The sequence below is a fragment of the Mytilus edulis genome, chromosome 8 (assembly GCF_963676685.1).
Source record: "Mytilus edulis chromosome 8, xbMytEdul2.2, whole genome shotgun sequence".
Lineage (NCBI taxonomy): Eukaryota > Metazoa > Mollusca > Bivalvia > Mytilida > Mytilidae > Mytilus > Mytilus edulis.
In genome coordinates this window covers 60,713,693-60,857,871 of record NC_092351.1, presented here as the reverse complement: position 1 = coordinate 60,857,871, position 144,179 = coordinate 60,713,693, and the positions used below count along the sequence as shown (strand labels likewise).

The 144,179-nt window shown below is 31.2% G+C and overlaps 5 protein-coding genes and 2 long non-coding RNA genes across 13 annotated transcripts in view; 5 read left to right on the top strand and 2 right to left on the bottom strand.

Annotated features, from left to right (window-relative positions):
• Positions 1–1,305, top strand: part of LOC139485973 (uncharacterized) — a 2,651-nt gene extending 1,346 nt beyond the window's left edge. Inside the window, exon 2 of the mRNA XM_071270655.1 lies at positions 1–1,305. This exon is cut by the window's left edge and continues 585 nt beyond it. Within this exon, the coding sequence (XP_071126756.1) occupies positions 1–1,133 (1,133 nt within the window). The 3' untranslated portion in view covers positions 1,134–1,305.
• A 23,535-nt stretch (positions 1,306–24,840) lies between these two features.
• LOC139485972 (tripartite motif-containing protein 2-like) lies at positions 24,841–29,564 on the top strand. The gene is made up of 2 exons (XM_071270654.1): positions 24,841–24,925; positions 27,156–29,564. The coding sequence occupies exon 2, from the start codon at positions 27,936–27,938 to the stop codon at positions 28,875–28,877; it is 942 nt and encodes a 313-aa protein (XP_071126755.1). The 5' UTR covers positions 24,841–24,925; positions 27,156–27,935; the 3' UTR covers positions 28,878–29,564.
• A 7,791-nt stretch (positions 29,565–37,355) lies between these two features.
• LOC139485970 (uncharacterized) lies at positions 37,356–45,990 on the top strand. Its single transcript, XR_011655438.1, has 4 exons — positions 37,356–37,589; positions 42,743–42,825; positions 45,146–45,289; positions 45,800–45,990. It is a non-coding gene; the product is annotated as an uncharacterized lncRNA (long non-coding RNA).
• Positions 45,991–48,094: 2,104 nt separating this feature from the next.
• On the top strand, positions 48,095–130,739 carry LOC139485969 (protocadherin-9-like). 7 transcript variants are annotated; one of them, XM_071270650.1, is made up of 12 exons: positions 48,095–48,182; positions 48,987–49,055; positions 53,249–53,375; positions 63,305–63,353; positions 66,334–66,440; positions 79,754–79,987; positions 97,201–97,335; positions 102,177–102,388; positions 118,974–121,719; positions 125,973–126,086; positions 127,018–127,132; positions 128,594–130,739. In XM_071270650.1, the coding sequence occupies exons 9-12, from the start codon at positions 119,047–119,049 to the stop codon at positions 129,025–129,027; spliced, it is 3,336 nt and encodes a 1,111-aa protein (XP_071126751.1). In that variant the 5' UTR covers positions 48,095–48,182; positions 48,987–49,055; positions 53,249–53,375; positions 63,305–63,353; positions 66,334–66,440; positions 79,754–79,987; positions 97,201–97,335; positions 102,177–102,388; positions 118,974–119,046; the 3' UTR covers positions 129,028–130,739. The 7 variants fall into 7 exon arrangements, with proteins under 7 accessions (XP_071126751.1, XP_071126749.1, XP_071126748.1 ...); XM_071270648.1 differs by lacking the exons at positions 48,095–48,182; positions 48,987–49,055; positions 53,249–53,375; positions 63,305–63,353; positions 66,334–66,440 and having other exon boundaries at positions 79,753–79,987; XM_071270647.1 differs by lacking the exons at positions 48,095–48,182; positions 48,987–49,055; positions 53,249–53,375; ... (1 more) ...; positions 66,334–66,440; positions 97,201–97,335 and having other exon boundaries at positions 79,753–79,987.
• Positions 130,740–134,023: 3,284 nt separating this feature from the next.
• Positions 134,024–135,852, top strand: LOC139485968 (alpha-crystallin A chain-like). The gene is made up of 3 exons (XM_071270646.1): positions 134,024–134,424; positions 134,952–135,128; positions 135,495–135,852. The coding sequence occupies exons 1-3, from the start codon at positions 134,152–134,154 to the stop codon at positions 135,666–135,668; spliced, it is 624 nt and encodes a 207-aa protein (XP_071126747.1). The 5' UTR covers positions 134,024–134,151; the 3' UTR covers positions 135,669–135,852.
• A 2,379-nt stretch (positions 135,853–138,231) lies between these two features.
• On the bottom strand, positions 138,232–139,297 carry LOC139487063 (uncharacterized). Its single transcript, XR_011655733.1, has 2 exons — positions 139,144–139,297; positions 138,232–138,743 (listed from the first exon to the last, which is right to left on the bottom strand). It is a non-coding gene; the product is annotated as an uncharacterized lncRNA (long non-coding RNA).
• A 4,683-nt stretch (positions 139,298–143,980) lies between these two features.
• Positions 143,981–144,179, bottom strand: part of LOC139484256 (complement C1q subcomponent subunit B-like) — a 1,970-nt gene continuing 1,771 nt past the window's right edge. Inside the window, exon 3 of the mRNA XM_071267992.1 lies at positions 143,981–144,179. This exon is cut by the window's right edge and continues 208 nt beyond it. Within this exon, the coding sequence (XP_071124093.1) occupies positions 143,981–144,179 (199 nt within the window).

The window sequence follows — 144,179 nt, the reverse complement described above, 5'->3', positions numbered from 1 at the left end:
AAGTGGTAGCAGATCTTTCCGAGAAAACAAAACATGCAGATGTCTTGCAACAAAACATAGCATCTGTTAAGGAACACGGGTCAGATCTTCAGGCATATATAGGCAGTAAAATGATCGAAGCTGCTGTGGAAATCGAAGAGAAATATATCCAGTCTTTAATAAAGGATGGAAGCCTTCAACAAAATCTCTTGAAATGCAAAATTGATGATAAAATAGTAAGGTTAACATCAATTAAATCATTTGGAAACATATCTATAGAATCAGGATGCTTATCAGTCACATTAAAAACAGAAAAGGAAAAGCAGACCCAGATTTTAACAAGCATTCCACTACCTATCGAAAGAACTGTTGACAATATTAAACTATCTATTGCATCCAAAATTGATATGACTGGAGATTTGTTTAAAAAATCTGATATCCGGGGGGCCGTCATATTATCTAACGGACAAATTTTATTTGCAGATAGTAGTCAACGGAAGCTTATCTTGATAAATAATGACGGTACGCTCGCAAAAACCGTATTAGTGACCAGTGGGCCATATGACGTTTCAATCATTGGCGATAGAAAAGTAGCAATGTCAGCATTTCGTGCCGTACACATTATTGACATCGATTCAGAGGAAATCAAAGACAATATCAATACACATGGAGAGTGTCAGGGCATAGATTACCATAGCGCAAGAGGCATGTTAATTTGTTATGTAAAATCAAAAGGAATTCAATCGATTCAATTATTCGACAAGACAATTTCAACTATTGTACAAGTAAGAGGTGATTCGAAGACGGGTTTGTTTTACATTGCTGTTCATGGCGATAATATTTACGAATCCAGAGCAGAACAACATACTATAACATGCTATTCCTTAGTTGGAGAAAAAAAGTGGGTTTTCAACAACATTAACCTATTGGCCTCTCCTATGGCGATTTCCGTTGATGACAACTCAAACTTGTTTGTTTCCTCTAACTTTACAAACAGTATAGTTGCATTGTCGCCTGATGGAACAATATGCAAGCAGCTTCTCAGTGTCCAAGACGGGATCATGCGTCCGTTAGCCTTATATTTTGATGTTAAGAAGAATATCCTGCTTTATGCAGAGAAAAGTGGACCAGCCTTTATATATAATGTATCGTAAAAAAATGTATTACACAGTAACTTTATTACATTTAACCACCAAAGAACGACTGGACGAAGATCATTTCAATTATCTTGACTATTATCTCAATGAACTTTTAGATAATACTTAAATTATTTGTAAATTCTTGTTGTTATTTCGTTTGTCTTTATTTAAATTAGATTCTTAAATTTATGCTTCAATCAATATTACACAATCATCCCCGAAATGTTGTTAATACACAATGAAATTCAACGAGAACAAAAAATGTAAACAAGAACAAGAATCAATCAGACTGAAAGACTTTACAAACAGGTATCATGTAATGTTGACATTTTAATGTTGTATTTAACATTGCCATAAAGGCGGGAGGTTTGGCATCCCACAAAACCAGATTTACCCCACTGCTTTTTTTTATTAAAATGTCCTGTACGAAGTACAAAAAATGGTCAATGTTATGTTATAGTTCGTTTCTGTGTGTGTTACATTTTGATGTTGTGTTTCTGTCGTGTCGTAGTTCTCCTATTATATTTGATGTGTTTCCCTCAGTTTTAGTTTGTAACCCGGATTTGGTTTTTTTTTCAATCGATTTACGATTTATGAATTTCGAACAGCAGTAGACCACTGTTGCCTTTATATACATGATATAGATATACTGCACTATGAACAAACTTCAATTAGTTAAGAAGTGTTTACTTCTGACTAAATCAAAATTTAAAACGAAATATGAAGTTAAACATTTGGCAAAATCAAGGGTTCTGTATTCAAATGATTTGTACCACGTTACTTTGGCCCTTTTGATTAAATTAATTCCCTTAGTAAGTGGACAATGTTCTTTTGTATACAAACAGAACGATAAAACATGTACAATTGACCTATATGCGGACAAATTAGTGATAAAGCATAGGAAAAGGCATATTGGCTTTTTTATTTAAGGGGCATACATAATCCTATTGCAATGGCTGTCATGATAATGCAAAATGGCCGCTATGCAAATTAGCAAAGTATCCCAAATTTTGCCATATGTTTACAAATGACATACTTTTACAGATGCATGTTGTAAGGAATTAACAAAATACAAAGGCTTACTAAACAAAATGCAAGAAGTCTAAAACATCGCTTGGGAAACACCATCAGTACAAATGAGAAGACCCTTGGCACCAAAACAAACAATCTTTAAGTTATAACAATAGAAGACAAAGTAAACTAAACATAAAGAAATCTGAGCTGCTCATTAATAGAATAAGTCAGAATAGTTATTCAAAGAAATTCAAACCAACTATTCTGAACCGTAACTACACAAATAACGTACACGTCTTTCCATAAGAGAGAGGTAAACACTATCAGACGACAAATAATACACTTATTTGGATGATAATCTTTGGGTCTATCAAATTAAAAGTTTAGAACCAATTGTCATGTCTTGTCTAGATCTTATTAATTTAGTTTCCATAGTAAATAGTCATTACAGGTACCAGGATTATAATTCAGAACGCCAGACGCGCGTTTCGTCTACATAAGACTCATCAGTGACGCTTATATCAAAGTATTTATAAAGCCAAAAAAAAGTATAAAGTTGAAGAGCATTGAGGATCTACAATTCCAAAAAGTTGTGCCAAATACGGCTAAGGTAATCTATGCCCGGGATAAGAAAATCCTTAGTTTTACGAAAAATTCAAAATTTTGTAAATAGGAAATTTATAAAAATTACCACATTATTGATATTCATGTCAACATCTAAGTGTTAACTACTGAGCTGGTGATACCCTCGAGGACGAAACGTCCACCAGCAGTGGCATCGACCTAGTGGTGTAAGTAGTTATCAAAGGTACCAGGATTATAATTTAGTACGCCAGACGCGCGTTTCGTCTACACAAAACTCATCAGTGACGCTCATATCAAAGTATGTATAAAGCCAAAAAAGTATAAAGTTGAAGAGCATTGAGGATCCAAAATTCCAAAAAGTTGTGCCAAATACGGCTAAGGTAATCTATGTCTGGGATAAAACAAATAGTAAATTAGGAAGTTGTTGAAGGTTGCCAACTATCCACTAAAGTTCAAATGAAGTGGGTGGAAGTAATTATAGGCATCCGTCGGCCGTTAACAATGAGAAACAAATGACATTTCACGTTTTTATTTTTTATCAAAACAAAATAACCAATAAGGTTCTTAGTCAGATGCTAGAAAGATAGATTTAAGCATTATAAACAAATACACGTATATAGGTTGACAGAAAATCGATGTATACTAATATAGGAGGGATGGTGGGTTCACAATAACTATGCATACAAATATTTTAACAATCTAACCTTATATAACCTTGTGAAGAGATAAAAATAAAGGTCAGATAGAAAATAAAATGAATTGCATAACCAAAAGAAGAAGAAATTATTACAATACATATGGTTTTATTTTCTGTGCTAACGTCAACCAATACTATAATTAATACCAGAATTTCCTTGAAATGAGCATATTAATATTATTATTTTTGAATCCGGATTTCCTTGAAATTAGCATGATTATAACTTTTTTTTTACCTCATTTTGTTTTTGTAACGTAATTTTTGCAACTTGAACAAGAGGTGACCATTTTTTATTTAAGGGAGTTAGTTAGTATCATATTATTTCAAAATGGAACCAAAAGAACAAACTTCTAGAGCTATAACTTCGTTGCTATCAATCAGAATCAAGATTAAAAAAAAACTGAATTGGTCTATGAAATCAATGCTACATCAGTTTTTTAAGACCTAAAGGCGCAAATCACTTGTCCTATCTCCATGACGTATATGCCAATGTCCCTACAAATAAAGCTCCAAACAATATCAAAATATACCCCCAATGACACTAAACGAAGAGAAAATTCTTGATAAGAATAGGCAGGTTCTATGATCCTTTGTAATTTCACTATGAATAACTGGATATACCATTACTGTATAGGATATCTAACCTTTATAAATTTCCTTACAAACAACAGTAAATTGCTTAGTCTTCCTAGTGCTTTATCAAACCTATTTTTAAATAATTAACATCAATTGTAGCACACATCAAAGCAGAAAATCATAGTTATTGTGAACTACCTTTTCTCGAGATGGCATGAATCAGATATGGATACTGCAAAACTCTAATAATATGTTAGAGTACAAACAATTGAAGACTCGCTCATCTTGCAACAATATCAAAACGTTTGACTTTTGTTAACTTTACAAAGATATATCTCATCCCAAACTAAGACAAATTGAAAGAGTTGGTCCTATTTTGTTTGATAACAAAAATGTTAAATCATGTTTAGCGATTCGACTCAAATTTTCATATTCCATTATAATATACTTAAATGTGTATCTTAATTTCAAAAACAGTGCATGAACCCGATAATATATATCAATATTTCGTTTGTATTTTAGTCTCTAGACGCCTTCTAAATATCATCGAGATAGCCTTCGAAAACTGCCGATGGTCAAACATCCCTATATCTGTTTGATTTAATGTTTTAGGTCACAAAAAAGTGAATCGTCGTGTTTATAAGAATAATTGTTTATGGATCGAAAAAGTCAAAGAAATGGTACAACTGTTTTGACGCATAACTTTGTCATTCGTTTCCTTTTGATGGATGAACACAACTTATACATACGTTACATTTTTCTAGATAATAGATTTATTTGAAGATCACGTGAATATGGACTTAATATTGTCGAAATATTCACTTGCAAGTGATTATTCATTTGCAATGTATCTGAACTTATTTTGACAAAAGTGAACTGAACTGGCTGCGAATATTATTATTTCACACTTTCACTTTCATTAATGATTGAACAAAACAAAATCATATTCAACTTTTCATATCTTTTAACTAAGGACTCTTTACAAAAATATAACAAAAATAGAACCTAAAGAAATCACATGAACTCATGGAGCCAAAATAGATGATGCAGTTCGTTTAAGGGTCTAACAAAGAGACGTATGATGTTAAAAGTTTACACTTGCCTTAAAGCCATGTCAATTTAATCGCAGGAACTTATAATGAAACGAAAATGGTTGATACATTTTGTTTAAGTTTAAGAATTCACAAGAGAACGTCTGGTGTTAAAAGTTTACACTTGCCTCAAGGCCATGTCAATTTAATCTCAATTAATTCCATGAGGCAATTTATTTACGATAACATTTTATCCCTGGGGCAATCTTCTGTACAGCTGAAACAACAAATAAACTGTTTGGCGAACTGTTTTAAAATGAAAGCAGATGGTGTCGTTAACAAATCCCCATATATTGTCAAGTACTAAAATGATATACAAGACATATCGTATTCGTTACTCCTTCTTCCTTTACTCCTATTTATATAATCATATGACAAGTACGCCTTCGTATTAATAGCAATTTTATCAAATTAATTCCAATCAAATCTGAATTTCAATCTATTCATATATTCATTTTTAATTACGATACGGTATATTGCATATATTGCTTTTAAAGAATAAAGATCTATATGATTATATATGATTATATATTGTCAAGTGAAAAAAAGACTTCATCAGCGATTATTGTTAAGTATATTAAAATGGAAACACGTGTGGCACTGATGAGTCTTTTCAAGGCGAAACATGCGTCTGGCGCAAATACAAAATTTCAATACTGGTATCTATGATGAATTCATTTCTTATTTGTTCATTTTACAAGCTCAGACCAAAATTAGACTAAAAAGTGAAAAAAAAGAATTATTGTCATGATAGCCGAAAATAGTTGATTCCGGACATTATCATATTAAACTTTGAGCTTGCTCTAACCTTGGAGAGACTTCTTGTCAACGTGTGTGTTTTATGTGTATTCACTCGGAAGGAAAATCGTTCTCCTGTAAATGTCGTATTGTCATGTTTGGCTGTTACCGACAGCTTAACTGCAATTTCTACAACAATTATTGATTTATGTGGATATTATGTATTCCATGACGATATAAACCTAGTTTTAAAGTCGAAAAACTTGCGTGACACTGTTTTGATATGGAATAGGAAATATCCAGCTTGCTTGGTATTTCATGTACTTGACGACTTGGCATATATTTGTCATATTTCATCTGTATTAATAACAACTCTGCTATGTATTCAGAAGGCGTTAGCTATGCTGTTCCCAATGTGGGCCAAAACATACTTGACCGCAACAACTTCTCTCATTGCCAGTATTGTAGCATTACTGTGTTCTCTGTCTCTGTTTTTGTCGACTACTATAACATCATCACTGGGAATGTTCAATGGATCTAATGGCACGTGCTGTTATTCTGATAAAGTCAGTTCACTAGTTTTAAAGGTGTTCCGAAATGAAAGTTGCAATAGCTGGTTAAATGAATCAAGTATCAGCTCTCCGACTAGATTTGTTCGGAGTCCTCATTTAATTGGCTGAAAATGAAACCAAAAGAACAATTGTGACTACCAGATACATGTTTATGGTTACAAGAGCGCAATTATTTGTTTACATTTTACCGGCAAGTTTTTTACCCCAAGATGGTACTCAGAATAGAATCCTATACGGCTTCTGATTGGTTGATACAGGATTGGAATTATATTTAATCGAAAGCTTATCCAATTAGGTTCCAAAATTGCCCAAAATCATATTCACATTTTACGAAGTATAGAAAATGTCTTCCATTTCTGTACTTCGGACCCATTAAAAATATGCCTTTTTCATTAAGCGAAAAAAGTAGGCGATCTTTTTCGACTGCATTTTATGTCAATTTGAGCCGCATGACCCTATATATTTTTTTAGTTGTAATGCAACACTGGCATTTCTAGTAACAGGAACTGCTACCCGTTTTTCCCTAGTTGGGGTAGTCTTCGAGAAAAAAAAATACGGAACACTAGTGGTACCCTATGGAAAATGCATTACGAATAATTGCGCTCTTGTAACCTATAGAGAAATGACACTTTTTTTTAATAAGGCTTTGAAAAATATCAAAAATTGTCATTGTGCTCGGAAAAAATGTGAAACAGTGAGAAATGGGGTCAAATGGACTTTTCATCAACGTGAATTCATGCTATAGTCTGTTTCCTATTTGTATTGATTTCTGTATCTAAATCTAGGGTGGGCTCGAATGTCGACAAAGTATGAAGAGAATAAAACGTTTTTGTGATTTTTACTGTTTTTATCGGAAAAAGCATGTGTTTAACTTGAATTTGTAGGTAAATTTTGGCTTTTAACCATAATGACCATGTCTCAGTTGCTGTTCTAGCAAAAAGCTAATTTCGTGAAAATTGGCCAAAAGGGTCCCTAAGCAAATACCAACGATTTGGTTACATTGCAAAGTAGAAAAAATAATCTTGGCATTGAATATTGCAGTCCAAGAATAGTTTCTCTTGCCAAAGTAGTAATATTATCATATTTTCAAAATTTGGAAAAACTATAGTCTGTTTCAAAAACGTGTTTTTTCAAGAAATGGTTTCATATAAAGCCATTCTTCAAAATTCGATGTAGCTTTTCCATATCAGAACGGTTTTGTCGACAATATGATCAGTGCTGGATGACCTTCGAAAAATTAGGCCAGTAAATTAACATTATCTTCATATCTCTTTGAACAGTACCGTATTTGGTGAAAAAATCAGTTCCAATTTTTGGCCTGATCGGCTTGCAAAAACTAGTTCTCCAAAATCAGAGAGTGATCAGATAATGTTTTGAAGATGTGATATTATCTAGATAGACACTAGCGCGACTTTTGACCCGGGCGCTTAATTTTCGGAAATTTTTTTCACTACCGTATAGGTTACAAGAGCGCAATTATTTGTTTACATTTTACCGGCAAGTTTTTTACCCCAAGATGGTACTCAGAATAGAATCCTATACGGCTTCTGATTGGTTGATACAGGATTGGAATTATATTTAATCGAAAGCTTATCCAATTAGGTTTCAAAATTGCCCAAAATCATATTCACATTTTACGAAGTATAGAAAATATCTTCCATTTCTGTACGTCGGACCCATTAAAAATATGCCTTTTTCATTAAGCGAAAAAAGTAGGCGATCTTTTTCGACTGCATTTTATGTCAATTTGAGCCGCATGACCCTATATATTTTTTTAGTTGTAATGCAACACTGGCATTTCTAGTAACAGGAACTGCTACCCGTTTTTCCCTAGTTGGGGTAGTCTTCGAGAAAAAAAATACGGAACACTAGTGGTACCCTATGGAAAATGCATTACGAATAATTGCGCTCTTGTAACCTTATAAAGGAACTATTATATTAAAAACCTCCGATATCGAAACTAATGTATTAATGGTCTACCCTAGGATGAACATATATTTTATGCTATACTCATGATACTTGAAAGTAAATTATTATTTTAAAATTATTAATTTCTACAGTTCCATTGATTTTTAGATAATATATTTTAAACTTCATTTTTTACTTCCGTTTGTGCACAATCTATAAGGAGACACCGACTAAACAAGTAAACGTGTATGTAAGGTTAGATGTCTGTTTATGAGACACATACGGAGTTTAAAAAGAGCAGTTCAATGAAAAAACATAATTTTCTTATCTCTTTTCCCCATGTAAATCATGTCTGATATATATTTTAAAATGCATTACTTAGAAAGGCAGTTGTGTACCTTCAGCGTTTATCATTGAAATTGTCATTTTCAAAATAAGTGCATAGTTACGTAATATATACAGGGCATAAAGTAGTTATACAATTGCCACAATTTGTTCAAGGTCTTCATTTTCGTTGCCTTTCAAATCCAATTATACACATTTTCGTTTACTCTGAATGTTGATATAAAAATAAAGAGATGAAGTATGATTTGCAATAAGACGATTGGCTACCATAGTTCACATCATTGTAATATTAGCCGTTGTAAATTATATGCATAAAATTGACCCCTTATACAGTACTTGTTCCTTTTTTTCATTATAGGTCAAATACGTATACACATCTTGCGTAACAGTTACTGATAGAGGGTTATTTTCGCGGGGTGTAAATTTTCGCTTATTTTCGCGGATATAACAAAATCGCCAAAATAAATTCCTCCAATTCAAAGGTGTACATGCAAAGGTATTGATGAAAGTTTTAAATCCGCCAAAATAATAACCGTCAAAATATGGTATACCTTATTCAAGGTAAATCGCGAAATTTTATACCCGCGATGATAACCCGCTATATGGTATATCTCACACATCGGATTTACCGTTTAAAACCAGAATTAAGTGTGAAGCAGGGCAACAATCTAATTCATAATGTATTTATCAGTTTAAAAAGATAAGTTCTCAGATATTAATGACACAGAAGGAATAAAACAATGAAAACAACACATTATAGATTCAATGTGTGGGAGGCACTTTTCTGAAGCAGGGCAACAATCTAATTCATAATGTATTTATCAGTTTAAAAAGATAAGTTCTCAGATATTAATGACACAGAAGGAATAAAACAATGAAAACAACACATTATAGATTCAATGTGTGGGAGGCACTTTTCTGAAGCAGGGCAACAATCTAATTCATAATGTATTTATCAGTTTAAAAAGATAAGTTCTCAGATATTAATGACACAGAAGGAATAAAACAATGAAAACAACACATTATAGATTCAATGTGTGGGAGGCACTTTTCTAAATTTATCTTAAACAGGAACGACAAAGACTCCCCAATTCGTTGGGACGAAGAGCAGCTATTAGAGCGCTATTCGTTTGCTTTTTGTGTATTTTGCTCTGTATATTCTGATTGTGTTTCATGTATGAAAACCCATTATATTTTCTTTTCTATCATCTGCTACCATAAATTTTGATTTTGAAGTGGATAATTAACATAGTATCTTGATATCTATATCACTAACGGAAAGCTGAATACTAAAATTTATGATAAAAGAGATGATTTTTCATTTCCTATCGTTAATTATCCATTTTTAGATGGTGACGTTCCCTTGTCACCATCTTACGGTGTTTTTATATCTCAACTTGTACGATTCGCTCGTGTATGTAACAATGTTTTAGATTTTAACGAGAGAAATTTATGTATTACTGAAAAATTATTACACCAGGGTTTTTGATATCACAAACTAGTCAAAACATTTACTAAATTTTATCATCGGTATAAGGACATCATTCGTAAATATAGCTCAACATGCTGACTTCTTATACGTTCAGGTATTTCACATCCAATTTTTTATGGAAATATTCTTTATAAAGCACAAAGGTGTCAGTATTCACCTCAAAAACTAACAAAACCTTTGAATAGACTTATTAAGAAGGGATATAGTTACGATACTGTTGTCAGGTCATTAAAGATTGCATATTTTGGCGTTAATATTGATTCACTTATAGGGTCTTTGCATCGGAACTAAACACATTTATTCAAAAACCAGTTGTTGGCATGACACGGGTTATGTTCTTCTCATATATGTTATGATGGTATGATACTAAACCCCTAACGGAAGGATTGTGCCTGATGTTCATATGATGAAATCATAATCTTTCAGTAAGTTTAATTGAAGTCTGGAGCTGGCATGTCAGTTAACTGCTAGTAGTCTGTTGTTATTTATGTATTATTGTCATTTTGTTTATTTTCTTTGGTTACATCTTCTGACATCAGACTCGGACTTCTCTTTAACTGAATTTTAATGTGCGTATTAATATGCGTTTACTTTTCTACATTGGCTAGAGGTATAGGGGGAGGGTTGAAATCTCACAAACATGTTTAACCCCGCCGCATTTTTGCGCCTGTCCCAAGTCAGGAGCCTCTGGCCTTTGTTAGTCTTGTATTATTTTAATTTTAGTTTCTTGTGTACAATTTGAAAATAAGTATGGCGTTCATTATCACTGAACTAGTATATATTTGTTTAGGGGCCAGTTGAAGGACGCCTCCGGGGTGCGGGAATTTCTCGCTACATTGAAAACCTGTTGGTGACCTTCTGCTGTTGTTTTTTTCTATGGTCGGGTTGTTGTCTCTTTGGCACATTCGACATTTCCATTCTCAATTTTATTGGTAAGGTGTCTACATACAATGTCTAGGAAAAAGTGTTATTAAAGTTTTAAAATTTAATTTTCGTTCCAGATAGTTATTGTTGTAAATGCTGACCTGGACGTTGCGTTCCGTTTTCCATTATCCGAGGTCAAAAACAAATACTGAACTACGAGGAAATTCCAAAAAGGAATTAAATAGCAAAATCAGGTGTTCAAACACATCAAACGAATGGACAACTGTCATATATTTTTTTTATCAAGATACTCAGTTGTTATCTTATATGAGTTTTTCTGTTCCTCTGGTATCTTTCGTCCCTCCTTTAAAGTTTCTGTGTGTGCTGCGTTGTCAGGTTTTTTTTCTGTGGCACTTTAGTGTTGTTTCATTGTTTTCCTCTTATAGTTGATGTATTTCCCTCGGTTTTAGTTTGTAACCCGGATTTGTTATTTACTCGTCGATTTATGACTTTCGAAAAGCGGTATTCCACAGTTGCTTTTATTCAGTTCAATTTTATAACTATAAAAAAAGTTAAAATAACAAAATTAAAGAACTCCGAGAATAATTCAAATCGTAATCGAATGGGATATACCATTTTGCACCACTTCTATGATTATTTAACTCTATCCATATTCATTAGACTTTCAGATTGTTGAAGATTTTTAAACTATACATTTTATAGCAATAATGCTTAAAAAAGTATTTGATATAAGTTAAAATTGTTGGAAAAAAATTTTTCACTTAGCCGTGGTATCTTGAACCTCCTATCAAAGGTCCCGTATAGGCTATTGTAAAATATTGAATTCATGTATGGAGAAAAATCCCCAAGGGTTACTTGCTATATTTTTAATGGTATGAGGGTGTATCAAACCAGGGTCACTCTTTAATGTCCTCCTGGTTAGAACAGGATCCCTTTTCATGTCCTGCTGGTTAGAACAGGGTCGCTTTTTCGGGGCCTGCTGGTGAGAACAAGGTCTTTCTCATTTCCTTTCTCAATTCTATCTTTTTTAAAACAAAATGTTTGTCTAGAACGGGATCGCTTATTTAAATGTTTAAGATACAGTCTAGAACCCGGGTCTAGAACAGCATCTATTTTATATGGTTTACAACAGGGTTTACCTTTTAAGAGTGTGTCTAGAACAGGGTATGTTTTTCAATATTTCTGTTTAGAGCAGGGTACGATTTTGCAAATGATGTTGGCCTGTTTATACCCAAAATGAAAGTCAGTAACCTACCCCCCACCCTTTCCCTCGGGAAAAAATTGCCTTGTTAAGCATTATGGTCGGAATAAAACATGTTTTTTATGAAAATTGCTTTTACTTTTTAGTCATCACCTACTCCCTATATGTCAACCCGTGGCCGATAAGCCAATTTGTGATAACAATGTTGCGCCATCTATCGATTGATTAAAGTTGCGAATACATTTATCTTGACCAATGGAAGCACTTGAACTCTCTTCCGTTTGGAGTGAAAACATGGTAATGTCTAAGGTTTACAAACTTGGTGAAGGAGGAAACGAAAATATGCGTTGACATTCTAACATGTGTGCAAGAAACATACAAGTATATTAAGAACATGTAAATTTTCACTTAATATCGTAGTACGTTTTGGTATAAATCACAGACATACAACATAATAGACTAAAAAATTTAAACACGCATCCAAACAAATCTAACAAAGACGCCATACACTATTCCCAATTACTCTATACAATTTGTTTTGAAAGTTTACATAATTTAATATGTTGGTGTGAATGAATCATTTAGAATATATATTTTATAGAATAAGTATCAACTAAATTATTAAAATCGTGGTTATTTTGGGTTTTTGATTTTGCAGTATGAAAATTTCTTTATTTCCATTAGTTGCTTGTTACATTGTTTTCATGTCCAAGCGCTTTGTGAAGAATTAGCATAACTTTCAGCTATAATCTGTAGAATATTTTTTGAACTTGTGATCATGTGATTCCCTTGATACATATGTTTACAACTCTTGACCAACGACAATTGACATAGAAATCTACATAATTATATAAGTCACCATACTGTGCCTTGATTAATATTAGGTCCAAATACACAATTATTTCGAAGTGCATTTACTTTAAGACAATAAATGAAAATTAAATAAAATCCCAACAGCGCTTTCGCCACAATATTTTACGGTGTGTTGTACTACTTTTGGGGAAAATTATACCAAAATTATAGAAAACAGCATCGACTTTAAGGCAAACTTGTTTGCTTCCTCTAACTTTACGAACAGTATAGTCGCATTGTCGCCTAATGGAACAATATGCAAGAGATTTTAGTTTCGAAGACGGGATCATGCGTCCGTTAGCCTTATATTTTGATGTTAAGAAAAATATCCAGATTTATCCAATGAAAAGTGGACCAGCCTTTATATATAATGTATCGTAAAAAAACGTATGACGCAGTAACTTTATTACATTTAATCACCAAAGCACGGCTGGACAAAGATCATTTCAGTTAAATTATTTGTAATCTCTTGTTGTAATTTCGTGTCTTTATTTACATTAGATTATTAAATTCATGCTTCAATCCATATTACACAATCATCCCCGAAATGTTGTTAACACACAAAAATGAAATTCAACGAAGACAAAAAAATGTAAACAAATACAAGAATCAATCAGACTGAAAGACTTTTTAAACAGGTATCATGTTATGTTGTCATTTTAATGTTGTATTTAACATTGCCATAAAAGTGGGAGGTTTGGCATCCCACAAAACCAGATTCAACCCACTGTTTGTTTTATTATTAAAATGTCCTGTACGAAAAATGGTCAATGTTATATTATAGTTCGTTTCTGTGTGTGTTACATTTTAAAATATTGTGTTTTTGTCGTGTCGTAGTTCTCTTCTTATATTTGACTTGTTTCCCTCAGTTTAAGTTTGTAACCAAGATTTGTTTTTTTCTTAATCGATTTACGATTTATGTATTTCGAACAGCAGTATACCACTGTTGCCTTTATATATACTGCACTATGAACAAACTTCAATAAGTTAAGAAATGGTTTCTTCTGACTAAATCAACATTTAAAACGAAATATGAAGTTGAAGATATTGCAAAATCAAGGGTTCTTTATTTAAATGATTTGTACCACGTGACTTTTGATTAAATTACTTCCCTTAGTAAGTGGACAATGTTCTTTTGTATACAAACAGAACCATAAAACATGTACAATTGACCTATATGCTGACAAATTAATGATATAGCATAGTAAAAGGCATATTGGCTTTTTTATTTAAGGGGCATATATAATCCTATTGTAATGGCTGTCGTCATGATAATGCAAAATGGCCGCTATGCAAGTTAGCAAAGTATCCTAAATTTTGCCATATGTTTACAAATGACATACCTATACAGATGCATGTTGTAAGAAATTAACAAAATAAAAAGACTTAATAAACAAAATTCATGAAGTCTAAAACATCGCTTGGGAAACACTATCAGTACAAATAAGAAGACTCTTGGCACCAAAACAACCAATCTTTTAGAAATAACAATAGAAGACAAAGTAAACTAAACATAAAGAAAACTGAGCTGCTCATTAATAGAAAAAGTCAGAATCGTTATTCAAAGAAATTCAGACCAACTATTCTGAACCGTAACTACACAAATAACGTACACGTCTTTCCATAAGAGAGATGTAAACACGATCGGACGACAAATAATTCACTTATTTTGATGATAATCTTTGGGTCTATCAAATTAAAAGCTTAGAACCAATTGTCATGTATTGTCCATATCTTATTAATTTAGATTCCATAGTAAATTAGGAAGTTGTTAAAGGTTGCCAGATATCCACTAGAGATCAAATGAAGTGGGTGGAAGTAATTATTGGCATCCGTACGGCCGTTAACAATGAGAAACAAATGACATTTCTCGTTTTTATTTTTTATCAAAACATCAAAACAAAATAACCAATAAGGTTAACCTTATATAACCTTGTGAAGAGATAAAAATAAATGTCAGATAGAAATATAAAATGAATTGCATAACCAAAAGAAGAATAAATTATAACAATACATATGGTTTTATTTTCTGTGCTAACGTCAACCAATACTATAATTAATACCAGAATTTCCTTGAAATGAGCATATTAATATTATTATTTTTGAATCCGGATTTCCTTGAAATTAGCATGATTATAACTTTTTTTTACCTCATTTTGTTTTTGTAATGTAATTTTTATTAAAACTTGCAAGTTGAACAAGAGGTGACCGTACTTTATTTAAGGGAGTAATTAGTTTGTATCATATTATTTCAAAATGGAACCAAAAGAACAAACTTCTAGAACTGTTACGGCGTTGATATCAATCAGAATCAAGAATCAAGAATCAAAAAACTGAATGGGTCTATGAAATCAATGCTACATCAGTTTTTAAAGACCTAAAGGCGCAAAGCACTTGTCCTATCTCCATGACGTATATGCCAATGTCTCTAAAAATAAAGCTACAAACAATATCAAAATATACCCCCAATGACACTAAACGAAGAGAAAATTCTTAGTAAGAATAGGCAGTTTCTATGATCCTTTGGAATTTCACTATGAATAACTGGATATACCATTACTGTATAGGATATCTAACCTTTATAAATTTACTTTCAAACAACAGTAAATTGCTTAGTCTTCCTAGTGCTTCATCAAACCTATTTTTAAATAATTAACATCAATTTTAGCACACATCAAAGCAAAACATCAAAGTTATTGTGAACTACCTTTTCTCGAGATGGCATGAATCAGATATGGATACTGCAAAACTCTAATAATATGTTAGAGTACAAACAATTGAAGACTCGCTCATCTTGCAACAATATTAAAATGTTTGACTTTTGTTAACTTTACAAAGATATATCTCATTCCAAAGTAAGACAAATTGAAAGAGTTGGACCTATTTTGTTTCATAACAAAAATGTTAATTCATGTTAACCGATTCGACTCAAATTTTCATATTCCATTATAATATACTTGAATGTATATCTGAATTACAAAAATAGTGCATGAACCCGATAATATATATCAATATTTCGTTTGTATATTAGTCTAGACGCCTTCTAAATATCATCGAGATAGCCTTCGAAAACTGCCAATGGTCAAACATCCCTATATCTGTTTGATTTAATGTTTTAGGTCACAAAAAAGTGAATCGTCGTGTTTATAAGAATAATTGTTTATGGATTGAAAAAGTCAAAGAAATGGTACAACTGTTTTGACGCATAACTTTGTCATTCTTTTCCTTTTGATGGCTGAACACAACTAATACATACGTTACATTTTTCAAGATAATAGATTTATTTGAAGATCACGAGAATATGGACTTAATATTGTCGAAATATTCACTTGCAAGTGATTATTCATTTGCAATGTATCTGAACTTATTTTGACAAAATTGAACTGAACTGGCTGCGAATATTATTATTTCACACTTTTACTTTCATTAATGATTGAACAAAACAAAATCATATTCAACTTTTCATATCTTGTAACTAAGGACTCTTCACAAAAATATAACAAAAATATCACCTACAGAAATCATATGAACTCATGGAGCCAAAATAGATGATGCAGTTCGTTTAAGGGTCTAACAAACAGACGTATGATGTTAAAAGTTAACACTTGCCTTAAAGCCATGTCAATTTAATCGCAGGAACTTATAATGAAACGAAAATGTTCAATACATTTTGTTTAAGTTTAAGAATTCACAAGAGAGACGTCTGAAGTTAAAAGATTACTCTTGCCTCAAGGCCATGTCAATTTAATCTCAATTTATTCCATGAGGCAATTTGATTTCGATAACATGTTTATCTCTGGGGCAATCTTCTGTAAAGCTGAAACAACAACTAAACTGTTTGGCGAACTGTTTTAAAATGAAAGCATATGGTGTCGTTAACAAATCCCCATATATTGTCAAGTGCTAAAATGATATACAAGACATATCGTATTCGTTACTCCTTCTTCATTTACTCCTATTTATATAATCATATGACAAGTACGCCTTCGTATTAATAGCAATTTTATCAAATTAATTCCGATTTAATCTGAATTTCAATCTATTCATCTATTCATATTTAATGACGATACGGTATATTTCATATATTGCTTTTAAAGAATAAGGATTTATATGATTATACATTGACAAGTGAAAAAAAAAGACTGTTGTTTAGAATATTTAAATGAAAATGCATGCGTCACTGATGAATCTTTTGTAGACGAAACGCGTGTCTGGCGCAAATACAAAATTTCAATCCTGGTATCTGTTATGACTTTATTTGTGATTTGTTCTTTTGTACAAGTTCAGACCCAAATAAGACTAGAGTGGCAAAATTAGAATTGATTATCATTATGGCGACAAGGAGTTGCAATCAAATCTCATACTTAATTCCGGACATTATTATATTAAACATTGAGCTTGCTCTAACCTTGGAGATACTGCTTGTCAACGTTTGTATTTTATGTGTATTCACTCGGGAGAAAAATCGTTCTCCTGTAACTGTCTTATTGTCAGTTTTTGGCTGTTACAGATAGCTTAACTGCATTTTCTACAACAATTATTGATTTATGTGGATATTATGTATTCCATGACGATATAAACCTAGTTTTAAAGTCGACTAACTTGCGTGACACTGTTTTGATATGGAATAGGAAATATCCAGCTTGCTTGGTATTTCATGTACTTGACGACTTGGCATATATTTGTCATATTTCATCTGTATTAATAACAACTCTACTATGTATTCAGAAGGCGTTAGCTATGCTGTTCCCAATGTGGGCTAAAACATATTTGACCACAACAACTTCTCTCATTGCCAGTATTGTAGCATTACTGTGTTCTCTGTCTCTGTTTTTGCCGACTACTATAAATTCATCACTGGGAATGTTCAATGGATCAAATGGCACGTGCTGTTATTCTGATAAAGTCAGTTCACTAGTTTTAAAGGTGTTCCGAAATGAAAGTTGCAATAGCTGGTTAAATGAATCAAGTATCAGCTCTCCGACTAGATTTGTTCGGGGTCCTCATTTAATTGGCTGAAAATCAAACCAAAAGAACAATTGTGACTACCAGATACATGTTTATAAAGGAACTATTATATTAAAAACCTCCGATATCGAAACTAATGTATTAATGGTCTACCCTAGGATGAAAATATATTTTATACTATACTCATGATACTTGAAAGTAAATTATTATTTAAAAATTATTAATTTCTACAGTTCCATTGATTTTTAGATAATATATTTTAAACTTCAGTTTTTACTTCCGTTTGTGCACAATCTATAAGGAGACACCGACTAAACAAGTAAACGTGTATATAAGGTTAGATGTCTGTTTATGAGATACATACGGAGTTTAAAAAGAGCAGTTCAATGAAAAAACACAATTTTCTTATCTCTTTTCCTATGTAAATCATGTCTGATATATATTTTAAAATGCATTACTTAGAAAGGCAGTTGTGTACCTTCAGCGTTTATCATTGAAATTGCCATTTTCAAAATAAGTGCATAAGTAATATATACAGGGCAAAAAGTAGTTATACAATTGCCACGATTTGTTTAGGGTCTTCATTTTCGTTGCCTTTCAAATCCAATTATACACATTTTCGTTTACTCTGAATGTTGATATAAAAATAAGGAGATGAAGTATGATTTCCAATAAGACGATTGGCTACAATAGTTCACATCATTGTAATATTAGCCGTTGTAAATTATCTTTTAAAAGTACTTTTCATTTTTATATGCATAAAATTGACCCCTTATACATTACTTGTTCCTTTTTTTCATTATAGATCAAATACGTATACACATCTTGCGTAACAGTTACCGTATAGAGGGTTATTTTCGCGGGGTGTAAATTTTCGCTTATTTTCGCGGATATAACAAAATCGCCAAAATAAATTCCTCCAGTTCAAAAGTGTACATGCAAAGGTATTGATGAAAGTTTTAAATCCGCCAAAATAATAACCGTCAAAATATGATAAACCTTATTCAAGGTAAATCGCGAAATTTTATACCAGCGAAAATAACCCGCTATATGGTATATCTCACACATCGGATTTACCGTTTAAAACCAGAATTAAGTGTGAAACAGGGCAACAATCTAATTCATAATGTATTTATCAGTTTAAAAAGATATATTCTCAGATATTAATGACACAGAAGGAATAAAACAATGAAAACAACACATTATAGATTCAATGTGTGGGAGGCACTTTTCTGAAGCAGGGCAACAATCTAATTCATAATGTATTCATCAGTTTAAAAAGATAAGTTCTCAGATATTAATGACACAGAAGGAATAAAACAATGAAAACAACACATTATAGATTCAATGTGTGGGAGGCACTTTTCTGAAGCAGGGCAACAATCTAATTCATAATGTATTTATCAGTTTCAAAAGATAAGTTCTCAGATATTAATGACACAGAAGGAATAAAACAATGAAAACAACACATTATAGATTCAATGTGTGGGAGGCACTTTTCTGAAGCAGGGCAACAATCTAATTCATAATGTATTTATCAGTTTAAAAAGATAAGTTCTCAGATATTAATGACACAGAAGGAATAAAACAATGAAAACAACACATTATAGATTCAATGTGTGGGAGGCACTTTTCTGAAGCAGGGCAACAATCTAATTCATAATGTATTTAGCAGTTTAAGGTGGTACCTAACACTACAGGGAGATAACTCTGTAATATCAGCTAAACGTTTTAATTACATTGCGTTGTGATGGCAATATAAAGCTTCTCAATGATCAAAATTAGTGTTTGTCAAACTGCTATATAACCAGTGTTATTTTTCTGCTAAAACGCTTGGTTCAAAGTTTTTAAATTTTTTATATTTTTGTTAAAGGGTAAAAGTATATACTTTGTCAAAATTTTATGAAAATTAAACGAGCCAAATTAATTTTAGTGAAAGTGTTGGGTACCACCTTAAAAACATAAGTTCTCATATATTTTAAAATGACACAGAAGGAATACAACAATGAAAACAACACATTATAGATTCAATGTGTGGGAGGCACTTTTCTTAATTTATCTTAAACAGGAACGTCAAAGTAGAATATTTCAAATCACTGATAGGTGGCGTCTTTAAAAACTTGTAGTGAAAAAATAACTTGTTGTTGAATGACTCCCCAATTCGTTGGGACGAAGAGCAGCTATAACAGCGCTAATCGTTTGCTTTTTGTGTATTTTGCTCTGTATATTTTGATGGTGTTTCATGAATGAAAACTCATTTTATTTTATTTTCTATCACCTGCTATCATAAATTTAGATTTTGAAGTGGATAATTAACATAGTTGGTAAGGGGTCTACATACAATGTCTAGGAAAAAGTGTTATTAAAGTTTTAAAACTTAATTTTTGTTCCAGATAGTTATTGGTGTAAATGCTGACCTGGACGTGGTGTTCCGTTTTCCATTATCCGAGGTCAAAACAAAAACTGTGAAAAAGAATACTGAACTACGAGGACAATCCAAAAAGGAATTAAATAGCAAAATCAGGAGTTCAAACACATCAAACGAATGGACAACTGTCATATATGTTTTTATCAAGATACTCAGTTGTTATCTTATATGAGTTTTACTGTTCCTCTTGTATCTTTCGTCCCTCCTTTAAAGTTTCTGTGTGTGCTGCGTTGTCAGGTTTTTTTTCTATGGCACTTTAGTGTTGTTTCATTGTTTTCCTCTTATAGTTGATGTATTTCCCTCGGTTTTAGTTTGTAAACCGGATTTGTTATTTACTCATCAATTTATGACTTTCGAAAAGCGGTATTCCACAGTTGCCTTTATTCAGTTTAATTTTATAACTATAAAAAAAGTTAAAATAACAAAATTAAAGAACTCCGAGGATAATTCAAATCGTAATCGAATGGGATATACCATTTTGCACCACTTCTATGATTATTTAACTATATCCATATTCCTTAAACTTTCAGATTGTTGAAGATTTTTAAACTACATTTTATAGCAATAATGCTTAAAAAAGTATTTGATATAAGTTAAAATTGTTGGAAAAAAATTTATGATTATTCTCACTTAGCCGTGGTATCTTGAACCTCCTATCAAATAAAATTGACAAGCCCCGTATAGGCTATTGTAAAATATTGAATTCATGTATGGAGAAAAATCCCCAAGGGTTACTTGCTATATTTTTAATGGTATGATGGTACATCAAAACAGGGTCACTCTTTAATGCCCTCCTGGTTAGAACAGGATCCCTTTTCATGTCCTGCTGGTTAGAACAGGGTCGCTTTTTCGGGGCCTGCTGGTGAGAACAAGGTCTTTCTCATTTCCTTTCTCAATTCTATCTTTTTTAAAACAAAATGTTTGTCTAGAATGGGATCGCTTATTTGAATGTTTAAGATACAGTCTAGGCCTCACGGTCATAAAACTTTCGAGCATGATTTTTGTACTCAGACTCGAAAATCAACCAATCAAATTGCTGGATTTCATGTTTCGAGCACGTTTTTTGTGCTCCGAGCACTGAGCAAAGTTTTATGCCTTCAAGGCCAGAACCCGGGTCTAGAACAGCATCTATTTTATATGGTCTACAACAGGGTTTACCTTTGAAGGGCGTGTCTAGAACAGGGTATGTTTTTCAATATTTCTGTTTAGAGCAGGGTACGATTTTGCAAATAATGTCGGCCTGTTTATACCCAAAATGAAAGTCCCCCCCCCCCCCTTTCCCTCGGGAGAAAATTGCCTTGTTAAGCATTATGGTCGGAATAAAACATGTTTTTTTATGAAAATTGCTTTTACTTTTTAGTCATCACCTACTCCCTATATGTCCACCCGTGGCCGATAAGCCAATTTGTGATAACAATGTTGTGCCATCTATCGATTGATTAAAGTTGCGAATACATTTATCTTGACAAATGGAAGCACTTGAACTCTCTTCCGTGTGGAGTGAAAACATAGTAATGTCTAAGGTTTACAAACTTGGTGAAGGAGGAAACGAAAATATGCGTTGACATTCTAATATGTGTGCAAGAAACCTAAAGTATATTAAGAACATGTAAATTTTCACTTAATATCGTAGTACGTTTTGGTATAAATCACAGACATACAACATAATAGACTAAAAAATTTAAACACGCATCCAAACAAATCTAACAAAGACGCCATACACTATTCCCAATTACTCTATACAATTTGTTTTGAAAGTTTACATAATTTAATATGTTGGTGTGAATGAATCATTTAGAATATATATTTTATAGAATAAGTATCAACTAAATTATTACAATCGTGGTTATTTTGGGTTTTTGATTTTGCAGTATGAAAGCTTTTATGAAGAACAGTCGCTGGTATTAGATATTATAAGCCCGTTTAGCTCGTTGATTTTAAGATAAGTAGTACATATTGTTATACATTGTTTTTCTTACTGTAATGGGTTTGTTATATCATATTTTTTAATCAGGTTTAAGTGAATAGCCATATGATACAAAATGGACAATAACAAAAATAAGTTGAAGAAAAATTGACATAATAGCAAATAACATATGCTACAAAAAGACAAGCATCTATCTACAAATCACTACATAGAAAGCTAAAAATGAGTAACATGAGACCAGCAATAATTATAACCGATAAGCAGACCTGTCTGGGGTACGTCAGTTATCGATCTCCCGGATGTCTTTAAAACACTGTATTGCATGCAACTAGAACATCATAACTTTACATTAAAGACGTTCAACTGTTTATGTTAATATTATGAATTTGACAATATATGTTTGGAATTACATTCTTCTACAATAAGTTTGAGTTTTACGATGTTAATGCTTTTAGTACTCAAATAGTACATGTATCTAATATATAAAAAGAGATAGTTTAAAATGGTTCTGTCTATGTTCTATAACGGTACAAAAAATAATGGGTTTTAAATAGTGAAAGATTAAATGAATGAAAATACAGAATAAATTACAGCTAAGTTTTATTTGAAAATTTGGGATTCTATTGGTATGCAAGTAAATGCTCTTTGTCACTATTTATTTTACCACCAGGACCTTTTTGACCGTTATATAACAGCTTAGTTATATCGTTTTTGATTCTGTACATAATTTTAGTGATACACTGTTATCACTTGGTAAGAATCGTAGGGCTCCTCTTTAAAGATTTTAACCGAATGTATTTTTGTACTGATATATAAGGATTGTATTTAAAGCCTTTTATATCTATTTTGTATCTTCTCTTTTTCTAGTTTTGAAAAACAATTGATACACATACAATCTAAATATGGACAAACATCAGACATGATTAATTGTAACCATCATCATGATCATACGTCATCATGTACAGGGTTGTTTTTCTATAAAAGGACTTACAATATTTCAACTGGCATTCAGCATGTTCAGAAAACTACTTGCATTGATCTGATTATAATATATATATGCAATTAACACACTTAAATGTGACAATCACCATAAGCAACAACATACGAGGTTTGAGCGACGTTGCCATGACTCAGCATTGACACTTTGAATTTCTTATAGAACATAAAGGGACGATCATTTGATATTCAGGGAGAAAAAAGAGTTTCGGTCAAACCATTTATTTTTCATCTATTGCTATGAATGCTTTTACGTTTAATTTTGTTGCCAACATTTATTTACACTTTTGTACATATTTGTTTTCTGCCATTTGTGTTGCAAAAAGTAAAATAGAGAAGAAAACAACGCCGAGAAAATTTCAAATCGGAAAATCCCTAATCAAACGGCCTAATTAAAAGCTCAAACACATCAAACGAATGGATAACAACTGTCATATTCTTGACTTGGTGCAGACATTTTTTTATGTAGAAAATGGTTTCACGCTAGCTAAACTTTTAAACTATAAAACAGTCTCATAAAATTCCATTATACTGACAACGATGTCTGAACAAAAAAAACAGGCATATGCATAATAGGAAAATGTAAAAAAATTAGGTACAGCAGTCAACACTGCGTAACATTCCTAACCACTGTGAAACAAATAAATATGTAACGAGGCACACAAGGCTGAATTCACCATGTAGTTTGGAATTTATGCTATTCCTTTTTTAATGTTAAATGTAGTATGTTTAAGTTAATACCGAGGGTGATGATTATACGAATAATTTGCCGTCAGATAAAAACCATTAACAGGCGATAGAAAGCCATGTACGACATTTATACCTTTGTTGTAAATTTTTAGAAATACTGAAATTAGTAATTGGAAGCGTTTGGGTTAAGGTTGTGGGTATTTAGAGTGTTATACTATCATTTAATGATTCAATGGGGAATGAAAATGGTGTTTGCTGTATGTTGTTATGATAAACGATGTTATGTTATACGATGAAATGATATATTTGGGCTATTGTATTTGGTGTTACTGGTGTATCTAAAAAACAAAACGGTAAGAATAAAATTGATCAACTTGCATATATAGCCAATTAAATGACTAAACAATAATTTCGACGCGCGTATAGTTTTTTATAAATACAAGAATACAAAAATAGAAGTCAAGTACAATTTTCAAAAAGCGTGATTCTGTGGTGTGAAAGAGAATTGGGCTTTACAAAAATTAAAAGCAATGAAAGATTATTTACAATCAAAGCCCATCTCGTAGTACCTTAATATATAGCATTCAACTTTCTGATTTTGCGAAATCAAAGAAATGTTTTAATTATAATTAAATTATGGTTTTAAGGTCTAACGGGTTTTGTATATTTTCACTGCTCAGTTTAAAAGTCGCTTTATTGAATGTAGTCGTGTCAGTTGATTTGTAAACTTAAACTGTTTGTGTTCTATATAAAGATTTTTAACCTTGACCTTACTACTTCCTGATTGTATGATTTCATATTTATACGACGAGATACAAATTGAACATGACTGGATTCATCAGGTAAATAATGATTATATCTAAACGAATGTTTACACTTGCATTTTGTATATATTTCTAAATCAAGCAATGGCTAAACTATTGTTACTGTCATTGTATTGCTATCATCATTTCAAACAAGTCTAAACTCGATATTTAAGATATTAAATATATAAATAAACAGTTGTTTTTTCGAAAAATTGCTATATGTAAAAATGTTGGACAGAGGTGCACTCTCATTTGAATTCAGAAAATAGTAATCTAAATAACACGTTTTTAGATGTAAATATAACATATGACTTGTGCAAAATAAAAATAGACTATGATATGTATCAAATTTGGCCGTTAGTTTTTTCGTGTCAATTGTTTCACAACTATTATTTTGGATCCTTTGATAGCCGACTATTTGGTATCGGATTTGCTCTTACGGTGACCCATAGTTTTCAACTTCTGTGTCGTTTTATCTCTTGTGGGGAGATGTCATGGATGTCTCTTGGCAAACATATCACATCATCTTTTGTGTACATAATATTTTTAATGTCACGAAAACAACAGTTATAGTAAAAACAAGAATGATATCCATGCAATTTGCACGGTATGATATATTCTAGGTTATAGGAGATGAACAAAATTGTTATCAATTACCATACTTTCGGTCATGATAGCAGAGGATTCTACATATTTCTCTTAATTATTAGGATTACTATAAGCTTAACATTGTTTAATTATATTAAAAAGATGCCACATCATAGGTGACTTAATTCACATTACTTTACTTGTTTTTGCTAATTGTTTTCTGTAAATCTCTACATTAAGAAATGATAACGAGTAAATCTCGTTATATATACGAGGACAGCACATGTGGAACAGGATCTTCCTCCCTTCCGGAGCACCTGAGAAACCCCCAGTTTTTGGAGGGGTTTAATTTTGTTTTGCTAAGTCTTTTATTTTCTATGTTGTGTCTTGTGTACTTTTATTTGAGTTTTTGTCTTTTTCATTTTTAGCCATGGCGTTATGTAAGTTTTTTTTTCGATTTATGAGTTTGAATGTTCCTCTGGTATATTTTGCCCCTCTTTTGTAAATTATCAACCACATTTCCAATTTGATTTCAATATACTTGTAGCAATTATTAAAAAAAATATCAACGCACGGTACAGATAATACGACATATAAAATGATATGTGTCCAGTCAGCTTTTGGTGTCAACAATGATTTGTAACCTAAAAGTACTTATGTTGGAATTTAATTTAATGTTGATATATTAAACACCCTCTATGAAAACCTTCTTAAATCTAAACTTTAAACTATACTTGAATATTAAAAATTCCATCCATGCGACCAGCTCCTCTTTATTTAGTTCATTTTTCTCAAATCATTTTCAATAAGCTTGACACTATAAACTTGAAATAATTTTTTTTCGTAAAAAGTACATTTTGGTCACATTGGCGATCATACCACATCATCATTTGTATACATAATATTCATTATGTCACGAAAACAACAGTAATAGTAAAAACAAGAATGATATCCGTGCAATGTTCACGGTATAATATATCCTAGGTTATAGGAGATAAACAAAATGGTCATCAATTACCATACGTCCGGTCATGATAGCAGAGAATTCTACATATTTATCTTAATTATTAGGATTCCTATAAGCTTAACATTGTTTGATTATATTAAAAAGACGCCGAAGTGCTGACTACTGGGCTTGTGATACTCTCGGGGACGAAACGTCCAGTGGTTTAAATAGTTATCAGAGGTACCAGGATTAATCAAATACGCGTTTCGTCTACAAAGACTCATCCGTGACGCTCAGATCAAAATAGTTATAAAGCCAAACAAGTACAAAATTGAAGAACAAACCAACAACTTGTAGATTAAAACTAATAAAACAAATCCATAACGATAATTTAATGTAAGTTTATATGTGTATTATATAATTAAACTAACATCAAAGGCTTCCTTTTAACCATAATAAAATTTTGTATACTAAATGAGAAAGGTTTTTGTCCAATTAGATGCAGTTAAAATGTTAGGACACATGCTATTTAAATGCCATTAAATTAGATGTTTTTTTGTTGTTGGGATCAAGACCAAACAGTTTGTACATATTCGTGTGGTTAAAGAACACTATCGAAAACGTTTGTCCAGTTGCCATCATCAGTCTCATGTCTTAAAACGTTTTGATCAGTACCGAAATCAAGATTAATTTCAATATAGCTCCATTATCTTTTGCCTTCTTCTTTTCAAGGTAATATGGCCACTACAAGTAATGTATTTTGTGGAATTTGTGAAGCCCGTCATATGTCAAAGGCAGCCAACTTCTGGTGTTCTGAATGTGATGAAGGATTATGCATGGAATGCCATGAGCATCATTGTATCTCAAAATCATCGAAACATCATAATGCCATTCCAATTGAAAGTTACAATAAGCTACCACTAACTATAACAAAAATCGTCACCTATTGTAACGAACATGACATGAAATATACAAATTATTGCCAACATCATGAAAAGCTTTGCTGCCCTGCTTGTATTCATGTTGGCCATAAAAGCTGCACTGATATTCAGCTTCTTCAACACATACTTAAAACTGCTAAAACTTCGGCTTTGTTAGACTCCATCGAACTGAGTATTGAAGATATCAAACGCAATATTAAAGATATAATAGAAGACCGCCAAAGAAATATTACCACAATCCATGACCAACGACAGATATATCAGCACGAAATAAATCAAATACGAAATAAAGTAAACTTTTACATAGACACACTGGAACAAAATATGCTAAAAGATATAGATGATGCAGAAAACGAAGCAAATGCAGAGATGGAGAAGTTGATAGCAAAATTAACAGAAAAAAAAACAGGTGACAGACATATTTGTACAAAACATTTCAGCAATAAAAAAGTATGCATCAGATCTTCAGGCATTCATTGGAAGTAAATCGATTGAAGCCGAAGTAGAAGCAGAGGAAAAGTATCTGCATTCGTTAATCAAGGATGGAAGTTTAGATCAAATTGTGTTAAGAATGAAAATTGATACCAAATTAACAAATATAGAATCCATAATAGAATCATTTGGAACAGTGACTTCAGAAACAGAACCAACGTTAGTCGTTCTGAAAAGTGGAAAAGACAAACAAGCTCAGATTATGTCAGTTGTTCCTCGTGTTGATCTAATATCTGTTGATGAAATTAAACTCTCCCAAATATCGCATTTCACAGTGAAAGAAAAAAAACGACGACAGCCGTATGAAATTAGAGGAATAACTGTTTTACCTGACGGAAGAATAATCTTGGCAGACAGTGGCAGATCGAGACTGTTCATAGTAAATGACAATGGAAGGCTAGACAATTACATATCTTGTCAATCAGCTGGTATCGGACCTTTTGACGTCACCTGCATTAAAGACAATGAAGTGGCGATATCAACCTCTCGTGGCATTCATATAATCCACATTGACTCACGGACCATCTTAAAAGGTATACAAACGTCTGGAGGGTGTAGAGGAATAACACACAACAACGGCACATTAATATGCTGTGTTCAATCAAAGGGAATTCAATGCATTCAGATTGCAAACCAGACGATCACAACATTGGTGGAAGTTCACGAAAGTATTGACCAACTTGGTATATGTGTTCAACGAACCAAAATATACGTTACAAACTTCAGTTATGGTTTTGTTGATTGTTATACGTTAGAAGGCAAGCACTTGTGGCAGTTCCACAATAGATCTGTTTTGATGAACCCAACCGGCATAGCGGTAGATAACAACTCTAACATATACGTTGCATGCTACTGTACCAATTCCGTACTTGTTTTGTCCTCAGATAGAAAGAAGTTTAAGAAAGTTCTTTCAAGTAGAAATGGGTTGTATCAGCCAAGGGCATTACATTTTGATGAAAAAAATAGCACCTTGCTCGTTGCTAACATAGCACAGCCAACATATATGTATCATGTTTCATAACACATGCATCAGTAGGAAGTAAGTATTTGTTTAAAAGTGTTGCAATTTGTTACTTTTCAAGATTCAGAAGTCTTATAAAACTCATTCTCAATGTGTTCATTCCATTTTATTGAAAGTAATCTAATGATGTGGTTAGCTACAAATGTTAATAATTTTTCAGTTTTTTACTGAGGTGTTCTCTATTTACATTCTTTACACTACGGAATGTTTAATTTTTTTTTGTGCCTTTTTTGTTTTATGTTGTTTACATGGGTTAGGTGTTGTGTTAATCACGTATATCCTATATTTTCTTGAAAGCATAATTGAGACGTGTATGCATTATTTGTGTATCTAGAAATTAACAGAGGAGGGGAAATGACACAAAGAACCGTACATGGAATATTTGATTTAGATAGTAAGCCTTTTTACTTTGTGTAAAATTGATTTAAAATTTTACTATGGGAATACAATCCACGCGAACCAATCTCAATTGGTTTTGTCATGAACCTCACTGAAGCAATATAAGTTTCCGTATATATACAAGTTAACAACTATTGACAAATAGTCAGGGGAAAGACAGGATAAAACGAATAGTTTGCAACACAAAATGCAGGAATCAAATATGTACAAAAGCGTAAATATTTTTGCCAAAAAAATTTTAATTATGCATACATGTAGCAAAAGCTGAAATAAAACAATAAAATTTTTGACAGTATTTGTTTTCTATTGTTGAGTAATTTTTATGTCACCAATACATGTTTTGGATTTTATTGTGCTGATTACTTTATGTGTGTTAATTGCAAGCTTTATTATTAGATTAATGGAAGTAGTATACTGAATATTAGTCCAAAGTCCAAACATATAGAGAAACAAAAGTGATCTTGATGATTGTATGTTGGTCATTAACACGTCCAATTCAAGTGTCTGTGAATCAATTGTCTATCACAATCAGAAACTAAAGACAAAAAAAAAGGATTTCAATACAAACATCAGTCTGTTGGTATTAGTACAGAAATTCATTCAGTTAAAAAATCTATCTATACTGAGAACTTGCATAAGTCGGTTAAGAATTCAATTCACTCGATCTTTTGCCGAATATTAGTCCTTTTGGTTGATAAGCTCTTCGATGTTTGTATAAAGTTTTGGATCTTTAAAAAGTAAAGGTAACGGAAAGACAACAGCCGTATGACATTAGAAGAATCACTGTTTTACCTGACGGAAAAACCATTTTGGCAGATTTTAGGCTCAAGGAAACTTATATTTTTTTATAACAATGGTATGCTGGACAAATCAATATCTTGTCAAACAAGACCAGCTAGCCAAACCTCTCACGTGTATGACAATTGCATTAAATTCCATTATATTGACAACGATGCGTGAACAAAACAAATTGACATAATAGGTACAAATGTCAAAAATACAGACTACGTAGTACTAATAGCGTTTAATATCGTATGGCGCACGACAAATAATCATTAATACGCTCGATAGTTGAGAATTGAGAATCAAGTATAAAATAATTGGTAGCCTATCCAAGTGCCAAAACACGTCATCTACTTTATCCATAAAACGTGTTACCTAAATCATCCACGAACAATTACACAACATAAAAAAGAGAGGCGAATGATAAAAAAAAAAGGTGTATTCAAACTCATAAGTCAAATACAAACTGAAAATTAATAACATGACACAAAATTGAAACAACAAAAAGAAAAAAAAAACACAACATAGAAAACGTAAGACTGAGAAACTCCACAAAAAACCACATAAACATTCTATGTAAAATTAAATGTTTAATAATCCACTTTTGAAGACGTAGTTAAGATTTAAACAGTGCCCTCGGAAATTTCAGGTGAAACTATCTGCATGTACTTCGTATCCCGATTACGCACATATACTTGTATGGTATACTTCTATTATCAGTTGAACATTCGAAACAGTCACCAACGAAACCAGAACTTTTTTACCCTTAGTAAAGAAATTACTGATATTTCGAGTAAAGAAATTTGTTTTATAACATTCAGTTGGTCTTGAAAAGAACGATGGTTCAAATTAGTCCATATGAAAAGCATGTATTTTATTTTATTGTGATGTATCAAACTTTCGATGCCTCTGTACCTAGAGGACAGAATATGTACAAAACGGAAAAGAATGGAAATGGAGCGTCAATTCAGAACATAAAATCCTTGCACGCCGTTATGATGTTCTTCAAAAAGTAGTGTTTTAATATTCAGCCCCACTCATCTATTTAGTCAGACGTCAGTCGCTACCTTGATATACCCTATCTTTGGTTAAATTTGTCGGGTAATTTATGACAACAATCGTCTGACGTCTTTAGCCGAACAGTTTTCTCATTTTCGCCTTATTCAATTTACTGTGTGCTGGTTCAATTCTGGACGCCAGTCTTTGCTCCTTTCTAATAAAATCCACATATCAAAAAACAAATATGAAGCTTAGACATAGAAAAATATTAAACAACGTATAAGATTTTAGCGAGAGAAATTTATGTATTACTGAAAAATTATTACACCAGGGTTTTCGAGATCACAAACTAGTCAAAACATTTACTAAATTTTTTATCATCGATATAAGGAAATAATTCATAAATATAACTCAACATGCAGACATCTTATACGTACAGGTATTTCACATCCAATATTTTATGGTAATATTCTTTACAAAGCACAAAAATGTCAGTATTCACCTCAAAAGCTTACAAAACTTTTAAACAGACTTATTAAGAAGGGATATAGTTACGATATTGTTGTCAGGTCATTAAGGATTGCATGTTTTGGCTTTAATATTTATTCACTGATAGGGTCTTTGTATCGGAACTAAACACATTTATTAAAAAAAAACAGTTGTTGGCATGACACGGGTTATGTTCTTCTCATATATTTTATGATAGTATCAGGGATGGGGTCGATTACTTTAAAATGTAATCGATTACATTACAATTACTTTGCTAATAAAATGTAATCGATTACATTACAATTACACCCTTTTTCATATGTACATTACATTAGATTACTTTTCTTTAAAGTAATCATGATTACTTTAGATTACTTATGATTACATTGTATATTGCAATATCAAAGTTTTTTTTATAATTTTTTATCCTCACAAAAAAGCTAATTTTGGTGATTTTTTTAAAAGCATTAAATTATTCATCTTAATTAAAAGAATTTATAGACAAGTACAGTGTAACATGTGTAATTTGATAAAATAGCTATTGTAGACAAGTGCATGTCCTTTCTTTATGTAAAAGATATAACTTTAACTTTTTTTTTTACAAATTTTAACCAACTGCCTAATTAACAATAAAACCTGAACAAATAAGGAAAAATTAATTAAATATAGTTTGATTGTCTGATGGGACATAATTGACACATCCATTAATGTTTTTACAGGTGTTAATCACCACTTCCATTTTTTTTAACAAACAATAGGCGAGCTTGGGTATTAAAATTTTATTGTCTTAATAACAATATCAATAAAGTTAAAAGTGGTTGATTGTCATTATTTTGTTTGAAATATTTTTTAATACTTGATCTAATTAATAATTATTGTCAGGTGAAAACACAAAACAGCTTTGTAATTTGGGAAAGTATATACATTTCTCTTTAGATTAAGAAACAGTTTATTTTAATAAAATATATTTTGTACTAATGAAACTTCTGACGTCACCTGTTGTTTACTATGCATATTGATTGTAATATCATGTCATATGTATACACTGTACATGTACTTGTTTGTACTGATGAGCCGTAAGGCTCAAAGTTAATAAAGAATAAAAATTAGAAAGCACATTTTATACACGCATTTATGGAAAACAAAATTTATTCAATTTGTCAAAAAATGAAATCTGGTTTTAACTTCCATTTTGAATTAAGTGAGCTCATATATTCATGTCGATCATCAAAGTAAAATTGGAACTAAATTTTTTCTGTATTTGAATTTCAATGTAGTTAAGTAAAAATATTGGTTAAACTTATATGAAATTGGAGTTAATATCAGAAGTTTTCAATCAAGGAAAAAATGCTTTCAAGGCATATTCTCGTATCATAAGAGCTCAATCTCACAACAAAATATTGGAGAGGCAATTTCCTTAAGTAAACTGCAGTTAACAAAATAAAACACTTGGTTATACAAATTTGTATATATGATACAATTTATCACATTAAACAAGGTCCCATCATTGTGAATACCAGTTTGGTGATTTTTCATTCAAGCTTTACATTTTCTTATTTTCATATTGTCTATCAAAAACTATTTTCATATATATACAAGATTTGTAATCAGCAAGTAATCATATAAATGTAATCTTAAAGTAATCTAAAAGTAATCATGATTACACCTGTTTTTTGCAATGTTATCGATTACATTATGATTACTTGTAATCAGAAATGGCATGATTACTGATTACATAGGCTTACACTGCAAAATGTAATCGATTACAGCTGATTACGATTACTGATTACGATTACCCCATGCCTGGATAGTATGATACTAAACCACTAACTTGGAGGGATTGTGCCTTATATTCATATGACGAAAACATAATCTTTCAATCAGTTTAATTGAGGTCTGGAGCTGACATGTCTGTTAACTGCTGTTGTTATTTATGTATTATTGTCATTTCGTTTATTTTCTTTTGTTACATCTTCTGACATCAGACTCGGACTTCTCTTGAACTGAATTTTAATGTGCGTATTGTTATGCGTTTACTTTTCTACATTGGCTAGAGGTATAGGGGGTGGTTGAGATGTCATTTACATGTTTAACCCCGCCGCAATTTTAGTTTCTTGTGTATAATTCGGAGTTTAGTATGACGTCCATTATCACTGAACTAGTATACATATTTTCTAAGGGGCCAGCTGAAGGACGCCTCTGGGTGCGGGAGTTTCTCGCTACATTGAAGACCCATTGTTGGCCTTCGACTGTTGTCTGCTCTATGGTCAGGTTGTTGACTTGAGTTATCATTGATATGTTCATAATAAAAATTAACTGTTAACAAAACTTTGAATTTTTTAAATACTAAGGCTTTTCTACCTCAGGAATAGATTGCCTTAGCTGTATTTGGCAAAACTTTTAGGAATTTTTGGTCTTCAATGCTCTTCAACTTCGTACTTTATTTGACCTTTTAAACAATTTTTGATTCGAGCGTCACTGATTAGTCTTTTCTAGACGAAACGCGCGACTGGCATTAGTGTAAAAATTTAGTCCTGGTATCCATGATGAGTTTATTATTTATCCTGCCCCATTCTACAGTATGGTGTGTCATTTTGTCTCTAACGGAGAGTTATCTTATTATCAATCATACCACATCTTCTTTTTTATATTATATGTTCTACTTCGAATATTAGTTCATTTTGATTGGGTAACTTTTTATCTATTTTATTTTATATGTACCTTACTTTGATTATTGGTACGAGTATTCCATCATGGAAATGTTGTTTTCATATGGGACATATTCAAAGATGAAGAATTGAAGTAATTAGTACATATGAACCAGGTACGAATAAGGTACATATAAAATAAAATAGATAAAAATTTACCCATTGGCAATCAAAATGAAATCCACCATGGACAGGCTTTGACTGTTTACACGGATATATGAAATAATGAAATAGAATATATACACTAGAAAATGTCAGTAATTATTTAACAACATTTTACAAGGTTCCAGCTTTAGTAGGCAACCAGTGAAATTTAAATCTCCGAGTTAACTGTTTAACATATTTAACTAATATTCGAAGTACAACATATAATATAAAAAAGAAGATGTGGTATGATTGATAATGAGATAACTCTTCGTAAGAGACAAAAATGACACACCATACTGTAGAAGGGGGCAGGATAAACAAATAAACTCATCATGGATACAAGGACTAAATTTTTACACTAATGCCAGACGCGCGTTTCGTCTTGAAAAGACTCATCAGTGACGCTCGAATCAAAAAATGTTTTAAAGGCCAAATAAAGTTGTAGAGCATTGAGGACCAAAAATTCCTAAAAGTTTTGCCAAATACAGCTAAGGTGATCTATTCCTGAGATAGAAAAGCCTTAGTATTTCAAAAATTCAAAGTTTTGCTAAAAGTTAATTAATTATTATTATGAACATATCAATGATAACTCAAGTCATCACAGAAGTGCTGACTACTGGACTGGTGATTCCCTCGGGGAAATAAATCTCCTTCAGCAGTGGCATCGACCCAGTAGTTGTAAATAAACTCATCATGGAAAATACAGTAAAGAAATAGAACATTAAGATAATAAAGTAGACAGCTCTCTCACAAGCAAAAATAAACCTAATTGTAAAAATATAAGGGAATACACTACAGACACGGGGACATGATATATTGTTCACGATATACAAAGAACATGCGCATAGTATCATCAAAAATTCCCAGTTGCCACGGGCACTGCTTACATTTTTACTAGTTATGTGTTAATTTTATTTTGTAGATGTTTCATTCTTCGCTATATAATTCTACCAATTTAATTTTGAATCTAGACTGAATCATAAAACTAGAGGTTCTAAAGAGCCTGTGTCGCTCACCTTGGTCTATGTGAATATTAAACAAAGGACACAGATGGATTCAAGACAAAATTGTGGTTTGGTGATGGTGATGTGTTTATAGATCTTACTTTACTGAACATTCTTGCTGCTTACAATTATCTCTATCTATAATGAACTTGTCCAGTAGTTACAGTGGAAAATGTTCGTAAAATTTTACAAATTTTGTGAAAATTGTTAAAAAATGACTATATAAAGGGCAATAACTCCTTAGGGGGTCAATAAAACATTTTGGTCGTGGGGGGACTTCTTTTTAGGTCTTACTTTGCTGTACATTATTGCTGTTTACAGTTTATCTCTATCTATAATAATATTCAAGATAATAACCAAAAACAACAAAATGGCCTTAAAATTACCAATTCAGGGGCAGCAACCCAACAAAGGGTTGTCCGATTGGTCTGTAAATTTCAGGGCAGATAGATCTTGACAAGATTAACAATTTTACACCATGTCAGATTTGCTCTAAATGCTTTGGTTTTTTAGTTATAACCCAAGAACTGCATTTTACCCCTATGTTCTATTTTTAGCCGTAGTGGCCATCTTGATTGGTAGGCCGAGTCACCGGACACATTTTATAAACTAGATACCCCAAAGATTATTGTGGCCAAGTTTGGATTAATTTGGTCCAGTAGTTTCAGAGAAGAAGATTTTTGTAAAAGATTACTAAGATTTACGAAACATGTTTAAAAATTGACTATAAAGGGCAATAACTCCTAAAGGGGTCAACTGACCATTTCGGTCATTTTGACTTATTTGTAAATCTTACTTTGCTGAACATTATTGCTGTTTACAGTTTATCTCTATCTATAATAATGTTCAAGATAATAACCAAAAACAGCAAAATTTCCTTAAAATTACCAATTCAGGGGCAGCAACCCAACAACAGGTTGTCCGATTCATCTGAAAATTTCAGGACAGATAGATCTTGACCTGATAAACAATTTTACCCCCATGTTAGATTTGCTCTAAATGCTTTGGTTTTTGAGTCATAAGCCAAAGACTTCATTTTACCCCTATGTTCTATTTTTAGACGTGGCGGCCATCTTGGTTAGTTGGTCGGGTCACCGGACACATTTTTTAAACTAGATACCCCAAGGATGATTGTGGCCAAGTTTGGTTTAATTTGGCCCAGTAGTTTCAGAGGAGAAGATTTTTGTAAAAGTTAACGACGCAGGACGACGACGGGCGCAGGACGCCGGACGCCGGACGCCGGACGCCGGACGCAAAGTGATCGGAAAAGCTCACTTGGCCCTTTGGGCCAGGTGAGCTAAAAAGGGTTTAAATAGACCTCCAAAGGACTCCAAACGGTCCAGGATTCTGGTTAGTATTTGAATGTTTTTCTTTGAATATTAATTATTGATATAATGGAATATACGATATGTCTTTTAATACATGATCATTTCAAACAAGTACAAGTGACCTTTTATAGTGATTTTTAATAATATAGATATCATAAGATATAGAAATGTCTGAAGTTTTATTGTTTATTTGGTCATAGCGTTTGTGAGGGATGTTTTCATTATCTGATAGATTAAACACAAATGTAAATTTTTACGATTTTAATTTGGTTAGAATACATAGCAAACTTTTCCAGAAATATTGTTCTCTGTGTTCACATCGTCAGAGAGCCTGAATAATATCAAGGCCGAATGAGAAATTAAACTTTAAACATTTCTACATCTTATGTCTTATGGTATCTATATTATAAAAATCAGTCGTGTAGTTATTTGGAAATATTTTTTTGATAATTATTGATTTTAGTTGAAATGATAGGACATTTTATTTGTACACTACTCGCTATAGTTCTAGATTTTCTGATATTTGGTGAGATTATTGTTTTTGACATTTCCACATCATAGATACTTCCAGATACTATTTTAACACATGCATGAGTCGACTGTGTTGAATTAATATAGTAGTCTTTGATACTTCTTACATTTTGAAGGGATCTTTGAAGCGATTATCAAATTGTAAAAGGGAAATAACTCATGAGACCTTGGGATGAAAAAAATCTTGAGTGATTTCCCTTGCATCCGCTTCCCGCCATATTTTTTGTAGCACTGCTTTCTTCGTTCGAGCCACATGTGTCAGACGAAAAGTGACCCTAACATAATGCATACAGAGGCAGATAACACAAATACATCTATATACCTGTAAAGATTTCTAGATTAGACATTTTTTATTCAATATCCTTCTGTCATTTGGGAACAGATCATATTCCCCTCCCCCTTTTTAAATGTTTTTGCCCATTTTTCCAAATCCACTATTTCAAAATTATTCATGTTTATCTGTGTTGGACTTGTAAATCCTGGTAGACCAGAAACAACAAATGTAAATTATTTACTATCAATTGTAAAATGGTAAAAATAAAGTCACTTGTATAAAATATTTTTTTTACTACCCCCCCACAATAAAGTCTAATGTCTAAATTAACGTGAAAACAATGAAGGGGGTCTGATCCTGGATCCCCTCTTTGTTGTCAGCATTCCTTATTCTGCTCATCTTTGCCATTCTTAGTGTTCCACGTTTTCATGTAAAATATTTTTACTTTCTTAAATCACCCTTTGAAAAAATCATCAAAGTCAGTCTTGTGCTTATGAGTGTCACTGATGAGTCTTATGTGGACGAAACGCGCATCTGGCGTACTAGATTATAATCCTGGTACCTATGATAACTATTACAGACTCAAATGAGACACGTTAAAACATTTTAACAAACAGCAACCTATAATTTTTGGCTCCTGAATTAGAGACATTGGTACATACCTATATACAATGATATGTGTTAAAACATGTTTGTGAGAGCTCAAAATTCTGCTTGACCTGTGACAAATGTGTAACTAGACAGAATAAGGACAAACTGAAAATCAGTAGTTCATGGATCAAACCAATGTATCGGTATAAAGCACAAAAAATACTACATTGTAACTGCATAATATGAGACATTGTGCAGGCCATTCATTAGGAGGCGGTACCAGGTACTTTTACCCTCCTATGCTATATTGTCAAGTACAACCTAAATGTAGAAATTTTTATATATGACATGTAAGATATTCATACAATAAATTGAAAAGTACCACCTAGAAACGTGGAAAGTACCAGTCAACATGAAAGATAATGAAACCCCTGCTTGTGTATATGTAACACCACAACATGAAAACACTGCCCAAAGCAATCGCTTAGAAAAATGTAAAATCACAAAAATACTGCACTCCAGGAAAATTCAAAATGGAAAATCAAATGGCAAAATTAATCAAAGGATAAAACACATCAATTGAATGGACAACAACTGTCATATTCCTGACCTGGCACAGGCATTTTCAAATGTAGAAATCGGTGGACTGAACCTGGTTTTATTAGTGCTAAACCTCTCACTTTTTTATAAGATAGTCGCATCAAATTCTGTTATTTTTACAAAGATGCGTGCACAAAACAGACATAATCGGTAAAACTCAAAAATATGGTTACAGCAGTCTTCACTGTTTTATAAATTAAGACAAACAAACATATTAGATATACTAGACCATTGGTTTTCCCATTTGAATGGTTTAAATTAATTTTGCACTTAAAATATTGGGCCCTTTATAGCTGGTTGTTCGGTGTGAGCCAAGGCTCTATGTTAATTGAAGGCCGTACATTGACCTATAATGGTTTACTTTTATAAATTGTTATTTGGATGGAGAGTTGTCTCATTGGCACTCACACCACATCTTCCTATATCATGTATATATATCTACATACAAAAGACACAAAAAGCATCTATCAAATTAAAAAAACACATTCCTTATTTCGCATGTTGGGCGTCAGAAAATGCAAACGTCTCAAAAAAGAAATTTTGTCATTCAATGTCTTTTCAAAACAATTATAATTTCACATGGAGAATGGTGGTATGCAGGGTTATAAAACTTCCAGATATCAGCAAACAATCCAGCGAATTTATTTGAAATGTTGTTTCTCATTGTGACATTTTGTATGTGCCTATCCCAAGTCAGGAACTTGTAATCGAGTGGTTGTTGTTTGTTGTGTTACATTTTTGTTTTTCATTCATTATTATCATGAATTAGGCTGTTAGCTCTTTTATATAGCTGAATGTGGGATGGGCTGTGAACATTGTTGAAGGTCTTACAGTGACCTATCATAGTTCTTAATTTCTACAGGTGTCATTTGGTGTCTTATGGAGAGTTGTCTCAGCAAATCTCATTCAGTCATTGGCAATCATACCTCATCTACTTATTTATATATGCACATTATTATTCTGCTACTGTAATTTGGAGTAATGGATAATGACATGCAATTCCTACAATACTAACACATTTTTATGTCAGCTAAAATCATCTACCGGTAATGGATTCAACAGATATGTAGAAATATGCCTATCAAAAAAACCGTCAGTTTTGTTGTCGCAAGATCAAAGGATTCATTAAACAGGAATTTACAATGTACATTGAATTAAGAATTCAGATTTTATATGCACCAATTGAGTAATATACTTGCATAAAATTGATCATAAGTATAAAAATCAATTATTGATAGAAAATATATTCAAATTCAGTCCCTCCTCTATCTCATCACATCTCATCACATCTAATAAAATTACAAATTTGTGTATCAGAATTTTTCAGTTCGGTAATTTTGATGATGTTATTAAACATATTCAGTTCTTTCATCTTTCGACCCTTTTTGTAAAGAAACCTTTAATCTTGTTAAGCTAAATTTTAGTATTGACATGATTGAAGTTAATAATTTATTTAATATCTTGTTATAACTTAATATGATTGTTCAATTTATAATTCCACCAGAATGAGTTTTATTTGCTCAAAAGACAGTCGTCAAAAATATATTAGTCTTAGTCTAGACCTTTTTTCCACCTTTTTTTCATTGATGATTTTATATCACATTGAGGGGCAGTAAATGATGAGCGATATTAAAAATCATATTACTTTCTGATGGTTTATTAGGATTTAGCTAGAAAATTAGGGCAAGCATTCTTTTGAAAATCTTTGAAAAAATTCAGATCTGCAAGATGTAAATTTGATTTGTAATAATCAGTGAATAATATTTACAATTCATCGTTCTCTTATTTAGCTTTCTCCACCTGTCCCGAGTTTGGAAAAGAAAGGTGAAAGATAACATGTATACCGAAGGGATATTCACACTCTTAAATCAAAAACAAGCTGACAATGCCATGTCAGACAGAAAAAAAAATGACAAAAAGATAAAACAACAGTATATTAAAACACAACATAGAGAACTAAAGATTAAGAAAACAAACCACTAAAAACTGGTGGTAATCTCAGGTGCTCTGGAAGGGTTAGGCCATCCTGCTCAGCTGCATTGCATGTATATTTGTCCATTCACTGCAGGTTTTATTATACCCCACGCAACGAAGTTGCGGAGGGTATAATGTTTTTGACCCGTCCGTCTGTCCGTCAGTCCTGTTTCTTGTCATCGCAACTCCTCTAAAACCACACAACAGAATTTCACGAAACCGTTTCAGATAATAAGGACATACTATGTAGTTGTGCATATCGACGGGAAATTGCGATTCAATTTTTTTTCTAGGAGTTACGCCCCTTTGAACTTATTTGCTTCAATGTACTACTGCAACAGTTTGTCATTGCAACTCCTCTCAAACCACACAACAGAATTTCATGCAACCTTTTCAGATAATAAGGACATACTATGTAGATGTGCATATCGACAGGAAATTACGATTCAATTTTTTTTTCTAGGAGTTACGCCCCTTTGAACTTATTTACTTTAATGTACTACTGGAACAGTTTGTCATCGCAACTCCTCTCAAACCACACAACAGAATTTCAGGAAATCTTTTTATATGAAAAGGACATATTATGTAGTTGTGCATATCCACAGGAAATTACGATTCAATTTTATTTCTAGGAGTTACGCCCCTTTGAACTTATTTGCTTCAATGTACTACTGCAACAGTTTGTCATCGCAACTCCTCTGAAACTACATAACAGAATTTCATGAAACCTTTTCAGATAATAAGGACATACTATGTAGATGTGCATATCGACAGGAAATCACGATTCAATTTTTTTCTAGGAGTTATGCCTCTTTGAACTTATTTGCTTTAAGGTACTACTTCAACAGTTTGTCATCTCAACTCTTCTGAAACCACAGAACAGAATTTCCTGAAACTTTGTAGATAATAAGGACATACTAGGTAGATGTGCATATCAACAGGAAATTACGATTCAATTTTTATACCCCCACTTTAAAAAAGGGGGGGTATACTGTTTTACCTCTGTCTGTCAGTCCGTCAGTCCGTCCATCAGTCCGTCCGTCAGTCAGTCCGTCCCATGAAACTTTCGTCACATTTTTCTCAGGAACTACACATCCACCCTTTCTGTAATTTGGTATCAACATTTATATATGTTAGCCATACCGTGTGATACGTTTTCAGATTCATCACTTGACAACTGCCTGTTAACCGAACACTTGTATGATTTTACACATGATAGCCAAGTTGAAAATTTTCGTCACATTTTTCTCAGGAACTACACATCCACCCTTTCTGTAATTTGGTATCAACATTTATATATGTTAGCCATACCGTGTGATGCGTTTTCATATTCATCACTTGACAACTTCCTGTTTACCGAACACTTGTATGATTTTACACATGATAGCCAAGTTGAAAATTTTCGTCACATTTTTCTCAGGAACTACAATACAAGGATTTCTGAAATTTGGTTTCAGGATTTATATAAGTCAGCTATACCGTGTGATGCGTTTTCAGATTCATCACTTGACAACTTCCTGTTTACCGAACACTTGCATATTTTTACACTATTAATATTATCCACTTGCGGCGGGGGTATCATCAGTGAGCAGTAGCTCGCAGTTTCACTTGTTTTTCTGGGAGTTATGCCCCTTTGAACTTATTTGCTTCAATGTACTTCTGCAACAGTTTGTCATCTCAACTCCTCTGAAAACACACAACAGAATTTCATGAAATTTTGTAGATAATAAGGACATACTATGTAGATGTGTATATTGACAGGATATTATTATTCAGTATTTTTTCTTATACAATTTTTTTTTCTTATACTTATTTAATTTCTCCAATGACAATGTGGGGACGTGGGGTATGTGAGCGTGCTCACTAAGGTTCTTTAATTTCATTTTAAAAACATTTTCAGTATCTGGTTTTCACCATTGATAGCACTTCAAAGCCTTATGATAAGAGCAAGATTCTGTGCCACACTCGCACTATACTGAAATTTCCATTGTCAGTGAACCATAAAATCTGAGAATTTTATGATTTATTTATTTTTTAGTCACTGACACCAGTATCAGGCAAAGATAAAAAATGATTGAAAGTCAAGGAGAGATACATAAACTGAATACAAAAAGGATAATGGTGATGTATTTTACTGTAAACAAACTAAGGCCAATTAAAATTAATTGCTAGATTTTCATCCCCGCCCGCCCCTCTGAAATCGTCCCGCCCCGATTTTTTTTATTATCAAAAATATGATTTCCGTATTTTGTTCATGTCTGTTATCGGGAACCATCGATAACTTCTTTTCATTCAAAACTTCCTGTTTCAAATTTCGTTTTTGTATTTCTTCGAGTAATCTAACGAAAATGATTAAGTCGACATATTCTGCTGCTCTATGATGACAACATCATCTACCGAGAATAGAGATTGATAACGAGAAGGGCATGAAATATTCGAGTTACGAGTAAAACGCCTTGTCCTAGAACGCAAATTGCGGTAGTCACAAGTGAATCGAAAACCGTGTTTCTTCTTTATTTATACAATGACTTTGTGTCAGGAAATTTGGACTGTGAATGATATCCAAAGCGCAAGAATCGTAGAACAAATTGGTACAAAAAACATGACTGGATTAAAGAAATTGACACAAGCACGAACTTGTTTGATTTATGACCGTATCTTGAGAAAACAAAGTCGACAAACACGCATTTTAATTATAATATCCATGGCTGTTTTTTTTGTTGACAAACAGCAAACACCCTCTGTAACTGTCCCAATACCCTCAATTTAGTCATTAAACAACAACTACTTTTTGGTTAAGTTCATGTTTTACAACACTGAGTTTACATTTTATTCTGTACTCATAATACTTGTGTTGCATACAATTGTACCAATACATTTTATTGATTTTATGGGGACTACAAACCATTGCTTAGAAAGCAAAATAAATTTGGTGTAGGTATAGTCCAACTTAAGAGAGAATTTCTCTTCTTTTTGATGTATACTATAAATAGGTTTCTAAAGCGGCAATTACATGTATAACAATGGTTGCCAATCAGGGATTTTTATTTAAGAGTTTAAAAAATAGTGTAGGATTCCTTATACAGCATGTATATACATTATACAAGCTTCTTTTCCACTAGTTTATACCCCGCGGTATGAAGAACTTGTGACGAGGGTTTCATATGAAATAAAATTTAAAAAATAAAATCCTCCCACCTGCCCCATTTTTTTCAAAAATTTGGATGAAAATCTACTAATTAATTTTAGTTGGCCTAATTTTCTTTTTTGTTTCCATTTGTGTCTTTGCACCCAAATTTGGAGTGTTTCATTTTCAATATGTTCCAAACCCACATTTTATTGAGGTGTATTACCACCATTGATTTATCCCTATTAGTCTTTGTTAAATTTGCCCTTTTCAAAAAAATGTGTAGAATTTATCTTTGTTTCAAATAAAGAAATACTTGGCATGAGTAAAGTTTTATCCTGTCCAGTACTATAGAAAAAAAAATCACATAACATTTCATTGCAAAAAGGAAAATAAGCATCACTGGAAGTTAACCAATCAAATTTCTCTCCTTATTTTATCTGTGTACAAGGTTTAGTCACAATGTAACCTCAAGATTACATAATATTCTATAGAAATCCCAAATAAAAAAATAAGGGTGCTTTGAAATACTCAAGACATATGTTTATGACACAGAAATCTTTTAGCTAGCTATAAAACCAGGTTCAATCCACCATTTTCTACATTTGAAAATGCCTGTACCAAGTCAGGAATATGACAGTTCTTGTCCATTCGTTTTTGTTGCGTTTTGTTATTTGATTTTGCCATGTGATTATGGACTTTCTGAATTGATTTTCCTCTGAGTTCAGTATTTTTGTGATTTTACTTTTTACTGCAATAAAATGTAGGATTAATTACCTACAACTGTCAAATTCAAGGGAATATTTTTTTTCAACCTATTTTCGTATACAACCGGATGTGACGTACCATGATTTGGTGGTATTACACCTTGAGGTAAAATAGCCTTAAACCACACATAATTTCTATCGATATGAAAGTTAAGTACAGTTTGTTTATACCATTCAGAAAATTTAAATTTTGAACAATAATACAATAATAGCACAATATAGCTTAGGTTCAGTGCATCTCTGCCCAGTTTTCAATATAAAAAGATCTAATTAGCACTCTCATTTGACAATAAGTCTGGTCATAATCCTTAAATTCATTTAATGTCCATTATGAAGTGACCACCTCTTCACTGAAAAAATTCCATATTTAATTGAATGTTGAAGTGGTTATTTGCAATTTAATTTCTTTATTACACCAATGTCCTTTCAGGTAAGACTACAATATCATCTGCAAATAATTGTATAATTAACTCATGAAAGATATCGACACAATGCCGAAATTAATAATAATTGTATTAGATTAACTCTTAAACTCAATATTCTTCAGGTCAAGTACTGTCTAACAAGGATGAGATGGACAAATAAAGAAATGGAAATATGTTGGAAAAAATGGATGTCCATGCCTGGTCGCTTGGTCAAGAGATCTGCATGCCACTTCAAAGGTTTCCAGATGGATAAAATGAACAATAAGGTATTCTTCAGAAATAGGATATTAAAAATGTTGACAATGTAAAATTTGACAAGATTCACCTATTTTAACCTTGTAAAACATTTATTACTGATGTGAATTTGATGCACATTTGAAAAAAATATGCAGGTTTATTAATGAAATTAAATTAAGCATTGACCAGTTAACATGGTTAATCTGGTTATTTGATGTTTTTCAACAGGTTATTTTCAATAGACCTTAGTCTAACATGTAGGCTTGCTAGTTCAAGAATAGACATAGTGGCTCTCATTGGTTAATTTGCATAATCATAATTTTACAATCAATTTATGATCAGATACAAAGATTTATAATAAAAATAACATACAAAACATAAAAATGGTCATTGGTGCTTTGAATATACTTTGTGTTATTTATACTCAGAAAATCTTAAGGATATTATGTAAAGCTTATTTTCGAATGTATTTTAAATGATCGGCCACAGTATTCAATACATTATTATTTCCCTCAATCTTTCACTATACTCTTCAACAGTTCACAGGTCATCAGTGCCCAAGTGGTCAAGTAATTCATCCACCACATCCAAGCTCCTCAACACTAAAGTTGAGTGTTTTAAGGCAGTGTCTTGAAACTCATCATAATGGACTTCGATTGCCAGTTTGCTGAAGGTTGGTGGTTCCCTCCAAACTTTCTGGCTTCCTCTGCCAATAAAAACAATTGTTCTCTAATGGTACTATATATCCAAGAGTGCTTACTGTGTCTTCAAACCAAAACAATAAATCAATGTATCAAAATTTCATTTTTTTTTTTTTTGGAAAGCATTGCGTATACTTCCATTGATAAGGGCAAAATAACAGTTCATTAAATGACAAATCTTGTAAAATGATCACAAGTGCATTGCAGTAGATATTTACCAAATGCATATATATATTTATCAGTAATTAACTCATTGAAAGAAAATTTATCACAGATTAAAACTTAAAAGTGTATTGACTTCTTGATCATTATTCTTTAAATTTACTTACAACTTATCTCCCTTTGAAGATTAGACTATTGATCCAATTTATTACAGTGAATTACCTCCCTTTATGTAATTCTCTAATCCAATTATCAGGATTAATTTTTAAGTCAGATAGCTAATATTTATATTTTGATTTTACTTTGATTAGTCTCTATCATGCAATGAAGTGTAATAAATCTAAATATATTGTCCCTTTTAATTAAATTTTAATTTGAAATTTTCTTAAAGAATTAAAAGATTTGTCTGGCTAGAAATAAACATACATTTTGATTTCATGATATTGTTGTCTGTATTATTTTATACCAAGTTAGATTTTTAAAGATAATTTAAAAAAATTGAATTTTCTCAATTCTCAGGATATTTGATCAGTTTTGTGGATCTATGGGGATGATATGAATCAGAGTTTACAGAGTTGGAATAGAAAAGGTTTGTGCTTATAATTGGTAAAAGAAAAAAATGTTACACTTTGAGGTTGTCTTGTATGTTTTCTGGATTTAACTTTATCAGGAATGCTTTCAAACCCAAAAGATGTAGGAGAGCTGAAAACTGGTTGAGCTATACATTATGTGAAAGGTTATTTAAGCATATGTCATTTCTAACCAAACTTTAATATTTTATAACTGGTACGAAAATTATAGTTATATTTTGTTGTATGTCTTGCTATTTAGAGTTGTCATATAATGAACATATCTTTAAGATCATACTTGAAACTGTACATGTGTGTAATCCTGCTTGATTGGTTTCTGTCTTTATGTCAAAAATAAACAAATTACAAAAAAAAATTACTGAAAAAAATAGAGGGCTACTCTTCAATTATAGCATTCTAGTATAATCTTATTCATAGTTTATAAATAATACAAGGAATCTCTTTTAATATTTGTTAAAACCATTTTCAATTTATTCAAATAAAACTTACCATCTTCTAAAACTAATTATGCATATTCAGTAATATTATTGTAACTAAAAAGTAGAATGAAGATGCAATTTACATGTTATGAAACATGAATTTGAATTGATCTTATTTTTTGGATCTCCCAAAAATATTGGAGTTATTTCCCTTGACACAATTTTTGACTTTTTTTTTTTTTAGTGATTTAATGATTCAGAATCAATCTTTGTCCCAGAAACAAAAACCCATATACAAACCATCACATGCTAAACTCACTTAAATTAATTACCAACAAGTGTGTACCTTTTGATGAGTAATACGACCAAAAATCTACACCCAAAGTTTACCGTTATCTTTCTTGAAGATCTTTTATATAAAAATAGATGTCCTTGTTTTTAAAAGGGAACACCTAAGATGAATGAAATGTGATGCTGCTGTCAATCTACCTGTCAGGTGACCTGTCAGGTGAGATCAACAATACACAGTGATAAATTGTGCATGATGCAGGTGTTAAAATAGTCCTAAATTGTAAAATAAGATTCTTTATAAATACATTGTAGTGACACTTGCATAATGTGTGGTTTATGGGTATCTGAAGTGAATTCATGATTAATTTCAAATAGATTTTTTTTTATTCACACTTTGTAGTAATTGGATAGAATAAAATGCTGTTCTTATAGTATAGTTGTTAGGTGTATAGAACTAGCATAGACAAATGGATATTTTTTTATTGTCAACTGCGTAAAGCGTTGTGGGGGACATGGAAATACCTAGTGTCCGTTTTTTTTCTGGTCTTGTTAGTGCACTCGCAGGTACAATTCTTGCCAGATATTTTGTAATAAAACTTATACTATTTAGATTCAGTGTTTGAAATGAACATTTTGAAATTAAGTAATGATTCTCTATTGGTGCTTTTCAGTTATATGAGCTCTAGGAAATATGTGGATTTTAAAGATTTTTTGTTGGTCCTGATTGTCACAGAAGAGACATTTGGTGCAGTAAATTTGGTACTTTTGTAATCATATCTTTGTAATGTATTAAATTTAAATTCAAGATAATGAATGTTTACTTTTTAAAAGTAGTATTTTTGAGAGAAAATAGTTGCTGGTTTGTGGATGAGTTGGTGATTTGGAGGAGATTTTTTACTTTGATAGTGATTTTGAAACACTTTTCAAAAAAACAATATTTGGCTTGAATGTCAAATGGGTAAATATGCCTTCCAAAGATAATCCTCCTGATGTGCATATGTGTATAGCCCAAACATTTTAAATATAGATAATGATAAAACCTATGATATATGCCAAACATTTTAGATATAGATAATGATAAAACCTATGGTATACGCCAAACATTTTAAATATAGATAATGTTAAAACCTATGATATACATGTCGATATATACTCTGAATTCATTATTATTTGCTGGATACCAATAGTTCTTGATTATTTTGTGGTTATACATGTAGGTGAACCACAAATTTAAATGTTCAAAGAAGTATCAATTTCTGTAGGCATGTATGCTGACTTTGTCAAATTCTTAAAATTAAATATCCACAAATAAATAAGTTATCCTCAATCCACAAAAGTTGTTGGCTTACTGTTTTATTGGATAATAAACTGATTAACTGAAAAAGAGTCACAGATTTGGTAGGGAAAAAGTCACAAGATATTCTAGTTTTCCTTTAATTCTAAGCTGACAGTAATTGTTCAATCAAAATTTTAATTGGCTACTTCATAATAAAATTGATAAAAATTATTGGGAACTTTTTTTCTAAACATTCTCAACAGTTAACATATAACCTCTACTTTCAGTTCAAGAGGACTTAAAAGTACATAAGTTATTGAAAGAATATAGATGAATTGATTGACATCTACCTAAAGGTAACTAATATTACATACAATTGACTAAAATACGATACAAATTGGGTCAACCTGCACTCATTAAATCATCAACCTGTCCGCTCAGGTGTAATAAATACATCAAAGCCTTGTTGATGATGAATGATTTCTCACCTTTTCCAAGGGGAATGGGTGAACGGTGTCCGTGGACAGCCTTTGAACTTCAATATATTAATCATATTTATGTCCAGTTTTGAAAAATGAATATTAATTAAGCCTTGTAAATAGGAATTATATTCAAATTTAGATCTTTTATTTGAGTTTTATGGTATAGTATTTCTCATTATGCAGATGGTCAGATGAGATGAGGGGTATGATTGGAGAAATATGTTTTGAATAAGGGCCATTTTTTAAAGTGTGTCTTTTTGCGGTTGACATTGGAAGAAAGAGATATAATTCAGTATGAAACATTTAAAATAAAAGATTATGATTGTATAGAAAGTTAAAAGAAAGATAAAGATTGTAACAGAATTCTGAAAATTCGACAAACAAGAATGTGTCCACAGTACACGGATGCCCCACTCGCACTATCATTTTCTATGTTTAGTGGACCTTGAAATTGGAATAAATTCTCTAATTTGGCATTAAAATTAGAATGATCTTATCAAAGGGAACATGTATACTAAGTTTCAAGTTGATTGGACTTCTACTTTATCAAAAACTACCTTGACCAAAAACTTTAACCTGAAATTTGCACTATCATTTTCTATGTTCAGTGAACCGTAAAATTGGGGTCAAAACTCTAATTTGGCATTTAAATTAGAAAGATCATATCATAGGGCACATGTATACTAAGTTTCAAGTTGATTGGACTTCAACTTCATCAAAAACTACCTTGACCAAAAACTTTAACCTGAAGCGGGACAGACGGACGAACGAACGGACGCACGGACGGACACACGGACGAACAGACGCACAGACCAGAAAACATAATGCCCCTCTACTATCGTAGGTGGGGCATAAAAATTGAAATGATGAAGAAATTGAAACATCAATCTTAAAATATAAATTTTGTTTTTATGCCCCACCTACGATAGTAGAGGGGCATTATGTTTTCTGGTCTGTGCCTCCGTTCGTCCGTCTGCTTCAGGTTAAAGTTTTTGGTCAAGGTAGTTTTTGAAGAAGTTAAAGTCCAATCAACTTGAAACTTAGTACACTTGTTCCCCATGATATGATCTTTCTAATTTTAATGCTAATTATAGTTTTGACCCCAATTTCATGGTCCACTGAACATAGAAAATGATAGTGCGAAGTTCAGGTTAAAGTTTTTGGTCAAGGTAGTTTTTGATGAAGTTAAAGTTACATCAACTTGAAACTTAGTACACATGTTCACTATGATATGATCTTTCTAATTTTAATTCCAAATTAAAGGTTTGACCCCAATTTCACGGTCCACTGAACATAGAAAATGATGGTGCGAGTGGGGCATTCGTGTACTATGGACACATTCTTGTTGAGTTCTGTGTTGTGGAAAATATTATTCTGCTTTGAAAAATATAAAATGGGGAAAAACATATACCTTTTCAATAGAAATGTATAAGGTTATTTTTCTTTTTGGTTTAGTTTCTTTATTTCTGTTTTTAATGCCTCACCTAGGAGCATTATGTTTTTTGGTCTGTACATCCCTTGTTTGTCTGTACATCTGTCTGTTCATCTGTCTGTCTCTCTTTAGGTTAAAATTTTTGGTCAAGGTAGTTTTTGATAAAGTTGAAGTCCAATCAAGTTGAAACTTAGTATACATATTCCCTATGATATGATATTTCTTATTTCAATGCCAAATTAGAGTTTTGACCCCAATTTCAAGATCCACTGAACATAGAAAATGATAGTGCAGGTGGGACATCCGTGTAGTATGGACACAAATTACTTGTTTTTCTCAAAATGACACAACTGATTACCCCATTGAGGAGAAAAATTGAGCACAGCAATAAAATTTTGCCATTGGAGTAAAAAAAAAGTTTACAGCAGTGAAAAAAAAATATAGAAGAAGAAGAAGAAGAATTGTTTATTATAGTGCAACCTGAATATAAAGTATATCGTTACATTAAATACATAATATAGAACTTCAGCCAGCCAAATAGGCTTATGATGCACTGTTTGAATCGTTATTTAACATACATAAAATTAAGAGACTTTATCATTGTTCATAAAATTTAGTGTCATGTTATATATATATAAGCGAATTGCAAAAAAAGATAAGATAAATAATTCCAATCAAATGATCATAGTGTTATAGTTCTGATATGATAACAGTCTGCTATAAAATTTGCCACGAGTTTGCTAAGTTTGTGGTTAGAAAGAACCTCATATATCTGGAAATGGATCATTTCCAGTACACTTATAAAACTTACCTTCATAGTTTTGTTTGTGATCTTTTTTTTTTATGAATTGTCCGAACATTTATCATAATATGTATTGTGTTAGGTGCTTAATGTCAACTTCAAAAAATCATGTCGACTACTTAACTTCATCTAGATGATATATATATTCTTTTATTTCCAGAAAAAATACATGGCTAAGGGGAAAATAAAAAAATGTATAAATAAGGTTTCCACTATTTTTGTATTATTAATTGCAGTTGTTACCTGTTTTGGGTTACTATTAACTGTCGTAACACTTGGATAGTTGCCATTATGATGACAAAAAGTTTGTTATTGGTTAAAATAAGTTTAAGAAATCTATTTACAAAAGACTACGATGGGCTAGTTGCAACATTTTTCCTTTATTTTTTTTTTTGTTATTTTTTTCTAAAACAAAACTAATTAAGAATATGTTGTACATGTAGATTATTCACATCAACGTTTTTTGAAGTAAATATTATAGCGGTTCATCTGTTATTAAAGGAATAGGCTATAATTTTCTGTCGCTGTGAATAACTGCAGTATGAGACTGAAACTAATGAAATCTTCTGTTATCCTGTAGGGATAATCTGAAGGGATTTGACAGGTTTACATCATTTTGAATATTGGTGCAAGCATTTTTTGCTCACAATTTATAATTCATATATTTAGGCTGTCAATTCTGGTTGTTAAGTTCAATTTTACCCTCACCCACAAACTTTATTGTCATATTAAAAGACATGTTGTCATGGTGATTATCACTTAGTGACCAAGTGAACTTTTATTAAGTTAATATATCACTCAATATAAGAAGATGTGGTTTGACTGCCAATGAGACAACTCTCAATCCAAGTCGAAGTTTGTAAAAGTAAACCATTAATGGTCAACGTACGGCCTTCAACACAGAGAAGTGGCTCACACATAAAAACAACTCGCATGTTTACTCTGAGGTTGTGAGTTCTAACCTTGCATGTTGTGATTGTGTTTGACCTTAATTGACACACATTGGTAGTTTTCCAGGGCTGCATTCAATATCGTAGCGACTACATAGTGCTACATAGATTTTGACTATTGAATGTTTAGCTATATACTAGTTGTTACATAGATATAGATAGTCGCTACATAGCTGCTACGATATTGAAATCAGCCCTGCTGAAGGTCATAGTTTTTTCTGAGCATTCTAGCTTCCTCCACCATTAAGAGATGACTGCCACTATGTACCCAATAGTGCTTAAAGTGGTGTTAAACAGCAAGAATTATTCAATCTGTGCAAAGCAGATATAAGGTATATTACCTTCAATGAGACAACAACCCCATAACAATATCAATTTAAAGACATTTTGACTACATGTTACAACACAATACAGGGCAGATCCAGCCATTTTAAAAAAGGGGGTTCCCAACCCAGAGTAAAGGGGGGTTCCAACTATATGCTCCCATTCAAATGCATTTATCGTCCAAAAAAAAAGGGGGGTTCCAACCCCTGGAACCCCACTGGATCCGCCTATGCAATATGAAAAAAAATTGTGATTGAACAGAATCGGTAGTTAATCTATTAAACTTTTCTCATCAATGCAGGGACAAACATTGATTTAATATTCTGTATATAATTGGTGTTAACAGTTATAATAATATTTGTGATATTGACTTTGAAGTTTGATTCTCATAAAAGGAAATTACAAAGTAATTAAATAAATTAAACAAAATATTTTTCTTCCTTTCACAAGTCTAAATAATAATAAATTCTTTTTGATGATCATTTTATCTTAATTTCCAGGTTTTCTAACTTGTCAGAAAATTTACTGTTAATAATTAGAATCATCTTGTTTTTTGCAGCAGCCACCTGACAGCTACAGTGACGAGATAATTTACCTGTCTGTCGATGTGATCTATTGATCGTCACACTTCAAAGGGTACATCCTACCTTTAATTAGAACCTGTCAATCAACCAGTTAATCGGCAGGTAACATTCACATGTTAGAGGTGATTATCCCATTAACTGACCACCAAAGTCAATAATTGACCATGGCAGTGGTCACTCTGCTTGTAAGAAGTCAGAATTGTTTAGTGATTTTGTCTAGGTGGACAGATGGCATGGGGATTTTCATTTTTATGAAGCATTTTTAGGTGTGACATTCTTGGTAGCTTTCACAGTTAAGAATTTACAAACGATTGACATTTCACAGTTAGTAAAGAAAGAGGCTTTACAAAATTAAGAAAACTGGAAAAATAGTACTGTGGATGCATTATTATTTTTCTATGAGTACCAATTTTTATGGATCTTGTTTGGAAAGGTTAACCTTGCTTTAAGGTATTCTCCATGTATGAATTTTTCTTTAGGCTTGTATGAAAATTTTAACATTAGCACAAAATCAAGTATCCATTATAGAAACTTATCTATACAGTTACCTTTCCTTCTCGTCCTTCGTGAAGTTGAACTGTCTATGTTCAGTTATCTTTTAACGTTTAAAGGTGATATGGGCATGATGGATATAAGTCTATGCAACATTAACCAACCACACAAATACCAAAAAGATATCTAAACCATTGCCTGGTGGAACTGAAATTACTGAATCATCGATGCATGTAATAAATCTATGCTATATTGTCTTGGTATACACTTTGAAGGCTGTATGGTTACCTAAAGTGTTTAAATTCTGTGTCATTTTGTCTCTTGTGGATAGTTCTCTCATTGGCAATCTAATAAAGTGTGATTTATCTTATCTTTTTTGTCAAGCCTTCAACTTAAGTTGAAAAAGCGAGACTGATAGCGATCCTACATTCTATTGTTGGTGGCGGCGTCCACAAATATTCACTCTGTGGTTAAAGTTTTTGAAATTTTAGTAACTTTCTTAAACTATTCTGGATTTGTACCAAAATTGGACAGAACCTTTTTTATGATTAGGGCTGTTCCAGAAAATACTATGTCCCCCCCAGGGACGGCACTTTTTTTTAACCCCCACCACCCACAGAAATAAAATTTAATTAGAACAGCACTCCCTTTGCATTTTGGTATTTCAAATACAACCACCCACATAATATTTAAAAAAATTGCCTTCCCTGGGGGGGACATAGTATTTTCTGGAACAGCCCTTATAGAATAGTAACCAGCAGTAAATTTTGTAAAAAAAAATCTATTTTTTCCGTTTCTTACTTATAAATAGACTTTGTTTTTCTGCCAGTTAACAATACATTCACTCTGAGGTTAATGTTTTTAAAATTTTAATACCTTTCTTATACTATCCTGGATTTGTATAAAACTTGGATATAAGCTTGTTTATGAGCAAAAGCTAGTATCAAGGAAATTTTGTTAAAATTATGTACCTGTTTATCTGTATTTCACTTATATATGGTCTTAGTTTTTCTTCCAGTTATAAACATTACAACAGTTTGTTGTTAAAAGTTTTTTAAAAACATTTATTAGAATCTTAAAATATCCTGGATTTTTACCAAACACGGACAGAAGCTTCTTTCAATCAAAAGATAGTATTAAGAGGAATATATTTATTGATTTTTTTCCCTCATTTTGGTTGAGTCTGCAGTTAGCAGCAGAAGTAGGCAAGACACTGGGTTTATGGAACCCTTACATATTTAAAAAACATATTTTCATTATATTCACAGATATATCAGAAAGAAGTGTTTAAAATATACTTTATCCAGATAGTTTATATAGGGAAAACAAAAATAGAAATAATATTTAAATATTAAATATTCATTTTTTTTAGTCAGAACATGTCATAAGTATTTGCACATCACACATTTCAGTCTAAAAAATCTTTTGCCTTTTTCATCACTTTTCCAAATGTGTCAGGTTTTTTTTCTTCATCATCACTTGAGATAAACTCTTCTTCATTATCTTTTTTTCCATAGTTCTTCCGCAGCTGCTTCATTTCATTCTCTGTCTTCTTTTCCTGTTGCCATTTCAGGCTGCTGTAGTTATTGTCGATTTCTGCCATTTCTGATGCATGTTTATCTTGAAGGCCTTTCTTCTCTTGTTTAAAATTTTCATGATTTTTTTTCCATTCTTTGCATTCCTGTTCATAATCTTTGTTCCCACTGATCCAAGGTTTTTTTCTCTTGTTACATTCCAAAATTTCCAGGTTTCGTGTGATTATAATGCCTTTATCTTTTCTGCACTGATGTGTTTTATGTTCAAACGGTTTAGGCTTTTTAAGGAATATAATTTTTACAGTTGAAGTTTCATCTACTGTGTATTTAAAATAATCTAAAGGTGAAATTCTTTGTTTTATCTTCTCTATGATCTCTACGGTTTCTTCTTCAGGTCTTATTTTAATTTTCCCAAATGAAAACCATGAGCGTTTTGTCTTTTTTTTCTTAATTCTTTGTATTTCAACTTTAACATCAATAGTTGCTGCGTTGCAAATAGGATAACTGAAATCACTTCCCATTTGCTATTCTATAGCCCTGAAAAAAAGGGAAATTATGTTATACAAGTAGTGCTAAGATAAGAGCCAAAATTGGACTCCCAAAATTATAAATAGGAAAATTATTCTTTTACCATTGTAAAGTTAGTTCCTCTAGTTAAGAAATTTTCATGTGATATGATCTGTAAATTTGGATTCAGAATTGTCAATTATGTCAGAAGCATGCCGAGATTGAAGCTTTTTTTCCCTGAAAAGGCAATTTTAATCAATTTAAAAAAAAAAACGGTTATCAGTCAAATCAATTACATTGCTAGAAATATATATACGCTGATTTCTAACATAATTAAAAAGTTTTGTGGGCTCACTGAATCCCTGCATCTTTGAACCGATAAAGTAATGGTGACTAATTGCACATTCTTTAATTGACTTTCAATTAATTAGCAATTTCAATGTGATGTTTTCTGCTCAAGTTAGGTTGATTAGAACTCCTTACAAAAGACAACAACATTTTCTATAAAGTTACATTATTGCATGTCTGTACATTTCAGTTTGTTGACCATTTTCAGCACTAGACCTTGAAGTCATAAAACCTTCGAGTCAGTTTTTTGTACTCATACTCGAAAATCAACCAATCAAAATGTTGCATTTCATGTTTTGAGCATGATTTTTGTGCTTCAAGCACTGATCAAAGTTTTATGACTTCAACCCCTGCTGTCCATCAGGTTTCCTTAGTTATGATATGATCTTTCTAATTTTTATGTCAAATTAGAGTTTTGACCCCAATTTCAATTTCCACTGAACATACAAAATGATAGTGCAAGTAGGGCATCTGTGTACTTATGTGGACAGTGGCTTTTTTGTTTAATTTGACTGATTGTGTGTACTGTGAAATGACAAGTGTCCAGTTCAGCTTCTTAAATATTTCGTTTTCAATTAAAAAAAAATTAAAACCAATAAATTAAATCAATAAATGAATACTCAATGAAAATGCAAGAAGAAAACAGTATGAAATTCAAATTAAGCCCTAGAAATTAGCAATTATTTGGATGAATCAAGTTTATTTTTGGCAAATATGAACCATTACACACTTTTTCATGCTTTAATTTTTGCAACCTCATTTTGTTTTTAATATATGAATCTCATAGGTAATAATTATTTTATTTACCTTAATCATAAATGTCAGTTGTTTTCTTTGGAAAAAAAAAGGTTGAAAATTAATAAGTATAAACAAAAAAATAAGATAAAAAACTGAGATAAGCGAATATTCAAAGGAACAAAAAAATATCAACACCAGTATTAGTAGAAAATATGAAATATATTTGAGTGCAATTCAGATAGCTTTGATTTTTTAAAATTATTTTACTTGGATAGAAAAATACAGAAAGCACTTACTGCTCATTTATGTAAGAAAGTCCAATTAATAATTGTTTTTTATGAAATAGGATCAAAACTTTATATCCAACAAAGATTTTATTTATCTAGTTGTCATGGAATTCAAGGACATTGCACTGAAAACATTTTCAAAAATAAAGGTTGAAAGAGCATTTATTCTACAAACTACCGGTATATTCTAGTTCAATTTAGGTTAGGCCTGATAATTTTATTCTTAGTTTGTCAGACCTTTTTAAAGAGAAATTTTAATTTGCTCTGATGTATATCCTTCTTCATGACTCAAAGTGTTTTCATGTTTAACAGAATTTAGTATGATGCCATTGTCACTGAACTAGTACACATTTTTGTTTAGAAGCCAGCTGAAGCATGCCTATGGGTGCAGGATTTTCTCGCTGTATTGAAGTCCAACTGGTGGCCTCTGCTCTGGATGTTTTCTGATATTTTATCGGATTGTTGTCTCCTTGATAAATTCCCCATTTCAATTCTCAATTTTCTTCATCTTAGAAATAGTTCAATATTAAACCTGCAAATTTTTAGTTTTTCCCTCAACAGGTTCAAAGCCCTGTTTCTTTGGCATCATTGAAACACTTTTGACTGCGTCTAGCATGAAATGACATGATTATAATGTAGAATAAGTTTAAGGCTTTACTTGTTTATTGGTTCATGGTGTGCTTGAGATTAAAAAAAATGTTTCAAAAGATGAAGTTGCTGTAGTTTTGTTAAGCTTTTGATGTTGCCGTGTTTTTGTTGAAGCTAACCATTGTATTCATTATACCCCCGCTTTAAAAAAAGGGGGGGTATACTGTTTTACCTCTGTCTGTCCTTCCGTCAGTCCGTCCTTCCGTCAGTCCGTCAGTCAGTTCATCCATCCCATGAATATTTTTCGTCGCATTTTTCTCAGGAGCTACAATACAAGGATTTCTGGAATTTGGTTTCAGGGTTTATATAAGTCAGCTATACAGTGTGATGCGTTTTCAGATTGATCACTCGACAACTTCCTGTTTACCGAATACTTGTATGATTTTACACATGATAGCCAAGTTGAAAATTTTCGTCACATTTTTCTCAGGAACTACAATACAAGGATTTCTTAAATTTGGTTTCAGGATTTATATAAGTCAGCTATACTGTGTGATGCGTTTTCAGATTCATCACTCTACAACTTCCTGTTTACCGAACACTTGCATATTTTTACACTATTAATATTATCCACTTGCGGCAGGAGTATCATCAGTGCATGAGCAGTAGCTCGCAGTTTCACTTGTTTTTTTCATGATTCACGGCAGTTTAAAGGTATATTGAAATTTTATTACTGGTATCACAATTATGTTTCAATCATCTTATTAGTGATGTTTTTTATTCTTTGGTAACTCGAATAATTCAAGCCCTTTACGTGTCCGATTTTCTCCCACACGAGGGCTTGAACTCCTTATGATCATTGGCCGCGTGGCCAATCGGCGGCGATCAGGATGAGTCTGCGCAACTGTCATGTTTTTGTCTTACCAAACACATGTGTTCAATTAACACAAATCCGATAATAATTAATTAACATCAATTAACATCAGTTTACATCATTTAACATCAATTAACATCCGGAACTCCTCCTTCTTAAGCTGCCAACTTAAATCAAAATTCCCATATTGCATAGCGGTGTGAATTTTCCGGTTGACAGTCTTTATCGAGGAAGACGTTCAGGCGTTAATGTAGCTTTCGTAGATCAGCGGAATATAACGACTGAATTATTCGGGTTATATTCTTTGGCTGATCCAGTGAATAATCCATATGAGGATCTTCATAAGCTTTTAGTGAAGCAAAATGTACAAGAAGATACTGTGTATCAATCCTGTACCATTGTCAGTTACTAGTGACTGTAGGTTAGCTTTTACTGGATTTATCATTACATGTGGATGAACCTCAAATTCCATACATTTATCAAGTCCTATAAACTACATTCTATTACAGTACTGGAATTAAAATTGCCGATGCAGTTGCAATCGTTTTCTGGTTTAGAAAAGAAACTTATTTATTATAACTAAGATTTAAGTATCTAAGATTATTATTGACAAAATAGACATAACAATCAAAAAGTCTTTTATATTGTATTATCTGTGCCATAATTTGGAATTCACTTAATTGTTCGTTTCTCTACATTTACTTAATAAAATTGTATTGACCAATCCAGCAAGCAAGACCATGCATTATTAGCATCTGGCGTTTTTTTTAATCTAGATATTTTCAGTCTCTTAAAAAAATGTTAAAGAAAATAAAACATGATTAAAAGCCACTAGCTAGCTTCACTGTAAAAACGAAAATGCACATATTGGGCCTTAATGTTATTTAAAATTTTTTTCTTAAAAGTAAATCAACATTTTCTAAAAATCGAAATGATACTTGAATAATAAGTGCATTGACATGCAACAGACCATTGAATTTGTACACTTTTCAGAAGAATAATAATTTTATAATTTAGTAAACAAAATGTTCTCACACTCGTACCCGTAATTTAAGACCATTTTTAACCGGATTTTTGTGACAAAAATGTCGGTTATTGATTTGGGGATGTACAGCGGGCGGGCGGCAATCAAATGTTGTCCGTGCATTAACTCATGAATCGTTCAACCAAAGCTTTTTAAATTTTAATATGTTGTTACTGACAACTAAATGAAGGTCAAGTTCAATAATGGCGATTTTGACTTTTACTGTTCAGGAGTTATGGTTCTTGAAAGATTGAAAAATGGAGTTTCCAGTCGTGTCCGTGCATTTACGCATGAACTGTTCTACCAAAGCTTCCCAAATTTTAATATATTGTTACTGATGACAAAATGGAGGTCAAGTTCAATAATGACGATTTTGACTTTTACCGTTCAGGAGTTATGGTTCTTGAAAGATTGAAAAATGGTGTTTCCAGTTGTGTCCGTGCATTTTCTCATAAACCATACAACCAAAGCTTTTGAAATTTTTATATGTTGTTACTGATGACAAAATAGAGGTCAAGTTAAATAATGACGATTTTGACTTTTACCGTTCAGGAGTTATGGTTCTTGAAAGATCGTAAAATGGCGTTTCCATTCACGTTGTTGCATTTACTAATGAACCATTCAATCTAAGCTTTTCAAATTTTAATATGTTGATACTGACTACAAAGTGGAGGTCAAATTTGATATTGACGATTTTCACTTTCAGCATTCATCAGTTATGGTTCTTGTGATATTGCCAGGACACAAATAAATGTTAATAAATCCGGTTTGGTGTCGTTGTGACAGCCTCTTGTTGAATTATACCACTACTCTAAGAGCGAGGACTATATTGTAAATTAACTTGTTTGTCCCCTTGTCCAACACATGTTTTTTCTCAGAAACTAATAACCAGAACAACTTCATAATTTTGAAAGTGATGAATTATAAAGTTTGAGCTCTAATTAGATTAGTCAAATACCTACAGACTTCCTATTTTTAACCGGATTTTTGTGACAAAAATGTCGGTTATTGATTTGGGGATGTACGGCGGGCGGGCGGGTGGGCGTCAATCAAATGTTGTCTGTGTATTAACTCATGAACCGTTCAACCAAAGCTTTTAAAATTTTAATATGTTGTTACTGACAACTAAATGAAGGTCAAGTTCAATAATGGCAATTTTGACTTTTACCATTCAGGAGTTATGGTTCTTGAAAGATTGATAAATGGAGTTTCCAGTTGTGTCCGTGCATTTACGCATGAACTGTTCTACCTAAGCTTCCCAAATTTTAATATGTTACTGATGACAAAATGGAGGTCAAGTTCAATAATGGCAATTTTGACTTTTACCGTTCAGGAGTTATGGTTCTTGAAAGATTGTGAAATGGCGTTTCCATTCACGTTGTTGCATTTACTCATGAACCATTCAATCTAAGCTTTTCAAATTTTAAGATGTTGATACTGATGACAAAATGGAGGTCAAATTTGATATTGACGATTTTCACTTTCACCATTCATCAGTAATAGTTCTTGTGATATTGCCAGGACACAAATAAATATTAATAAATCCGGTTTGGTGTCGTTGTGACAGCCTCTTGTTGAATTTTGAATTTTTATGCCCCATTTATGGGCTTTATGTTTTCTGGTCTGCGTCAGTTTGTCTGTCCGTCTGTCCTGCTTCAGGTTAAAGTTTTTGGTCAAGGTAGTTTTTGATGGAAGTTGAAGTCCAATCAACTTGAAACTTATTATACATGTTCCCTATGATATGATCTTTCTTATTTTAATGCCAAATAAGAGATTTTTTCCCATTTTCACAGTCCATTGAATATAGAAAATGATAGTGCGGATACTATTGACACATTCTTGTTCAATATAAATTGTTCATATAATAGTTCAGCAGCTTAAATTGGCAGTAATGATTTGTACATTAGTTGCATTTTTCGGATCTATCAGATACCTTATTTGTACTTGCAAAAACTTCTAATTTTTATTCCCCATTTTTATTCTCCGTTTATTATGCCCAATTTAGGGGCATTATGTTTACAGGTCTGTGCGTCCATCCGTTTGTTTGTTAGTTCTTCTGTTCGTCTGTTTGTTCATCCGTCAGTTTGTCCGTCTGTCCCACTTCAGGTTAAAGTTTTTGGTCATGGTAGTTTTTGATGAAGATGAAGTACAATCCACTTGAAATTTAAAACACATGTTGCCTATGATATGATCTTTCTAATTTAAATGCCAAATTAGAGATTTTCCCCTACTTTCATGGTCCACTGAACATAGAAAATGATAGTGCAGATGGGGAATCCATGTACTGGGGACATATTCTTGTAAGTCTGTTTACGGGATGCATTATGGTATACGGTTGTCCGTCTGTCCGCCTTCAACATGTTGGACATTAACTAAAAAACACTAACCAACTTGCATGAAACTTTGGTGAATTGTTTATATCAATTGACATGAGCTCCCTATCAATTTTTTATAAATGTTTTATTATACAACATAATGTTTCTGAGTAATTGGGGTTTATTCATTAAAAAAGGGGGAGGGGTATCAGTTTTCAGTACTAATGAGCAGTTTTCATGTTTTTACTTTAATTTGTGACTGGTTTATATTCATTAAAACAAATCTCCATTTAGTTTTTTTTAGAAATTTCTGATATGACATTGAACTTTATTCTTCCAAAAGCGACAGGCTTATCATGCATGCTGTTAATTTCAAAATTTTGAATGAAATTCACAAATTTTCGTCTCAAATTTCTGAAACACTGATGAACAGAATTACCCCTTATTTAATAAAAGGCATCGATAACAGTGATGAGATGTAATGCTTGTGAGCTTTTCAGTTTTATCAAATATCTGCTTCATGTCAAAAACGTTGAATTACCAGTGGTATTATTAATACTAGCCACGACAACACATGCATTTTGTTATTTTAACAACTAACCAAAAAATGAATACAAGCAAATTGTGTGAAAAATAACACAATATTCAAATGAATCAATATATAAAAATTTTGATTTAGAATCAAATACACATACAAGTATTCTTGTTAACTACAACTTCATTTAAAGAAAAAATATTGAATCACTTAATTGACTTCTGGCCTCAGAGTGCAGATCTTGCAACATCAATACTCTCTATAAAGAAGGGGACAAAAGGTAGCACAGATAAAGGAACAGCCACAATAACAGAGACAATTACCTATTGTCCCCAGTTTGTGTTATCTGTCGAAAACCCACTTTATTTTATCCAGATATTAAACATAGCCAAAAGAAATCGATAGAAATTTGTATTTTTGCAATTGATCTTCATTGTAAGTTGATTGATAGAGCATGTATTATATCATAGTGTTGACAATTGTATTATGTTAACATTGCGCTGAAAATAATAGAAACTGAAGAGCTACACCTTTATATTGTATGAAATAATGAGGTTTTACACTTGGTTAAGATGGTCTTTGCAATCCAGAATGAATTCTTACATTGCACCCCAGTCAATAGAAAATGAAGTTTATACATTAATCTGGTGATGAATAACTAAAAGATTTTACACTCAATTTAGATTTTTTCTCTAGCCAAAATATATGCTTATATTGCATTCAATTTTCCAGAAGCTTATGTTTATAAGAATAACTTTGAGGTTTAACACTAGTTTCAATCTTTGTAGACTATTTTATCATTATAACCATTGAACATCAGTAGAATTAGTACTACAGGCAAGTTTTCTTTGAGAGTGATTATTAAGGTGGTACCTAACACTTTCATTAAAATTATTTTGGCTTGTTTAATTTTTTTTAAATTTTGACAAAGTATTTACTTTGACCTTTTGACAAAAATATAAAAATTTCAAAAACTTTGAACCAACCAATTTATCAGAAAAATTACACTGGTTATATAGCAGAACTTTTGACATACCCTTATTTATACCATTGAGAAGCTTAATATTCCCTTAACAACACAATGTAATAAAAACTTTTAGCTGATTTTACAGAGTTATCTCCCTGTAGTGTTAGGTACCCCCTTAAATGAGGGATATTCAAACATTCTTTGAATCAAATTTAGGATATTTTCTGTATCATGATTACTCCTTGAAAGTCTTTTGAGGAACATGTACATATAATAAAAGCAAACGTGTTACAGGAACAATAAATATAAAAAGGAAGATGTGATATGATTTCCAATGAGTCAACTCTTCATAAGAGATCAAATGACACAGAAATTAACAACAATTGGACTGATCATCGTACAGCATTCAACAATGAGCAAAGCCAATACTCCATAATAAGCTATGAAAAGGTAAAACAATTTAAGGATGTTCGCTTGTCATGTTTTGGATTTTTTGTCAGATTTTCGAAATCATCTGGTTTTATCCGTTTGAATGCTTTAAAAAAAAATTGCCCATTGACCCCTATTTTTCTTTTTATAAATCTTTTACATGTATAATTATAAGCCATTTGTAAAACTCTTATAAAATCTTATTTATTTTTGATAGTTTTTGAGAACTTTAACTTGTCAATGATAAAGCTATGAAAAATCAAGAGAGAACATTTTCCTGCCAAAATTTCAATGGCTAATATCTTGAAAACAAGCACTTTGACCTCTATATTATTTTTTCCTTTTTTGATTCCTTAATTAATCCCCTATCAATATATACTAGTCTTATGGTAATCTATTTATTTTGAAATTGAGTAGCAAACTTCCTTAAAAGAGCAAACTAAAGGTCTAAACCATGTAAAAAATAATGAACAAAAACAAATATGATTTTCTACAACAAAAGACAACCACTGAATGAAAGGCTCCTGACTTGCAGGCCATTGTTTAGGAGGCGGTACCCGGTACTTTTACCCTCCTATGCTATTGACAAGTACCGCCTAAATGTAGGAATTTTTTATATAAGATATTCTTGGAATAAATTGAAAAGTACCACCTAGAAACATGGAAAGTACCAGTCAACATGAAAGATAATGAAACCCCTGGTCACTTGGGACAGGTGCTTATAGAAAGTGGTTGGATTAAACATATTTTTGAGTGCCTTATTCTCTCCTCTGACCTAGGATTATATGTGGTGTGCATAGTTATTCTATATAATTCTTATTATTTTTTCTGCACAAAATACATCTTTTGATAAGTAATGTATCTTTGTTATACCTGAAACCAAGATGTGTAAAAAATATTACTATCACAATAACTCATAAATCTGATTTATAAGTATTATTAATAGAGATGCATGTGCTAATATGACATAATGGAAAATGTCATTTAGTATTTATGATTGTAGTGTCATATGTATAAAAAGGGGGTCTCATTGGGGTCTAAGCGTGACGTGGGATTGCCGATTTTTTGTAAGCGTGAAACGTGAAATTCAAATTATTGTGTCGTGAAAACGGGAAATGAGGTCTAGCGGGATCCGGGAAATGACAAAAAAATGAGAATTGCTTACGTACATAGTGTAAGCGGGAAACGGGAATGTGACAAAACAGTAAGCGGGATCCGGGATCGGCACCCCCCAATGAGACCCCCTAAAAATGATATATTCTATGCTTAATACAAATTTACTATGTGTAATATTTTACACATGTATGAGAATTGCTTAGCTTAGGGTAGTTCAGTGCCATAATTTAAATTTGTGCACTACGTAGCCACATTCAAAGTTTCTGTTTATCAGAACATTACAATGTGAGATATACTTTGCAAGGTTATTATATTTAGCTTGTGCCTTAAATCATAATATATAAAAAAGAAGATGTGGTATGATTGCCAAATGAGAACTATCCACAAAAGACCAAATTGACACAGACGTTAACAACTATAGGTCACCGTACGGCCTTCAACAATGAGCAAAGCCCATACCGCATATTCAGCTATAAAAGGCCCCGATAAGACAATGTAAAACAATTCAAACGAGAAAACTAACGGCCTTATTTATGTAAAAAAAAATGAACGAAAAACAAATATGTAACACATAAACAAACGACAATTACTGAATTACAGGCTCCTGATGAGTTTACCTAGATGTCATTTTGATGGTGTGTTCTTTGATTGTTGTCTAATTTGTGTATTCCTCATATTTCATTTTATGCAGAAAATTATTTAGTATTTTTTATATAGACCAATAGAAATATTTCTAAAGATTTATGTATCAAGTTGATCTTTTAAAGTGCATCATAAAAATGTGATTTTGCAAAATCATTTAGATCTTACGTATACTTCAAACAAATAAACAATTAATTAGATACTAATATTTGCATATGATATAAACATCAGTAAACAAATTGTACTATCTATTGTTCATTAGTATACATGTAAATACCTAAATTATGACAGGGCAACTTTACTAATATCAGTTACTGTAAAAGATCTACTAAGTTCACATTTGAGCGTACTCTACTTATACATTTTAACTTCCGAACAATTGACATCACGAAAGAACGAAAATTGACCCACCTATTTCATGCCAAAGAACCTTAAAATCGTACGGCTTAATCATTTTTATATAAAATACTGAAACTGTATACTTCTATAAAAGGAGTAGTTCAATACATAGAGTTTTAACGTCGACTAACGATAGTTGATTCATTGACCTGTATAATAGAAGGAAATTGAACCACTAAATAATTCTTTTGACCACAAACGGTTTTATTTGTCAGTTAAATCTAATGGGATTTTAATTTTTACTTGACTTTTTTCTCATTAAAGGTATTAATTTCTTTTGAATAAGAATCAAAGTTGTGTGTGGTGCTTGTGTTGTGGTTTTGCACGTACAGGGAAATTTCACTTGAGAAGAGTTTGAGGTGCGTTTGATGGTAAGTTTTGTTACAAATGTGTCTGTTTCCATTTAAGATGCAGAAATTAATCAATTAATAAGAAAAGTAAAAGTATATATGAGTAATTTTGAAAGTAAGTATTGAAGAGAAATCCGTATCCACATGTTCTTCTTAGATTCATAAACTGTAAATTGGATAAATTTGGCAATGATTTTTTTTTTTTTTATGGTAATATGGCAATGAGGAGGAGGAAATGACCAAGAGAATCATATTATGAGGATAATGTAATTTGATCTTTTAAAATTGCCAAAATAAGGGAGCATTAAAATAGGAAATCTGTAATAACGGTGTTGCCTTATAAATATGAGGGTCTGATTATGGAGGTCATTCTGCTCTGTATTTTAGGGCACTTTTCTCTATTGTTAATATTATTTGATGGTTTTTCTCCTAATTATTTTGTATTTAACACGCTATTATTCTCTTTTCTTAATGGACTATTTTTATTTCAATTTTCAATTTTTCTGCAGCATTGGCCTCTTATTTATTCTGATAACATCATCCATATCATGGTTTAGTAGCTTTAAGATTTATATCCAGAAACACTTTGACTACCTGTAATTTGATAGTGAAATTCAGTTTTTGAATGCTAAAAAAACAGTATCATATAACTTCATTTAAAAGGTACATATAAGAAAGTATATAACTTCCTATTATAAGTAGGTTGCTATGACTTACTTGACTTTAAGATTTAGATTTGCCGAAATCTTAACAAATCAGAAGGCTTATTCTGTTTTTTCTTGCAAAATAGCGTAGATTAATCTATAGTCAAATTGTTGAATTAAACGAGGTGTGGGATATACATGCTTAAATATCATATAGATATCAACTCAGTAACACAAACAAAAAAGAAAACTATCAGCAGCTCCAACTAGCTGTTTGAGAAAATCTGTTGGGTAAATAAAAGGTCAAATTCCAACATACATAGGAAAATATAAGGGATATACGGCAAATAGCTATGATAAAAATTAGTACATGCATGTAGCAAAGAACCCAAGAAACAACAGTACTGTCTGTATAAGCTTTATTTCCAGCTTTCTAATATTGAAGTTAAATGATTGTTTTCATGAAAGTTTTGATGACTATATTCTATAAAATGTTAGGGGATTTTTTTAAATGGAAATTCCTGCAAGTGATTTATCCCTTAAAATGTGCAGCCAATGATGAAGTACATTTTGAATATAAAAAGTTCAATAGTTGATAATTGAATGGTTAACCTGTAAGAGTTTTGTCCCTTGAGTTGGATACAACTTGCTTGAAGAAAATTAGAACATTTAGAAAAAGATAATTTTCACTGACAAGCTTGTCTTGCGGCTGACGTATTGTTTTACATATAGGGGTCTTTTAATGTAAATATAAGGTAATGTTTTAGATTTATTAACAGACCAAAAACCACATAGGTTGACCAACTGTGCATAAATGTTTATATTGTAATAATTACATTAGATGTATGTTTCATTATAATATTTTATTCTGATTGGCTAACTGCACATCACATGTTATTCCGTAAGCAGTTGCATTGCTCAATACAACTTTTCATTCATGATAACACGTGCTCCAACAATAAAGTGCACAGGTGAATTAAATAATAAAATATATAAAATTCGTGTTTTCATAATCATAGCTAAAAAATGTAATTATAAGTATTGAATGCTTCTTTTTGTAACTTTATAGGGTTTTATAGATGTACTTCGGTCAACGCTTTTACACCCCAATAAATTTACAAAAAGAAGCATTCAATTCTTAAATAAAAAATGATGAAAATGCAGTGCAACCTTTTGAAGTTCTACAAGTGAAAAGAAATTTTGCCACTCATAGGGGAAAGGGGGGGCATTGTCTTTATAAAATGGGGAAGGGATACATCAACTGAATATTATGATTAGACGAAGCATTGTTTCAAAAATTGGGGGGGGGGGGGATATCAACTGAATATTATGATTAGACGGAACATTCATTATGTATCAAAATTAAATGGGCCGTAGTTTGTAAAATTTCATCAGTCAATTTAAAGAAAATCAAATATTGGTAACCATTGAATCAAGAATGCCTTAAATAAAAGAAAATAAAAACATGTTACCCCATTAAATCAAGCATTTGTTTAAAATAAATAGTTGAAATTATTTAGTGAATGAAATTGAAATACATTGTAAGATATAACCGTCAAGAATTTTTTAAAACAAAAACTGTTTGACTTTACATTGCACATTGCACCTGACATTGATGCAGTTACGAGATAACATTTACAATTGACCTTTTTTTTAACTCCGTGGCAGGGACTTAATCAATTAGCAATTACAATGAACATTATCGCGTGCTATTTCAATATAAAATACTTGTTCCATTTCGTTGCTTTTTATCTGCTTAATCAAAGGACAAATGATTTCATTCTTTAATCATTTGTGCCTAAGAAAATCTCTGCCTGATATTTGGACGTTATTCGATCATCAACGAGTCATGTTTTCCTGATTAGATAAAGAACCAGAATGCACTTTGGATTGTTTGATAAACACCCTCGAAGATATTCATCAAATTTTTTTGTGGTCCATTACTTTTGAGATTTTTCTATTTTCCCTAAAATGCCAAGAGTGGAGTTGATTTTGGTAATTAAATCTCTTGAATAATGTTTCGAGAGATTTTCTTTTATGGTCCATTTGATTTTCATTTTTATCCTAATTCCTAAATAATCAGAAAGTAAAGTTGATTTTGGTAATTAAATCTCTAGAATACTGATTCGAGAGGTTTTCACTTTTGGTCCATTTCACTTTATCTGATTTTATTCCCTTTGAGGCATGTTTACGAACTTCAGCGGCCTTGCAACGTGATCATGGCATAAGAGCATTCATTAGAAGCAATCCCTATCAGTGTTAAGTCATGCATGTTATAGAACACATGTTTGATAACACCTGGGTACCATCATGATATTTTTAATTATCTACCCTGATATTATCCAATCGTAGTTTCCATTTTAGGGTCTGTCATTGTATTGATAAAATGATGTAACAAGATTTTGGGTCAAATTCTCAATTACACATAGTGCTCTCCAACATCAAATATAAAATGAAACACTATCAAATGTTAGATTTTGATTTTTATGCCCCACCTACGATAGTAGAGGGGCATTATGTTTTCTGGTCTGTGCGTCCGTTCGTCCGTCCCTTCGTTCGTCCGTCTGTCCCGCTTCAGGTTAAAGTTTTTGGTCGAGGTAGTTTTTGATGAAGTTGAAGTCCAATCGACTTCAAACTTGGTACACATGTTCCCTATGATATGATCTTTCTAATTTTAATGCCAAATTAGAGATTTTACCCCAATTTCACGGTCCACTGAACATAGAAAATGATAGTGCGAGTGGGGCATTCGTGTACTGAGGACACATTCTTGTTGAAATTAAATTTAAGAAGGCATCCTTGATAATTCAAATTCTGAGTCCGGGTTTTCCTGAATATTATGTTTTGTCAGCAATTACAACAAAAATGTGTTTTAATCTTTAAAAACAAACACTTACAAGACCAAAGCAGTTGATGGTTAGTAGAGCCAGACTAAATTTATTTTTATTTTAATTCAGGGCTCTTGAAACTTTTTCTTGTCTTGTCTTCTCGATACTTTTTGAATTATCTGTGTTAATAGGTTGCTGTTTCCTTTTACATGTACCTCAGTGTCTCCTTTCATTTAGACTTCTTATTATGCATATATTATAAGTGCAAAGTCTCTCATGATCATTACAAAGATTTAGCTCCAGTTTCATATCTATTAATACATTTAATCTGAACCGCATCTTCTTTTGCCCTCATCTACTTGACTCCATTGCCCGTCAGATATGATACAAATTTGACTTCAATTAGGATATTCTGTGTGATTTATGTAGAAATATACACTGAGTGTAAACATATATATCATCCTTTATTACCTTATACCTATATGATGGATATGGTTACAAGAGTAGTTTTGAAAGAATACTCATTTTTTGTAAAAAAAATAAGTTATCTTGAATCAGATTTAATATGTCACTGTATCCATTTACTGGAAAGACCGAGTGACCAAATTGTCTACTGAGTTCAGTGACCTGAAGTTGTTACCAGTAGTTTTTTTTTTTAACTTTTCAGGCCAAAATAAGTTGTACTTGTGCTCTGCCAACTGGCTTAAAAGATTGAATACATGTAGTTGGGTAGAAAGTTAAAATAATTCTAAATGTGATTATTCAAAAATATCAATTTTTATTTGATTAGGGTATACACAAAAATTTACTGTAAATATAGGTAGGGAGGCAGAATTTCGGATTTGTTTTCCCCCGCCGCATTGGAATCAGAAAGGATACAAATTGGGGGATTGAATATTTGGGCAAGAGAAATTTACTTGTCCCGAACTAACTATAATGACATAATATTTGACCAGAAGTTGATAATTTTGAAACAAACGTCACAATTTAATCTACATTATAAGTAAACTTGTACTAGGGTAAAAAAAAAAAATCATTTCATCTAATGAATAATAAAAACACATCTGATAAGCTTTTAGATTTTCATTGTAAAGATGAAAAAATTACATTAGCTGGTTTACGCAATATAAAAGCTTTCTGAATAACTGCACTCACTCACAGATTCATACAAAAAGAATCATTAAGCAACAAGCAGCTGATACACATTCGCACAATTCAGAAAATTTACGTATTTTTATTGTCTATCACATTTAAAATGCACAATATAGAATATACACATAGAAAATTTCTCCTTTTATTTTTAGAAATGTGGGTTAATGAGGTGACCTTGTAAAGTAATCATCCAAATTTATATGAAAAAGGAAACAAAATTTTAATTACCAGGAAGAGAAAAAAACAATGAACATTGGTACAATTGCACTGCAACATGTTTTTATTGGTCAGCTTGTTTCAAAAGTTGGCAATGTTAATTTTTATTTTCAAAATTTCATCATGTATAAACAAAATGAAGAATGAGACAACAGACATGTCCGGGATGAAATATAATGAGGAAATTTCAAAACAATTATAACTATTATTAAATTATAACAATTATGTTTAATAATTATATCTCCTTGTTTGTAATATAGATTTTCCTATTTAAACAAATTAAAAAGACAAAAGAAATTTAGACAATTAACAGATAAAATTAGGGATATCTTCCCCTGAGATTCTGTAAGTCTTATGTAAATAATGTCCGTAATTTATAAAAGATACGGAATAATTTATGTATTTATTGAGAATTCCCACACATCTTTTTTTCCCGTCAAACAAAAAGATGATGATTTCTATAGATCTGTACTGGAGCCTCATTATTGAAATGCTTTGATTTAGTCATAAAAGTGATTTCTAATGTTACGGCGAGGTTGAATCAACGATCTGTTCGTTGAAATCCATCCTGTTTATTGTTGACCTGCATGTATCCAAGTTCGGTTCTCTTTTCTTTATAATTGACCGTGTAGTTTATTTCAGTTAATAGTTTTATGAAAAGACGATAGATTTCTAAAGGAAAAAAATGACAACTTTATATGAAACAATTCATGTCATTTAAGGATATTAATTCCGTGTTTATTTTTCCATCTCACGATTCTAGATAATACCCATCGCATGACCACGAGAATATGGGTTTGACCTATCACGGTATAGTTTTAAATGGGAAGCATTGACTCTTTGTACTAAGTAAAGGTTCAACTTTCTGTGGTTTGTCATGCTTTGCTGAACTTCCTCTGATTATCTCTTTAATTGCGTTTCAGACGAAGAATGAATAATTTAATCCGAGTGGCTGTATAATTTTTATTCGAAAACACTTGTTAATTTGCCAGGTGGTGAGAAAACATTGACGAAAATTTTTTAAAATTCAACGATTTTTAATAAAAGGGGGAGTATAATTATGAATTTATTGGTAAATTTTTATTTGCATCCATAATTTTCATAATTTATACACTCCACATCCGTATTCAGTTTTTGTTTGTCCTGTATCTTTGTTTCATGCTGGGTATCATATTAACTGTTTACATGCTGTTTAATGGTTGAAAGTTTCAATTCAGGTTGATTATGTAAAAACATGTTTGTCGGAAAATGGCTCAGCATGTTTTGTTTTCCTTTTAAAATTGGAGGAGGTTGGATTATAAGTTCTATTGTTATTTTGTAAGGCTCGCGCTGCTTATAATAAATTGTTCTTTCTTGATAATGAAAATCTCTCCATATGACCAATTATTTCTGTACTGTATCCTGACAAATGTATTGTTAGTTTCATGATTTTATCATAAAGATAGAGAGTTGACAGAATTTAAAGAATATTTAAAAAATATCTTTTGGTTGTTTAATATTGTTAGAATACTTTTTCAATTGGTTATATATACCTCTGGCATATATCTCTTATTTAAAAAAATATGTTTTAATATGCATATAGTTATAAGAAAAGATTGAATAAATAGTAACTTTCATATTAAAGAAGTTATGATGTAAAAGATGCCATGATTTTTTATGCCCCTGTCATATACAAGATAGGGCATTAAGGTTTACTCTTGTACGTTTGTACATACCAAATTGGTTTCCATTCTCTAATTTAAGTTTGCCCCACCAAAAATATGAAATTTGTGCTACACAAATGTTCATATCACTAAACTGAGATCAAGGTAGAATTTGGGTGCTGTCACTTTCACAGTTCTGGAGTTATGCCCCTTTACAACTTTATATGCAAGCATTCATTATCTGTATCCCATGGACCACATTCTCCATTTATTCAATAAGAAAAAAGATAGGGATAGCTAGCTCTTAGATATGTAAGGTTTAATTTTCAGAATTTAATGAAGTTCTCGGAATTTGTCCAGCAAGTAGATTGATTATTACTATTTCCAGAATTTTAACCTTTGAAAAATTAGAATGACTGACAGTGGTTTGTGGTTTGGTTTAATTGCAGCCATAATTAATGATATTTGTCGACAGTTCTGCATGACCATTTGCAAAATGAAATCAGTAAATTATTCTTGCTGAAGGTGGTAATTGTTTGTCTAATTGTTTGAGTGCGAAAGGGTAGATTTTATCTTGGAACCTAATCATGGTGTCACAGTATTGTGTGCATGCTACACCTGTCATGCTCTCACTTTGTATTTTGGAGAAATTAACCTTTCCTTTAACCACTAAAAAGGATAATGACGACTTTTAATGATTTCATGTTGAAAACCTATAATTTCGAGTTCATCACATTTGATTTAAACCATAAATTATCATGTCTTTAACAGAATTTATGTCTTAATTTGGTGTTTTTAAACTTTTCTTCTTGTATTTAAGGTTAAGAAAAATGTCTGGTTCATGTTTAATTCACAATTTTTTTTACGCTTCTGGAAATTTTTGACGAAAGACGGTAATGTCATAACTGTGAGGTTAAATTGCCTATTCAAATAGTATAGGATAATAATCAAGACAGATTTTACAAAAAACTACCAAGGTGTTGAATAAGAATTTTTTCATTCAGGGTGGTTTGGTGTAGATTTGCAGATAATCGATAAATTAAAGTTTTCTCTGTATACAAGGGAAAGTAAATGGACAGAACTAGCATTAAAGAAATAAGGTGTGTTCTTCAAAGAGGAGTTTACAAGCAGTTGTTTTTAGATTAAGATGCAAGATATTCTTTATTTTTAGATATCTGGTTGATTGATCAATAAGGTTTTTGGTTTAATATAATGGATTAATGATTTCATTTGCAGATTTGAAAAATTTATGGAAAATCTGCATTTAAAGATAAAAGTGTTATATGCAGCTAAAGCCAGGTGTTTAAGGTATTGAATTAAGAATCTATACATAGTCCACTTCTAGTTGCTTCTAGTTAGGCAGCACTGTTTTCATTTGGGTTCATCCTGGGACAAATAGTTAGTTTCATTATTTTGAGGATGAGAACAAATAACACACATTTGTATCATTAGAGATGGTTTCTGCAATGTAGTTCACCTATGATGAAGTGCAGGATATTTGGACTGAAACTAAAAATTTCCATGAGAACAGTCCCCCAGGGCTGCCAAGTGTCACTTGGCATGAGACTCTCGTATGTTCATGCTTTTTTGGCGGCATTTTCCTTTGATCTATTGTTTTTTCTCTTTGATCTTTTCAATTTTGGCCATATCTCACGCATTTGATTCATGAAAAGTTGGCAGAACTGGTCCCCCTTCAGGCTCTTTGCAAGTAAGAAGAGAAATCTGATTTTAAAGAAAACATCTTTACTGTCAGGAGGACATTTAAATGACACAGACTTAATCTTAACACATGGAATTAAGGCAAAAGTTTTAATTATTTCTTTAGGAAACAAATTGGAAATAATGAAGCCTTGCATGATGGGTGTTTTTACTATTTTGTAATGAATCCGCAGAAATATAAATGCAATAACTTAGCATTATAGAAGATGATGATTTTACAAGTATCTCAGTCTAATCAAACAAGAAAGGCTTCTTATTAGATTAAACCCAAATAAAGATTTGTTAAGATTAGACATTTTTGTTAAGCCCCCCCTTTAATAATGAATTTGGTATGATTAGTCTTTTTATAAACCACTATCAGTGAATTCTGTCCATGAAATGTCTGTCTGCATACTTCTCCATTTGTTAATAAATCAGTGCATTCATCTGTCTGCACTTGCTAAGTTATGCATCTTCCATTAATCCATTGAAATCATTTCAAGAAAACTTCCTTGCAGAACATCTTCAAGTACCAAATGATCAGCATAGTCATAGCACCTCTTTTTTTTTTTTTTTTTCATTTGAATTTTGGGTTTGCTTATATAAAAAAAATGGGACATTGATCAGCATCTTGTATCTGTAGCCCACCAGTACCAATAACTGGATTTGTTTTTCTTACTCCTAATCCACATGCTTAGTAAACAGACCCTTCATTATTGCCCTCAAGTCAAAACTATATTGCTTAGTAGTACTTATTTTAAGATTATTTTTCAGTCACAGGTAGCGTAAGAACTGAACTTTTCATACTCTTTAAGGGGGTAGATGCTATCTGTCGAATTTTCATTTTCTGCCAGATTTTATCCAAATAATCAAAATAAAAGGTGCTTTCAACAATGAAACATAATTAAGATGATATAGCAAATATTTTTAGATAGAATATTAGAAAAAGATTTCACGCTTTTAATATGTTTTTTTTTTTACGAAGTGACAGATAAGATAAATCATAAATAATTCCGTTAAGATCAGATAACTTTCAAACTTTGTCACTATTTTCAAAAGCTGAATTTTAATAGGGCACTTGTTTGTCGTATATTCGCGAGATAAATTAAAAATAGCCGGGATCATCAAGTTGTTATCTTTTCACAGTTAATAGATTGATCAAGCCAGTCTATAGATGAAATTATAGATTTTCATTTGCTGAACTAAATCTTTATTAAATGTCTTAGGTGCATTGAGTTTCATGATTTAGTTTCGGCGGAACCTATTGTCCATGTGACAAGCGAGGGTTTTCTAGTATTATCATGATAACCTTCAGTTATTAAATTATACCCTTTTACATAAATCTCGACTTTATACCACACGTCGAAACAAAAAGTGCCGCATCTTAAATCTTAATCTGAAAATCTTTGTCAAATTTTCATTGGTTTTTGACTATGTGATTTATACAAAAGAAAAATTTTGAATTTTGATTAACAATAAAATTTATCATTGAAATCATCTGTAATATTTATTTTACACTTTTAATAAGGCTTTGTGGTTTGTGATTTATTTATTCTGTCGTATTATGAATATTTGAATAATTGGCTTAGAAATTTCACTATTGATGTATTTTCCTGTTGACATTTTCAATAAATTTTCATCTACGCTGGCAAAATTTATTATTGCAATTTTGCTGGGAAAGGTAAAATTTTGTTTTTTTAGAAAACAGAGGGAACTTGTATCTTTATTTTTCATTAATTCAGCTTTTACCTTCTTAGGTTTTGGTACTTTTGTCACTCCAAGAAACATGACTTGTAATACTCAAAGGCCACTTTTCACAAAAAAATTGCAAATCTGACTACATTTATATTAGCCTGGAACTTGAGTAGGGCTTGTGGTTGAAATGAAGTTTTCATTTGCTTTTTAATTAGATGTCTAAATTAAATGTCTCTTTTAGCTTTAAAAATTTACTTTTCTGTTATCTGTGAACAAAGTGGAATTAAAGAACTTTTTGTATTAGGAATATGTTAGAAACTTAAGTTTAAAAATGTCATATATTTGAAAGCCAGAGAAGGAACTGATGTTTTTGAATTGATAAATTATCCCCTGAAATATTTTGCAAGAATACAATTAATCTGTCAGCAATACACAGATTTTGATAAATTGTGAATTATTTATAAAATCAACTTTTTTTTAAATTTTATTATTTATCATTTTCAGACAATCTGTCAAGAGCTTTACTACCTGTTGTGGAGACAGGTGAATAAAAACACACTAGGGATTGAGATTCTCTGAGCAGACGTTTAGTAATGTAATGGAAGTAAATTCTTCACCTAACTCTCCCAGTCTCCTAGTCCATACAAAATAACCATTTATGATGTTGTCTTTTGTACGTTTAATTGGCAGATTAACGATTTTATATTCAATTTATCAATAGCATTTCATGCTACACATATAGTACCCTGGATTTAAATCACAACTTGTGAAATTTATTTCCCTTTCGTGCATTCAGAACGAAATGGGAGAAAATATATTTGTTTTTGACAGTAAATATTTTACTAACTCTTTAGATTCTAATGAAGTTAATAAAATGAAGTACCAGGGTATTTTTGAATGAATGATTTTGAAACCTTATTAGAAATAAAGACTGGTTTATTGATTTGTTTTTATTATAATCGGAAATATAATATTTAAAATTTTATTTGACTTCCATGTCGTAAAACAGGTTGGCGAGATTAACCGTTTTGCACATTTCAGAACTTTATTTGCATTTCATGTTTTTTTGGATGCCCTCGCCCATAGATATTAGCCGAATTATTCTCATTGTAGGAATGACGAGCAATACTAGAATTAAATTATAGAAATATAAAAGTTGAAATACACTCTAGCTAGAAAAGAAGAATTGTAAGACAATAAAAACGACAGTTTGTACTTCAAAGGGGACAGAAAATTGACTAATGGACATAAAAAGTTTGATTATTCCTTTTTCATTGCACTAAATACTTCTAAGATTTGTGAAGCAGCTTGGGTTACAGATTTATAAATATATTAACTCTCATTCTATTTGGACTATGAGGTTTAGGTCATTTCTTTGAAGTGTGAACAACCGATCGGTCTTATAGAACGATCAAACTCATAGTGTAGGTGGCGTTATTAAAAAGTTATGAATCAAACAATTCTAAATTTAAAGCAAATATGTTTCATTCTTTCTTTAATTTCATCCAATTAAATTTCAGATATTCATTCGATATACCTGCTGAAAAAGAGATGGAATATTATCATGACAGATAATCATGTCTTTTGTCTGAATGTTCTTCTGAAAGGGGGGGGTTATAGTGTCCACAGCTTTTAATATTCATATGTCTGAAGCTAATATCTAAAACTTGTCCTGTACAATTTGCTTGATTTCAATGAAACCCTCATACATTGTAATATCTTAAGCATATAGACACATTTTACAACTTTCATGGTTGAATTTGAAGTAACGGCTATTCCAGAAAAAAATGTATGGGGGGGTTGGAAGGCAGTTTTTGTCAGCACCCGCTAACCAGACAATTGTAATTGAGAATTATAGTGCATTATAGTGTGAAAAGTTGCTCTGATACCCATTACCCAAAAAGGCATGTATTATTAATATAATGTGCCTTCCAACCCCCCCATACATTTTTTTCTGGAATAGCCCTTAGACAGTTTGAAGAAATTTTATGATTCCCTGTAGCACTTACAGCATTGGACTTTGTCATATCCATACAAACATGGAATTTTGTAGTTGAGGTCTTATAAATGTATATTGTTGCATGTTGTTCTAAGAATAGCACACAAAACATAATATATAACTAATTGTCTTTCAAAAAGACTTGAAATATACTTTTACTTTTGTTCCTTGTGGAGATGAATTGGGTCCATGATTGATGTCGGACTTTAAAAAGATTTAAAAAGGAACATATAGATTTTATGGTTTGACTCGTAATTAACCTTTCATAATAAATCATATCAAATGACTTTGATCCTCATTTATTTTGTAGTGACTAGGTACTAGATAGCATCAAATTATCACAAGATTTAAAATTGCATGTTAATATAGCTTGCGCCAATGGCTATTTCTTTTACTTCCAGTCACTCCGAGTAAATTCAGAAATTATTGCATGCATTTATTATTGCAATTTTGCCATTGTAGACTAAAATGTGATTTAAATTTTTGTGATATTGAGACAAGTTCTGTTTGATTCATATTAAAAATTTCAAAATGCAAGTTCAAATTACTGTGATTATAATCTAGCTGTCACATTTTTCACAATAATAAAACCACTGCAATAGTTTCTGAATATACAGTTGTTCAATTTGCAAGTGTGCTCTTTTATTTTGACCCAAATGGATACCACTGGTACACTGATATACTTCAACCGGAAGCCTAATAATGAGTCCATGAAATATTGACTTGTAAAATCTTTAGCTTGTAGCTGGTTCAATGACCGTTTTATATGATATAGATTGCAGCTACTATAACTGCCAACTCCACAAATTACATACTTGTTTAATTAAACTTGCATAATTCGGTTTTTTGTGGATATGCCATTTTGAGATTCTCTTCTATCATTTTTTATGTAAAGAATTCATTTCAATTGCATGATGGCAAAGGAAAATTTCCTGTTATTGCAGAACAAATATTTGGGGGGGGGGGGGGGGGGGAATATGTTTCTTGAAAAATTGGAAATTTTTGAAATTTATGTTAATTGTATTTTTGAAATAAGAATTTTGTTGCTATAAAAGATATTTTGTCATTATTTGCCTAAAATGTCCAGGTTTAGCAACTGTGCTTTTTCTAACTTTAATACAGTTTTTTTAGTTTTTTTAAATTCCATATAAAATCTTAATTACGTGAAAAATGTCTTACTTTTTTCATTATATAAATAAAAAGTACAGTAGATCTGGTATGATTGCCAATGAGGCAACTCTTTACAAGACAACAAATCACACAGGCAGAAATTAACAACTATAGGTCACTGTAAGGATTTCAACAATGAGCAAAGCCCATACCTCATAGTCAGTATCAATTTTTTTTTTTATTAGATTCTTATGACACTGAATTGCATAATTTTCATAATTTTGAATGCAATGTAATATTATCTTTTATATAATATAATATTTTATATAATATTTTTGTTTACATGTAGGAAAACCCAAAGCTACTTCTACCCGCTATAAGAAACGACAAGTCACATGATTATTAAGTCGGCAGATAGACAGTAAACAGTATATCGTTAAAGGACAAATCAAACTGATTTCGACAACTTAGGTGCTATTTCGACACATAACATCCACTTCACTGGAGTGTTTTACCTTACCTGTAATTTGAATGAAAGTGTTCATCTAAGGTGTTATTATAGCGATAACGATATCTTCAAACGGTAGGTACATTTACGATAGTTAGGTAGAATTAATATATAAATTGCTATCAGATCAAATCTTGTTGGTATCCTAACCACAAGAATTTTTTTTTAAATGATATGTTATTTCGAGTGACATTGGCCCAGGGTGGGAGAAGATGTTTATGTAATACTATTATCATCAACTGAATAGTATATATAGCTTTTCTTGTGTAAATGGCGTTTAAGGATAGCTTTTGGATCTGATCTGTATGAATACTCTTTTTGGTGATTGTTTTGCAAATAAATAAATGTTTATTGCTGTATTTTCAATTATTATTACGAGTCAAATAAGACTTTTTATCAAGCAAACTTCTTACATAAAAAAAAAGTTGGGTAGATGAATATTTCTGATATTTCATTTTTTGGATAAATTTACAATTAATATCCAATACTTAGAAGAACGTATAACATGTATAATATGTAATCAAAAAATTTAAGAAACCTCAATTGAAAAATATTTTTACCTTATACCAAATTGGAATAAGCATTATTTATTGCTTTGAATTATATTTTAATTTCATTTTGATTAACAGAAGTCAGGTTCATTTTTTTTTTATCCGATTTAATAAATAAGTGATGAAGAAATAAATACATTTTCAATCTCTCCATTTCTAACTGATGCATGTCTAATTTGGATACTGTTTATCACGCTCAGTGGTGCAATAGTAAGATTACAACAACAACACAGTTCACTAGCCACATTCTTGATTTTATTTGGTGTGACTCACTTTGTCTTCGGACAAAATCGTCAGAAATATTACAAGTTTCACAGTTAATCTTGTGTAAATTATAACCACACGCCAACAAAGCTTATTTGGCGGCAGCACATTTTAACCCCTTTATCACCAGGGTTTTGGTATTCACGTGTAAAATTTATGATCCTTTGTACTATAATACAAAATTTATTTACTCATAAGGTTTAGTTTGAAGTGTTGTTTCTTTTATTTGAATTTTAAGTTGAAAAAACATAATAAGTCTTTTTTTTAATTTCCGTGAAAGATCTTGACCTTCATTTATATAAAATGTTTGAATTGTTTATCTATGTAAGAATCATATTAGTTTCACTAAATGTTTAGCGATTTAATGTTGTGCATGTCGTCAAAAGTTTGTACAGTGACTTGCATTAGAAATTTTTAGTATTTAAAGCTTTTGTAATCATTTTGATAAAAGAATTGTCAAAAGAATTAATGCGTGTTGCTGACATTTTTTTATTAATCCCAGAATTCATTACTGAAACTCATTTGTAGCACTGATGAGATAAGAGATTAAAATATAAAAGGAAGCATAGCTGATACAATTTCAGTTTTTTCATTAAATCTTATTTTGAACTTGACAAAACGCAACAGAAATGAGGATGAGATTGTATGATATATATTTTTGAAAATAATCAGGGACCCAATTTGCATAATTGGGATTTTATGTTCCTGCACCATGACTTGCATTTTTTGCATCAGTGATTTGAATAAAATTAGTAAATCGTGTCAGACAGTTATTGAACAACAGAAGATTAATAAATGGACATCTTGAGGTTAAAAGGGCTAATGAGATTTTGGTTCCCTGGCCGACCCTTAATGGGATCTCCTACAGGCTTGACATTTTATGAAAATTATTTTGCCAACAGCTAGCTTACTTATTCTACCAAAGGAAACTACTGTCAAATATTGGTGTCATCAAGTTTTGATATGATATAAGATATGGTGCCATAATAAAAAAGGTCAATTTCATGAATTTAAAAAAAAAAAATGTTTGACTTTCAAAGCAACTAGATATTTGACCACTGTGATTTTTGTATGGACAAATACTTTCTTTTTAGATATTACTGTTGCATGCATTTCATATTTTCCTGTCAAAATATTTTGTTTAGTAATAAACCATAATTATAACTACAATTATGTAATATATGTTCCCTATTGTAATTTTTGAAACAAACAAAAAACATTTATTTTAAAACTATTTTTGTTCTGTTTTTAGGATTATAAGCTACATGACCTATTAAATGCTTTAATATGCAATTCAATGCAAATTTAATTCATTACATTTTGTAATACTTACAAATGACTTATTTTTTATGCCTAAACAAGTCCCTGAACCCCATCTTCTTCCTTTAAAAAATATTGATGATAATTGACTCTATGGGGCCAACATTTTTTTTTAATTGTTATCCCCATTTAGTATTTTTCTTCCCTTTTGTCTTTAAAATTTGCCCCACAGCAATGAGCTTTAAATGCTAATATCAATATTGGTCTTTTGTCTCAGTTTATTGAACAGATAAATATTAGTAATAACTTGCTTCGACCATTTTAATTACGGTATTTAATGTACTAGTTCATCGTGAAACTGTCAGATTAGGAAACTGCATTATTAAGGCTTGACTGGCTAAGTCCAGTGTTATTTATAGCTATTGTCTGCAAATGGCTAACTATGATCTGTTTATACACATCAGGGTACTTTTGAGAGTTGTAAATCAGGGCCAGGAAATTGTCAGGCCATTTTCCGTCTTTCTAAAAGTGCTTATAGCGCCATTAAACGACTGAAACATGAAATAGTTCTGACCTCAGGAAATTGATTGGAGATCTTTGCATATGTCAGATGGATAGAGTTTCAGTCTAAATATCTTTGAATTGAAAACATTTATGGTCGTTGTTTGTTTTTTATTGCCGGGGTGAAAGGCAGGGCACGTTCAGAGGAAGCTAATTTGGTTTATTCTTCCATATGGAACTGTTTAATGGTTCCTGCATCTTAAGTGACACACAGATCAAATTCTATATGATGATTGAATGGCATATAGTTTCTATCTATCATGCTTAGGTTTCTATTCAATAAGTATAGTTCACCTTAAGCTAGATGAAGTCATTTGAAATTTTGAAATATTGATTGAACTTGAGTTTTATTATGCAGTTTTTCCATTTTATTAAGGCTTATTTATCCCTCAATGACATTCTTAGACAGAAGGGAGATAGGAAGGAAGGAATTTTTTAGTCTGAATATTTCAAGGTTAGCAATTTTTTTTGCAGTGTCATTATTGCACGATTGGCAATCATGCCGTTGCTCTAAAACAGACATACAATTTTCTTGCTGTTTTATGCAAGTAAATGTATTTAAAATACATATAAAGCCTCTATAAATGTTTTATGAAATTGTTCTATTGCTTGGCATTAAGCTTAGAGGTACAATTGAAGGATCTCATTACGTTCCAAAATCAATTAAAAAAAAGCCAATAGGCTGCATTATTCATTGTCACATGCACAAAGCATGTCCTAACAAGCTGAAAATTTCCATTTACTAAAACTTGTAATAAATTATAAAGACTTGTCAGCAATGATTTGGATTTGTAAAAACACAGAAAATTTTATATTTAGTTTTATTGTCATGACTTCTATTTGTTTTGTTTTAAAAATCCTAGAATCCTTATCAGTTTTTTGTCTCTGTTAAACATCCCCTAAACAAATATAGATTTTTCTATGATCGTTTAGTCGCTTCACCTGAATTGGTCCACTTCAATAATTCAGTAATCTGAACATAAAACATTATTTACTATCGTAGATTAATTATGGCGTTCGTTCACGTGTATCACATCAGAACCTAATCCGTCTCTGTCTTCAGTCACATCAAAAGGCTGCCGTTTTGAATCTCGATAAAAAAAAAATTATGACCTGCCATTTCCGTTTGTTAATGATAAAGATGTGTTAATTCCAGTGTGACTTTTTTACATTGTTTGATTAATTAAATAGATACAGCTCGATAAAAAAAGAACTTGAAACATTCGCATTTAAAAATTATGCAAACTATTGATTTTTTTAATTGTCTGGTAGTTGGCACTAGCTGCTAAAAGTCGACCAAGGTCATAATATATTATTTTATAAGCAAAACAACTAAAATGAATTATTTCTTTATTTTGAATAAATCATTATATAAGCATAGTTAATTCCACAGAGATGAGAAATGTATGGTTTCGTCAACTCTGACTCATTGAATTATATAATATAATGTGGTATTTTATTGTGGGAATTATTTTAATTCTTACCCTTTGACAAAAATCTGAAATGACAATTGTGATAAATGGTTTCTCTTAAAATTGCTGTTTGTATACTAGTAATTGCTTGTTGTAAAGTTGGGTAAGAGAATCTGAATATATTACCAGCAAAAGATGGTCCGAGACCACAATTATTTCGTAGTGCATTTCTTTTAGAAGATAAATAAAAATTTAAAAAATCCCACCTGCGCTTTCTCAATGAAATTTTTACAGTGTGTTGTACTACTTTTGGGACAACTTATATCAAAATTATAGAAAACTTCATCGGCTCTAACTCAAAATATGGACAATTTTATGTTTAGGGCGTCTTGAAATCTTTTGACAGCTTCCGAAGTGCTAATTTTCAACCTTTTTCAGCTGGACCAAATCACTACTTTCCTTTAAAATTTAAAAAAAAATTTACAGTGTAATTTCACCCCTCTTCTTGCAATTTGAGGCATTAAACATGGAGAAATAAATTTGGAAGGGGTATGAAAATTAATGGCAAGTAACCCACTGTCAACACTAGGGACTATATTTGTGAACAACGAAAATCAAGGGACGACAATTGTGTTCTCGGACCAGATGAGATGTTGAGTTTGAATAGGTTTATGAAAGGTTTAAGGACTATATATGCAGCCATTTAATTTTCTCGAAGTCTAACATATCAGTTAAACATTCTTCAATTAGGATGATGAACTTGGATACTTTTAAAAACAAAAGCAAATACACAAAGATTATATGTTATAGATATTTGTAGGATTGTCAGTTTCCCTGCTAAAGGTTATGGTTTTCTCTGGGCACTCAGCTTCCTCCACCATTTAAAAATTTACCACAAGGAAATAACCAACAGTGCTGGTAGTGGCATTCAACACCCAATCAGTAAATCATCATAAATATTTCTTGTTTTTCTGTGCCTAAAAGGGTTGTTTCCATTGGCGGATCCAAGGGGGTGTTCCGGGGGTTGGAACCCCACTTTTTTTTTTGGCAGATCAATGCATTTGAATGGGAGCATATAGCTGGAACCCCCCTTTACTTTGGATTGGGAACCCCCCTTTTTAAAATGGCTAGATCCGCTCCTGGTCTCTCTCTTGGCATTACAGCATTCCTCTGCCAATTAAAAGAGGGACAAAAGATACCAAAGGGACAGTCAAACTCATAAATCTAAAACAAACTGACAATGCCATAGCTAAAACTGAAAAAAAAAACAAACAAACAACAGCACACATGACACAACATAGAAAACTAAAGAATAAACAACAATTAAACTGTCTCCAATGATAAAGCTTACATTGCTGTTAGTGGCATTAAACACATTGAAAAATCTGTAAATTTAGAATTATTTAGGTCTTTCTATTATTGCAAGAGTTGTGACAGGATAGGGTCTCGCAAAATTAAAACTGACATTCAAATGAGAGCCTTATTTGTTATTAGCATTTCTGGAAATTGCTTTAACTTATAGATTTAGTCTATTGCTAAAAATCACAAAAATAAGTGCATGAAAAAATTTCTGCTGAGTTTACTGAAATAAACTTTTAATGAGGGACAATTATAAACCTTTTTTTTTTAAATGTAAAAAATAGACTACAAAGTTCTTCATTTTAAAAGTTGACATAACATGAAATAGATAGTTAATTGATATACAGTGTTCAGTTAATCCACGTGGAAGATGCAGGGAAAAACTTGACAGTGATAGCCAGACTCGCTGCATCATAAACAATCTATTCAAAAATGTTTTTGTTAGCTTGTGTAGACAAAGGAATGTTTCTTAAATTGACGATGAAAAATAATTAATTATTTGACATGCACTATCTGACATTGTTATTAACTTGATTTGACATACTCATCTTGTCGGCTTTCATAGTTTTTATGGCGATTGAAAAAGCGTGACTTTAGGTTGCCATCTTGTCAAACTGTTGTATGTTTCATGTTGGTAACAAGACGTTGTACTTTTCAAGGGAAACATGTCAGGTGACAGCCAAAATGTCAATCTTGTTTGAGGAAGGTTGTCAATAAATTGTAAATTGAAAATGTTTATTAAGTTATTTACATATCGTAAAATTATTCTGCAAGGTTGTTGTAGTGTTAGTGGGAGGACTTCCTGTTTAACACGAAATAAATTTCTGTTTGTCGAATTTCGTTGCAGTAACATTTATAAGCCGATGTTAAAACTTTTCTTTTTTTTTCTTCAAATTAAATGCTAAAAAATTGCAATTATGGTATCTTGATTCTATTTTAAAAAGCTAGTTGGGTGGTATGAGTGTTGTTACATATTCCTCCCTTTACTTTGGATTGCTTTTAAATCACCTATAAAGTTATGAAATCTATTTTTGACACACCCCATCTGAAGAAAAAAAACAAAAAACACTGGTACACATGTACTAACAATTCAATACTAATGGTTCTGTAGTATAAGGTACAAAAAGCATTAAAGCTCAGAGTTTTAACCTGCCAGTATAGAAATTATACAGTCCTACATTCTACAAAAACATGTTATGGTCAGAAAAACAAAGGTCACATTTGGTCATCTGATACACAATTTCCCATAACTTTTTTATTTCCCGTCTTTCCCCGGTTTGACTGGACACAAGTGGACAATAACACACTATAATTGTTAGTAATGTCAAAGAAAAACATCAGTTAACCCTGTCAGATATGTATGTCTTTGTGTCATAAAGTTATCAACCAAAACACAATGTCTGTGTCATTTGTGAGTCACATTTATTGCCCTTTGATATGTCGCCTGTCTTTTGATTCTTCAGCTATTGTGATAGAGATGAATTTTTTGTAACAATTAGAATATGAATGGCCAAATTGCTCATTATTAATCCACATTACTAGTCCCCCCCAATCCTCCCTATATATTGCTCCTTAATCTATTTAGGGACTATGTTGTGAATACTAAGGTACTTTCCCTTTTTGGGCCCGAACCAAACGCTGAAAAGATACAGTGCAAATGAAGCATCTGTTTTACACTAATCAGAGAACAGTAAGGGGCCCAAGATATGTTAACCGGTTCTTAGTTAGAAGTATAAACTGAACAAACACAGGTTTGGGACAAAGAACCACAGTTTAATATTTTCTTTGCATATCAATAAAGCAATACATGTAAACATAATTACAAACAAAGCAAATTCCAGTTGAAAATCTGTGGTACTCCTAACACAAAGTACATAATAACTGTGAGTTCTTTTGAAAACATTACTACTCTACTTATTAACAATATATTTTAATAACATGATAAAAGGCTGAAATGACAAAGCAATAAAGTAAAAACTATCCTCTAGGGAGCGGAGGGTGGGAATAAATAATTTCCCAGAAAATTAGAATGTCTGCTCCAAGCAAGCGTTGCTTTCAGAATAATTATGTGCTTGTGCCTAAAACAAAAGCCCTGTTAATTAAGCGCTGATTGGTTAATTCAAATGCAGTGTTAATTTTGATTGGTTAATTAGGATAATCTCGAAAAGCAATTCAGTAAACGAGATTTCACATGCAGCAGCAACTGGGAAACCCCCAAGCTGATTGGACCAAATAGCAGACAGGGATTCCCAATTAAAATTATATGTACAATGTACCAGCATTGCACAAAAACGTATTGTGTATTAATAATCTATTTATACAAAATAGTTCCATTAATCCACATTACTAGTCCCCCCCAATCCTCCCTATATATTGCTCCTTAATCTATTTAGGGACTATGTTGTGAATACTAAGGTACTTTCCCTTTTTGGGCCCGAACCAAACGCTGAAAAGATACAGTGCAAATGAAGCATCTGTTTTACACTAATCAGAGAACAGTAAGGGGCCCAAGATATGTTAACCGGTTCTTAGTTAGAAGTATAAACTGAACAAACACAGGTTTGGGACAAAGAACCACAGTTTAATATTTTCTTTGCATATCAATAAAGCAATACATGTAAACATAATTACAAACAAAGCAAATTCCAGTTGAAAATCTGTGGTACTCCAAAGTGTCACTTTCATTCGAATTTCCCGCAATGTTCTGGTTTTGACGTCCATCCAATAAGCCAGAGGAATGTACATATTGTGTTTGCTGTCCGGTAAGCTGTTGCAATACAGCATTAACGTAAGCATCATCTGTGTTTGTTTGTATTCCGCCATCTTTAAGATGCTCATGGGCGCCGCCATCTTTGTTCACAGTACTTCCGTCGTCGCCATCTTGTAATGCGCATGCACCAGAATTTGATACTGCCGGAAGTCTAGAATTTGCCGCCATTCTCTCGCTGGGCGAAAAGTCTTTCTTAAATGTTTTTCCTACTGCTCGCAGTAATAACTTTCGTTGGCCTATCGGAATACTCGAGTTATCCAAATCTTCCTTCTCAATCAACGCAACGGCCTCCATGCTATCAAATCCAAGTTCTAGCATTTCATTTGCGGTGGCTGTGTTTAGCTTCATCACTTCGGCCCATGCCATTACTTTATCGGACTGGTGATTGGTTCCCGTCCTAAATGTAATATCTTCGTCATCAGACATGATGGAAAGACAGTTTATTGAAAAACAACAGTTTATAGCAATTATAAATCGTGCCGTTAAATTTTCTTGGAATACGAATTAATCCTGTTACGCCGGGTCGTCAGAAGCACAAAACTCGTAGCTTTGGAATAAACCAGCCATCTCACGCTGCTGCAGATGAGATTCCACAATGAAACTTAAACAGACAAAGCCGATTCTGCTTCCTGATTGTATTTAATTTTGTCCATGTCGTAACATCAATTTTGACATTAAAAAACTAATTTGGAATGTTATTAATGCAAAATCACTTAGTATACGTTTCCTAAACGTTCACATATATAATATGGTTAATTTCCACATTGAAAACTTAAATCCGTTCATGATTTTTATAAATAAATAATTTCCCAGAAAATTAGAATGTCTGCTCCAAGCAAGCGTTGCTTTCAGAATAATTATGTGCTTGTGCCTAAAACAAAAGCCCTGTTAATTAAGCGCTGATTGGTTAATTCAAATGCAGTGTTAATTTTGATTGGTTAATTAGGATAATCTCGAAAAGCAATTCAGTAAACGAGATTTCACATGCAGCAGCAACTGGGAAACCCCCAAGCTGATTGGACCAAATAGCAGACAGGGATTCCCAATTAAAATTATATGTACAATGTACCAGCATTGCACAAAAACGTATTGTGTATTAATAATCTATTTATACAAAATAGTTCCAAAAATTTTACATTTGGAATTTATAAGCCGATCTGTTTTTTCTTTGTTCATGTTGTTTGTGAGATAATATGATAAGGTTTTGTCATAAATTGAAATGCTTAGTGATAGTTTTCTCATTTGAATTGTTTTACTTTTTGTCATGTCCTGGACTTTTATAGCTGACTATACAGTATATCCTTTTTATTGCTGAAGGCTGTAAGGTGACATGTAGTTGCTTACATCTATTTCGTTTGGACTCTTGGTAGATATACATTGTAATTGTCTTGTTGGAAATCATGAACCAAACCAATTATGTATAGCAAGCTGAAATAGGCCCTGACATGTAAAATTATAAATTGAAACAAGAAAAGTAACAGCCTGATTTATCACATTACATAAATAACAAAAATATATGGCAGAAATGCAATATTATCTGACTTCTTACTTGAGCAGGCAAATACAGAATGTGATGGGGTTAAACATGTTTGTGAGCCCTCAACTACCCCCTAACCAAGAACAGTGGTGTTGTATGCATATAACTTAATTTTGATATTAGAAAATGAAAACATAAAAAGGGGGGTTCATATACAATGATTAAGGGGAAATCAGTCAAACAAAGAATATAGAATCACTGTGCACCTACACTGGTCAACTGAGAATCTTCTTCACCACATAAATGATTGAGCTCCTCACCATATTTTATAGGATGAAAGAAGGAGTGCTTTGAGATTCTTCTTGTCAAATTGAAATAAATTTTAAGAAGTCTACTCACAGTATGTGGTCATGATGACAGATTTGGAGGAGGAAATTTTTATTCACAAAATTAAAAGACGAAAAACTCAATTGGATTAATATTTCTTTGATATTTTTGAAGATGTTCAAAAATAGCTCATGATAATACAATATTATGTACTCAACTAGACTTCCTTCGCAGATCTTGAGTGACACCTCACCTTGCGTACAGTGTAATCCCTTTATACTAATTAACTGTAAATAGGGTATTTAAGTATTGAATCTGCCTTCCCAATTGAAATTGTGAAAATGAATTAAGAGTAATTTTATTAAGAAATTATGAAAATTACCCGCAAGCCTGCTGGGAGTTACTCAGATCATTTCAATTTTAATTGAATTTGTCCTCATTTGAATATACGAGGGTTACACTTTTGAAAAATACGAATTAGTTCTTTATATGTTAAGAAATTGATAAAATATTACGTTACTAATAAAATATCATTTTCAAAACCTATACTATTAAAAATGTATCTGTTCAATATGGACTTAAATCCATGCCATAGAAATTAGATGAAAATTTTGAAATTGATTATTTAAAGACATCTTGCTTACGTTGGTTTCATCTAAATCGGAATCAATTTCGTCACCAATCTTTTGAAGTAAAGCTACACTAGATAACCTTATGTTAATGTGAAAATTGAAAAGAATTCACTTCTTTTTATAATAAGTGGAATATTGATTGAGAAGGCAATAAAAGCATTTTCATTAAAAAAATTGTTACAACATTTTTAGCTACTTCATGTACTTGGACAGGATGTTTCTTGAAAGTGTTGTACAAGCTCCGTGATAAGATGAAGATTTTATTCATATTAGTATGTAAAGTCCTTTTGTTTTATTAACAGGAAAGCCTCTTGGCAAGTGAAATAATGAGGCATCTTTGCAAAACTTAAGCTAGGATCACAATCTCTGTTTAGCTTATAAAAGCAAAATGAGGATATATTGTTAAGGTGGTACCCAACACTTTCACTAAAATCAATTTGGCTCGTTTAATTTTCATAAAATTTTGTCAAAGTATTTACTATGGCCTTTTACAAAAATATATAAAAAATTTCAAAAATTTTAAACTATAACCGTTTTGTCAGAAAAATTACACTGGGTATATAGCAGTTTGACAAACACCAATTTTGATCATTGAGAAGCTTAATATTCCCTTTACAACACAACTTAATTAAAACGTTAAGCTGACTTTACAGAGTTATCTCCCTGTAGTGTTAGGTACCACCTTAACTATACTTTGTTTCATAGGATATATTAAGTTTAATTGATCTAATATAATGAGAGTCTTTGTCTTTTTGAGACTTTGACATGTATTCTTTCTCAATTTGGTTGTTTTCATAGCAAACCCATATGTACTGACACAGTGTTAAACCTGTATCAGTTCAAAGTTGCTTTGAATATATACAAGTTAAGTTTTATCAAAAAAGAGGGAGTTTACATGAATGAAATGTGAAGTTGCACTTGTAAGAAAGCTGTGATTCAAGATTTCTTGTGACATATTTTCACAAGTTCAAGGATACTGCCATATTTACTTATTCATGTAAATTTTAGTTGTAGATTATCAAGATGAAATGGACATTTATAACATTAATCAGTTTGAAAATAAATTTTACTGGACTTAAATTATGAGTCATTAATTCTCTAATGGAAATTTTATTTTATTTCTCAAAATGTAACATTAGATTATAAAGATTAAATTCTCGACATATTTAATATATTTAGTATGATTTAATATAGAGAGACATAAATTTATCCCTCTTAAAGTGGTCAGTTTGACTGTTTACTTTAGCCTAAAGAAATCAACTGCTGAAATTTGAAACTTTACGAAAATTGAATTTTTACAAAACATCTATTAATAGATGAATTTACAAAGGGTCATAACTCATGCTTACAGCATTGTTATGGGTATGATAAAACGATAGTCTTGTCACAGGAATCAAAGTCACCTTAAAATTAATGTAATAAAACAGAATTTCAACTTTTAAGAAAATATAGATGAGCCCTTTACGACAAGCAGTAGATCACTTAAATTCAATTTAAAAGCATTTGTTTTGCTTGATTTAGGATGATTATGTTGAAGGGATATCGTGAAATAATTACATGATTTTGGCTGTTTATCAGATTAAAATTTAGATTTTTACAGAGAATAAGAAATGTTAAGGGTTAAAAGTTTAGGGAGGCACTGGGGTTGTCAACCTCATTTACTATATTTTAAAATGATGTGGTGTGATCGTAAATGCAACAACTCTCCACAAGAGACCAAAAGATACAAAATTTTTAGCAGTTATATGTCACTGTATGGAGTTCAACAATGAGCAAAGCTCAGAACAATTTTTCCAGCCTTCTTTTTTACTGTATATTGGTCATGTTGGTTTACAGTAGAAACTCGTAAACAGATGCACATCATTTACGATTTAATTTTTTTATTTATACGGTATAGATACAAGCTCATTATAATGTATTGAGGTCATACAGTATTTAATTCCATTAATTATCATTACAAAAGGAGTTAAATTAAAATCTGCCATGGAGCTGTTAACACTCGAATGTTATCTGATGGTATTACAACGATAACTCTGGATTCATGTAAATGATACGGGATGTTTTGTCATAAATCCTTAAAGACTTCTCATAATTCATGGAACTGCCATGATTATCAAAATGATAAATTCAATTTTCAGGACAGAATTTGATTCTTATTTTCTCATTAATTTTACGGCAGAAATTTTAGACTTAGATTGAATCTAAACGACAATTTATTTTTATCAACGAAAGTTTAAACTAGAAATCATATTTAACCGATTTTATCAGCTTTGACCGTAAATAATGATTTTGTAAAGATGGTTAATGGTGATAGTGACTGGCCATTTAATGTACTGTTGGTCAGCTCATAGACTTTCATTATGATAATTTTCTATCTTTTTGTCCGTAAATTACCTTGTTATTTTCTTAATTTTTCCGCCATTATATTATCATAATGTTTCATTAGATTTGAATTGGAAGACCGGTCATAAATCACGGCTATGTCAACACGATTGGTGCCAGATACAAGAGTAGAAGGTTATATTAATAGGGTGGTTCGTTATTAAAGATGAACACTGAGATACCATTGTACTATGTACAGGTTGGGTATATTGAAATATAAGACGCGTTTTAAGTTCATGGAGTTTTATACTTTCGTTAATATGAATAAGCGCTTAGGAATAACAGATTGAAAGCAGCTTTATAGGCTTCAGTTTAATATTATAGAAATAGATTGTTGCAAAACTAAGGGTTTTATTTCGTAATATGAATATTATTGCATATTACACAATTAGATTTTCTTAATGTCCCATGAATCAGCAGATTAGATTGCATAATTAAATTGGAACAAATTACACGCCAAAATAAAATAATTTTAATGGGTTGGTTTTAGTTGAAAATTGACTCTGCTTAAATGTGGACTGGATTATTTATGTTGTTAATTAGGAAGGCCAAGAAAATATATTTATCTTTTAAGGGTTTATTTACTTAAACTGGTCTTAGTGTGTAAATCTTTTATACTCATTTACTATGGTTTTTTTTGTGTATGTCTCCACTATAGGAAACAGCACCAACAAGTCTTACCCCCTTAACCTTCTGCCTTTCCATTTTTTGTCTTTCAGTATTTCTGTTCTTCTGTCTGTCCCATTTTTGTCGAGCCTGCAACTTTTGTTGCAGAAAGCTCGACATAGGGATAGTGATCCGGCGGCGGCAGTGTTAGCTCACTTCTTAAAAGCTATATATTTTAGAAGGTGGAAGACCTGGATGCTTCATATTTTGTATATAGATGCCTCATGTTACGAAGTTTCCGTCAGTCACATGTCCAATGTCCTTGACCTCATTTTCATGGTTCAGTGACCACTTGAAAAAAAAGTTCAGAATTTTTGTAACGTTGAATTCTCTCTTATTATAAGTAATAGGATAACTATATTTGGTATGTGCGTACCTTGCAAGGTCCTCATGCCCGTCAGACAGTTTTCACTTGACCTCGACCTCATTTCATGGATCAGTGAACAAGGTTAAGTTTTGGTGGTCAAGTCCATATCTCAGATACTATAAGCAATAGGGCTAGTATATTTGGTGTATGGAAGGACTGGAAGGTGTACATGTCCAACTGGCAGGTGTCATCTGACCTTGACCTTATTTTCATGGTTCAGTGGTTATAGTTAAGTTTTTGTGTTTTGGTCTGTTTTTCTCATACTTTATGCAATAGGTCTACTATATTTGTTGTATGGAATGATTGTAAGGTGTACATGTCTAGCGGGCAGATGTCATCTGACCTTGACCTCATTTTCATGGTTCAGTGGTCAAAGTTAAGTTTTTAAGTTTTGATCTTTTTATCTAATATTATATGCCAAAGGTCAACTATATTTGGTGTATGGAAATATATTATGATCTATATGTCAGTCCCGCAGGTTTTATTTGACCATGATCTCAATTGCACGGTTCATTGGACAGTGTTAAGTTTTTGTGTTTTGGTCTATTTTTCTTAAACTATGAGTAATAGGTCAACTATATTTGTTGTATGGAAGCATTGTTAGCTGTACATGTCTGCCTGGCATGGTTCATCTGACCTTGACCTCATTTTCATGGTTCATTGGTCTTTGTTTAACTATCTTGTTTAATGTTAAGTTTATGTGACAGTTGTAATAACGCTTTATACTTAGGACTATCAACATAATATCAATGATTAGTAAAGAAGGCGAGACATTTCAGTGTGTGCACTCTTGTTAAAGCTTAAGTGTGGGCATTTGTGTCCTCTTTTATTTACAAGAACTGTTTAAGTCAAAGTTTTATCCTTGAAGTTGAAGAATAAAATTTTATTTGGCTAACTTTAATGCTTTCCCTATTTTTGCTGCAAATGTAACCTTCAACAGACATTTTTTTCGTATCCTTATAATATACCAGCCATGTCTAATTCTGTCTTAAGCCTATTGTTAAATGAGGATGATGTTTTCATGATTTTAGACCTGACTGCTTGAACAAGTTTATGTATCTTTTATATAAATAATTCTATTCTTGATATGCGTAACATTATAATGGGAAGAAGAAAATACAGTAGTTATAAAATGACTAATCGTTAATAAAAAAAGTCTTTATTTTATATTGATTTGACTTAATTTGAATATATTTCGTACATTAATTCAATCATGAAAGGTTTTATTTCCCAAAGTTGGTCATATCAGTTTATATTTAAATATCCTGAAACAACGGATTTGGATTCAAGTTTTATTTTTGTGTCGTTAAATAGCTTACGTTGATATTCTTAAAAGATTTTACCGATTGTTCTCACAGATAACTTTGAAATGACGGAAAATGATACATTATGACTAAACGAAATTGATATCTACGGACAATTCTTCTCTTGACCTTACAAGGTCATATGGACTAAATAGGCAAATTAAATGTAAATAAAAAACAATTTTGATGATGTTATGGCGAACATTTATGCTTGTCATTTGAACAGTGATATATTTATTGTCTTATATAAAACTTATTTGTATAAATATTGTATTATCCTCAAGATTTTATAACTTGGGATTCTCTATTTGATTATTGTTTGTTCCTGCTTAGGTATTTTATTGGAGAATATGATATTTTTGAGAGGCTAGTGGAAAAGGATTAACTGTCGTGAATCTGAAATGGATATTTTGTTTTTTGAAAAAGATCATTTTTATGAGATTAAAATTGTTTTTGACCCTGATGTTTTCTTTAATTATTGGTATATATATTACAAAAGATAAACTGTCTAATACCCTCAGAATTGTTTTTGAAGATTTTTCTTGTTCATCAAAAGAAAAACAAATATGTTACACATCAACAACCACTGAATTACAGGCTCTTGACTTGGGACAGCCACATACATTATGTAACATAATGTGGCAGGGTTAAACATGTTAGTGGGATCCCAACCCTCCCCCTAACCTGGGACAGTGGTGTAACAGTACAACAAAAGAACAAACTATGAAAACCAAAATCAGTTGAAAAAGGCTTAACTTTAGATGACTGCTTAATAATCTTTCTAAAATAATTCCTTAAAAATATAAGCATATTTAAATTCAGGAGATCCATTAAATTTGAGTTAACTTTTCAACCAGAATTACTATAATTGTTTGAAAATTTATTAATTATGAAATCTATCTGTAATCATTATATAAAATTACTTCAAATTTTTTACAAATTGTCTTGATTATGCTTGAAATATATTCCATTGGACATTAAACAATTAACATTCAATTTTTTTTTTCTTATCAACCCTGAAAATGGAAAATTATTGTTTGAGGCCATCTAAACTGAAACAATACTAAACAAATCAGAAACCTGTGCAAACTGAACTCTAATTCTGGGAAAGACAGTTATTAATAAATTATTTAACCTGTGTATAATGAATGTTCACCTGTCTATTTTGAACATTTAATTCTGAAGGGTTGTGGTTTACACAATTTCCACTACACCATCAAAAAGATATACCATAACAGCATCATCTTCATATATGATAATCTGATTAACATTATTCTGTAGAAAGTAAAAAGTTCACTAAGTGACTGCTAGAACTGTACTGTATTATCTTAACAAGCCGAACAAAGATGCTTTTATTTAATTACGGAAACCACCAAAGATTGATCAATGGACACCACATACTAATAGGGTGTAATGCGATACCGTTATCTCATCAGATAATATTCAAAATGCAGGCCGAAGTTAAAATTAACTGTAGAAATAACCACAATATGTATTGTGGTCGTGAAATACGATAAGACTTTAAGACAAGAAGGTTATCAGAGTGTTTTTAAAAGTCCTGCACCAGAAAAAGATCTCTCTTGTTACAAGCTGATATCTAATCTTCGATCCGTCAATGAATATGTATCTGGTCTTTGTGCCCATGCCATAAATTACGCCAAATTTCAACACATCTCCGTAGAATTAATTTGATGTTAAATCATCGGTAGTTCCTCGTTTATCATCACAATGCATTTGGTACACACAGGTGTATAGCGTTTTACAAGGTACAGCTTTTTTATGGTGCATTATAAATTGGATTTTACTTATTTTGTGAAGTTCGGTAATTTGATATGGAAAAAAGTTACAAGGTTTTGCTTTTGAGCTGGTTCATCTCTGTCATAATGTTAGATTCAATTCGTATCAGTTTACCGCTGAATTAATTTAGGATTTTATGGCGTATTGTATACTTAATAGGAGACTGAAATTTGACATTGAAGAAAATTAGCATTTATACTCCAAAGTCGTTCATCACCTGCAACGGAAAGTTGAGAAAGATGAACCAGAAGCATTAGAACATGTAGATCTTCAGATCGTCTTAAAAAAATCACTGTAAGTTACATGATTGTTTACTTGGACGTTGAAAATTTATGATACATAATTATTTTTATGCGCCTATAAATTTCAAGACAGCTATGCTTAAATATAAAAAATGGTATGCTTTGAAAAATTTTATATAATGGAACATATAGCACTAGATTGTGTAAAAGTTATTGCAAGGGGAGATAATACTGTAATTTGTGTATTAAAATTGTTTATAGGATGTCACATGTTTACTTTCATGATGTAACAGTGGATTTTGTAATACCACAACAACATATTTATACTGTCAATGCATGAATACAAAATTTTTAGCTATAGTTTGGTGGGCTTATAATGTCGATCATTAGCTGTAGAAAACTTATTCAATAGAGAGAATTTAAAATCGTACCATAAGTTCTATTCTCGTAAGAAATCCAGAGCATTGTGAAAAAAATCAGATTTAATTGAACCTAATTGCTAAATAGTCCGGTTGTCAAAATTTAGGAAGACATAAATTCAATTGATTTTCAATTATTGTCAAATTTTTCCATCAAGCTCATTATCTTTTACACATTTACTTAATGTTCTTTTAATCCAAGCATCCCGTCTTTTATGAAAAATAATAAATTAGCTTATTTTTACCACAATTTTAGGCTTATCTTTTAACATTAAAAGTTTCACTCAATGCTAAAAATGGCTCTATTTTTGATAATTAGATATTAAAAGTGTGATTTAACTTTTGGACAAGTGACAGCTTATTCAAAAAGCCATCAGGGAGACCATATTCAGTTATTTGAGATAAGATCTGGGTTTTTTTTTAAACTGCTCTGGTATTAATCTATTCAAATCAAACATTAATTTCTGGCGTCACTTTCCGTTTACGTAATTTAACCAAACAAAATGATACGAAATCTAAATAAAAATTCATCAATACTGTCGAGGGCATTGTGGTACATAGAGGTATTATTTCCCAGCCCGATATTGTTTTCTTGTATTGAGAATAGATCATTTAATTGGAAAATTATCTTTTTATATGCATCTAGTCATATTTGACAGATAATTTTTCTGCCATAAATATGATATTGAATGATACGGAAAAATGATTTATTAAAGATATTATATTTCGAAATGAAAAGTCATTGTGCTTTGTGCCTTAGTACAAAGCTTCATTTTATGGACCATGATATGATATGTATTTTAATCTTTTAAAAACTCTTCATTTTGAAATGTTAATATTTACCAAATTTTGAAAATAGGAAAAGCGCTTTCAATTCCATAATCAAATGGAGATCCTTTTAGCAGAATGATGGAGATTTTGAATTATCTCCCTTTTCCATTTGCCATTCCATATTTCCATACTAGATCTGAAAGTAATGTCCATAAAATGGCTTTAAATAGAATGAGACAACTAATGGAAAAACTATTCTTCAATATATAGAAATAAAGATGTGGTATGATTGCCAAAGAGACAACTCTCCAGTGGCGGATCCATGGGGGGATTCCGGGGTTGGAAATCCCCCCTTTTTTTTTGACGATCAATGCATTTGAATGGGAGCATATAGTTGGAACCCCCCCTTTACTCTGGGTTGGGAATTTAGTGACACCATTTAAATTTTAATGAAAAGATTGAAGTGCAGGTTTTTTTCCTTCAATAAATGCAACTTTATATTGTTTGTCTAAAGTTCAATTTTCTCTCTACTTTTAGATACTCAATTCCCCGGAATGACCAAACATTTCGTGTAATTTTTTTCATCAATAACCATAATTTTCATAATCTTAGCAAGTTTCTAATGTTTTCTATACACTGATCCATATTATGACTATTTCAATAAGGTACAGATCAACTAAAATAGATCTTTCACAATCTATTTATAAGTTTTTAATGAATGTTTTCACACACCACATTTGTTTTATAAATATATAGTCAGTTTCATCAGTTTGACATCCCATGACCTCTCCATTTTACCTTTAATTTAATTATGACACCTCAAATACACCTGGAGAAATTCTCAAGTTTGATTAATTTAAGTAAAACATGCAAGATAAATGTCAAATTTTTTTTTTTAAAGAAAATGAAAGTTGAACTGAATCCTAACTTAATCTTAGCTGTTAAATTATAAATGTGAACTTTTGATGATGGTAGAAAATGCACAGGACAATGAAAAATGTTTAGATTATTTCCAAACTCAGGCTATTCTTCTAAACATGTCAAAAATATTATTATGAATTTTCATAAAGAGCTGTTGAGAAACAAACAAAACACTCATTTCATCTTTATTTGCGTAAATCCCTCATTGTCTGTCGTAACAAATAAATCTAAAAATATGATGAAGCGTCTCTATTTTTCGATGAGATAACAAAAATAGAAAATGTGACACAAAAGATATCAACTTGTCATTCGGGACGAAAAACTTCACGACGGCTCTTCAATGTTACTCACAGGATCAGAAAAATTATAAGTGTCTTAGAAAAAATCTTTCTATTTACTTTTCCATAGCGGGAGATTTTTGGTCGTATCTATTACGCCAATTGATTTGATTAGTAATACCCCTATCCAAATATGCTACTATTATTTTCAAGTGCTCGTCCCATTTCTTTCAAACTCATATTGTAATAGCACTTGTCCTTAGAACATGATAGAATGACTGGTCTAATTTGTACGATATTTATTGAATTTAGGTCTTTAAATTTCCTCAGTATAAAATAAGTTATTATTTATTTTGGTAAATTTAAACTTGGAATTATTTATTTAATGCTTTATTTTGTAATTATTGGTTTTGTAAGTTTTGTGTGAGTAGTTTATTAAAAATTCTCAATACTGAATGATCTCGAGATATTTTCTTTTGACAAAGAAGAAAGTTGATAATTGAAAAAAGGAAAAAATCTTTCCTTTATCTGTATTCTAATTAAAAATCTTGGCCTTGTTCTTTGTCAGGAGTTTGAAAGTTGTTGAAAATCTTGATACAGCTGTTTAAGATGACCGTATTAGCGGAAATTTAGTCATCATTATTTGTTCAATTTCAAAATGAGGCATTTGGAGTGTATCATGATGAAATTGATTTTCTGGGTTGCGGTGAAAATTTGCATTGAAGTAGGTGTTCTTTTCGTTTGATACATATAAAATTGATTCAATTTGATATTCATGATCTTTAATTATATTTGAACAATGGAAAATTGCTACTCAACATATTAATACCATAATCATATATTGGTAAAAAATTTGTATTTTCACAAAAAATTTTAAAGTCTCTTATTTATTTTAAATTAGTTTGATCTTTGAAAGTTTATTGATACAATTGTATGTATAAACCACCAATTAAAAAATCTTTATGTCATTATAAATATGGTGTTTTGTTTCTTTAGCCTTTGACATGTGAAACTTTGTAGGTTAATTCAATTCTTTCACCTCATTCTTATAGAAGTTGTCCCTAATGAACTCATTTTATTGGTGAACAATTCAAGATCTTTTAATTGATTGCGGTCAGCAAATATTTCATGCATGTTTTCAGAAAGATCATGACCTTTTTGAATACTGTTCTATTGAAGACTTGAAATCAGCATAGCTTCAAAACATATATATATAACACACTGCCATGAATGCCACTGTTTCATTATATCATATGTCTATCTACTTTTGATTCTTTTTTCATAGAAATAAGATGTGGTAATAGTGCTGATGAGACAACTATCGATATGATCCAAGTCGCAATGTGTAAAAAGTAAACCATAATAGGTCAAAAGTATGGCCTTAATTCAACACCGAACAGCAAGCTATTTCTCATAAAATGAACAATTTTTATGCTCCATTTTGAGCATTATGTTTTTGTGGTCTGTGTGTCCGTCTGTCCTTCCGTTCATCCATCTGTCCGGCTTCTGGTTAAAGTTTTTGGGCAAGGAAGTTTTTGATGAAGTTGAAGTCCAACCAACTTGAAACTTAGTACACATGTTCTCTATGATATGATCTTACTCATTTTAATGCCAAATTAGAGATTTTCCCCTATTTGCACGGTCCACTGAACATAGAAAAAGATAGTGTACATGGGGCATCTGTGTACTGGGGACACATTCTTGTTCATCATAGTATTCTCATGTAAATAGACTTGTGTCAACATTGATTGACAATCAAAAAACAAGTCACCTTGACCTACATTTCATACTTGAGTTAATTCATTCAAGCATGACTTATACAGTAAGAAAATATTAAATTCTTGTAAATCCATATTTGATGTAGTTAAAATCCTTGCTGTGGAAAACAGAAATCGATTTAATTTCTAATACTTCTTTTGTTTTATACAAAATAAAGCTAATGAACTGAATAAATTCATGAAAAGTTAACTGGAAAACCTATAAGCTTCTCAAATAAATTCTAAAAAAAAAAACAAGGCAGTTTCATACATATGACAAATTTTATTTTAAAGCTTCCATTAGGTTATACATGTTATATATGTAAACGCATAGTTATATGCAAAATATAAAATATACGCTTTTAAAGTGAAATTCAATATCTGGAAAAATCAGTGAAGTGGACGTTCAAGGACATTTGTAACACTTTCGTAAGCTAACATGCAATGGTAACAATATATATATTATAAGGTTCACTGTGCTTGTTTACCCAGAAGTCATACATGCAGTCAGATGGAAGTTATCTATAATACATTGGAGAATTGCATGTGTTTAGGAACAATGTAAAAGTTCAGTCTGATCAATAGTGTTACATCACAACATCTGTTTAGAGTCGTGTCAATTAAGTTTTTAATATTTCTAAAATATTGACTTATATACATGTTATATCTGTTTTAATATTTATTATATATTGGACCTGTCACATGTTTTGTTTTTAATTTTAATATTTAAATGTATATATGTTGTAGGTTTTTCTAAATTCATTGCAACATAAAGTTTGAAGGTATGAAGTGAGAATTCCAAAAGATGTAAATTGTGGTACAAGACAGAAAGAAACTCCTTGCTCAAAGAAAAAAGGAAAACAGTATTGTTATATAACCAGAAAACAGAGAATTCTAAAGACAAAGCAACAATAGTACCAAATTAAAATTGGTCTGAACCCAGTTGATATGTAAGAAGGGTAAGCACAGGTCTTTTGTATATATCTGCCTTAATGACCAGGCCACTGAAAATCAACTTAAGGTGGTACCCAACACCTGAACTAAAATTAATTTATCTAGTTTAATTTTCTTTAAATTTTGACAAAGTATTTACTATGACCCTTTGACAAAAATATGAAAAATTCAAAAAATTTGAACCAACCGTTTAATCAGAAAAATTACACTGGTTATATAGCAGTTTGACAAACACTTATTTTGATCAGTGAGAAGCTTAATATTACCTTAACAACACAATGTAATTAAAACGTTTTGCTGATTTTATAGAGTTTTCTCCCTGAAGTGTTAGGTACCACCTTAACAACATTTATAAGAAATTTCATGATAAACTTAGTGGGAATGCTTACGTAAATTCTATATTATTATTTTTTTCAGAACATGTATTTTTTATCTGTGATTTTTACATGGATTCTAAACGTGATGATTATGAAAGAGCCTCCATCAGGGTGGGGGTATTCAAATGTAAGCTCTGATAATAGCATGCCTTTAGGTATGTCAAACTCATAAAAAATATTTTTCCATGCATTATAGCCATGCACACCAAAGCATGTAACATGTGTAATAAGGTTAAAGTTTCTTAGTAAACAACAAATTTGGATTCAAAGGGTTCATGTCTTTTTATGTCGAAAACTTAATTTGCCAATATATGATCAACATAAACAATCTTTCAGTGAAAAAGATATTTTATGGTGACAAGCGGATTAAGTAGGTAGACTTTGTTGTGTGGAAGTAATTCTGACTGTATAAACACATTTTACGTTTTAATTTGTTAGGTGACGGGGGGTTTCAGCCCAACGTCAACTTTCCCATTACCCGAAAACGAAATACTTGACAAATTCCGTGATTGTTACAACATAGTCTTTGAAGGGCGTTATATTTGATAGGTTTGTATCGAGTTTTGACGATGATGGACATATTTATATTGTTTAGTGTAAACATGGTTTTTCCTGTTGCCAGTGATCTAAGTAAATTTGTAAAGTGAAAACGCATTATAGATTAGTCTTATAGGAAATTAAATGACTGAAAAGTGCACTATACTCTCTTACAAAAAATGCAGTCTCATGGCAGAACACTGATCAAAAACTTAACATTAAAAAAATATATAATTAAGATATTTAAGTATGTAAGTATGTATATTGTTCAGAGCATCCCCCGCTTTTCAACACTGGGACAGATTTGAAAAAAATTGGTTGTCAAATTTTTTTATACAGTTTAACCTGCCTAATCCAACACCTGAGTATTCTAACATCCTGCTTTAACCAACATGTTTTTTCTGGTCCCGAAAAATGTCTAACCTTGCAGAAAAACTTGAGCATTCCAACATCCTGCTTAATCCAGCATTTTTTTTCTTATCCCGAAGTGTGTCAGATTAGACCGGTTACACTGTAATGAGATTTAGCATCAACTTTATTTATGGTCCTGAATATGCATGAAATATTTGCCCCTGGATGTTAAGCAAAGAACAATCAATCAATTAACATGTAAATGCCAACCTCTGACAGATAGAGCACAACGTATTAAGCTTGATTTAATTATTTATAGGTACAGTTAGACTATCTGTAATTGACAACAGCATATATACTTTCTAACAGGGAGGGTCCACATTTTTGTATTCCTGAATTTTAAGACTATTTTACTCTGTTGTTTAATTTATGACCATTTCTTTGTTTTTAAAACTATTTATCTTTTTTCTTTATTATGTTGGTCATTCCTTATTCTTTAATCTAAGCACTCCAGTTTCTTTTATTCTGTTAACTTAATCTAGACCCTCTTGTATGATCAAAAACAGTTTTATGTACCGAAAAAAGTTGAAAATCTTTAGAGAAATTTGTGCATATTTTAATAATTTATTAAACAGAGCATATATTTTTTAAAACACTGCAGTCTTTGCATATATTTCAATAAAAAACAACTAAAGAATTTCATTTTATTTCTCAAAAATTGATATTTGTCAATAAAAATTGATTTCTTCTTTGAAAATTGTGTCCATATTAAGATATTCTTTGTATTGAAATATTTGTATCTTCAGTTTAAGTAAGCATGTTCAGTTTTGAAAAATGGCCTAAATCAATAATTCAGAACTTAAAGTGAATCCCTTAGTCCAAACATGCATTAAGTTCAAGAGCTCTCCAGTGAAATATACCTCTTCAACTTAATCCCTTTGAAATATTGTGACATGTTCCACGCTACAAAAATTGTTTATAAACTTTGCTACTGAGAGATGGTTTTCTTCCTAACAATGAGCGGGGTTTCCAGGTATTTCTGTCGGTAATATAGTGAAATGTTTTATATCGAATCTTGATAAAGACAGTATTTGTATCTTTGTGTAACGGTAATAGATAAATAATTAATCGAATAAATAGTATTTGGAAGTTTAGTTTATATAAATTGAATGATAAGAATTTTGAAATATTTCTTCATTTTAGTTGGGATGAATTGTTTTTTACGTTTATTTTTAATATGATTTCAATTATTGAGGTAATTTAACTGTTTTCAATTTCAACTGATCAATGGTGTTTTTGTAAATTCTCATCAGGGAAAGGGGGCACTAACTATCTACATGTAGGAGGTGCCTGCTTAACTTATGCACCAGTGATTCCTTATTAACCCACTATTTTTTTTCCATAAAAGAGTGTCTCTGTTCATTTACTCAAAAAATGTGTGGAGGATTTAGCTTCATAAGTCTGTAGAATATTAAATTAATTTTGACTAATATTAATACCTGATTGTTAAAAACCATGATCAGGAAAATTTAAGAAAAAAGAGTCCTAAAGAGAAGCATTAGCAAGGAAAACTTTGTATTATAGTTAACACTTTAGTATCATCACAACATGTGTCTTTAAAGATTTTAAGCCAATCGATAAATATTGACCATTGATAACTTTAATCCTCGGATTACGCAACGCAATATCATTTCACACCTTCCCCATGCTGTTGTCTATTGCAAACAGCGTTTTATTCCTTGGGTAATCAAATTCCATTTGTTCGTGATGGTGTTTGGTTTCTTCCAAACATCCATTTCTTATCTGTATTGACCAATAGATTTGGGGGATTGACCCATGGGACCTATCTGAGTAATCGTTTGTATACCCATATTGTATAGTAGTTTTGAAGTGATAATTACGAACAAAAACTGTAAATGTTTGAAAGAATTGGCGACTTTGTCAGTGGGTAGTCTTGGTAGGATACAATCGAGTGTTAATTTTCTCACTTTCTTACGAGAAAGGTTAGAACACGTAGTATAGTTGTGTATTGGTGAGAAAGGTTAGAACATGTAGTATAGTTGTGTATTGGTATGCTGTCACTATATTTGTACTCAGGAATACATGGTCTTATTATTTTATGATTTGTGTAAGTATTTGTATGTTTCTATCTTATTTGATCATTTTTCTGCAATTTTAGACAGTATTCTTTAGTTCTATATATCAAAAGCATGAAAGACCAGATATTTTCTTATTTTACATATTTTGATTCAATACTATTTTGTTTTTCAACGGAAATATATTTGCAGCCATTGGAATATGTGAAAAAGTCAAATTATACAAGGAAAAGATATTTAGTTGGAATCGAAAGATGGAAGTTGTCGCTTATAAATGCGCATCATGAATTATGCATTAACCTTCAAACGCACTTCAACCTAAAGGGACCTAAATGATCTTTAAAAGCTGTCAGAAAACAAAAGAGGATTGCCCTTTGCCTGAGCCTTCAACTTTGCTTATTGTTCTCTGATTGTTGGCAGTTAAGTGCTTTACTTGTTGCCTATAACATGTGTATTTGTCTTATTTTAGTTTTCTTGGTTGGTTGCTGTCCTAAGTGACCTTTACCCTAACATCAATATTCTCTATTTTTTTGTATACATTTTATATTTGAGATTAATTTAGCAGCTATAAAACAAGATAGCAACACTGAGAAAATTCTTTTTACATTTGCAAGCTGTAATAGATAATTACTTATTCATTGAAGATTTAAATTACCTCGATGGTATTACACATCATTTAAAATAAGATTTTTAGAAAAAGTTATTTCATAGAATTTGCAGAAAAACTTAATTCCATCAAAAATTGAAATGCAATTATTTTCTCAATTTACAATTTTTTGCCGTTATTTTTTAGATTAGGCGTTCAAGTATCGGAAACCTTTGAAATGACCTGATGACACATTAAGAAAAATTTCATTGTCAAGAACCTCAATCTATTAAAACGAGAAAACATTTTCTAAGATGTGGCGGAAAAAAATAAGTTCAAAATTAATTGCAAATACAAGTTTGATTGAAGGGTGAAATTGGAAAGAGATTAAATACAAAATACTAGGGATTTATTAACAAATAAAAAAAGATGTGCCAATGACGAAAGGATAAACGGGACTTAAAGCGAATGTTGTTTCGGAGAAAAACAAATTTCAAAAAAATTACTTGCGGATCTGAGAACGCATAAACAGAAGATTAATTTGAAATTAAGAAGCATCTTGTTTTTTCACCATCCATTACTGTTAACAAGGAGCATGATGGATCAAATCGCTTAACTATGATTGAATATAATTGATCCCCAGATCGGCCCTGTCATTTCCAAATCTAGTAATTTCACAAAATTCTCCATACATGGCAATGGTTTAATGGCATATTTATAGTTCAGATAGCATGAAATTATAGTCGTAAAATATGGCAGAATATCTTTCAATATCCGTGCCTACAGTATCATGACCTAGGAATTATACAGTATATAGCCTTGCAGATAACGAGTTTGTAGACAATTTGCATCTTTAATAGGATTCCCTTGAATATAATTACATTCTTAGCATCCTTTTAAGCTGATCATTTAGCATGCATACATAAAATAAAGTTTTTGGTTTTGTTTTTCCAAAAAAAAAATGGCTATAATAACAGTGTTTAATTCTTATATTTTTCACTAATTCATGCAGGGCAAAAAAATTTAGGCATTCATATTTTTATGATTTTATTTCATTTATAAAAATAATCCATATATTTTCAATTTGAGACTCAAGTATGTTGTTTTTGTCTTTTTGATGACTGTCCATAGTATCTAAGAAGATGCTTGGTTTCCCATGTTTGTCTAAGATAAACTACAGAATATTGGTATTATTGATGCCACATCTTTATCTTTGACTTGTTTATAGCCTTTAACAATGTTTGCAAGGACTGGACAGACATAAAATGTGAGTAAAAAAATTGCATTTAAAAACAAATGAAGGAAAATAGTTTGGGGTAAACATTTACCAGACAGCAACCCAAGAATACAAGTTTATAAAATTGACATTTGAAGGTTGTCATGACTTGAAGAATAGAAAAGTGCAAACTAATTATGTAATCGTTATCGAGATTCTGAACAAGACTCCTAAATGGAAATGGGCCTCAAATATAAAAATATAAAATTCTAGGCAAAATAATTAGTTAAAGTAACATGAAATTTATAGTATTTAACTGGAAGTGTATTTTTAGAAGCAAGGTGGAAAAATTACTGAGATGTATATTTTATTATTTGGTGAAAGGAGTATGTTCGATAAGGTCCTAAAATGGCCCACTTTTTTAGCGTAAATTTCAAATTCGGATTTATTGACCAATATCACGATAAATTATAGCTAATACATTGACTAGATAGGATATAAGCCATTTTGTTTAAAATTTTACGTTTCTGCGTTTCATTATGACGTCACAAGTTGTACTCATATTGATTTTTCACGAAAAAATCAATGAAAATGGGTAAATTTCCAAAGATTATTTGACAGGAAACATAGAGCGCATACGTCGACAACAAAGATCTTTTAAAATAATGTTTGTGAAGACATTTAACATGTCTTATTTGAATATTAAGCTTGTCGACGCCTGCGCTCTATGTTTCCTGGTCCTTTATTTGGTTGAAATCCCGCTGATTTTGTCAAATTTCACCAAAATCCCTTATCTTGACCGTTTTGGAATGTAAAAATCGTTGTGTTAGAAATAAACTTTGACAAAAACAGCTCTGTTTAACTTTTTCACATGTCTTTAAGGCAACTTAAAACAATTATTGTCTTGTAACCATGAACTTTATAATTGGGGCCAAATATGGCACTTACCGAACTTACTCCTTTGTAATTTTTTGCACAAGACTATGAAAGTCTCTTCAGTGAGGCCTGAAGCGAAAACATTTAAAAGTAAAATTGAATCTAAAAACAAACGATTAACAACTGATAAAACCAAAGACTACCAAAAGTAATGTTTCAAAGTTTTAAAAGAAGAGGGGATATAAAAACTTTAAGGAAATTGGAACACCTGTATTAAAAATAGGTGTTAATCCATAAATTCTAATACAAAATCAGTGGTAAAACTTTTGATGCTAACACTAACTGCCAATAAATGCATTTAATTGTTTGATTTAAATTTGTCTTCTTGACTTTTTAACAAATGCCCAAATAAAGTCTCTTTAACCTAAATTGGGTGATCTTGTGACGTAAGACGTTGACCATAAAATTCGACTAAGACGTAAACATCAAAGAAAACCTTAGGATGATCTCCCTTAATAAAACAGCATGTCATAACTCCGGCCAATTTATTACATTGTGTACTGGACAATGGTCAGTAATAAATAATTGAGTGACCAATAGAAAAACTGACCACTGGTTAAAAGTGAGATTTTTTACAGGACATCATAACTACCGATTACAATACTGGACAATGGTCAATCATAATTTAACTTGATTCAATGGTCAGTTGAACAAATTCTAGTTATTAGATAGGGTCATTTGGTCAGTCTTAGATTGACCCATGTTAAAAATGGACTATAAAATTAAAAGTCTATTGATAGAAAAAGAAAATTACAGTTGTACTAAAATTATTTGAACAGCAGGGTCCTCAAGTCTAATGAAAGTTTACCAAAGAGACAAGATATTTAACAACATGAAATCGTATAAATCTTGGCCGCTGGACACTATTGTATAAGTCGTGTCTGAAGCGGCAGGGTCCTGTAAGAGATTACAGAAATTAATGATGGTGAAAAATTGATCTGACATTCGTATAAACGGAAATTAAGTAGCAATCTTGTAAGGTTTGACGCCAAGGCCTTTGTTTACAGTTTATTACTGCATTTATCAAGCAAGAGCCCTTAACTAGCTTACAAAGATGCAGTGCAAAATTATAGTGTCAAATCTACTGACCAAGTTAGTCATTTTTCATTTTGTCACACAATGAATTAGACATTCCTTGAAATTAATTTTGCATTTACGCATTCTTTCAATTTTTCTTAACTTTATTAGCATTATCCATTGCAATTGAATGTTCTGTCATTGTACACAGATACAGTGGGAAAAAAATTTGGAATTTATAATTGGTGAGTTGAATCATAATTTGTTCTGCTGCATTTTAAATGTTTAAAACTTTGGATTGAAAATTATTTTACAGCTGATTTTCATTTGTTAAATTAAACTTACTTGAGTTATTCATATAAATATGATTGCATTAGAATTGCATTTCATTATTTTCATTTTGACATAATTATTATAATATTACTCAACTATTCTATCAAATGAAATTGTCCATTTGCATACTAGTAGTTCTGATATTGATTAAAAAAGTGTTTATTTTATGTAAACATTGAAACTTGAGAAATGTTATTTTAATTAATTGATAATTTGTAAACATAGAAATTTTAGTATTGTTTTATTTAATTTATTTATAATGTCATCAGAAATATACCTCAGGTGAAATAATTTAATTTGTTTCATCAAGTGCTAAAATTTTAACTTTGAAAAAAACAGAAGGGGGAAAAGTGCAGCAAATGCAAAATGTCACAAGATAACTGATTGTTCATTTCCTTTGAACAATTGTATTCTTTACCCTTTATTGAAACTGTTTTAAAAAATTAGTTTCATCATGAGCTAAAATAAACAGAAAATAGTAAAGGGGAAAAAGTGCCGCAAATGCAAAATGTCAAAAGACATCTGATTGTTCTTTTTCTTTGAACTCTGTATTCTTTCCACTTTATTGAAACTGTTTTAAAAACGAAAACCTTGAATATTTAACAGTGTATTGTTTGTAACTATAATTTAACCTCAGTCTATTGTTTTAATTTAGACATCCTTTTCAATTCTTAAGAAAACACCCAAGTTGTCTCAAAACTTTCAAGTTGTCTTTTCGAGATCAAAGGATTACAAAAGATTAAAGGAATTACCTGTTAAACTTTCACAACACCTAAGCTATTGATCTATTGTTCGTCAATTTCTTAAAAAAACATAGGTCTTGATGACAAATAATTATCTATGATCTATTGATCTCTAATCAATTAACGATCGTGTATTTGTATAAGGCCTTAAAAGAATGACATGAAAAAGCCCTGGGGCAATTTTCAACAGCTCGGTTTTTTTATCAATTAAAAATATCTAATCTGGTTTCCTATCTGAAAATCTATATGCAGTAATTAGACTGGTCAAAGTTTGGCCTCGTGTGTGAAGATGTTCATCCCGCCTCTTTTTTTTTTAACCATAGACAAATCTGATCGTTTAGCTCGGAAAGAGTTGTTGTCATCCATCCCACAATGCCTTAGGGGGATCATCATTCTGACAAGGTAATTCATTGTTCGAGTATTGTTTTTGATGTATTAATATTTACTGTAAAAGGATTGTTTTTTTTGGCTGGTCTGTATTAGAAATTCAGAATATATGTATGACTGTGGAATTCTATAGTAACTGTTTTTAACATTACAGAAATTGGAAATCTTTGCAAGAATATTGGAAAGCAATGAATAGATTCTCATAGTTGATTTTTTTTATCAAAGACATTAGGAATTTATTTACTTGTATAAGATAGTATGGATTTTTACCTATCTATTAATCAATTCTATATAACAGTGTTGTGATCTGTTAAACAAGGGACTTTATATTCTGTATGGGACGTTTACATGTGGATATATTTTATTAAAATTGTAAGTATAGTATTAGAAGAAATTTGAAAAAATATACAAACTGTAAGATAGTTCAGATAATAATGAAATATATTAGAAATTAAATAAAAGTCAGTTTATTTTTTGACTGATGTGGATAATTTTTTTCCTATTTAAACCGTTGTAACTTTTATCAAATATTGGACCTTTACCCAATTCGATTTGGTTCTGAGAATACTATGTAATAGCATAGGCCTGTCCAGGGGGAGACATTTGTGGGGGAAATTTGCTATGAAGCATGACTGTAGCAAGCCCCCTCTTATGGCAGTTAGTGGTCATTGCTTATAAAAAGTTCTGGATTCACCACTGTATAAGTGACCCAGGTTTGATCCTTTAATTATATAAATTTGAATAAAGATTTGTGTGTTGTTTGTAACAAAAAAGTCAAGGACAACTTTAGTAGGTTGCTGCACAATATTAATGATTAAAACTTTGAAGTTCAATAGTACTGTAATCTTATACGCAGCTGCATATGTAACACTCTGTATATATCCTATCTATGTATGAAAAATTGTTTATAGAAATAATTCTGAGTGGAAAGTGATATAAATTTTTAGCAATACATTTTGTGACTATATTGGTTTGTATTATTCTTGTTAAGTTTAGCATTTAACTTCCAGTAGAAAAAGAAGAAAAATCCCAAGGTTGAGTGCTATGGATTTTAGTTAAATATGGGCAGATGATAAGAAATAATTGAAAACTCAATGTGTAAAAAAACCTGTTAACTATATATAACTAATACCTGGAAATATAGATCTCAAGCAGAAAATAAAGTTGCTAAACAAATTTTCAGGTTAAGTTAAGCATCTAGCAAGCAAAGTATTTTAATTAAACATATAATAATTAGCTGTCTTTAACTTGCCGAAAGATTTTCTTTTTGTTTAATGTCAAAAGCCTAAATGTAACTTTTATGTGTAGAGCAGCAATGAATGTAATTCTGCAATTCTTCTGCTTTGAGTGTTTTCAGGTATATGTGTAGGGATACAGCATCATGAATCAGGTTGCCAAACAGGCTTTAAAATGTATTTTAGTAATTTCAGCTCTAATTTTCCTAGAAAGATTTGTCTTTTTTCTTTTTTACGCTGATCAATGTCAACATACAACTCATTCATAATATGACATCAACCTAATTAAAGAGTCAACGTAGGGTCATAAGTGTATTCAGACTTGATCCATTGTTTTACCTATGTCATAAATAGCCATACATCAAATCGCTACTTTGAAATGACGCCAATGGAAAACCGAAACCTCATGTTGTTTTGTTCATTAAGTTTGATGAATCATTTCCTAGGTAACGTCGTTGATGATCACAATTAACTTTTTTGGTTTCCTATAATGTTGCACACCCATTGTAAAATTGACTTAAAACATAAAATTGTGGGTGAATTTTTTTTAAAGATTTTGGTTAATGATTTATCGTTGTTTTTAATACTTTTGTACTTTAAAACGGGAGGGGATTGTAAAAATCTGAAATCTAGGAAAGATGTCTTTTGCTGTATCAAATATATACATGATATATTAGGAATTTGATTGTCCTGAACATGCATGCAATATTTGCCACTGGACTTAAAACAAGCAATAACCAATCATCTTTAGAATTGATGAAAAGAACACTTTATATCTAAATGAACTAAGATTAAGAGAAGAAATTAAGGTTGAAACCACTTTGTGTCTTTTTTTTTTAGGTGTCTGGGGGTCGTATTTTTTTATATTCAGATTTAGCTTCTGCCTTGATCTTATCAATCAGTTAATCTTTTAAAACAATGCCAGTCAATTCTTCTTATTATCAAAAATTTATACTCTCCTTCCTGTGATAAGGGGAATCCTTTAAACACCAAGAAAATTTCTATGAAAACACAGGAACATCTTTGTTATTGTTAGTTTTGACATCCTTTTATTAAATGTTTACAAATTTGACACTTTTCATTAAGACTTTCTCAATCATTACCAGAAAACAAACAAAAATCAACAATAATATCAACACCACAATGGACCTGTCACACTATTTGTTTGTCTTTTATCATTAAGTATGGTAATCAAGATTATCCACTTGGATCGTTGATTTCATGACGATATGTACATGTATCAAAGTCATAACAAAGCTTCTTACACCTGGTTATCTACCCTTGTAGATTTTATTACATCATTGTTGGTCAATGAGCTTTCGGCTTAGTCTTTTGTCGGTATGTAATCTCTCTTTTCTTTTTGGTGTGATAAGTGACTTTGTAATAGGTGTGGCATTATCAGGTCTCTTTGTCTCACTCCCTTTGTGACTTGTTAAATTTCTCAGGTACTTGTTGATAATCATGAGTTATTGGCCCTTGTTGATGATCTAATATTAAATTACCCATGTTAATTTTTATTTAATTAACAATATTGGTTCATCTGATCTATGCCTTGAAATTGTAAAGGTACAGTAGATATAAACTTCATCAAGCAAACAAATATATATATATTAAAATGATTTCTATTTTTAGGATAATTTTTTTTTTGAAATGAGTGCTGAATTTTAAAGTTGATGAGTCAAGTTTTAAAAAAGTAAATGAAATACAAATGTATATCATGCTTTAGAATTGCAGTCTTACAATAACGTTGCTTTGACAATATATTTGTAAATATGTACTATTCAAATTGTGTGGGCTGGTCATGTTATAGGATATGATTTGCAATGTGACACACAAATGTATGTTTTTTTGTATTTATGCATATCATTAATTGTGTCCTGCATTCTTTATGGTTTTGTGTCAATATAAAGATGTACAAGTATATGAAATATGTAAAGGGAAGGACACTAATGTCATGATGTTAGTTTTTCCAACATTTGTGACTGAACTTTAACCTATCTCACTTTTGTATTTGACCAAGGACAAAAATCATAGATACCGAGATAATAGACTACAACATTGTTTCTATACAGTGTCGGATCCAGAAATTTTCATAAGTGGAGGCCCACTGACTGCCTACGAGGAGGCCCCGCTCCAGTCACGCTTTAGTGATTCCCTATATAAGCAACCTATTTTTTTCCCAAAAAAGGGGGGGCCCTAAATCCGCCTCTGCTATATACTTGCAAAAAAGAGATATCAACAGATATGACTATTTAGGTTACTTCAATTTTAATCATGTAACATTTGTTTATCATGAATTAATCTAAAAAGGTGCATTCATTTGAAGGACACTTTAACATATAACATGTCATAATTATGGTTTTATGTTAGAATACACTTCAATAAAAAATACAATAACGATTTTAATGTTTTTGACATATTAATCATTTCGTCAAAATATCATTGAAAAACAAACTGGTTCTCATTGACAAATGAATCTGAAGTAATTAATTTTCAGTGTATTATTTCACTCATAGTCCAGTTTCATATAAAAAAAAAAAGGTCAATAAGTAGTTTTAACTTTATTAATATTCCTAACCTTGGATCAAAATTAATTCAATCTATTATATTTACTACACTTTTTTCATTGAAAGATATTGAATACACAAATTTTCTCATTTTAAGTTAAGTAATACAGTTATATGACATGTTTATTGCACAAATATCCTATCGATTGACACACCTTAATTAATATTAGAAAAAAAACATTTAGCTTGTAATAATGTCATAAAGGTGTAATGAATTATTGTTTATTGTTGAAATATTCATTAGTTATTATTTATATTTGAATTGACTTAAATTTATACTGTGCGTTTATAGAAGCATATTCAATTGTAGTTATTGCTTGTTGTTATTGACAAAATCATTGCAGAAAGATCAGTGGCAGATCCAGAGGGGGGTTCCTGGGGTTGGAACCCCCCCCCCCCCCCCCCCCCCCTTTTTAAAATGACTGGATCCGCCACTGAAGATGGTACTATGTTGACCCCCATTAATTTGGCTGTTTGTTTTTCCTTTTGTTGATTTATTCATATTTTTCATATTTTGTCATTAGAGAATTGTAAATAAATGGACAACTGAAAAACTTGTGGTTCAGTACCACAAATGTAAATTGTTGAATTTACCAGCTATTATTCTAATACATTGACATATCTTTTCCATTTGTTTAAGTATTCTATCTGAAATATTTGACACATAGGTGAAAATCTCCCTAACAGTGTCCTTTTTCATTCAAAATTGTCACTAGAAAATTAACTTGAAATTGGTACTTATTTCACAACTTGATTTTGAAATATAAAAACGCTAAGTCTTTACAAATTTCGTCAACCAGTACCTCATAAATTTAATTCAAGTAGAAAAATTTAAGGAATTAAAATTATAAAATTATCATAAAGTTTAATTAATCAATTACTTTTTTGATGTACTTCAAGGCATCTTTGGACTTGGTGTATAGTTTATAAAATTTTAATAAGTCCTTAGAGGAATCATGTAGATTAAAAAATCATAAATTTGTTATTACAAATTATAATGGGTGATTAAATCAAAATTAGTACCTGGTTAACTTGTTTATAAAAATGTTTTTTTTTAATGATCATTGATAATGTTTGGACAAATTAATGAGCCTATGGCACACTGAGTAACTTGTCAGACATGACCACTCACCTGGTTAAGCAGGTTGTGAGCTCTACCTGAGTTTTACCTGTGGCCAGAACTACTCTCTTTGAACTTGAAATGAACTATATAAGCTTAGGTTTTGATTGACAATTAATCATATTTTGCATCATAGCTTCTGTCATAAGAAGAAAAATCATATTACACAAAGAATTGCCAAGAGAGAAAAGTTGGTTAAATTCTTATCATTTTATTTTTAAGTTAAAATTTTCTTAGGCACATTTGAAAATTCATATACAAATTTTATTGATAAGATAATAGTTATATAACTTGTACTTTTATTTTTTCTTAAAAAACATCTTTTCAGTATTCATAAAAAGCTGATTTCTTTTATTTTTACCAAAATTTTGGTTTATGCACTGTCTTAAGTTTCTGTATAAAAATTTATAGTTATAACAATAAAAATTATGAAATTTAGGATATATATTTGGTTTAATATATTTAATATCAAGGTTTAAATAAATTTTCTTTTTAAATTTTAAATAGAAAATTAGATATAACTTTTATGTACATGGTCCAGGTTTTCACCAATTTCAATTATGATATATTAACATGTCATATTGATATATTCTATATAGCGATTTAAAATATTAGTTGTAATTGTATACACATTATGGGAGTTATATAAAGGTCAAAAGAATTACATCCATTGATTATTGTAAAATTATCTATTATAATACCTCAATAATATAATTTAATATCTATAATTGTGATAAATACCCCTTTACATGTTAGGTAATGTTCCCTAGTAGAAATTATTGACAAGTATACGACAAATTCAAAAAACTGTGTATCATTTAATATCTATAATTTTAATAAATACCCCTTTACATGTTAGGTAATGTTTCCTAGTAGAAATTATTGACAAGTATACGACAAATTGAAAAACTGTGACAAATGCCGTTGAATGACAGAATTATTACAAACGATTGCTCACGGTTGTGATGTATGGCTAACCATTGTACAAATGCATGTCGTTTTTTGGGATAAAACACAATTGTGTCAGCTCACTAGGTGGCACTTTAATGTGCAGGAATTCAGTGACCTCTCCGTTGATAAATGGTATATTGTTGTTTTGTAAGAGGGGATTGGACACTGGTCAGTGAATGACATGTGTTTTTTGTCTGGTCATTGTACAAGGTAGGGTTTATTTTTTTTAAATGGTCATCATTTGTTAAAATGCAAAATATAGTTTTGATATTTTATTTGTAAAAAAAAGATGATTCAAGTTATCAATATAGATACTTCTTTCTTTTAATGAAATACTTATGGCTTTATAAAACTGTGGTGCTAAATTGATCAGAATGAAATACTAAAATTTTTTATGTAAGATTTCTTTATCATAAATTTGTTAACTGTCTTAAAAGTATTTTCCGTGTCTGCTAGATTTCTCCCAAATTTTTAAAAATGTTAAGGTATTTGAATGGTCAGCTAAATGAGCTTTGAGTTCATTTACTGTTTGAACCTATTTAATTTTTAACCTTGTAATTATTTAATTTCCTATACTTTAAATTGACAAGTAGTCATCACTTTTACTACCGTGTATGAAAAAATGAACTTAAACTTTAAATCAATTCTTTCTCATTATCAAATAATAAAAAGCTTGTAACCTATCATTTATATATTTGCCGATATTATCATAACTAAAAAGTGAATCGCATCCCTTTGTTCAAGTCCCATGGCCAGTAATCCTAGGAGAGGGCGGAGCTAAAGTTTAATAATGTCATATCGATAAAATGAGCTTGAGATATTCTGAATCATATTTTTAAACCAGTACCCAGCGTGACAGATTTCACGGTATCAAGTAGATGAGCTAATACCTGCCGATTTCTCAAATTATCGACAGCGTAGAAAATTAGCGGAATTGTTAAACACAGTAGTTGAACATTGGAGAGTGCTATATGTTTTATTCATTTTTGACAGAAGAGTATATCACGCCAAACTGATAATATTGACATGTTCAAAAAGATTGTAAAGTGAAAGAATTCAGAAAGTTACATTTATAAGAGTTAATTAATTTTCGGATGGTTTGATAATAGGACATCTTTTCAAAAAATGTGGATTTTTACATTTTATGACGCTACTGATGTGAGTGATCAAAATCTCTTTCATAGCGATTGAATTTTTTAACAAACCAATGATAAATAGTAGCACAGATTTTAGTTATTTAAAGGGACACGATTACAAAAATTTTGTTTGTGTTTCGATATTATCCTTCAGTGTAATAGGACAGGATTTTTAAAGAACATACATTTAAAATAAATAGTCAAATGTTGATTTTCGCTGGATACAGTTAATAAACGTTATTATTGAATATATCAAAATGGAGAATAAACTTGTGGATGAGATTTTTATCCTTCTTGACCAATACAAGGTAAATATCTAACCAATCAAACTATGTCAATATAAACTTCAAGCTTTAGCCTCTAGCATTTAGACAAGAGGATTTACACCTTTAGAAAGGGTCTTTAATTGACTGGTCAGTTTATAGTCTGTAGAATGGTCAGTACACAGTGATGCATGGGTCACTTGATTAAAGTGGTTTTTAATTCATTTGTGACTTCCACCAACAGAATTTAAATTAGTTTTTGGATTTTAAACTAGAAAAAATGTAAGGTAGAATTTTATTTTATTTTGTGGTTTATTTATATTTTGATGTTTTACAGGGATGTATGTCTTTTTGAGGAATTAAATAATTCTAAAATACAATTTAATTTCTACTTAAAAATATTTTTTTTCAGAAAAAAAGTGAATATGAACATTTATACAATACATGGCAGTTTCTTGAGTATTTTGAATTAATAAAATACATAGTCTGTTCAAATTGTAAAAATTAGCTATGATTGTCAATGAGACAGATTTCCATCACAGACCAAGTGATGTTGTTGTGGTCCATTGTCAATACATGCACTTGATTGTAAGATTCTTTGTGATGGGTTGATGTAAAGCTAATGCTTTGCCAAAACAAAAACAAAAATTACAAAGCACAAACTCCATTGCAATTTAGTGTTATAATTAAGGTATGAAATTTTGCAAGATTTTAATTTTAATTCTTTTTCTCTTTCCAGGTATAACTGAGAACAAGTAATGTCAACTTTAAAGATTGGATATACTTGGAATTAATAACTTGGATTTATCAGCATGTGCTATTCATTTTGTTTTTCGATTTTGACTTTTCTGATTGTAACATGTTTTGGAGACGACACTATACAGATTTCGTTCTCAATTCAGGAAGAACTGCCTATGAATACTCCTGTTGGAAATATTGCTACTGAAGCTAGATTAACCGAAAATTTGACGAGCGAAGAATTTGATAGTATTAGTTATGGTTACATTGGAGATAATGTGTATCAAAATATGTTTTCGATTGACAAATCAACAGGTGCTTTACAAACTATCATGCTGATCGATAGAGAAATAATTCCAGAATGCAGTGATGTTTCCGATTGTATTCTTGTGTTAAATTTTGTAGCAAATTCACAAAAAACAAACTTTTTCAAGTTGATAACTACTTCCGTTCATGTTCAGGATATTAACGATCATGCTCCATCTTTTCCGCAACCAATTATGAAATTAAACGTTTCTGAATCTACACCTGTTGGAACCCGTTTTTCAGTCCCAGCAGCATTGGATAAAGATACTGGTAGAAATGGAATCCAAAATTACGATATTTATCCAGACAATGGACCTTTTGGACTTAACTATACCAAAAAACTAGATGGCAGTTTTCTCCTTCATATAGTGTTAAAACAACCTTTGAATAGAGAGTTTAAGGAAACGTATACATTACAGATTGCAGCCAAAGATGGCGGAGAACAGCCTCAAACTGGTATTCTAAACATCGATGTTACCATCTTAGATGTGAACGACCATGCACCTAAATTTGGTTTACCAATGTACAATGTTACAGTACGAGAAGATGTACCACCAAACACAGTCATTTTAAAAGTAACTGCTGAAGATCCAGATAAAGACCAAAATGGACTTGTTTCGTATCATTTTAGTCAGGTGCAGACGGATTTAGAGAGTATTAACCAGTTCTTTAGTATTGATGGTGGCTCAGGGGATATAACTCTGCTAAAAAATTTAGTTTACGAACCTAACGAGGAATATAGTATTATCGTAGAGGCCAGTGATCATGGAACAAGTCCTCAGATTTCACAGGTCAAGATCAATGTCAAAGTTGAAGACGTTGGCAACAACAAGCCTGTCGTCAAGATTAATTTACCGTCTGCTGGAACTGGCGGTGTAGTTATGCTGTCGGAAGCAACGAACATTGATAATTTTGTTGCTCATGTGAATGTTGAAGATTCTGATATTGGAAACAATGGTAACGTGACATGCTCAACACCTAATCCTTATTTTGATGTTAAAAAGCTACCAGTGTCTGATAAAGGATTCAAAGTTGTTGTAAAGCAGAAATTAGACAGAGAAAAACAAGATGCTCATATTGTCACTATTGTTTGTCATGATTACGGAACACCTAGATTAAGTGCGGAAGCAAGTTTTAATGTGACTGTGTCGGATGATAATGACAATGATCCAGAATTTTTGGAGAAAGTATACTTAGCTTATGTGGATGAAAATAATAAATTGGGAAATCCTATCAAACAAGTTTCAGCAAGGGATAAGGACATCGGTATCAATGCTGATATTCAGTATTTTCTACACAGTGATGCAGTATCAAAATTCGCTATAAATTCTAACACAGGAGTTATAACTGCTAGTGATATTTATGATCGTGAAAAGCAGTCACAGCATATGTTTCATGTTTTGGCCGTAGACAATGGCGATCCAAGAAGGACAGGAACAGCATCTGTGATTGTTACGATTCGGGACGAAAATGATAATATACCCGTTTTCAATAAATCTAGATTTATATTTGAGGTTGCTGAAGGTCTGAAACCAGATGAAACTGTTGGTTCAGTTGTAGCTATTGATAAAGATGATGGTTTAAATGGGGATATTTCCTTCACCATTGCTGAAAAAGACCAGTTCACTGTACCATTCGTGGTTCTTTTGGATGGATCAATTAGAACACGAGAAATATTAGATCGTGAGAAGCATAGTCAATATAACTTTAAAGTTTATGCCACTGATAAAGGAATTCCATCAAAAAATAATTCTGTTGAAGTAATTATAACAGTTTCTGATGTAAATGATAATGAACCAACTATTTTATTTCCGAAAAAAGGAAATAACACTGTTACTACGGCAATAACATCACTTCCTGTTACAACCATTATAGCCGAGGATAGGGATATTGGTGTCAACCGACAATTATCATATTATATTTTCTCCGGAAATGAGGCAAATATGTTTTATTTGAATCCTACATCAGGAGAACTTTTTCTCAACAAACAATATCATTTTTCGAAGGATACATCGCAAAGTATTCGAGTATGTGTTCAAGATGCAGGAAATCCCGTCCATTCTGACTGTGCCGATTTAAATGTTCTTATAATCATCAGTAATTCGACACATCTGTCTGTTAATGGTGATTCAAATAAGTATATTACCATTTCAATAATTGTTGTAATAGTGACTTTACTTATTTCGGCAGCCATAGGATTGACAATTTATTTCTTATGGAAAATTGATAAGAAACGACAAGAACAGAAATACACGGCTGGAAATGGTCCACTTGGAGTTCCGATGCAGACAGGCTACTCTGAACACTCCACCTCCAACACGTCTCTGCCGGATTCGTTTGAAAATGGTGATAAGAAAAGAAAAGAAGTATCATTTTCACCATGCACGTCTTTCGACAACAGCTTCCAAAGAAGTATTAGTCCCAACTCTAATGAAAAACAGGTTTGTTATTTTATATTTAGTACATGTAAAGTTGGTTTTAGTGATCTTCGAAAATTTATTGCAATAAAAATATTTTTTGGATAACAAATAAAAATTGAAAAAATGTTCCCCACAAATATTAATATTGTACATGTTGTATTCTACTTTTGTTTAGGCAGGAAAAAAAGATTTCTTTGAAATTCTATGAAAATAATTTCCTCTTAAAATAAAGCTCTTTATTTTTAATTTTTACACATAATACAACATGCAAGAAATTGATAAAAAGTAATAGACATTTTGATGTTAAAAATATTTGATAATTTTTTTTTTTTTTCAAGTTGGTGAATTTTTTTTAAAAATTTATTGTTTTCCTGAAATAGAGCAGTAAATGACCACAAATTATAGAGTTTTCTTAATACAATATTTAAAGAAAATGTATCAGTTATAACAGTATAACATAATATTAAATAGGTGATTAATGAGAAATTAAAGGACATAATTATGCAATAAATGCATGATATCTTCTTCTACTAGTTTGTCATTTATTACAGTTCATTAGTCATTTTTGTAAAAGATCTAACAGTAAAAATCCAGTAAAACTGGTCATCTTGTATCATACCCCTCCAGCAAGTAGGTTCTATGATAGAGATACTGGACATCTTGACAGGTCACACTATGATACCTGTTAATTATCTTGCTGGTCAGGTGTAACTGACAAATTAGGGGCCCAATGGGGGTGTAAATATCAAAGATTGATGTTGAAAAAAAAAGGTTATTTTTTTTTCTCAATTTTTAATCAAATTTTTTGTGGTATTTTTATTTGCTTGAATTATTTAAAAATTGTTAGTATTGATAAGTGGCTTTCAAAAATCTTAGATCCTTGTAAAAATTTGGGAAGAAATGTTCAAAATTTTGTTTTCTTAGTTTACTATGACTGGTTAATTTAATTGACAGCTTTAGAATTTAGGGTTAAGTAAAGAAAAGTAAATATTGTGTCACTAGTATCCCTTTAAAGATTTTAGATTTTCAAAATAGACATTTGGTTTTTAACATTTATCAAAGATCTTGAGAAAATACAGACTTTCTGATTTTAGACAATTGGAAATCTTAAAAAAATAAAGACATTTGGATTTTTAAACGATAGATAATGTTTTAAATATTTATTTTACGATTTAAAAAACTTATATCACCTGGTATAACATATGTACAAACATCAGATAATAGTAGATGATTAGAATGTTATTTAATTTTTAAACAAATGTCCATTTGGTATTATGATATAAAAATATTTTTCTCAAAGATTTGCTTAAGTACAAAAAAAAAGTATTTATGAAAAGATTCAAAAACAAAAATTAAGTGAAATTGTTTATATTCATATATATGTATAAGATCATTTTTTTTTTTTTTTTCCAATAAATTCAAGATACAGGCAAATTATGATTCACAACAAACTTTTAGATATTTATATATAACTAAATGTGTGAAAAATTGTCATATACTTATGATAAATTAATGGCTATTTATTAAATATGCAATTGGGACAAATGGAAACATTGGCCTTGAAGAGGTGGTCATTTCTTTTGAAGTTTGTCAATTCATTTGTCATAAATGATAAGTTGAACATTTCAGTCCAAATTGGGTGAAAAATTACATGGTCATTTATCTTAAAATGTCAGTAATTGTTAAAATTTGTTTTTAAAAACAACTTAACTTCAAACAAAACAGCAAATGTACCATAAGAATAGAAATTTGTCATTACTATCAAAACAAAAAAAGCACTTTCATCTAAATTCTAAATTGAACATTTTATCAAAAGCTGCATATGGTACAAAGTTGAAAGGGTAATTTATCATTAATGAATAAAATTAATCTTGTGGATGGATACAGCTTAAGACTTGGTAGTTTAGATGTATATGAAACAGAATACCAAGTACCGAAATTATTTTAAAAGCATTTTGGTCATAAATCTCAGAAAAATAAATTCTTATAGTCCTCTATCACACAACAGTAAAATTACTATGTAAAATTTTATTCACTGTAACCCATCCTCGGAAAGTACTTTAACATCAACACATCAAAACAGTTTTAAAGATTGTTTGTTCATTTTAAAGTATCAAATAAAAGAATCTTTTGTTCTGGGTGTCAAATCGTAGAATATAGAAACAATGTTTGTTCCACGGAATTTATTCAGTCAAGTTTTAAGGTGAATTTGAACGTTTGAACACGAAAGGGTATTAACGCATTTCAATTTATTCGATAGGGCGAGTGGAGGTTTGAGGATTTGATCATCAAAATTAAAATCCCACGGTAAATAATTGTGAATTACAGTTGAAGTGTCTTTCCTTTGATTCAAATAAAGTCCGAACCAAAATAATCAAATGGGTTTGAAAAATCCATAATAAAAACAGAAAATAAGTTTTAAACAATTGTAAATCTTTAATATTGTGATTTTTCTCAATGAGAAGACTAAATACAGGTGACGATTAAAGGTAGCAATATTTGAACATAACGACTGTCTTTAATCGCCAAATATTTGTAAACCCTTACTTTTGAATTTGTATTGAACCTGCCGATTTACCTTTGACTCGTTGGAGATCATACTTTTCATATACAAGTGTAGGGAACAAAGCACAAAAATGCTTTTAATAAAAGATCACTGAAAAACACTCAATATTAATAAAACATTTGGTGTGACATCTGTAGAAAAATATGGAATAAGTATGTTTGTGTCAAACTTTTATCAGATATTTATTTTCTCGATAAACACCATGTTTTTTCTGTTGAAAAAATCTACTGTTGTTAATTTGAATTTGATCATCAAAATGCATTACATGAAAATTATTGTTATTCTTTTGGTATTTTTGAATATTAAGTATAGGATATTTGTTCCTCAAGAGAAACAAATTTGCATTGTCACTGGTGGGAAGATGAGAACCGTGAAATATTGCATAATTTGTTGTATCATAAATTTAATTTACATTTCATAAAATGGTTGATGGCACAAAATTCTCAAAATTGTCTTTTTATGTTATAAGGTGTCAAATATAATGTATTAAATTAGTTTTATGATTTTAATATGGTGAAAGATTTGCGTCTTATTACTCTGAATTTATGAAAATTTATAGCATATTTATTAACATAAATTTTAATCTGATATTTGATTTCTTTTTAATGTCTGTTATATATGAAATTTGAAGTTTAATGGTTGAATATTTTTCACATTTTTTTTTTACCTCGCAGGTCTTTGATCAAACAAAATGTGTTTTTCCTCTTTGATTTGTTTCGATTGTTATATCAGATCATATTAAATTGTAATATATTGAGATTTTGAATAAATAAGTTTTACTGTAACACCTTTCAAGCAAAGATTTAAAGATTGAAATCGGCTAAATTTTAACTTCAAATTATTCATGCAGTATCTTCATGGAAAAATCAAAATGATATTAACCTTTAAAGTTGTTGAAAACTAAAATTTTGGGTCTGTAGCTAATTATTTAACTAACTAAGCCTACAAAGAAGAATATGATTTCCAGATTAGGCGCTATTTTCGAATGAAAAAGGACAGGGATATATGGTTATTTGTCCTTTATAGAAAATCCTATATCAACTTAAAAAAAAAGAAACTACATGTAATTTGATTTTTTTCATAATCTGTTAGATTTTAGCATTGTGTCGCCATATTTGGTTAAGCTAAAGCCACACTTATCCAGCAAATTAACATAATGACACAACATTTTTTCAATCTTGTCATTTTAATCAGAACCTCTATTTTTTCAAAATAATTAACTTTCCCCCAAATAAATAGAAATTTGGTCAGTGTCCACATGGCAAGGATTAACAATGTTTTGTTCTGTGGTCGAAATGTTTACAAATATTCTCAGACAATCGGTAAATTAGTCTATGATTAATTTGATAAAGTCAACATGATTATTTTTAAATAGGATTATAGACCTGTAAATTATCAAAACAAAATGTGATAACTTATAATCTTTGATATACAAATGTTTGTTGAAAATTTAGATTTTAGATAACTATTTTACTAGATTTGATAACACATACTAAAAGTTCAAAATGTAGTTTTCATAAAGTTGTATAGTAATAATTGTACCCTAAAAAAACTGACATGAAGCATTTATCTCCCCTTAGGGCTACCAACAATTTAAAAAAAATGACATTGATTTTTTTTTTTTGAATATTGTTTGAATGCAAATTGAAAATACAAATTTTAGTTACTAATAATCAAAGTTAAAAAAATTATTATTTATGTTTTTTAGGAGCCATATTTATATGATAAACCATCAGTTCACCATAGCCAGCCTTACAGCGATTCCAATACACAGGCACTACAGCTGAAACAAATATTGCTGAAAAACAATACAGAAACAGAGGTAAGAAAGTTATCATTCTATCAACCTCCTTGTATAGGAGCACCTCCACTGAAATGTTGATTCGGAATGATGCGAGTATTACGTTAAATTATAGGAAAAACATGTTTCTGCACAATTTCAGAATGAGCACATTATTATGTCATGTGACTAAAAATGAGAGGAATAGCATCTGATGTCAGAGGAAAAGCATTGCAGTCATTTATATCTTGTAATATAATCGGTATTCATTTTATTTCAACAAATAATGGAGAAAATTAGTCACTTCAAACAAGTGAGCCAGCTGTCTATCTGCTTCATCATTATAGTCACAAAATATAAAATGTGTTTATGACATAAGAAAAAAAGAAATATATCTAGTATAGAAAATAAGTACACAGTTTACACAAAATAATCTGATCTCTAAATTATAATTTAAAATGTGAAAAAAAAAGATGATAAAAAGAAACTTTAGTATACATGGTATAAGTAAAAGAAGCTTTATTTCAGTGAGACAGCAACCAATCAAAACTATCAATCAAAAACATTTTGAAATTGTACCATTACACTTAAGGTGGTACCTAACACTACCGGGAGATAACTCTGTAAAATCAGCTAAACGTTTTAATTACGTAGTGTTGTTAAGGGAATATTAAGCTTTTCAATGATCAAAATAAGTGTTTGTCAAACTGCTATATAACCAGTGTAATTTTTCTGATAAAACGGTTGGTTCAAATTTTTTGAAATTTTTATATTTTTGTAAAAGGGTCAAAGTAAATAATTTGTCAAAATTTTAAGAAAATTAAACGAGCCAAATTAATTTTAGTTAAAGTGTTGGGTACCACCTAAAATTGAAAATGGCGTCTTAACATTTTTGTCTGCACAGTAAAATCACATTTAAATGATATAAAAAATACAAACATCATAGTCATTATTCACCTTACTATTGTTATAGGCTCGTCTCCAAAGACCACATCCTAGTGATAACCATAGCGACAGTTCAGGGGAGACAACTACAAGTGATAGTGGTAGAGGTGGCAGTGAAGATGAGGTTCCGGGAAGTACATTAGGTAAGAATATTTTGGACATTTTTGCTGTAAAATTTTGGTACCAGACATGAACATTTTCTGATCTCTGGAAGAGATTTTGAGCTTTGCAAAACACAAATCAAGTGCCAAAATCAAATTATTCAAAGAGTCCTTAAATATGTAATAGAGCTATAGGGATAAATTCAGTGGAGATATTCTATCTAAAACTAGTCAATTGATTAATGACTGCTTAATGTCCAGTGGCAAATATGAACCAATAGAGGTTACAATATCCTATGATTACAAACTGTAGGCTACAACAGTGGAAAAAGAAACTTATAAACTTGTTAAATTGCCTCTTCGATGCATATTTTTTATAGACAGTTTAAAGTTTTACTTATTAAGTAATCAGCTTTGTCCCGCCTGATCTAAGTATCAAGAAAGTTTGGATATATTTTACTTTTCAAAACAACAAATTATGGATAAGTCTGTATCATATTAAAATTTATCTGCTAAATCTATGCCCCATAAATTATTTAATGAAAAAATCCCATTAACTACAAATTTGAAATCTTCACATACAATTTGTGGTTTAAATATGTCTACATCATTAGAGAAGAAGATTTTGATCACACAGAAATAAATATTTATTAATCTTCAAAGTTAACAAAACAGTTAAGTTACAATATTGATCAAGATTATATCCAATATTACAAATAATAGTATGAATCTAATATGATATGCATGAGTGCACAGGTTAATGAAATCGTATATGGATGTATGAGTTTGACTTTGCACTACAAAAGGCTTTATAGTAAAACTTATAGATTACATATATTCTCCTCTCACTTTTCTCATAGTACAAATATATTGTACAAAAATCGTTTTGCTTTTCTCATAATGCAAAATACATATACGTAAATCTTTTCACTTTCTTCGGTGTTAGTATTGATTTTCATTGCTCATGCATACATATGTCAACAAACTATACATGTGAAAAATTGTTGTATGCAGTTTGCTTATTAATGATGCTTGCATTTATATGTCTGATCAAAATATCAATTGAAAAAATAGATATACAGTTTAATAACTGCATACATCAAATCACAAGATAAAATTATGTGTAATGAGTGGAGGTAAAAAAATCAGCACACAATCCTGAAAATTACTTAGGTTATTACCCCCTTTTTGGCAATCAATCAGAATCCTTACAACTGCATATACAATATGCACATTGTTTCCTCAAGCGTTATCTTTGGAGTTAAAAGAGTAGAACAAACAGCTAAGAAATCACAACCTTATATCACAAATTTCCTACAAATCGGATGTTTCCATGGTGATTGAAAGTTTTTGAAGGAGATGTTTGGTGTTCACTTAATTCTTATACTTGTCAAAGCAAAACTGATTAGGAAATGGGTACCAGTTTATTTTGTAACTAGTTTACTGATAAGGAAAGAGTACCAATAGATATTTGTATTAACTCTTTCTATTTTCTATTCACAGATGATTCCCGATCATTCGAGTTCCAGAGTCCTCCACCATCATATTACAGTTCAAACTCTTATTCCAAAGACAAGTTAAATGTTTATAGAAACAAAAACAGTGATAATAGACACATAGCGAGACCAAACTCGTATAATATTAAAAACAACGCTAGTGCTAATATTGTAAACAATCTGTCTACAAGTCAGCCATATTTAGACAATAGTTCAAAAGACTTGCAATATCATTCATGGGATTTTCTACAGCAAAGTGCATATGCTCAATATCCAAGAAAAGACAGGGATTATTTTCACCTGCGTCCTGAAAGTTTGAGTACATTAAGGTCGCGAGACGACGATGATGATGCTGCCACGACTACTTCAGGGAGTTACACTATAAATCCAGAGGAACTAGAAGATGAATTGTTTCATGCACAGAGAGATCTTGTCGTGTGAAATTCTGTGATTTTCTCATTGTAAACTTCTCATTTTCATCTTTCTTATACATAAGATGAACTGCTGATAGACAGAAATATAATGATGAAGTGTTTGTTACTTTGCCATGACATTCTAATTTGCATAATCGTGATACATTTGCAAACATTTGTGCATTTTTATTGATCTCAGTTATTATGTACCCTAGAAGATAAAATATCTAATTGTATTTGTTATAATTGGAATTTAAAAATTGAATTGATATGCAAGAAACTGCCAAGTAAATCAGCACTTACAAAATAGCAATATATATTTTTACCATGTATTTTTTAAGTAAGCTGATGTAGGGGAAATAACTCTTATTAAAACTTTTAATATATCAATTCCAATATCTCAATCTGGTGTAACATAAAACTAAATTTTCATAGTATATATTGTTAAATGGATAAATATTTTAAAACATTAAGGTACCTTCCTTGAGTTTTAAGAAACTAGTTTTTCTATAAGCAGTCCATGACATTTTTGTTGAGAATGCCACACAGTATTTAATACAAAAGACACAAATTTATTTTTAACAATTTTGTCAATAATTATCTTTTGTCTTGCTTTCTGAAAAAAAAAAAATCACCAAAGCTCTAATGTACTATTTCATAGCTTTAATTATTTTAGAAAGACGTGGAGAGAATAAAACTCTTCTTGTTTATATTATGTTGATCTACCTCAATTTTACCTTTTAACTCCTTAGCACTCTTGTGTACAGTGCATGTGCTCACCTTGTTAAATTATTTAACAAAACTTACATTCCCAAATTATTTGTATATTATTTAAAAGCCAGAAAAGTTGGCTTTGTATATAATGTGAAAATATTTTATTTATATTGATAACAATTAATTTTATAAGTTTTCACAAGATGTTAAAAATTATTTAAAAAAAAAAAATTAACATCACAGGGAATTTGGCTTTAATATTAAAAATTGTTAAATTATATTTATACATTTCTAATTCAGTAAAATAATTTTATTTTGTTCTTGTGAAGATATTTGTTAAAGCATGTTATGTGTTTGTTTGTTATTTGTTAATATTCCTTTTGCACATTTGAATGATTTATGTTATAAATAAATTTGAATATTTGAACTGGTTACTATTCCAATATGATTTCTCATGTAACCAGTTGATGTACCTTTTATGAAAAGCATATAGGGTAAGATATTGTGAAAGAAAAAGCAGTTTAATAAAACCCATTTTGAGATTTTATGATAAAAATCTTATAAAAAAAGGAGAAGGTACAATTTGAATCATATATAGCTCTTTAAATTCATTCCAAGATTGTTTCGTTTTTGCATTTTGAATAAATTCTTATGTGAAAATTTGCTTTGCAAAAGTTTTGCTCAATATTATTTCTAAACGTGTGCAAGTCAACAAATTTTGTGCAATTTTTCCAAAGATCCTTTAAACCATAAAAGCAATATATTTTGTTGTTATCACCATGCTAATTTTACATAAGGTTAATTTTATAAATCAGACATTTTGAAATAATTTTTTTTTAAGTGATACTATTACTAAAATATTACCAGGTCCAGAATTGTACCTTCTCCTTGAAATCTTTATAATCATAACAATTTGACTGTATTGTGAATTTTTAGACATGAGAAGTCAAATTTTTGTATATGTTTTTTAGAATATATTCCATTCAAAAGTGCAGCTATTATAATAAAACAGAATAATAATTGAAATATTGTGTTGTTCCTCACTTAGATATGATCTGTGTGGGCTATACTGATGGATTGATTGATTGATTATTTGTGCTAAATATAAGTATGATTGCCAATGAGACAACTATCCACCAGACTTCAAAAGAAGTGTATGTAAGCAATTATAGGGAACTGTACAACCTACAACAATGAGAAAAGCCCATACTGTATGGTCATCTACTCCATAAAAAGGCTCTGATCAGAAAGAATATGAAAGAGTTCAATCAAGATATCTAATGGCTTAAACACACAAAATAATTTACCAAGAAACAAATATGACCGACATGAACCACCAACAAACACTGAACTACAGGCTCCTGACTTGGGACAAGCACATAAATTTGTTGTGGGGTTTAACATGTTTGTGAGAGCTCTACCTCTTACCTTGGGACAGTGGCATAACAGGACAACATAATTTTTGGTTTTGGGTGTTAATTATTTTTCAAATCTAATCTATCAAACTTATAACAAACAAAAAAAATCAGTTGAAAAAGGCTCAACTCATCAGATGAATACAAATAAAAAATACATCTAACAAAAACACAGTGGATATGGACAAGACTTAGTACTTATACATCCCTACAACACCACTTTCAGCAGTTATTGGCTACATTTTGGCAGCAAACTTTTAATGTTTGTTGAATCAGGAGGGAATCATTGGCCCCCAGGCTAGGAAAACTGGCACACCTACTCATTAAGATAGGAGTCAAATACATCTTTGACCTTCAACAGAAAAATGGCAATCCTAGTAAACCTAAGATTGTAGTCAAGTAAACCAGCCACTTGCAATGTTAAAACTTTCAATCTCAGTGTTTTCAGGCTAAGCATGGAAAAGAAGATGAACTTCATAGATCACTTGACCACCATGGCCTCCTGCTTGAAGTCCCCTCTTTATGGCAATCTACAATTACTCCCACACTAAAAAAGGTGACAATGACAAAGCATTTATTACAATAAAACAAACTGCAGCAAGCATACACAATTATACTGATTAAAAACTAAAACACACAAACACAATTTAGTTTATTGAAATGTAATTTAAGCCTGTTGAATTTTTTAAAATGTAGAAATTATACCTCCTCTCCCCTTTAAAGATGCAAACTCATGTACTAAAATAATAAAATCTGTTAATCAAATGGTCCTGGATGCCAACTCATTTACTCTCAGTATTTAAGATTGCATCCTTCCTTTTATATAATAAGAGGAATATCATTTTTGATTTGTGTTCACCACCTAAAAGGTCATGAACATTTATAAAATATTTGCCACTGGACAACCAATTAATCAAAGGTCAATGTCATATTTACGAAATTAATATTAGATTTGTTCAAATAAAATAGTGCTAAATCGAAACTTTTTGACTATATAGAATGCAACCTTACCAAGATACATTGTCAAATGTAGTCAGTGGTATGTCTCCATTGATTTTGAGGTCAAATTCAAGGTAATAATACTAAAATTGGATAAAATTGGTGTTGAAAAGAGACTTCCTGGTGCTTAATCAAATTCTACATATATGATAGCAACTTGCCTGAGATATACAGTCCCATATTCAGTGACAGATCCGATTTGATTTTCTTGTTACTATATCTATATCTATAATCAAGGTGAAAGAAACTAGAAAAAAGACAGAAATTTGAAAGGGTGATTTCATAATGTATTTCATGGGATTGATGCCTAGAATGTGACATGTGGTCAAATATATTAAGAAGATGAAGAGAAAGATCCCTATTGATTTTCAAGTTGTCAGTTTGGTTTCTGTCAAGGTCATACGTGCTAAGAATAGATTGGCATACGACAATATAACTATCCAAATCATAATCTATCTATAGCAGTGTACTAGGTATGCGAACTTTCTCACTTTTAAAAGAAATTTTAATTTTAAAAGTGTCATCCCAATGAAAATTCAATTAATAAGACAAATTTCAAACAAAGTTCAATTGAAGTGGATGTTAGTTATTAGGCAACCATATATATGGCCTTCAACAATGAGAAAACCCCATACCGTATAGTTGGCAAATATAGACACAAAGTACAAATCGAAGTGTACTTGCATTTATTGTACGCAGCTAATTCAAAAACAACAACTATTAAATTCAATCTTGACAAATGCAATGCAGGGAGAAGCATTATGTCTGAGCCAAAAGCCTGCTATGTATGTTAGAAGATTTTTATGAATGGAATTTTAAAGGATAACCAATTTCCTTAGAAGATTTTTCTTATACACATTTTAAACCAGCTCAATCTTTTCTATAAAAAAAAGTGTATATACTTTAAGCAGTTTTGAACAAAATTGTGTACCATGTGTGTTTTAAAAATTTTCAACACCCATAATAAAAGTCATCAAGATGCTCAAAACAGTAATTTGGATCGATTTGGAGTATCTTTGAAAAAAAAATGTACAAAAGAAGCACATTCTTAACCGATTCAAAATTATCTCAGAAGTAAAACTATTTTCACTGACTTCAGACACAAAGCAATAACAATGTTGGCTTGACCGATTAGTGGCTGCTTAGCATCCAGTGGCAAGTATTTCATGCATATTCAGGATTTAATGATTTTTGTTGTACTTCGATGCAAAACTAATGAAAATCAAGATATCTACAAAGTCGTTTCCTAATTTATCTTTGAAGTTACGTTGAGCGCTTTAATACCTTTCTGATTTGATTGATATTCTAGGCCTAAAGTGAGTTTGAATTTGGTTAAATTTCAGGTCAGTCTAAAACAAATATTTTTCAAGGAATGGTTTACAATAATTTAAGTTAAATTCACTGAATTACAAATTTTTTGTACACAATAGAAAAAGAATATCAGTTTCTTTGTTTTTGTGACATTATCAGATTCAACTTTAGAATATTGATACGAATCATGCATTAGTCAAATTGTGCAGTTCTTTATAATAATCTCAATAACCAATTCATTTGGGATTTTTTTTTCTTGTAGAATTGTAAACTTTTCGAATTTCCCTTTCCAAAATCTTTCTCCGCAAGAACATCTTTAAGCAGTATAAAAAGTTGTACACTGAGCTTTGTGTATGTAAAATTGATCATGTTAAGGTTTTTTGTTGTTATCATTTTAATAATTACAGAAGTTTAAAGCCCTGATAATTTAGAGTAAAATATTTTTTTCCAATGAATTCATGTTAACGATTCCATGTGTAAAGGGGAATAACTCAAATCATTTTTTTTTAATTAGATCGGATACACTCGGGTCTTTTCCTTATTAAAATAATGATACCCAAGTAACAAACCTTGAACTTAATATAGAAAAATCGGGAATTTGCGTTGTATTTATAGAATGATCAAGAATTTGCGTACTATAGTATTATGTAATCAGCTGACTATTTATTCGCAAACTTTTGAAAGATTTCATCAGAAAGAAAACGACAAGCAAGATGTTGGTGAAATTTATTCCAAGAGCATGCCGCCAGATAACTAGCTGCAGTCCGAGGTGGATGAGTTCCAGGAAAAATGTACCAATGTTTTGGCACCGAAGAGATCCATGGGATTCCGTTAGAAATGACAACTTTTTCGTCAAACCTTTTGAATCTCAGTTTCGGGACATGGCGAAGATGTTTGACAATTTTACACGAAGTCCATGGTATAACGAAGATTATGTCAGATCAAAAGAAGTAGCTGAGGCTTTTGCAAAATCTGAAGTTGCAGAGGTAAGTCTTTTTTGTTTGTTTTTGTAATTAAATTTCGGGGAGGGGGAGAGGACACCCTGAGGGTAGTTTAGAATTCGTTCACTTTAAAAACAAGAATTGCATAATTTATAATCGGATATCCGACGGAACACACATTGTTTTTTCAAGTTATAAATGACTTTAGAATACATGTAATCATGGTAATACAGGGGAAATAAATAAAAAGTTAGATGTTTTACAATTATTACTTTAAACGATGACTAACCCCAATTCCTCTTTTTTCAAAATCTTAGATCGTAACTGTTCAAGCAGACTTGTTAAATCTTTACAAATAAAAGTATGCAAAAGTATGCAATTTAAGGGGAAATTATTATAATTTCTCGTTAAATCTTTACAAATAAAAGTAAGCAAAAGTATGCAATTTTAGGGTAAATTATAATTTCTCCAATCGCAGTGAAAAGTTTGCATTTAATATGTCAAGTTCGATAGAAACTAAATTTTTAAATTGAAATATTAATTTGAACAAAGTTTTTGTTTCTTTACACTAGGTCAAATATGACAGCAAGAAGCTGGAAATAAAATTAGATGTGTCTATGTATAAACCGGAGGAACTTAATGTCACCATAGCTGAAGACCGATTGATCATCAAAGGAAAACACGAACAGAAAGAAGACAATCATGGTTTCATTACACGAGAATTCACACGGGAATTTGTTATTCCAGAGGTAATTGGTTTTAAAAAGTAAAATACATAGGGAAAGTTTTAAATTGAAAGTCATCAAATGACAAAATCAAAAGCACAAACACAGCAAACATGTCAAATGAAATAAGTGTTCATTTGGAGAAAAAAAAATAGGGTTTTTGTCGAGCCTGCAACTTTTGTTGCAGAAAGCTCGACATAGGGATAGTGATCCGGCGGCGGCGGCGGCGGCTACGAAATGATATTAGGGCAGCCATGGCTCCTATTTTTCATTTACAATGCGTATTATTGATATTTAATCTGATTTTGTCCATTTCTATGCTTATGACTACTAATTAATCTTATTCATCACCATTGGCAAAGTGTTATCATTTATAATTTTTTCTTTTAGAATATTGATATAGATGGAATAACCTCTACTTTATCTGAAGAAGGTATGTTAATGATTCAAGGCAGAGCTAAAGGAGTTGAAGAGACAAAGGAACGAGTCATTAATATTGAACGAAAACAGATTGAACAAGAAAACAAAGAAGTTAACACTGAACAAGAAAAGAAAGACAACTGAAAAAAAACGGTGTGGTAAAAATTGAGCAAGAAAAGAAAAACTAGCTGACTATAGAAACATGTCATTCAGATTTATTTGGTTCTTATATTCAACCATTGTCATATCATCATGTTGAAATACCAGACTGTTCATATTTCATTTTGTATTAGTTTTGTAAATAAAGTAAATAAATCAATAGAATTTATCTTTATTACTCTATTTACGTGCATTAATAAATGCAAATTATAGCAAGTCATATATTGATTAGATGTTTCGTTATATTTGTTAGATATGTCTGTCTGTCCATCCGTCGGTCTGACAAATCAGTTTTTCACACCTTTTTTCTTCATACTTTAAGATATTGATTTGATATTTGTTGTATTTTTTTTATCGTGACAAGTTGCAGATCAAGTTCGAATTTTATTCCCGTCTGCATGACGATTTTGTGCAGAGTTGTGGTCCTTTGGCTTAGAAAAATTCACTTATTAGTAATCAGTTTTGGACATTCTTGAAGATATTGACTTGATAATTGTATATAGTTTAATCATGACAAGTTACAGTCCAAGTTTGAATTTTGTTCCAGTCTGATAGTTTTGAGAGTTATTGTCCTTCAACGGTTATATTTTTCTTTGTATCTATCTGACGAGTTAAACTTTTTTCATCTGAATTTTACAGTTTGTTTTTTTGTTGTTCTTTTACGCCACTATCCCAGGTTAGGGGAGTGTTGAGCGCTAAAATATGTTTACACCGCCACATTCTATATGTGTCTGTCTTAAGTCAGGAGCATGTAGTTCGATCAGTGGTTGTCGTTATTTAATGTCTGTCATATTTGCTTTTCATAAAGTTTGTTATAAATTATACCGTCAATTTTCCAAATTGAAAATTTTCATTTTTCATGTCGGGGCCTTAAATAGCCGAATATACAGTATGGGTTATTCTTATTGTTGAAGGCCGAATGAGGCCGCACGGTTGCATGCCTCTAATTGTTTACATCCACTTTATTTGAACTGTGTTGAATGGTTGTCTGATTGGCATTCACACCACATCTTCTTATTTTTATATTGTTACCAACGTATATTTTCCTGGAAACATATCTACATGTAAAATGCATATTGCGGTATGTTAAATTTGTTTTTAACATAATAGTGTTAAAGTTCTTTTATCATTCTCCGAGTCTTTATGTAGTTTACCTAACCTAGGGATGACTTCAGGGTTCAATAAGCAAGCAAGGTAGCAAAACATATTTCCTTTACCTACACACTCAATGCAATCGGCTGTAATATAATTAAAAGATACCATCCCGCAATTGGCCAACTATTGTAGAAATTACAGGTACACTTCTACTATAGGGGGGACTAAACGACTTTGACTAACCGAGAAGGTCTGGCACGCTCGGTAAAAAAAGCAGTTATACAATTAAATTGATGCTTTATATGTAACTGTTCAAATAAAGTCTCCTGTTATCCTGCTTCACATGAAAGTAGTTTTCCATTGAATAGTTTGATGTTTTTGAGCTTTTGATTTTGCAATATTATAAAGGACCTTCCGTTTTTAATTATCCTCGGAGTTTGGTATTTTTGTTAGTCTACCTTTTTTCTACTTGAGCGAGTTATAATGTGAATATTTATTGTAGCATAACAGTTTATTTTTATTAGTAACCGTTCTTCTTCGATGTCCGCGTTTAAACTATGTCGGTTTTTTTTTTTGAAAAATCAGAGACAACTTTTTTCAATTTAGACAAATACTAATATATAAAGCTTCAAGTGCGGGGGATAAGTTGCAAAATAAAAAACAACATAGTCGGAAATATAAAATTAATGTGTTCCCGCTACAAAATTAGACTCAGATTTGGTTGGCGAACCTCGCTTTTTGTCTTATTTCTAAAGCACGTACACATATTGTTTTGTTTTCCGACAATGTTCACAAATTGTATATCTAGAAAAAAAGAAGAAGAAAAAAAAAGTGACGATTATAAATACAGCAATTTCTAGGTATAGCCACAATAATGTGGAGAGGTTGAACAGTTGATTACTAGTACTTGAAACATCGCCCCCTAACCATGCTGAACGGGGGATGCATAGTCCGGCATGGAAAGGGGTTATGTTATTACATAGGAAACAGCTTTGTTACTTTCTCACTGAATCTCGAAAAATAAAATGTTTTCAGAGATTCTAAAGGTGAAAATATTCGGAATTCCATAATCCAATACAAACGTCGAAGAGCTGATATAACCAGAGAGGTACCAAACATAAATCCCAACTGCATGGGATAACCAATCCGACCTTTGCGAAATCCACAATCAAATGCATCATTCCCATATACGAATTAAGAGTTATGTTAAGATTGCCAATTCACCGGTTGCAAATTAAACAACTCTCCACAAGAGACTAACTAACAATAAATAACTAACGTATACGGTCCCAACAATGAGCAAAATCAATACAGCATACTAAGTTAAGAAATGATCGTGATATGAAAAATGTAAAATATTCCGTACAGGAAAACTATCGGCATTATTTATTTACAAAACCATATGAAATAAAAGATATACATGACCGGCCGTGGCAAACGACAACCACTGAGACAAGCAAGTACAGAATGTTTATTAATTCTAGAATAATAAAACAATGTAGCCTAAGACATAATGCAAGTATTTTATTACTTATTTATATTCATCGCAAATATTTTGATTTAGTTCAAAAAGTTACTCATGAACTTGAATGAGAAAGCCAGAAAACATACTGAAATGATAATCAGGTTGAGCATAAATGTAGTTTTCAACATGACCTTGTTTAATGTACACCCTGTCTCCTCTCTTCAGGTCAAGTACCATATTGAGTGTACCACCATAGTGACTATTCGAGTAAACTGCAACAGTCTTTGAGTGATTTTTCCACAGATTGACTCGAATAGCATTGTTTATATGAGACATAACTGTACAAGAGAAATGATATGCGCCATTTCTTGGAGCTGTATAAACACCAGAAAATTGATCATAGTTGTTCCCTATGTTGCTCCACACTTTGTCAAATCTAATGATACCTCCTCTGACCACGTGTTGACTTTTACTTATGGAAGCTGAGAAACCCGACGCACCTGAAAAGTAAATATGTATGTACTATAATTTCAATGTACCCACAGTGGAAGTAAAGAACATTTAAGTTCAGTTTTATTTACAATTGCGAGCAACTATTAAGGACATGTTTTATCTTGGGAACAGGACAATTTAGTTTAGCCCTTCTCTTTTATTCCAACATCCGTTTTTTTTTTGTTTTTTTTTTTATTAATTTTTAATTATTTTCGCGTTTATTTGTATTATACATGTTATATGAACATAAGTATAGTATGTACACGGCCATAATTTTCAACTCCGCCAGGTGAATCATGATGTGTTCAGATATAAGAAGATGTGGTATGAGTGCCAATGATCCAAGTCGCAATATATTTGTTTGTATATACCAGCTAAATTAAACCAAATAGTAAGAAATTTACATACCCCAACTTGAACCCTGCGTCATACATATTTCTCCACACCAAATCAGAACAGACATGTAGAAGAAAAGGTGCATATTGTCCTCTTTAGAAATTAATCTGTCGTTTCTTCAGAGTGTTTTTAATTTTAGTCATAGCAGTGTATACTTTCTGTTGGTTCTGACTTTTAAATTTATTACCGTGTCCCATGTAATATCATGCTGAAATATTATACATCAAACATGTATCTATCATGCTATTGTATTGATAGGTACAACAGTTGCACTTTTAAATAAACACATCATGAGAATTGACCGACTTTTAATGTAGAGTGGTGTTGTTTAGAGAAATGAATGTCCGCCAACTTGTTAAGCAAGCTTTAAGGTTTTCAGCTTTAGATTTATGTAATTTGTCTATTTCATTTTCAGTTTCATATTTGGTTATTTAAAATTCTCCTTATTCTTATATTAAACTGGTATTTTACATAGAATAAACATATTGTCGATAGTTCAGTGTTTTTTTGGTAGACTGCAACTGAATATATATATATATATATATATATATATATATATATATATATATATATATATATATATATATATATGTTATCCGAGACGAAGTCGAGGATGGTACAAATTTTTCATGGCACAAAGATCATCAACCAAAGTATTCTTTAACATTATAAGTTTTTAGAAACCGAATACGATTGTTTTAGTTCTCTTAACCCAAAAACGAATAGACGCAAAAAGACACAAACAAATACCACAACTACACCGTTAGTGTCATTAAAATGTTACAAGGGAGCTGCATCTAAATGATCACACATGACAACAAACATATATGCATGTTCCAATATTCTTGTAACGGCAATCCCGTTATGTTTTTTGTTCGAAATTGACACCTCAAAAAGAGACTTATCGCAGAATTCGGTGCTTACATGAAGAACCGTGACGACGATTCACAAAATGAGGAGCAGGATTTGCTTAACCTTTCGACACACCTGATATTACCCCCGCTATTGTAGGAGTTAGTGTTGCTAGCTCTTTAGTTATTGAAGCTGTGTGTTTCTTAATCAAATCAAATCAAATCAAATATTTTATTTTCGTATAAACTTAATTACAGCTTGTGACCAACATATATTAACACAATAAACATATATATACGTACATATCAAACATACACAATAAAAACAGCATCAAAATTTATAACAACAAACAAGCTGTTAAAAGTCTCCTGCCCTCATTTCTAATGACTTTTTCAATAAGGATCCTAACTTATTTGTTTGAAGAGGCTTTGATGGATTTAGTAAATAATACATTTTTTTTTCTTCAAATAAATTATTAAAGTTATTATTTTCAGTACATATGTGTTTAAAAAAGTCATTTCTTAGAGTTTTATTATGTTCACAATAGAGTAAAAAATGTTTCTCATCCTCTATTATTTTACATTTATGGCAAATTTGTTCCTCTCTTGGGATTATTGTAATCGTCTTTTCGTCGTTTTTCGTTTTTGTTTGCCATAACTGATCAGTTTGTCTTCGACTAATGAGTTTTAATGTTTCTTCTTCGTAGGTTTTATTAAATGTTTTCTTTTTTCGTATGATTTTTTTTTCATTTGTTATTTTGGGGTTTATACCTTAATATGCGGTCTAAAAATATTAAATATAGTTCTTGTTTGTCATATATTTCGAATGAAAAAATATCTATATTAAAGAAAGCCAAACTATGATTGACTGATTACAAAATGTATGTTTAAGCAGTGTTTTCGTTCAGTTGAATTAGAATGGAGATACCAGTGTGACGTTACGCACGGTAATGCGTTCGGATTAAAATTACGTTATTATATGATTTTAGAACAGCAACCATTTGCCTTTAAAGAAATAAAATCACCAACATCCATATATCTACAGAAAGGCCCTGACATGTTTTTCTTATTTTAAGTTAATTCTATAAATTTTTGCACCATACATTTATTTTATTGAACTCACAAATCTTACTTTTGCGTTAAAAATTGCATGTCCGGCGTAACATTTCAGATTAAATTAAATGCATTTCTCTATGTTCCGTTGTAATTTTGCACATAAAATTTGCGAAATTTAGTATATCAGCTTCCTACTAGATTTATATTATAACATCATACCCGTTTTTTGGTATTGGCTGAAATTTGAAGCAAGCCTTCAACGAAATATTCAGCAGAGGAACCTGTCTTAATGAGTTTTGAGGAAAGTTTATCAAAATTTCAGTTTTATTATTATCCCTATAAAATAATCAAATCATATTAAAACTATACTCAATAGAAAGTTCAGAAAAAGATAAACATTTTCAAAGTTTCAAATGTAAAAAAAACCTTTTTCTTGAAGCAGAATATTTAAAAATCGAATGTCTAGCCACAATGTCCAAACGTTATTTTTGTCCATTCCTTAGGTGAAACATGTTGTATAAATACTAAATGTGCATTATAATACAAAACTAACATATTTATAAGATACAAACTATAAGTTCATACAAATGGCTAAATGAGTCGGGTGTTTTCACAAACATTATGACCTTACATTTTTTTTCGGAAAGCATTCCCTATGTCTAGCCATTATGTCCAATGGTGTCATTTTGACATTTCTGCACAGTGGCGTCTTTTATACAAATACACACTAGTTACGAACTGTTTAGGCAGTTAAAATGATGCCGGAAAATGTTCATTCCAAAATGGTCTTCTGAATCAAAATAACACTCAGATTAGAAAAACATACACACATAAGGAATAAACCCTTTATAGACACACGGGAAAAGGGGGGATGGGCCGAGGGATATTTTCTTATGGACAAAAGTTTTCACGCAAATCTAAAACACCTTTATAGATTAGAAACCGATTAGAATCCGAGTTACAATGGTCTTATAAATTTTAAACAACTATATAAATTCGTATTTGTAAAATGAAACCATCAGTGCTAAAAAGATAGAGAAATAGTCGGAAAACTCAGACACAGACACATACAGATATTGGACAAAAGTGAGTTCAACACAAAAAAATCATTTCAACTAAAATCATATAAAAAGAAATATTGCTAAATTATTATATGACCGATTTTAATGAAATAAATACCATAAATTTTTATGTCAATTTGTCAAAAAAATGTTCAACGGCTAAATTTATCTTCTCATGTGTCCCTCCGGAAGCAAGATGTTTTTTAAAGGTTGCTATGTTTTCTATCCAAAATAAAACTGGAAAAATTTGCATTTGTTTTCATCTAATCGCAGATCAGAAAATAAAAACGATCCTTACGTAATTAATTGCCTTATACATGATAAATTTTGAAACATTTCTTCAGCTTATGTTATTTATTTGATAAAAGTCGACCGAGTAGGTACTCCGCTCTTGATAACAAAATGTGAAAGTTAGTTTCTCGCGTCAAATTTGTCAATTATACATGTTACGTCTTGCGACGCAATACCGTGCGTAACGTCTTTAGCATCTGGATTGGCTAGCATCAATTTTCGATTTGATAGTCTCAAGTCTTCAAATACAATACAGTTATATCCGAACTTGCAATTAATAACATCTTTCTATACACCAGATGCACAATTAGACAAATGTGCCTTAATTCTGAGATCCGGGAGGCAGAAATAATTGAAAATCTAAAACCTTATTCAAACGTCAAAGTGTTGGTATCACCTAAGTATATTAGTCTATCCTGGGCAATCCAATTCTGGTATACACGATGGAAATGCATTCTTTAATTTCATTAAGCTGGGGTCACACATTCACGATTTTTACTACCGTCCTCGACAGGACCATTCCCGATTAAAATTTATCAAAAGTCTGATCAAGATCCTGTGAATCGTGGATGGAAATTCAAACTTAAATCAAAATTTGTAAAAAAAAATAATTTGATCGCGACAACAATCAGATAGTGTTCAGGAAGCGACGATATTCAACCGTTATTAAGCGAATTAGTACCGACAATCCCGTTCTGAATCCGCTTCTAACCCGATTTGTATTTTTCGCCAGGTAAAATTCGACCGAGTATGTCACGACTTCGTCCCGACTCTACCGAACGTAATCCGACAGAGATCAGACAGTGACCAGACAGTGAACCGACGCTGACGGAAGATATCCGTTAGAAAACTCTCGGCATATTCGGGATGATCAGGTACTGACGGAACGTAATCCTATCACGGTCCTCTCTATCGCATTGCAAACGGCTTTGTCTGGTCTCAGTCGTATTGTATTCTGTAATTATCGGGACTCTGACGTGGGTATCATTGATTAATTTCGTATTAATAACGGGACTGTTTCGGAACGGTTTCGGCAAAAAAACGGTTCGCAATCGACAAGATCTGGATGCAATCTGGACTCAATCGGCACAAAAACAAATATGAAAAATTACTCCAGATCATTCCCGTTCCACAAGACACCGTCCAGAATACACAAGACATTGTTCGGAATTCGATCCGATACAGCAGAATCTGTCACGACATAGCCACGATTGTAATCCGACTAGACAAAATCGGCTGAGTTGTCCCGAATGTTACGGGACGCACCTAACTGTCGGGGTGCTTTGCCGAACTATTCGGACCCTTCCCGACCCGTAAGAATCTGTTACGAACTAACACGACTGTGTTCAGACAATGATAGGACATTCCAGATAATTGAGGATACTAATCCGACTTTTTCACTTTTCGTGTCGTATTGCTGTCTGATCTCAAACGGGAGCAATAATCGGCAATGTGTGAACCCCGCATTAATAAAATCGGCTAGGTTTAAGTCATTAAAAATACAATGTAAATTTATACATATTTTATTGTTGTTGTGATATTCTTTGTAGATACGATACCAGTATGTCGATATATAAGTGATAAAGTTTCTCAGGAAATTTGAAAGCCAGAAAACATACTGAAATGATATTCCGGCTCAGCATGAATGTAGTTTTCAACATGACTTTGTTTAATGTACACTCTGTCTCCCCTTTTCAAGTCAAGTGCCATATTCAGTGTTCCACCATAAGCACCATATGAATAAATTGCAACAGTCTTTTCGTCATTTTTCCACAGATTGACCCGAATA

Coding starts and splice junctions, on each gene's coding strand:
- LOC139485972 (XM_071270654.1), top strand. CDS start 27,936: ATGAAAATTGATACCAAATTAACAAATATAGAATCCATAATAGAATCA.
- LOC139485969 (XM_071270650.1), top strand. CDS start 119,047: ATGTGCTATTCATTTTGTTTTTCGATTTTGACTTTTCTGATTGTAACA. Junction 121,720..125,972: donor CCAACTCTAATGAAAAACAG/GTTTGTTATTTT, acceptor TATGTTTTTTAG/GAGCCATATTTATATGATAA. Junction 126,087..127,017: donor AAAACAATACAGAAACAGAG/GTAAGAAAGTTA, acceptor CTATTGTTATAG/GCTCGTCTCCAAAGACCACA.
- LOC139485968 (XM_071270646.1), top strand. CDS start 134,152: ATGTTGGTGAAATTTATTCCAAGAGCATGCCGCCAGATAACTAGCTGC. Junction 134,425..134,951: donor CAAAATCTGAAGTTGCAGAG/GTAAGTCTTTTT, acceptor TCTTTACACTAG/GTCAAATATGACAGCAAGAA. Junction 135,129..135,494: donor GGGAATTTGTTATTCCAGAG/GTAATTGGTTTT, acceptor TTTTTCTTTTAG/AATATTGATATAGATGGAAT.